At 39.2% G+C, this 144,179-nt stretch overlaps 1 non-coding gene across 1 annotated transcript; it reads left to right on the forward strand.

Moving 5' to 3' along the window:
- The first annotated feature begins 125,125 nt into the window (after positions 1-125,125).
- Positions 125,126-125,232, forward strand: LOC118491017. Its single transcript, XR_004890242.1, has one exon. It is a non-coding gene; the product is annotated as a small nucleolar RNA R71 (small nucleolar RNA).
- Positions 125,233-144,179: the final 18,947 nt, after the last annotated feature.

A 144,179-nucleotide genomic window follows, 5' to 3' on the forward strand; every position in this document is an offset into this window, starting at 1 on the left:
TCGTCGGAGAAGACAGATGACAACTTTCTCTCAAACGGCAAATTTTTTGAATTTTCGACAAAGTAAGAGGAAACCACAAACGGTTATCCCCTTATATACCCATCGCAATTAATGCGGAGGGAGAAAGCAAATCATCACGTTCAAAAAGAGCGTATCTTGCAACAACACGTGTCGAGCGCCGTTTTAGCTGACGGTTATCACGCGCGCGTGGCCGCCCACGCGCCTGACAAAGAAGACGTTTACACTCCCTGCTACAGTGCATTTAATGCCTCGGGCAGTGCAAATGTCCTTTCATTTCAGCACATGCAGAAACGTCTCACCAACTTCTACCAACTCACACGTGCGATCAAGCCACGTAGGCAAGAAAAAGCGACAACATTATCCAAAAAACATAAGCGGCATGCGGTTTTTCTGGTTTACCGCACCATAACCCATACCGCATGTCGTTTTTTTATATACCCTAAAAAATAGGTAGAAATATATCTATCTATATTATAAGGGATATATTACCTTTTCCGCATCACTCACGAGCACGCGTGAAATATGCGGAAATGACACACATGAACCCATTCAGATGTGTCAGATGCTCAGAACCAGTGTTGTTCTTTGGACTGAACCGCATCTCAGGAACAGACAAAGCGCATTGCCTTCCTTTTCTTCAAGCTTCAAATCCCTCCTGTCCGGTTCACAACCACAGAGGGTGCATGAACAACTTCTTCAGGAAAACGAAGGAACGGCATCTACGCGCCCGCACATCAGCAGCCCTGACTCCTGAACCTTCAAGAGTTACATCCGTGCAACAAGCACACTTTGAACGCATATGGGACTGCAACATCGCAGACACCCATAAAGAGCTACAGACATAACCATAGCTTCCGCAGAGTGGTTGCTACGGAAGAGCAAAGCTCACTCCACATCACCGAACGAGGCTACCTCGTTATAAACTCGGTATTGGAGCGTGAAGGTAAGTGGCTCCAAAAAAGAACGCAGATACGTGCTCTAAACAAGCACTTATCAATTAGCAAGCGTCCGAACAGCGGTAACAAGTCTGCCTATGACTTTGTTTACCTGCCAACGGACCGCGGTAACAAGTCTGCTTAGGACTTTGTTTACCTACCAATGGATCACATGGAATAAACAACGGTGGGCATCCCCTTGCCTATGACCATGTTTATTTACCCATAGTTTAGATCCACATTGTTCGACCAAACACGGCCAACAATGACGCAACGAAGTAACCGCAAAGAACGTACGGTTACTTGAGAGCTATCAAGACAAAGATGAACACCCCACAAAAAAGGGATGGTCATCTCATCAGAGGATGCTGAACATAGAACTTGAGCAAAGTTCTAACACAACATCCAAAACTTTCAAACCCGACCGCAAAGGTTGGTTTCCAAGTTTTTCTTTTCTTCTTCGTGCACCATTCTGGCAAATGGTTCGAAGAAGAAACCACCTCCAAGAGGTCCGAAATATGTGCAAACCTTCGAACCACCATCAAAGAGGTTGGTTCGAAGTTTGTGCAGCATTACTATGAAGGTCCCTAACAGGCCTTCAACACAACAACAGGTGGCAACCTACCTGATGACATGCAACGGCTGAGAATTTCGCATCACGCGAAATCCCTTCACCGGTACGGAAGAGGCATAGCCAGATTTTTTACCAGATCACCAGTTTGATCTGGCCTAGAATTTTCTCCAGACTGCCACACTACCTTCCTACACCATAAGTCCAGTACTCCTCCCACGTGCAACTTGCACAAGGGAGCAGCACTAGACTGGGGGGACTTGAAGGGGTATGGTCCCAAAACGACCGTTACCCGCATCAAACAAACCCCTACCAGTAAGCAAACCGCACCCATGCGGTCACATCCTTCGAACCCATTCGGTTCGAAGATGAATAGCTTGACCCAAGTACGAAAGAAGATGAACATATCGATGCGGCTGGCACCGCATCATATGGCCATTTTCGTCACGACAAGGGAAGCGAACAAATAGTCTCCACGTACGATGATGCGGCCAACACCGCATCTCGCGTATTTCTTGATCACAAGTAGGAGACGCGGTAACTTCAGACGTTACCGCATGCAGCGATGCGGCTCGCACCGCACCCTGCATATCCAGCAAGTGGACTGACACGCCAGGCAAGTGGCTGACACCACGAGGCAAGTGGCGCCGGCGACAGTCCCCTGTCAGAGCTATTAAAGCAATGGGCTGACGTGGCGTAACCCCCACGGCCGGCGAGACTGACACACCTGCAACGGTGCAGCTCGTCGTCAGCCCATCCATCAATCTCCTCCTTCACTCCTCGGCTATAAATACCAACCCCAAACCAGGTTTGAGGTATCTCTACACAACTCTCTCACTACTACTATTATCTTGCTTTGCTTCCCAAGCAAACTACTGATTCTCACGCCGGAGAGTGGTAACAAGGAGCACCCCCCACTCCATCCTCCTTGTTACGAGTCACGGCTTGTTTCCTTGTGCAGGAGATCATCCACCGGTGACCCAGCCAGCGATCTCCGAGAGGAAGGGATTAACCCTTCTTGACGAGACCAGTGTGTTAACCCTGCCCGGTTAACCATTGTTTCATCACACCAGCAGTGGATGCCACTATTGTCACAGCTCGACCATTAGAGCCGTCTGTTGCTCCACCTACTACTGTGATCGAGCCTGTTGCCGAGGTCCCTCCACCTGTTTTGTCAGAGTCATCTTTACCTGTCTTTGAGTCACGCGCATCTACTACGCCTCTATTAGTGTATTACCGCCGCGGAAAGAGAGTTAGGCCTGCTGGAGAGGTTGCTTCTACATCACAAGTTGAGACTGCATCTGCCTCTAAGAAGCACAAGGGGTTTGGGTAGATCGATGTTGCCATTGTGACCGACAATTTGCTGCCATGCGTGAAGAACTGGAAACGACTTAGGGTAAACTGAAGGACCTCGAGGGGCAAATGGATTGGTACGATGAATTGAAGGATTTGGATAACAGCGCGATGGATCAGATGCATTGGAGGATAGTGGATCTGGAGGAGTTGGTTAGGAAGATGCTAGATTTCATAGGAATGAAGCGTTTGATGTTGTTTTTGTTTGTTTGTGGTTGTTGTGACTGGATACTCTTTTGGTGCTTTTCTTTTGGGGGCCTGCGTGCTGATTATATTTTGTGATATTAGGTAGAAATTCTGTGAAAACTTGTTATGGGTGTCGATGTAGACATGCCAATGATAGATGTGATGTACTGAAAAAAACAACTTTGTTAATTTCTATGATAATATCAGATGATTAACTTTTGGTTTAAAAATTGTTATCATTAATATGTGGATATTATACATGCACAATGTTTGGTCAACTAATATTTAATGATTGAATTATTTTTATTTTGGTAATCGTCTCATGTGGTTATTATTGTTGTAAATAATATAAATGACGAAAATGCCGCCAAAAGCAAGACGGAATACTGGACAACCTGCCACACCAGAAGAGTTGGCACGACTCATAACCCAACACGTTAATATTGCCTTGGAACAGCGTGATGCTAACCAAAATGATGGCTAGAAACGTGAATGCGGTACTCCCGGGCAGGATCTTGGTGGGACACAGATTGGAAACCCTTCAGGTAAAATAATGATAGGAAAGTTTTGGTTGTTCATCTGTTATGATCTCATTGGAACGTATTCCTAATTTCCATTAACTGAACGAACAGTGCACCGGAGCATACACAAAACAATCCAGGGTTGTAGCCCAAGATCATTTACTGGTGTCCTATGCAATGATGTGACATCGATATGCGTGATATCGGGCTGTCAAAATGAGTCGGTTATCCGAGTGTTTCAGCGATCTGAACCTGGAATTAGAGATTTGAAGAAGCGCAAACCTGAGAGCTCCAAGAGGACTCCTAAATTTGAGAGTAGGAAGAAATGTAACTTGGAGAAAGCGAGTGTAGCTCACCCTAAAGAGTCAGGAAAGGGTAAAGTCGGTGAGGGACAAGAGAAGTGTGCCAGATGTAGCCGAACCGCGCTTGTGACTTCCCAGTGTTACTCTAAGAGTACGTTGGATGGAATTGTGCTCGAAGGATGCTTCGCATGTGGTGAGCAAGGACACTACAAGAGGGAATGCCCGAAATCGAAAGGACAGGATGTTAAGAGCAATTTCGTTGGCGCAATGATGGAGAGTGTCACACCCGGCTTTGCGGAAGCGTGGGTTTATTTGGTGTGACTTCTTAATACCATAGTTCAATCACAACAAAGCTATATGAAAATAAAACCATGATGTTCATCCATTACTTCAAGTTCTAAAATAAAAATACCACAACATTGTTTTCAAACGTCGACACATGCAACGAAAATACAACGCGACAAACTAAAAACATTGTTCATAAGACACAACCACAAACATAAGATAAACATCGTTTAAGACTTGTGACTCGTCCAAGCAAAAGTCACAATCCCTAAACGTGGATGACATCACCCCTCTTATGCAGCATGTAGACATTAGCATACCTCGCCAGATCCCTAATTCCCTGAAATACATGTAAGTTGGAAAAATCAACAAAAATGTTGAGCGAGTTCATGTAAAGTGAGTAGGTAAAACCTTTGAAAGTATAAAAATCCCTGGTATGTAGCAAATAAGGAAATAAAGAGATCACCAATGGTCTGCAAGGCCATTGATATGTGTGAAGTACAGTAGGAAGACTCAAACCTAGCAGATTTTTGCGTCGGGTACAAAGTCACCCCGAGGTCCGTTCTGTTGGGCCTGGGGCTGGGCTCGCTACACCCAGATAGATCTACTGCTAATGACGCTCGGTCCTACAATGAGGATTAATGGCCTCCAGTTCCCGCCTACCCACTCACATGATCTAAGAAGTAACCCTCCTTACGCTAACCATACCATGTATAAGTATTCATAATCATAGTAACATGTATTTCACCCCCGAAGTATAAAAACTGAAAACAGTTAAGAGAAAAGGGGGGACATGAACTCACAGAAGTGCGTCTCGAAATAGTATCTTCCAATCAACCTGTTGCGTGACAACCTACACGTACTAACTTCTATTAGACGGACGGCCGTGCCTTGGCTTAAGGTTTAACGTCTTTGGGAAATAGTTAGGCAACTATTTCGTATTTACACTTCTTAATTATTTATTAATTATATTCCTTTCCAAGGATGGGGGTATTATACATGTGCGTTTTTATAATTCCAAAAATATATTATTAAGTCTCACTTAATAAAATATATTTTAATTCATTTGTCTAAAATATTCTATCTCCAAAATATACATATTTTTCCCAAAAATATTATATTTTATTCCATACAATTTCCAACATAATACTTTTATCAAAATACGCATTTAAGAGTATTTTCTGAAAATAAATAAGTTACATTTTAACGTTCGTGTGGTAATAACAATACCGGTGTAACTTAAATATTTATTTGTGAAGGCGTTGGTATTATTTTGGGGGTCGTAACTTCATGACATTTCCAAGTTATATTATTTTTACTCTAAAAATAATATATAGTTCACAAAATAATTATAAAATCACACAAGCGTTTTACTATGAAATATATATTCTAAATATATATTTAACAAGTTTTATTTACGAAAATCCACCTCCGACACTTGGTTATTTTGTAATAAAAATCATGGCGAATTTTATTTGGAAAAACAAGTTAAAAATATACTTATAACACTTGTTACAAAAATATTTTCCAAGTGTTATATTTCTGTAACTGGAGGTGGCCACGCTTACAAGCGTATCATTTTCTTTTCAAAATTCAATCAACAATTTTCCAACCATCAATATACATCATTCAAACATCAAACTAGTCGAAAATCAGCATAAATCGCAAAGACATGAACTTGTAAGTTGTGTAAAAGTATGTAGTAACTTTCCAACATTTTTAGTGGATCTTTCTATCTTTAAAAAAAATAAATCGGTTTCTTGAAAAACTTTATTTTTAAAGAAAATGTAATTTTACAACTTCTAGTCCAAAAATTACGAAATTATTCCTTTGTTAAACCTTTTGTCACACAAGTGTTTACACACTTGTTTGTTTGCAAAAGTGCTTTTAGTTGTGTAAGATCCGGCTTTTAAACAAGATTTGCATCTTTCACTTGGTTCTTCGAAAATACCACCTGTAGATCTTTAGATCTACTATTTTAAAACTCTATTTTACAAGAAAAATCGCTTTTACACAAGTTCATGTTCATAAGTAGTAGAGTTCATCATCTTACCATTTTTACACTTAACATATCACTAGTTCATGTTCCATGAACATGATCTAGCATGGTTAGATGACGATCCGTTCCACTACTAGCATCAAACAACATAAAATAATCATAGCTAGACAAGTTTCATAAGATTTACACCACTAGCTTTTCTTTAACCATCTTGTTCATCTTTCATTCAAGACTTTTAGTTTTGTTCTTGTGTGTTCTTGAATTTTAACCATTAAATCTCTTATTAACCACTTTAAACATGAACAAGGAAGTGTTTAGAAGCACTTACTACTAGCTCAAGGCTAGGGAAGAATCAAAGCGAAAACAAGGTGGATAAAAGCAACGTAGTGAGGTTCTTGAGATTCCGAAAGCACCGGGTCTCCTTGTATGATCTCTAGCACCTTGGTATGTATGAGAATAGCTTGAACAAGATTCGAATGATGGTGAGGTAATGGTTGTGGTGTTCGGCCGATCTCAAGGAGAGAAGAGGGAGAGAGCAATTTTTGATGTGTGGGTTTGTGAAGAATGAGAGAGAATGATGGACCACTATGCATATTTATAAACTAAACTTTACTATTATCCAACATATATCATGTCTTTAAGATATTAAACAACCTCAATAAAATAATCAAAAATTTGTGGTGTGTCCCCTCATGGGGAAACCGATCGGATCATGGGGGGGTTTAGATTGTTTTCAAATGTATAGTTAGTGTTTAGTTAGTTTAGTTAGGTATATAAATTAGTGTAATAGTGTGTTATGTAATATAACGGGTGTTAGGGTGTTCGAGAACCCTAACTAGCTCAGAAAAGGATAAACAATGTCATTGACAATATTTTTATGTTCCGGGTAAAGTCCGGTTGTTCGGTTGGATATTATTCCGTTAAAGTGCTAATTAAGCATTTAAAGTGTCTTTATTATTATTTTTAGTGACACAATGAATTTCTGACACTTTGGAAAGTGTCTAGTATTATTTTCCCATGTTTTTGCACTTTACTAGTTAAATAAAATGCTGAATTTTGCAATAAAGTGCAGAATTTTGTAATTAGAGCATGTTTTAGGCACGTCCGGTCACTATAACTATCAACTAGTGACGCAGTTTTACAATCCTCACCTCCCTACCCTCCCTACTAGTGTAGTAATCTATTCCCGGCTCATACTGGCCTTAGAGACAGTGTCTGTCTAGTGCTGGCTATGTCAGCATGTTACTGGGTTATCCGTTCATCGTGCTATCTGTGCTTTGGTGCATCAAGGTTGTCAATAATGTTTGTGCGTAAATAATAGGGTGTCAGTATAAAATGTGATGCATGAGTATGTATGTGTCAGAAATCAGTAAGCAGTTTAATCATGATTGCAGTTAAGCACATAAATTAAGCACTAATTAAATATTAATTTAGTGTACGGATACCTATAAATGTGAGGGTTGTCACATTCTCCCCCCATTAAAGAAATTTCGTCCTCGAAATTTGTACTACCTTAACTCCTTATGGTTAAGTCACACATGTATGTATATGAATAATATCGAAGTAGATAATCATCAAACCGAAACAAACATTACTCACATTAGGTGAGTCCCAGAACATGTAACAATATGAACCCTATGGTTAAAAGGTATGTGCTTTTAGCATTGGATGTCAAAGGTACAAGACGCATTTGACGTATAGTCTAGTGTAATCCAGCTAGCAGGGGTTCCACACAAAAGTGGAGTTTTGACTAATAAGATTTTTAAACGATCGGTTGCAATATGCAAACGAGTTTTCACAAACCATAGTATCCGCTATATGAATTCAAAATCAACAACTCAAATGAAATACTAAAATGATCTGTCAACTCCCGAGTAGACGAATTGTAAGATTCAGTGTGTTGAACATTTTGAATTGCGAGTATACGTCGAGTGAACCCAAGCGAATCTGGTGTATCCTTGCTTTGATTTGTAGTTGCATCAGGAATGTTTAAATGACAAGTCAACAAAAGTTTATGTATTTTTGCGAGAAACGGTTGACCATGATTAGCACAAGCTACAAGTTTGTAATGACACCACAAGGTGTCGCAATGACATAATTCCATAATATCGGTGATTGAACAAGATCACCGTGTTTGAGATCAGATGAAAGTTTATCGAAACAAGCCTGGAGAATTGATTTTCCCATTGTCATAGAGTTTTTCGGTTGAATATGGAACATCAAAGTGCCACTGTTTTAATTGAAGATGAAAAAGTTTTAAGTACTGTAAGGCATTCGATTGACAACGAAAGAATCGTTAGGAGGTACATGGTGCTTATGAAATAAATATATGTACCATTGTCTTAACACACGATTGTGTTGAGGCCGATTCGATCGTGGGTATCAAAGTGGATTGTTAACAAATAAATAGGCAATTAAATCCGTGTATGAAATGAGTAACCCAATTAGCGCAAGCTTCAATTCTGTGAAAGTATCACTACAAGGTATCGTAATCAATCAATGATTTGGTGGAGTCATAGACCAAACGAAACTGCTATGACTCGAAATGAAAGAATCTTTGCAAAAATATTTGAATATGATGCTCCCAATACATCATATGACGTCTGAAACTGAATATGCGAAGTGGATAAGTTCAAGCAATCGAACTTAATTTCAGTGTGGCCCGATAATAAATGTATCTTTCGACAAAGGGAATATCGGCATGTTAACAAAATAAACCATGAGTATAATTTGTAATAAGGGAAGTTTCAAGAGAGTGTGCTGACTTGATAGCAAAAGAGCCAACAATTTCAATAATGTAGGTCATTCGAAACACAATCCAGTATTTAGATTTAGCAATGTGATATATGAACTTAAATGAAACGTTTATTTCAAGTAATGAAGCGGTGTGTAACTGCTACAATAGAGAAGTGACCAAGCATACGAAGCAAACGTGTGTTCGCTCTTAGCGAAGAGAATCAACGTGATGCAACTACTTTGAGGGAAGTAGAGATGCAAATATCTATTTGCTAGAAGCAAAAGTGAAGATTTCAACGAAGGAAAATGACATGTTTGTCAGGTTAATGATGGTTGATTGAGTTGACACATATGGTTCCTAAGTAAAAACTCTTACGAGTTTGGACCGGGGTTCCCAAAGGTCCTAAATATATGTTTTCTAAATCCTCCTGATTTCGTATCCCGTGTAGACTGGTTTGTGCATTGTGTAGGAAGAACTATTTTTGTGTACGTCTAAGAACAAGTCATTGTCCACAATTTCCCCCAGTATTTCTTTTTTTTTTCTTCCCGAATTCACTGCTAACGACGTTTGATCGTCGACCTGTCGTGTAAGAGTAGTTGTGTCCTCACAGTCAGTTATGTAGAAAGTTCGTTAATCCTTAGTAAGAGTTACTGACTCTCGTGGGTTAACTCGTTCGTCTCCTGGTAGTTGATGCTCATTGGAAAAAAATAATCATCGTCCTTCTTTTTGACGAGCAGAATTTGGGGTTACCCAAAAGGGAATTTTGGTCTGTTATCTTCCTTCTCTATCAACTTCTGAAACTACACTGTCAATCCTTGCATCCCCGAAGGTGTAAGTCGTTAAGGGGTATTGACTGCAGGTGCGACGCCTGGAATCAATCTGATGCGAAACTCGACTAGCCGTGGAGGAGAAAATTCTGGCAAATCCTCGAGGAAGACCTTAGGATATTTCCTTGTCGTAGGAATATCTTCGTGCTTTGGTTCTTCGGCTCCTCCTGTCCCCGACATGGGCCAAGAAACAACATATTCTTTACACACCATCCTTCGTGCCTTCAAGCAATTTGTAGTTTATAGAGGCGTATCCTGCTTCATGAGTCACAATTGCTTCGTCGTTCGACATCGGGATGCGGATCACGATCTTCGCTTGGTTGCTCGACCGCGGGTCCATCCTAGTTACTACGCCGAGGCCGTTATTAACCAGTCTTATTAAGAGTGGGTCGTCTATCTTACCCTCTACTAAACTAAGTATATTCCTAAATTCATGAGATGCGAGGCTATGGTCGGCACCGGTATCAAATAACATGGATGCAAAAATTTTGGGTTGATAAAGAACGTACCAGTAACCATATCTGGATCCTGGCATGCTTCACGAGCTCCAATATTGGATGCTCCTTCATGGTCTTGGTTAATCTCCCTTGGGCAATCTTTCCCAAGGTGTCCCATACCACCGCAGTTATAACATCCCTTACCGTCCTTTCCAGTTTTCGTCTCCTGCCAACATGTTTCCCTGTTGTGTCCCACTTTGCCACAGTTGTCACACTTCCTATTATTGCATTGCTCGGTATGATGGCGCTGGCATTCTTCGCACTTAGGTAGTTTACCCATGTACTTCTTTTCCCTTTTGGCCTTGTTCTTGTTACTTGCTTGATCACCTCCTTGAAATTCACTAAGCTTTCTTTTGTTCTTCTCAGATGTCTCCATTGGAGTTTCCTTCTTCTCGTCCGGGATTGAAAGTTTTACCAATCTAAGTGCTTCCTTAGTGAGCTCCAGGCTTATCATATGAGCAATCATAGGTGTTGGTGGTGTTGATACTATCATCAAGCTCAAGGCGTGAGGTGTCAGCTCCCAAATGGATTGCTCCATTCTCTTCAACTCGGGTTCCACCAGGTACGGAACGACTCGCGACAAATCGTAAAGGCTTCGCACGTGCTCCACCACTTTTGGACCTTCCTTCTGTAGTTTCCAGAATTCTAATTCCAGCCTTTGGATATCTATCTGAGAACAATACTCCTTACGCATTATTTCCTTCAGCTCACTCCAAGACATCGCATATGCTACAGCCTTGCCCAATTCTCGAACCTTAAGGTCCCACCATAATAGAGCCCCATCTTGTAGCAATCCGGAAACGTATGGGACTTGTTGCTCGGGTGTACAACCACTCGTTCGCACAACGGCGTCCACATTCTCAGCCCATTTTACAAAAGCTATGGCACCTCCTGTGCCACCAAAGTTTAGGGGTTTGCATTCTAGAAAATGCTGGTAGGAACAACCTGTATTCAAGAAATCATCATCACAATAGGTATTAGCAAGGCACTTTGGGGATCTTCCAAACATGTCGTAATGTGTCTTGGATGACTTAAACATTACCGTTAGGTAGGTTTCTCCTTGAGGTACCTTCGCTGTGTTTGTAGCGAAGAACCTCGTGCCGAGCTCTGACTCGTGAGGCGTGCGCTAACCATTCTGCCTCGGTCAGTCGAGTGATCTCTTAATGCGACATCTTCTAGGAAGAAGTTCAGGTTAGTTAGGTCTCTTCTATTCAGGGAATGTAAATAGTCGTTTGGAATCACATGCATTCGAACGTATTTAAATCATCATATTACACATCACGCAATACTACAAGCAAGTAATTGGAATCATGTTACCGAAAGAATAACAAACAAACATGTACCTCAATCATAGCACATTCCTGTTATATTGGTAGCACGTTTTATGATTAGGTTTTCATTAAACAGGTAAGCACATTGCATCATAATCATAACATCAGCACGTAATTTGGGGATTATGTTTAATGAGAGTATAGCAAGTAAGCACGTAGTATTAAAATTTTAGTACGCACATAAGCGTCACTGATCGTACTTAACAAGGACATAGCGACTGAGCTTTCGTTGGTTATTGGCTACAAAGTATTGTTGCATGTTTAATGATAATTGGCTCCCATCGTTTTCCGGCCACAATTTCATTGTCTCACAAAATGTATCACATTATCAGGGTCACCGGGTCACCCTACCCTTGCCCAACAAGTATATCAGCATATCTAAATTACGTAGTCAGACGTGGTCTTCAAAAGTCTTCACAATCTCGGCTCATCATTAGTGTCTTTACCCAAATGTAATGCAATCTGCAAAGTCTAGAAATCAACCATACTGGTGATTGAGGTGGAGGAGGAAAGAAAAGTAAATTGTTACCCTGAGTGGAATCCTCCACGAGCTTGTGTATGCGTCGAAGCAATTAGCTAATCTGCCGCTTGGCAGTAAAGGAATGAGCATCAAAATCCCGTGTATGGTGTAATAGCAACGGTCGAGAGCGCAAAAGGAACCTTGATGTATGTGGCGGATCGAAGTATGCTGGCAATAGACAGGGTGGAGGACGGGGTGTCTTGCATAGACTTTTCAGAAAATATACTGTCTTGTGATGTAGGCACCTAAATCATGTTTTTGGTTATGTAATGTTTTGCATTTGAAGTTTCCCACTGTGGTGTCAGCTCAAGCTTCAACATTCCGCGACTCATATCCTCAAACTGCAGCTGATGTTACAGGAGCAACTCATCTCGTGTATGGCCTCCATAATGTGAGGGATGGTAAGGGTCTAAAGATAGCATAGTGTGTTTATAGGAACCATCAAATCGGCTTACCGAGCATTGTAGAGGTGAATGTAGCAAGCGGTGCGGCCTGTAGAAAATGCTGCTGTAGCAAAAAGGATCTTTATGCGGGTGCCGACCTGGAGCATCTCTCCGGGGTGTGGGCATGTCCTGAAAGAAAGTGATAGGCATGATGGCGCAATGGGTATCGGTCTTCACAGGGGAAAGGAGCGATGTCAGTGGTTGCGGGTGTAAAAACAATCATCTCAACAAATGAGGAGATTGCCCGATGCAGGTAGATATAAGAGGTGCAATGTCTGGCAGACCAAAAGAAACAGGATCGTGATCACGTAAAGGTGTAGGTTCAGCAGGCGCAACATCAAGCTGACCCAAATGGTGTAGAAGCTAGCTCAAGTGCAGGCTCTGGGTCGTGTAACGGTGTGGTGTCTCGAGCAGGTGATAGAGCAGCAGCCATGTCATCGTCGTCTTGTGTCAGTAGTAGAATGTCGTAATCCAGCTGTTTGTAAGGTTGCAGGTGTCACAGACTCAAAGGATTCTGAATGCATGCTAGAATCAGAGGATGGCTTGTTAACAGGGGTCTTAAGAAGTGAGGTTAGTAACAGTGTTCTCATCTAATTTTCCATTGTTATGGGCGTCGGCAGGAGGACCATCGATAAGCATGCCAACGTAGTCATATATTGTTTGTCGAGTAGCCAACCTTCAGTAGAAATGTCCGCAGGAGGCGCATCGTCGAGGATTGGAGCCATGGTGTATCCGTCATCGGGATGACCAGTGACGGAGTGGTCATGGATTGAAACAAGAGTGACAGAAAGATTCTTGTCAGAGAAGCCATCAGCAAGGGTAAAATATCACCAGAATCTGGTAGCGTGGACTGTTGGAAGTCGTCCTCGTCCTTGGTCAGCATATCAGGATCACTCTCAGTGTCTGCCGTAAATATCTCTGGCGCAGATGCTGTCTCCTTATCCGTGGTAATGGCCATAGGGTTATCAATGTCTGATAACTCGTGACATGTGTGCCGGTGCGTAGCATGTATATCCATAGTAATTATTAACAATTAGTATATGCGAACAATTATCACATATGTATGTACATCAACCTTAAATCAAACAAGCATGTAAGTCTTAATTAATGCAAGCAAGTAATAATCTTAGTCTTCCCCAGACTATCCTCCCAGCCTCTCAGACTGAACCTCCTAGTCCCACTAGACTAACCTCCCAGCCTCTCAGACTGAACTCTCTAGTCCCACTAGACTAACCTCCCAGCCTCTCAGACTGAACTTTCTAGTCCCACTAGACTAACCTCCCAGCCTCTCAGACTGAACTTTCTAGTTTCTCAGACTACTCTTCCCAGTCTCTCAGACTACTCCCTCAGTCTCTCAGACTAATTCCCTAATCCCCCGACCAGAACCTCCCCAGCCACCCGGCTGAACCTCCCCAGCCACCCGGCTGAACTCCCTCAGTTTCCCCGACTGAATCCCTAGTCTCTCGACCAACCAAATATTTTTAAGAAAAAGATGCTCAACTTTTGTTTGTAAAAATTTTTTGTACCTGGGATCTGGACGTAATGTATGCAATGTAAAAATGTTTTCGTGAGAGCCCTAGTGATCATAGTCTAGACTCGAGATGGAATCCAAGTTCGCTACGATCAAAGCTCTGATACCAAGCTGTCACACCCCGGCTTTGCGGAAGCGTGGGTTTATTTGGTGTGACTTCTTAATACCATAGTTCAATCACAACAAAGCTATATGAAAATAAAACCATGATGTTCATCCATTACTTCAAGTTCTAAAATAAAAAAACCACAACATTGTTTTCAAACGTCGACACATGCAACGAAAATACAACGCAACAAACTAAAAACATTTTTCATAAGACACAACCACAAACATAAGATAAACACCGTTTAAGACATGTGACTCGTCCAGGAAAAAGTCACAACCCCTAAACGTGGATGACATCACTCCTCTTATGTAGCATGAAGACATTAGCATACCTCGCCAGATCCCTAATTCCCTGAAATACATGTAAGTTGGAAAAATCAATAAAACTATTGAGCGAGTTCATATAAAGTGAGTAGGTAAAACGTTTGAAAGTATAAAAATCCCTAGTATGTAGCAAATAAGGAAATAAAGAGATAACCAATGGTTTGCAAGGCCATTGATATGTGTGAAGTGCAGTAGGAAGACTCAAACCTAGCAGATTTTTGCGTCGGGTACAAAGTCACCCCGAGGTCCATTCTGTTGGGCATGGGGCTGGGCTCGCTACACCAAGATAGATCTACCACTAATGACCCTCGGTCCTACAATGAGGATTAATGGCCTCCAGTTCCCGCCTACCCACTCACATGATCTAAGAAGTAACCCTCCTTACGCTAACCATACCATGTATAAAAGTATTCATAATCATAGAAACATGTATTTCACCCCCGAAGTATAAAAACTGAAAACAGTTAAGAGAAAAGGGGGGACATGAACTCACAGAAGTGTGTCTCGAAATAGTATCTCCCAATCAACCTGTTGGGTGACAACCTACACGTACTAACTTCTATTAGACGGATGGCCGTGCCTTGGCTTAAGGTTTATCGTCTTTGGGAAATAGTTAGGCAACTATTTCGTATTTACACTTCTTAATTATTTATTAATTATATTCCTTCCCAAGGATGGGGGTTTTAATGCATGTGCGTTTTTATAATTCCAAAAATATATTATTAAGTCTCACTTAATAAAATATATTTTAATTCATTTGTCTAAAATATTCTATCTCCAAAATATACATATTTTTCCCAAAAATATTATATTTTATTCCATACAATTTCCAAAATAATACTTTTATCAAAATACGCATTTAAGAGTATTTTCTGAAAATACATAAGTTACATTTTAACGTTCGTGTGGTAATAACAATACCGGTGTAACTTAAATATTTATTTGTGAAGGCGTTGGTATTATTTTGGAGGTTGTAACTTCATGACATTTCCAAGTTATATTATTTTTACTCTAAAAATAATATATAGTTCACAAAATAATCATAAAATCACACAAGCGTTTTACTATGAAATGTATATTCTAAATATATATTCTAAATATATATTTAACAAGTTTTATTTACGAAAATCCACCTCCGACCCTTGGTTATTTTGTAATATTAATCATGGCGAATTTTATTTGGAAAAACAAGTTAAAAATATATTTATAACACTTGTTACAAATATATTTCCCAAGTGTTATATTTCTGGAAAAATTTCGCAAGAGTTTCCTCTATAACTGGATGTGGCCACGCTTACAAGCGTATCATTTTCTTTTCAAAATTCAATCAACAATTTTCCAACCATCAATATACATAATTCAAACATCAAACTAGTCGAAAATCAGCATAAATCGCAAACACATGAACTTGTAAGTTGTGTAAAAGTATGTAGTAACTTTCCAACATTTTTAGTGGATCTTTCTATCTTTAAAAAAAATAAATCGGTTTCTTGAAAAACTTTATTTTTAAAGAAAATGTAACTTTACAACTTCTAGTCCAAAAATTACGAAATTATTCCTTTGTTAAACCTTTTGTCACACAAGTGTTTACACACTTGTTTGTTTGCAAAAGTGCTTTTAGTTGTGTAAGATCCGGCTTTTAAACAAGATTTGCATCTTTCACTTGGTTCTACGAAAATACCACCTGTAGATCTTTAGATCTACTAGTTTAAAACTCTATTTTACAAGAAAAATCGCTTTTACACAAGTTCATGTTCATAAGTAGTAGAGTTCATCATCTTACCATTTTTACACTTAACATATCACTAGTTCATGTTCCATGAACATGATCTAGCATGGTTAGATGACGATCCGTTCCACTACTAGCATCAAACAACATAAAATAATCATAGCTAGACAAGTTTCATAAGATTTACACCACTAGCTTTTCTTTAACCATCTTGTTCATCTTTCATTCAAGACTTTTAGTTTTGTTCTTGTGTGTTCTTGAATTTTAACCATTAAATCTCTTGTTAACCACTTTAAACATGAACAAGGAAGAGTTTAGAAGCACTTACTACTACCTCAAGGCTAGGGAAGAATCAAAGCGAAAACAAGGTGGATAAAAGCAACGTAGTGAGGTTCTTGAGATTCCGAAAGCACCGGGTCTCCTTGTATGATCTCTAGCACCTTGGTATGTATGAAAATAGCTTGAACAAGATTCGAATGATGGTGAGGTAATGGTTGTGGTGTTCGGCCGATCTCAAGGAGAGAAGAGGGAGAGAGCAATTTTTGATGTGTGGGTTTGTGAAGAACGAGAGAGAATGATGGACCAATATGCATATTTATAAACTAAACTTTACTATTATCCAACATATATCATGTCTTTCAGATATTAAACAACCTCAATAAAATAATCAAAAATTTGTGGTGTGTCCCCTCATGGGGAAACCGATCGGATCATGGGGGGGGGGGTTAGTTTGTTTTCAAATGTATAGTTAGTGTTTAGTTAGTTTAGTTAGGTATCTAAATTAGTGTAATAGTGTGTTATGTAATATAACGGGTGTTAGAGTGTTCGGGGACCCTAACTAGCTCAGAAAAGGATAAACAATGTCATTGACAATATTTTTATGTTACGGGTAAAGTCCGGTTGTTCGGTTGGATATTATTCCGTTAAAGTGCTAATTAAGCATTTAAAGTGTCTTTATTATTATTTTTAGTGACACAATAAATTTCCGACACTTTGGAAAGTGTCTAGTATTATTTTCCCATGTTTTTGCACTTTACTAGTTAAATAAAATGCTGAATTTTGCAATAAAGTGCAGAATTTTGTAATTAGAGCATGTTTTAGGCATGTCCGGTCACTATAACTATCACCTAGTTACGCAGTTTTACAATCCTCACCTCCCTACACAACCTACTAGTGTAGTAATCTATTCCCGGCTCATACTGGCCTTAGAGACAGTGTCTGTCTAGTGCTGGCTATGTCAGCATGTTACTGGGTTATCCGTTCATTGTGCTATCCGTAATTTGGTGCATCAAGGTTGTCACCAATGTTTGTGCGTAAATAGTAGGGTGTCAGTATAAAATGTGATGCATGAGTATGTATGTGTCAGAAATCAGTAAGCAGTTTAATCATGATTGCAGTCAAGCACAGAAATTAAGCACTAATTAAATATTAATTTAGTGTACGGATACCTGTAAATGTGAGGGTTGTCACAGAGAGTGTGAAACATGGGTGTTTAAGTGCTTATCTTTTGTGGTTTAGTTTGCTTTATAGGATTATATGCCTGAAGTTAGTTATTGCGAGTGATTGTATGTTTGCAGGTAAAACACGTGAATTTGGTGAAGTTAGTGTGTTTAAGAGAAAGTGGAGCTAGGGACACGTATAAGGCAGCCATCAAATTGGAGTTAGAATATTAATATGTCCCATCATCAATATCAAGGAGGATATACACATCACACATATACAGTGGTGTGGGAAACATGAGGATTTTTATTCAACAATAGAAATCATCACCAACATGATATCCATTTTTGGCGGCTTCTTGGTGAAGAATTGAACATCACGCACATGTAAGGCCCTTTTGTGAGGATTAATATTATTATTCATGTATGACTAATATTAGTCACACACACACACACATATATATATATATATATATCCATGCATACAAGAAGCAAGAGGACACAAAGTCAAATAACATATCATCATCCCGTGACATCACTTGAATTCTAAAAGGTCATCATCATCATCTCAGGTTTATATATGATGGGTAGACATAGTGAGCCAACATATGAGACTTGTGGATTTTATTGATTGGGCCAACAACACACGCACTGGATCAATCATGTGGATTATTAATTGGGCCGATCATTAGTGGGCAGCACTTGTCACGAAAGAGGCAATCAACATGAATTTCTTTTGGGCTCTCAAATATCATTGGATCACGGTGGACTTTTAGCAGAAGACACTAATTAATTTGGTGGGCTCATATAACCTATAATCATCATCATCGATTGAGGGGGGGGGGACGGTTACGAGGGGTTCGCACAGGGAATTTGTCAGCTTTCAAAATTAACATCAAGCTTTTTGAAGATTTGTCACACATCATCAGCGGCTAGTCTCGTCGGATTCACCCCGGTGTAGATTGTTGTAAGATTTTCTAGGGTTTATGTATTTGTAGTTTGATTCGACTTTGTGACAATTTGTGTTGATTTTGGAATCCATAGACAATTGTTTGCATTTGTTTCGTATTCGTGAACTGTCGAACGATGATAAAGTTATGACTTTGCGAAATGGTTATGTGTAAATATGCGTTGTCGTGGTTAGGATTTACTTGTGTAGATTACAAAGTGCATTCTTGTCCGTTCTTCGGGACGTTAATAGTTATTGGCACCTAAGTCACGGTACACTAAATCCGTTAATCGTTAAGCAATTGAGTTGAATTAAAATATGTAGGAACCCTAGGTCTTGCAATTATCGAACCGGGTGTGATCCGTATTCTAATTTCTTGTTTCAACTTTTTAGTTTAGTTTACAATTTTAGTTAATATTCAATTGATTTCGATAACATCAATTTGTCGGTTCATTCCGATTTATTTTAAAAACCAAACAAATAAAAAAAAATAGCAATCTTCATAATCACTTTGTACATTTTTTGTAAATAGTCTAACTAGTCGAACAGGTCGTGCGATACTGACCACATGCTCTTTGTGGATTCGATCCCCGACTTACCCTAGCTACCTATGTTTAATTGGGTTTTTTGACTGATCGGGACGACATGGTCACGTCAAAATGGCGCCGCTGCCGGGGAGCTAGTGCTCTTAGTATTTCATTACTTGTTCGATTTTAGTGTTAGTTTTCTTTCTTGTATTTTTGTGATTTTACTTTGGGTGGTCGAGCTTGTGTGTGCAGGTACATGTTTTGCAGGAATTACTTTTCAATATGAACTGGGTAGATGATGATCCATGTGAGTGTTGTGGAAGTGGAGAGCATTATTTAGAGGATTGCTCTGATTTCTATGAAAAAGTTCAAGCCAACAAGGATCGGGAAGACTACCTCAGCGGATTGTATGTATATAGGAGGGCGGATTATGAAGATTTCAATGGTCCATCCTCACACTATCCATACGATAGACGACCACCACCATATTACCAAGAATATTAGTATTTGCAGATGGATTACCATTATGAGCAATAGCAGGGTTATAACAACTATGAACCCGACTTGCCACATTTCCCGAGTTACCAGGAGGAGTATGATGACTATTATCATGACTCCCCTCAGCCGACATACGAGGAGCCTCAAGATTCGTTAAACTCTAAGCTCGATATGATTATGGACATGATGATAGAAATGAAAAAGAAAGACGAGCATATAGACAAATCATTTGAGGCTTTGGTTATTCAGGTTGGCTAACTAACCAAGGAGATGGCCCAACTTAGGCGAGACCAATAAGTTTTGGCTAATGGTAACCTGGTTGATGGTGATGTGGTGGAAGAGGTTAGAGATCTTTCAGAGCAAGAAGTTGAATGTTTGAACCGAGCGGAAGACATGACACCGCAAGACGAATAAGATTCGAAAGAAGCTCACATTCTTATTCTTCCTTCTCCCAAACTTATCACTCCAACCAACAAAGTTGGGGATGCATGTTTGGGCATAAGGATTCGAAGGGTGGCGTTGCAAGACATTGGCCATGTTCTTAAGAGACGACCCCGAAGTTGTACATTGCATATGCCGAATTTAATAAAAAGAGTATGGATTCGGCATGCTAATTACCGAGCGTATGTTGGAAACTCGGTAGGCAAATGTGCACTTCGACCACCATGAGAGGTAAATCATGTATGATTGTTGTAGAGTTTGTATTATTTGTTTTATTTTATTTTAGTAGTTAAATGAACGTTGTGGGTGTGTTCCCTATATAACCCTCACGAGACCTACTCGTTCTCCCGAGCTATTGGGAGGTTTAAAAGTGCTTGTTGCATACGCTAAATGCAACCGTGATTCCTACGAAAGTGAGTTAGGTTTGTTATTGTTGTAAATTATTTTCCACATAAATCAAAGTGAAATAACGTATGGCTTGGTAATATTTTCATAAAAGTGGTAGAACTAGGTAACTAACAAATTTTGATGGTTGTGAGAAGCATGCTTCTACACAAGGGTTAAGATTTGTAGATACATTATGTTCGTGGGACAACCGCTTTCTTGAAGAGAAGAAGAGCACACGAGGAATGAGCTCAAAAATCAGGTGCATACGTTTCTTTTTACTTTTGATTTTTAGTTAGCAAATAAGTGGATTGTAAATTGTACATTATTTTCCGGGGTGAAATTTTGGGGAAGTTAGTCGTGTCACATCCCTTGTGCGTTTAATACTCTAGTTCTTACACATTGTGGACAATATGTACCTCGAGTGTGGGGATGGGGGAGTAGTAAGAATTTTTGATTTTGACCCGTTCATTTAAACACTACACATTGATGACAATGTTTACCTCAAGTGTGGGGATGGGGGAAAATTTTAAAAATTTTTCAAAAATATCTTGTTTCAAAAGCGATCTTAAAAGCACAAGTAACTAAGTCAACGAGGGATGTCACAACCCATTAGGTCTTTTGTCATGGTCAAGTTCAAATTAATAGCATGACGGGTATTTAGCGGGTGGTTATTTGGGAATAATCCGCCTAAGAAGCTAGTATTTTATGCATGTCACATACCATACCCTTTTAGATATGTGAGGTTTTGAGCCACTTTAATATCATAGATTACATACCTATGTTTCTTTGTTTGAGTGGACCATTAGTCATGATACATTTGAGATCATAGACCGAATACAAGCACGAGAATGATTAAGGCATTAGGTAAACCTTTTCCATTTTACACCATTCTTATATCCTTACCCAAACAAATCCCCTAGGCGCCCATTTTGAGCCTAACCTTTCATTTGACAACCCACTTAGCCCATAACCATAAGCTTTTTTTTTAAACCTGTGTGATGAAAATTCGATTATAGGAGTATATGTTTGTATAGTTGTGATTTGTTTATGTGAAAAAAAAACAAAAATTCAGAAAATGTTGCGAAAAGAATAGAAAATCATTGAGAAAATAACAAAAATATGTGTTTATAGTTTGATTGAATAAAAGGCAAAAAGTTGTTGCCTTGTAGTTGATGTTTATAGTTTAGTTTTGTTTAGAGTAGTCGTTTGTAATAAAAATCAAATTTTTTCATCACCTTAGCCAATTAAAAAAAAATCCTACTCCATACCATTACCCTAGCCCCGTTACAACCCTCCAAAGACCTTATGACTTGTTCTTAGTATTCGTGTTCGGTGGTGGAGAACGATTGAGTTGCAAGCCTATGCGGGTGCGTGTTCCAATCGGTTTGAGTGATTATTTCAAAAGCGCTAATGCATCAACTATTAGCCAATTTTAAACCAAGTGGAGAGAACATTGTGAGGGATGTGCACGACTTGTTAGTTTTACGGGCGGGTTAATCTTGGATAACCATTTCATATGGGATTATTCACTATTCCGTTAAATATTTCGTAAATTGTAAAAAAGTTTGAACCGGGTATGACATTAGACCTTAACCTTTGTCTCGGGAATGGGAAGTGTGTTTCTCGTTCGACCCACGTGAAAGTGAAAGACAGATTTGCTTGAGGGCAAGCAAACGACAAGTGTGGGGACGTGATGGAGAGTGTGAAACATGGGTGTTTAAGTGCTTATCTTTTGTGGTTTAGTTTGCTTTATAGGATTATATGCCTGAAGTTAGTTATTGCGAGTGATTGTATGTTTGCAGGTAAAACACGTGAATTTGGTGAAGTTAGGGGGTGTTTGTTTTTCTTGAGAAGTACTTCTGGACCTCTTATGTCTGCTTCACGCAGACCACGCGCAGATGTAGGAGTTTGCAGACTGTTTGTTTTTTGAAAGTGATTTCAATAAAAAAGGTCTTCTAGACCTCTTCCTCGTGCAGACCTGGACTCACTTCTTCAAGGCTCTTCTCATCTTCTCTTCTCTTCTCTTCTTATCCTCTGCTTTTACAAAAACCCCTAGCAAGTTCCTCCTCCACACCTCCTCCTCCTTTGCCGCCGCTACCACACTCCCTCCTCCCACCGGCGTCGTCTCTCACCTCTACTCTCAACCCAGAGTGTCGGTGGCCACTCCCCTCCTCCCATAGCCACCGCGACCACCTCCTGCTCTTCCCACCGTTGTCGCGAATCCCCCATCTCTCCTCCCACTGCAGCCGCGTTCCCCCTGCTCCTCCCAGCGCCGCCGCCTCCATACCAAACACAACAGGTAATTTCATTTTTTTAGGTTTAGGTTTATGAAAATTGTTTATATTTGGGGGTTTAAGTTTATGTTAACTTTTATGTTTAGGTTTATGGTTATTATTTCAGATTCATGTTTAGATAAAGTTTATTGTTTATGTTTAAATTTAGGTTTAGGTTTAGGTTCATATTAATTGTTTACGTTTAGGTTTATGTTATTGTTGGGATTCAACCAATCTTCTTATGCTCGATTTGGGATTTCATGGGTGACGTTTTTGAGATTTTCAAATAGAAATGCAAGTTTTGAGGCTGCACATACTTTATTAAGATCCATTTCTTCAGAAAGTGATATGGAAGCAATGAATTATATTCCATTACCTACAAATGCAATGAATTAATTATTTTAAGTTTATTATTGGGAAAAAAAGTTGTTTTTCTTGATAGGATCTGCATATAAATTTTATCGTATTTGCATAAATGGATTTTAAACTTCTGTGCAGTTGAAAAACAAACAGTCTTCTTCTTGCAGACTGAAGAGGTTTGGTCCACCTCTTCTGCAGCAGATGTCTGCAGATGTGGTCCGCAGACTGCAGACATTTTACCTCTGAAAAAACAAACAGCACCTTAGTGTGTTTAAGAGAAAGTGGAGCTAGGGACACGTATAAGGCAGCCATCAAATTGGAGTTAGAATATTAATATGTCCCATCGTCAATATCAAGGAGGATATACAGTGGTGTGGGAAACATGAGGATTTTTATTCAACAATAGAAATCATCATCAACATGATATCCATTTTTGGCGGCTTCTTGGTGAAGAATTGAACATCACGCACATGTAAGGCCCTTTTGTGAGGATTAATATTATTATTCATGTATGACTAATATTTGTCATATATATATCCATGCACACAAGAAGCAAGAGGACACAAAGTCAAATAACATATCATCATCTCGTGACATCACTTGAATTCTAAAAAGTCATCATCATCATCTCACGCATACGTATGATGGGTAGAAATAGTGAGCCGACATATGAGACTTGTGGATTTTATTGATTGGGCCAACAACACACGCACTGGATCAATCATGTGGATTGTTAATTGGGCCGATCATTAGTGGGCAGCACATGTCACGAAAGAGGCAATCAACATGAATTTCTTTTGGGCTCTCAAATATCATTGGATCACAGTGGACTTTTGGCAGAAGACACAAATTAATTTGGCGGGCTCATATAACTTATAATCATCATCATCGATTGAGGGGAGGGGGGGACGGTTACGAGGGGTTCGCACAGGGAATTTGTCAGCTTTCAAAATTAACATCAAGCTTTTTGAAGATTTGTCACACATCATCAGCGGCTAGTCTCGTCGGATTCACCCCGGTGTAGATTGTTGTAAGATTTTCTATGGTTTATGTATTTGTAGTTTGATCCGACTTTGTGACAATTTGTGTTGATTTTGGAAACCATAGACTATTGTTTGCATTTGTTTCGTATTCGTGAATTGTCGAACGACGATAAAGTTATGACTTTGCGAAATGGTTATGTGTAATTATCCGTTGTCGTGGTTAGGATTTACTTGTGTTCATTACAAAGTGCATTCTTGTCCATTCTTCGGGACGTTGATAGTTATTGGCACCTAAGTCACGGTACACTAAATCCGTTAATCGTTATGCAATTGAGTTGAATTAAAATATGTAGGAACCCTAGGTCTTGCAATTATCGAACCGGGTGTGATCCGTATTCTAATTTCTTGTTTCAACTTTTTAGTTTAGTTTACAATTTTAGTTAATATTCAATTGATTTCCATAACATTAATTTGTCGGTTCATTTCGATTTATTTTAAAAACCAAACAAATAAAAAAATAGCAATCTTCATAATCACTTTGTACATTTTTTTGTAAATAGTCTAACTAGTCGAACAGGTCGTGCGATACTGACCACATGCTCTTTGTGGATTCGATACCCGACTTACCCTAGCTACCTAGGTTTAATTGGGTTTTTGACTGATCGGGATGACACGGTTACGTCAGGCAAGTATCGGGAAGGCAAGTGAGAGTCCTGCTACTATTACCGGTATGTTTCAAATCAAAAGCCAATCTATGTTCATACTTTTAATACCAAAGCTGACTTGAGTTTTGTTCGAAAAACTTTGTACCATTTTTGTGTTCACCAATAAGTAAGCTGAGTATAAAGTTCCTGATAGAACTAATAGCTGTTAAATTGATAGAAACTAGCAAGGTCGTTCGCGGTTATAGTGTTTAGTTAGGGTATTGTAGTTTTAGAGATTGATTTATTTTCAGTGGAGTTGAGAAGCTTTGACAAAGATGCAAGAATGAATTTACTTTCTGAGGATGAAGTGGGGACTATCGCTCGAAGAAGCTAGTTGGAATATCTCGACCTGATGACGGTAGGGAGGTGGTAGTTGTTCGCGGAGACCGACCGAGTCGAATGTTGAGTGTCGAGAATTGAGTAATGTTAGTTGAGAGTTGTCAGTTTTGGGATGAATGCGGAAACCGAATGTAGGAATGTCGGAGAGATTTCTATCGATCGCCACTATCCGGAAGTCTTCCTAAAAAGACTTACCTGGATTGCTCCCTGCGAGACAGATCGAATTTCGAATCGATCTGGCGCACGATGCTGCACTCAATTGCACAATCTCCTTATAGATTAAGCACTGTCTGAGAATGATAGATGTGTTGAGATAATTTTAAGAGCTTTTGGACCAGGTTTTTATTTGATCGAGCTTTTCACCTTAAGATGCATCTGCTTTGTTGAGAGAAAGAAGGATGGATTCTTTAGGATATGTGAGGATTTCAGAAATCCGAGTAAGTTGACTATCAAGAATCGGTACCTTATTACCAAGGATTTGACAATTTGTTCAATCCAGCTACCGGGACTCAGCTGCTACACGAGGAATCGATCTACGACTGGGGTATCATCAGTTGAATGTTGCTACAAAGAAATTTCGAGGACTGCTTTTCAAACGTAATATGGCCATTAAGAGATATTAGTCATGCCCTTTGATTTAATTAATGTGCCATTTAAATTCATAAATCTCATGAATAGGGTATGGAAACCCTAATCGGGTAAATTCGTGATAATAGTCATCGACGACATGCTTGTCTATACACGAACCAAAGAGAATTATAAGTAACGTTTGAAGTTAACTATGGAATTGGAAAGGATGATGAAAGTATGCTTATAGATCAGCTTGAGATTGGAAAGCGTGTATGATGGATTTAGAAGGAAGTTAAGATAACTCACGTGCCCTTGGCAGAGTATCTTACAACAATGATTAACATGCTAGTATTTAGGTTGCTCAGTTTGAAGCCTTGCATGGATGAAGAGTTGATCGTCACTTCGTGGAGCTAACGTGACAAAGGACAATTAACCAAACCTTAGTTTATCTAGGAAACCAGCGACAGGATTTGCCTAGATCGAGGTAAGGTTAAAGGTTGCCAATTGGTCAACAGAAGAATTACATGGACAATTGAAGATTTAGTTTTGCTAAAGGAGTTATATTGAGAGAGATGCTATTAGGTTTAGCAGAGGAAAGAAAAGCTGAGCCACATTGACTTGGTCCTTTCGAGAGCCCATCTTGAGTTGGATCAGTCGCATATGGGCTCAAGCTACCATCAGAATTAAGTGGTGTACATGATGTACTATTTGGATGCATTTGAAGAAGTGTATAATGGATAATACACTAATTTTGCGCTTTGTAAAGATTATTTGGGAGATAAACGGAAGTCTATCGAAGCATCGTAGAAGCAGTGCGTATAGCTAGAAGAGTTATGTTATTAACCGGAGTAGCGGTTTCAGCATTCTAGTAGTATCTACGATTTATAGGTCATGTAACCAGTGAATACGTAAAATGAATGCAAGATAGAGAGAAAACGAGTTTATGAGATTTGATTCTTTTGAGAGCCCATCTCGAGTTGAATTAATCGTGTGTGAACTCGGGCTACTTTAGGTTTATAGTAAAGTATATGTAAATATACGTATGATAAACCCGAAATGGTGGGACCATGATTTGAATCTTCTTGATTAAGAGCTTGTGAATGTTGGACCCTGGAGAGGGTGGAGAGTGTTAAGACGTGAGTTTAGGAATCGAGGATATGTGTAATATAGGTCTACAAGGATTCTTCGTAAGAATCCAACTTTCTTGCAGAAACTATAAGACTATGTTCATTAGATTTGATTTTTTTATTCTTACTTAGTGCGAAAACAAAACCTGTAGAGTAAAAATTTCGGGGACGAAATTTCCTAAACAGGGGGAGACTGTGACACCCTGCTTTTCAGGCCGTACCGTACAATTGTAACACGTGTTGTGAATAGGTAACTGGGCTATATTTGACTGGTTATGATGTTTATATGTGAAATTTAGTGTGTTGGTAAAATTAAACTTTGATAAAATTATGTTGGCAACGGTAAGATAAACGCTTATCGCGTAACGATTAAAATGCGAAACAAACGTCGGTGACCACCCGATCAGTGTTAAAATCCTAAAAATAATCTGTTATGATAATAATAATAATTTTAATCATATCCGTGTGGAAAAATAATTTAAAACGCTAAGAAACTCTATTTTTCGAGTTTAAGCGCGTACTGCGCGATAGTGCGCGAATTAAATAAAATATTGTCAACGCAGCCAGTCAAGGCAACTGGTAATTATTTTAGTAATAATTTTGAGTGATTATTTTTATATAATGATAAAAATAATTTAAAACGCACTAAAACGGGATTAAAACGCTAGATAAAATACCCGGTATCCAGTAAAATACCTGTTTTATTCACTAATCTTCATATGTATATGTATATATGTATAATTTATGTGTGTATACAAGAGAGAGAAGGAGAGTTGGCGCCCTAGGGTGGTGCCACCACTTCTTGGAATTGTGATTTTATTCCATGTGGATTCTTGTGTAATGTGTGTAATCATTTGATCTTTTTAAACACACTTCATCTTACTTCAATCAAGATCAAACAAGCCCTCTCTCTTCCCTCTTGAACCTCACGGCCGAACACCCCTTCACACATACATATTCAAAATTTCCAACCTTTCCATGAAGATTCAAGGGCTTTTCAATATGATTTCAAGCTAGTATGGGTGTTTGGAAGTGATTTCAAGGAAGAACAACCTCCATATCATCATCTATTCTCAAAAACCCATCTAAAAATCTTCAAGGTATAAACTTGTTTCTAAATCACATTCTTGATTTTTAGTGATGATGGAGATGTAGATGGTTTCTCTTGAACTTGGAATAAATCACAAACTTGTAACAAACAAAGAATAAGATTTTAATCAATGTAAAAGTGAGTGTATATATGTATGTATATATGGCCGATAAGTTATGGCCATGTGTGTGTTAAGTTGTGTTTTGATTTATTGATTTATTTGAGTTGATCTTTGAAAAATGGGTTCATGCATGTGTTAAAAAGGTGTCATAGAAGAAGGTTCTAAAAAGATTCTTATGATTTGAGATGAATGTGATATAAAGTGAACTTTTGGAAGTTCATGTGTGTGTGTGTGTGTGTGTCGTACATATATGTATATATATATATATATATATATATATATGAAGACATATACAAAATTGTCACATGTAAATAAAAGAAGGAATGTTGCATTTATGTGATAATGATTTGATGATAATGAAATGAATATGCTTTGATATAGATGAACATGACATAAATATGGTCTTTGATGCATTTAAGGTTATGTTGGATAATGATGTTATGATATGGGTATAATAGATGCATATACTTAGACATGCATGATGATATATGTTTATAAAAGGGTGATTTGAGTATGATTTAACAAAAATCAGTTTGGGGCAGATTATGTGACTTAAATAAAAACTGAACTAATCTAATTATAACATTGTCATAATGTTTGCTAGCTTTGCATGTTGTACTTGGTGCATTAAAGGTTGTAAATGTAACAACCCTCGGTAAAACCAACACCCTCATAATATTTCCGACACTCTAGTATATATTAAAATGTCCCAATATGTCTTATATTACATCCCGTATGTGAAAATTGAGCCCAAAATAGATCATAACATATAAAATAAATTAAAATTAAGAAAAATGGAGTTGAGGCGGGCCGCGTAGACCCACCCCAACCATTCACGCGGGCGGTATCAGGATTGAACCTGATATCATTGATTTCTTTAGTTCAAGCGGGACGCATTAGAGTTTATGTTAGTTAACGCGGGCCGCGTGAGATCATGAAACTCGGAGGCATCCTGAGCTGACATGTGTCGACATCATGGCGAGTCTAAAAGCTGACCCAGCTAAGCTATTCTGTTGACCAAGGTTGACGCGGGCCGCGTAACCCTGGCCTGTGCTTTACGCGGGCCGCATGGAGACCAGATTTCAGCACTATATAAGAAGGCCATCGGGTTTCACTTTTCGTCGTTCACAATTTCATTCACAACCTCACTTTCTAAATTAGAGGCATTATAGTTGGGTATTATACCCCTAAAATAGCGAGGTTCTGCTACGATGTAAGTATTATAACCCCTGGAGACGTATTAGATACTCTGCCCGATTGATCTAGGGTTCCGTAACGGCTGTCGTGGTTCTGCCCAACGTAGTCGTTGGAATGCCGTCTCGGGAAGGGTATTACTAATGTTAAAATGGGTTATTATACTAACACACGTGCATTTGTGTAATTTATAGATTATTCCCAGGGAATCTTTACTGAAAACCCTAAAACAGCAATGTGAGTTGATCCACCTTTTGTTAACTATTTTTACAAAACCTTGAATACTTTTCCATGCAAATAATGGTTATTGAGTATTTGTAAGAATACAATTACAGTCGGTAAATTTGGGGTTTTGTATACAAAATTTGTTACCACCTGGTAAAGGAGTAACAACACCATAAGTCGGAACGACATTACCATGTGGTGGTAATTGATATAACTTGGAAACAAATGTAATTGCGGATGCGCCCTCAATACTGTTTAATGCGACTTTTTATTTAAACTTGATTAAACTTGGATTCACTCACCAGTATTTCCCACTAACAAAATGTTTTTAAAACGCGTTTCAGGTAGCAAAATGTGAAAAACAAATAGAAGCTAGCTGGACAGCACTGAAGGCTTGGAAAAGTGGCAATAAAGTTACCTAAGAATAAAAAAGATGTTTTGTTAAATAAGATAGGATTTATTCCTATAAAAGTGTGTATACTGAAAACTTGGGTTTTACCCATGTGTTTAATATTATAAAACATGGTGGTTTACTCTGATAACCTATTTCCTAACTACGGTCCTGATGAAAATTTCCGCTGCCAAATTGGTTAATTATACGATACCACTGAAACTGGCTCGCAGCCGCCCGTTCCCGGGAACTAGGGATCGGGGGCTGTGACAGTAAAATACGTGAAATCGCATGATTTATGTGACTTAAATAAAAACTGAACTAATCTGATTATAACCACTATTTAAATCAGTAAATAACATGTATTATGTTAAAATATCATATTGTTTCGAGTTGGGATGGTTATAGTGCGTTAAACGCAAAACTATGCGTTAAAACGGTTAAAAAGCGGCTTTTCGAGTGATTTTTGTAAAACTGGTTTAGATCAGTAAATAAGCTGATGTTTTTAGTTTAAAAACAAGTATTTTAACTAATTTTAAGTATACTTGGTGTTTGGTTGGTCATACGTGACTTCCGATGCCCGAAAACGTTACCGAATCGCTAAAATACGCATTTTTCAACACGCACAAGTATGGGTAAAATTTTGGGTAAATCTTACGAGTTAAAATGTGTTATGTGATTTAAACATAAAAATGTGAAAGTATGTTAAGTTTTAACATGTTGATGGAAGTTTAGACCTTGTATGTATATTTATGCGGTAGAAACGGTGAAAATCAAGTTAAATGTGTAACTTGTTTGTCGAGCATGAAATTTGATACTTGAGAAATGTTTTATGAATATTTGCTTTAAAAATGAGAAAATAGATAAGTTAACGAGATTTCGTGTGTCTCGGTGTTAAATTATATGAACGTTTATGTATATATATTACGACGCGCAAACCGTAAATATATTGCGTACGAACAGGAGAGTTAACGGATTTATACAATAATGGTCACCAATAAAATCACTCAAGTCGCAAAATCATATATATATATATATATGTATATATATGTATATATATATGTGTGTGTGTGTGTGTATATATATATATATATGGACTCATATATATATTAACGTGCCAATATAATAAAAAATAATAACTTTTCAAGAAAATCCCAAAGTTATGTGAATATTCTAAGAAACGGAGAAACTTAGGATTTTTGTGTTATGTATATTGATTTAGAATCGTTCCTATATTAGGACGTGTAGAAAATCAATCTCTGGGATTGCGCTATTAAAATACGCACACAAAGGTGAGTGTCACTAAACCCCTCTTTTTACTGCTTTATATATATCTTGGGGGTAGAACACATCAATAAAAGGGTTTAATAATGCTTTTGAAATAAAACATACCTTTTAATATAAAATATATATTTTCGATGAAAATATATGAAATTTGATAAGTCATACGTTTCGAAGTAAAAACGTTTTTGATGAATAAATGTTGGACATTGGGATGGTACGGTATTTCCCAGGCGAAACATGACCGTACAGTTGGGACGGATGCCGGCCTGGGTCTCGAATGATGTAGATTCAGGGGATTCGTACAACATCGTGTATTAAATTGTCATATTAGTAGGATATATATATTGTACGTCGGAAGACATCATATTGTCCTTCAAGAGGACCCTGTGCCCATGATGTCGTTTAATCATTTAATTGTTGCACGCGAGGAATTGTTGGTAGATCTATCGGGTTGACAACCCCGTCGTGACCGGTCGCCCCGTGTCGAGTCAAGCGATGAATTGATATTCTGTTTATTGTCTAGCTTTGATTATCCCTGCATGGTTAATATATAGTTCGTATCATTTAGCTAACATACGAGTCTGAAAATTGACGCAATAATTTAATATACAAAACCTGGGCAATATATTACAGTTGTCGGATTGTTGAACCGACGGAAGGCCCATGGATTTTATAAAGGAACTAAAATGGACTTTCTAAAATTTATATGGATGTTTTCAAATAAACACCTAATCAGAAAGTTTTCCTTGGAATAAAATTGTTTGTAAGTGAATATGTGAACTTACCTTCCTTTGTGTTGATTTTAACGTGTTCTACAGGTACTTGAGTTCAGCTTCGGGAAATCATGGCGTATCTTGTGTTTGATGACGCATGTCGTTTCGTTTATATGTTGGACATCTTTTAAACTTTCTGGGACGTTTGTAATAAGATCCGCGAGGATCAAAACAACTTAACTTATGTGGTTGTGTCGTGACCTTTAAAATGTAATGTTTAATATTTATGTTTTAAAATATGTCAAAATGTCCAACAAAAGAGTGCATCGTCCGACAAGGTATAAATGGGCACCAACTTCCGTCACCACTACGTTTTATATTCCGCTGCGACGTATTTGGGGTGTGACAGTCGGACACGTGTCATGTTCCAACTGGTTTGCGTTGAAAGAATTCCTTAAGCCTTGTCAGTGAATGCTACTGGCTCATGGAGAGGTGTCAGTTGGTTAGTATTGAAATAACGTCGTAGTCGTGGCTATTTTGGCGATTTTCCCTTTTTAAAATATAAATATTAGCTCAATAATAAGGTTAACTCAAACATGAAAATGTGATGTCATGTACACTTGATGAAAATGATGAAACAGGCTGTGGGTATGCAGTTTTACTATTTTCTAATATTTTAGTAAATAAGGTAAAATGACTAAACTACCCTCATGTCCATTACAAATTAATGCATTCTAACGTACATTCTAGGCGTGTGTTCGAGACAAAATTAAATCCATTTCAAACATTCAACAAAAACAACGTTTAGTATAATAACTGAAAATAAATGATACAAGATGCAATTTTTTATGTGTGTGTATATACTAGCGGGATAACCCGTGCTACGCAGTGGTTTTTCTATCAGCATCAATTCAGTTTAGTATGATACCGACACTTGATATAACAATCTAAAGAGATATGCCAAAAAGGATATCCACACCTACCGGCACAACTATAGACTCGTTTTATAACATAAAATAAACTATGCTATCAATGGGTTTTATATCGTCGCGTCAAAAAAACATAAACAAATAAATGCTACCGGCCGGTACCGAATCATCTCATAACTTTTCTAATTAAAAACAAACTAATTATTGAGAAAATAATTATCGCATCACTTGGTGTTGTCACCGGAACCTTTTTATATATCTGATAAGTAACTTCATCATAAGTTAAATTAATGATACAACTAAAGTAACTAATTAGGAAAAATTAATAATAAATTGACATTTCTGTAAATTTATTAACAACCTCAAAGTATGAGAAGTTAAAGTATTTGTTAAATGAAAAATAAATAGATTATTAAAAAAATGTTCATTTTATGTTTACGGTAACGATAATAACAAAAGAAGTTACATAATATTAATAGATTTAAAACAAGGGATTTTTACATATTTCTTCCTCCTAAGAAGCTTTATTACATATTTACCCAATCCATAAATTTAATTACATATTCCTCTTCCTAAAGAAGCCTTATTACATATTTCCGTAATCTCTAAATTTTTATTATATATTTCCCTAATCCACGTATATTACATATTTATCCATTTTATTAAAAATACTCTTTTAGAATTACCTAATCTACATATATTACAAATTTAATTACATATTTCACATTCCTAAACCACATATAGTACATATTTTTCCATTTTATTAGAAATACTCTTATAGAATTACTATTTTACTCCGATTGAGTTTATTAAAATAAATAACTATAATATATTTCCTAGCTTTCTGCAATAATTATAAATTTAAAAGTAACAAAATATTTTTAAATCTTTGTATGTGTCTCCAGTAAAAAATGACTTCTCTTATTTCCAGTAAAAAAATTCTTATTGATAGACATAGGAAAACCGGAAAGGTGTAATCGGATAAAGTAATTTATGGGTTATCCATGCTTAATCATAGATAAGGGACATATGACAAAGAATAATATTTGCGAGTTTCATGTTGTTCCATATAATACTTTTTATCACTACTTGTTACAGCATCGTAAATCAAGATCAAAACACACAACAATAACTATTTTTTTTTATCTTGGGTTATAATAAATTAATAACACTAAAGTTTTTATTTTGTTTAAAGAAATTTAATTGGATTTCCTATGTATAAAAGAAATGATAATTGTTCATGATTTGGTTAAGTGTATAAAATTTGTTAATCTCGATGTTTAACATAGACTGCATATTGCATATTGATATGAATGGACCATGATCTGAAAATATTTGAAATTATACTTTTTATCTCTAAACACTTTATATTTAGTTGTTTAAAAATATTAATTATACTATTTGTCTCTAAACACATAAAAAGATTTAAAAATATTATTCAAGTTGTTACTTTTAAATTTATGCAGGAAGCTAGGAAATATATTGTAGTTATTCAATTAATAAACTCATTAAGGGTAAAATAGTAATTCTATAAGAGTATTTTTAATGAAATGGATAAATATGTAATATGGGGTTTAGAAAGGTGAAATATGTAATTAAATTTAGAGATTGAGGAAATATGTAATAAAAATTTAGATATTGGATAAATATGTAATAAGGCTTCTTTAGGAAGGAAAATATGTAATTAAATTTATGGGTTGAGAAAATATATAATAAAGCTTGTTAGAAGAGGAAATATATAAAAAAGAAAACAATGAAGAGCCTTTACTGCCAGGAGTAGATGGATTTCAAACCAACATTTAATTTTGTAAAAAAGTGGCAGAATGCGGCATTTGAACCCGGATATTGGGTTAGTCTTTTAATAAAAGAGGTATGAAGCCACTGCGCCAATAAAATTTCGATTAGACATTCATTTAATATATTTTTATCAACAATAATCAATGGGCAAGTTTGAAAAAAAAAATAAATAATTGCTAGTTGTTGTCACGTAGCTGGCACTGTCCATGCGTTTTGGAAAATGTTAGTGATATAGTAGTACCTGAAATGTAATTTTGTATTTGTTGTATATATTTTTGTGGTCTGTCTCAATATTTCGTGAAACACGTTGCATGAAAGCACACCACATGATAAAAAAGATGATTTCAATGAAAATAAAGTAAAGGCATAAGCTACTTTAACGTCTTATATGCTAGAGTCAATTATTAGCTGTTATTATTGTATCAAATTATTGTTTTAAATAGGTGTAACATAACAGATGAAAATAAGAATAAAATAGATTGGGCATGGCAGAAACATATATGTTACTATTTAAGAAAATTATACAAAAAAATTGCTTTATTCCCCCTTATAACACGTTAAATAGCTTGAACTGTGAATTATATTCTTGAAGAAAGATAGAGTTATTCTGTTATTATTCCCTTATGGTACCTAGTATTGATAGATCACTAGAGAGTTTTATATTGGTGTGGTGTTCTTAAGGAGTTTTATAACTCTTATGATCAATAAAGAAAAAAAAATGATGATCATGAATAGAGATCTGTTATAAAAACTTTATGCATTCTCTATAAATAATACCTAACGAGAAATCATAATTGTCCTATTGAACTAGTTTATATTTACAATTATTGCCATCTAGTAATTGTCGATGACTAGTTATGTCATATTGGTAAAGTTAATTAAATGATCCGTTAGGCCACATTAACGAGCTATTTCTAACATTCTTCCACTTGGCCGATTGATCATTTGTGATGAACATAAATAAGTTGACCAAGTTATAAAACATTAATCAAGTTTCAAATGAAAACTGTTGCAGAAAAATACAGTCATTGAGTTATAGTCAACTCAAGACCCTCATTAATCATGTAACAACCCCAAATCAAAACATATGTAAATTTAAGACCAAATGATTGAGGTAAGCCCTATAAAACTAATTTGTATAATTCTTGTGTATATGTCATTAGGTGAACATACGTATATATGGACAAACATTTACGTATGATATGCTATTATGCAAGGCTTTTAGTAAAACCTATCTTTATTATGTGCTCTTAAAAGACTTAGGGTGGTAGACCTTAGTTATCGGATCCGAAATCATATCATGAATGTAAACGTATTTAATATAAATGTTTAGTTTCCTCTACTTGTTCATAAATGAACAATAATATCGTATCGACAGCACCTCTCAAACTGTTATTGTTCGAGGAAACATGGTAGCTGATTTTTCATAGTAAGTGTTCAGCATAGTATTTATATGGAATTAATAAGTTTATGAGTTCACTTCCACAACATTTAGTGACAACTGCATTGTTAATTAACAACATATTATGTCAATATAACTGAGGTGTTTTTATTAGTTTCTTATGAATCTTCCAAATTATGGTTGTTGACATAAGGATATTCCCCGAAGTTGGCATTTCGTTCCCTTTGAATATAACAAGGTTAGAGTAATTAAACGGGTTGAGTTCTCACTTCTTCTTTACTTTATAGCCTTTCACTTCTTAAAGATATTATCAAATGCTTCATAATAAGCTAGACTGGTCTAGCTTTCAGCAATGTGAGCAATATCTAAACGAGTATAGACTTGAACCTACATAAGGCTTCTAATTAATGAAGCATAAGGAAATAATCTCATTTATCCTTTATCCTCTAAAAGAGAGCAATAATGTTTGTTACTTGTGTAAGGACCCGCTTTAGAGTAAAGCTCATGGAACGAAAACTAATTTCCTTTTGGGTCTGTCTCGGTGTATATTTTGATATTTGTCACGTAAGAGGTATCTCTGAGATTCATTATTTCAAAGTATGTGTGAAAAATTCTTTGACTTATGTATCGTATACTTGTCAAAAGAATGTCATCTATATAAGGATAAGTTTACATTAGTTGCTCCCATTCTGTTGGGTTATATAAGATCTGCTAATGATGAAAGCAAAAACCCAAAGGATCCATCATCCTTGCCTGAATAAATTCAAGATACAATCTCTAAGTCCACTAGTTTCTCTCCCCTTAAAATCTTCCCAAAACATCTGCCCCACTTCCTCTTGCATCAAACTACTGCCTCCAAAAAAGATAGAGAACAAGTGTTGATCCTCAAAGTAGTGGTCATCAAGTCAACAATCAAATTAAATCAAGGTCAAAGATTGGAGACCCAAAGACCAGTCAACAAGTCAAGGCAGAAGTTATGGATTGCCAGAAGTGCTGGATCACAACCAGCGGTTCTGTGAAATCCAGCAGTTCACTCTTTTCCTCTTAAAGTAGCAGCAGTTCAATGAAATAATGTAACAATCCAGCAGTTCTGATGACTACTGGAAGTTACATCATTAAAGAAGCCGTTGAAGGTCGCTTTCATCATGACGTCACCAACAATTTAAACATCCTATAAATATAGTTCTTTGTAATCATTATAAGATAACACTAAGAGCCGAGTGTATAAGAACTTAGTGAGAGCGTGATCACTTGGTGAGGGGGAGTACTTTGTACTTGAATGATTGTATTACATATTTAAATTCTATAATGAATCATTTGCAATCATCTCCTATTCATCTGTGGGTTGTTTGGTGTGTTTAGATATTATTGTTTAATTATATTCTTAATTTGATTCACCATTTTACCAAGAAAAACAAACACAGCACACACTCATATCCAACAATTTGTATCAGAGCAAGGTTCAATGAATTGACTTCACTGTTGATTTAGAAGATAATCTAGCTCAAATTGATAACTGATTGAGTGATCAAAGGACATTGAGAAGAATTAGAGCAATCAGATCAACTAGTTGTTTTTGATACTCTGTTTTCTGAATCAAAATTCAATAGAACTCAGAAAAGATGTCGATCACTCATGATCCTCACAATACCGGATCAGCAAAGAAGCCTTTGATGCTCGTTCTTCATGAATTCAAAATATCGCAACGAAGAATGAGTCACCACTAGTCATAGTAGAACATTGGTTGCTGGAGATCAGTGGTATAAAGCCCTCATGTTCCCTCTGTTTTGATTATCGAACAACCGAATGTTAATATTCCTAAGAAGCCCACAAACTACTCTAAGCAAGATTTCCAAAAGTTAGAGCTCGATGCGAATTCGGGATACTGGGCATGGCCTTACCCAATGAAATATATGCAGGATTGCTCCGTTGTGAGAATGCCAAATAGTTGTGGGACGCTTTGGACAGAGAAATACTGAATCAACAGTACGAAAAATTTGCTCATATCAAGGGAGAATCTCTGACTCAACAGTTTGAAAGGTTTAATTGCCTTATCAACGAGCTAAGCCTTGCAGATGAAGTATTTACTAACTCTGCTCTGAGTCACATATTTAAGAGATCACTCCTTGATAAATGGGAAACAACTAGTTATATGTTGAGAAACTCTATTGGTTTTAAGCAGATGAATTTGACATAGCTTCATGGCAAACTCCTCACTCATGAGAGACAGCTTGACTAGAAACAAAAGCTAATGTCATCAGGTAAAATGTTGATGATTACACGTTTGTTAACACAACATTGATGAGCTAAGATGAGTCATCATCATCTTACAGAGTGAATGAACAGAGTTATGATCACTTTATTGATATAACACTGGATTTTATTCTCCAAATGACACATCACATGTGGGAAACCAGAATTATGTTTTGATGATGTATGATTATAGACCAATGGACCATGTTTGTAACGCTCCGTGTTTTCATGACTTTCCTAATTTAGAAATCAAGTCTTAAAAATCTATTTTTAGAATTTGCCTCTTGCAAAATTCTAATCCGTCATATCGTCGGAAATCTTTTATCTCTATTTTAATTCGTTGTAAATATGGTTAACTTTTCATCGTTTAATTAATTTTACAATTTAAAAAAGTTTATTTTTTTATAATAATCTAGTTAGTCTCATTAAACTTTAAAGTTAGAAAATAATACAAACTAACCTGGTTAATTTAATTATAAAGATTAGTTCTTTTAGAATATACGTATAACCTAGTTAGTTGGTCAACCATGTTATATAACTCAAACTAAGTTAACTTAGCTAATTTATCTAAACCCTTCAAAGGTTAGGGGTTAGAATGGTCCTTCCTAAAACTAAAAATGCAACAAACCCTAGTCTCTTTTATAAACAGCTATTCCCTCTCATATTTCTCTTGTGTCTGCACATTATACACACACAAACTCCTGTACGTTCATCTCCTCCAAACAAATCTCATGACAACCTGCAACTCGATCCCCTTCCCTTTCTTGCGAGGCGGACGACAGTCCTGCCGGTCATCTGTGTCACACCCCCAAAATACCACATGCGGTAAACTAGCTAGGCGTGTGACGTTCCAGGATCCAGCCACCAATCACATTGAACTAACCATAAGATGTTTAACAAAAAACTCCCATTCATTAAATAAAACAATCATAAAACATGATCCAAGTTAAATGGTGTCAACGGAAGCAAATAGTAAAACACTGTTCAAATATTTCCAAAGGCCAATGTATGCAATATCAATAAACAAGTCTCATAAACCCAAGCGACACGACCCATGACCACTCCTGCCATCCAGATAGCAAGTTCCTCATCGAAAGTACCTAACGACATGCGAGCATGCAACAAGTGTATCCGACAATGCTGGCGAGTTCATAGTTTTACGAAAACGTTGATTACCAAGTGTTTAATCCAGTTTGTTAACAAATCCGAAAGTAATGTTGATAATATCTCGTTACTAAACAAGACGGCTCCTGATGTATGTTTTGCCCATTCCCCAATGCTCCTATCAAAACACTGGGCATGACTGGGTCATTAGTTCACACTCGTCCTCTCCGGTACGGGGTGAGGGTGCCAAACCTTAGTAGCGCTACCAACTAATACCCCGTTACCTCTCCGGAAACAAAAGATGGGACTTAAGAGTGATAGGGTGAGAGTATTATCCAACATTTTAGTTTTTACCCAAAAGACTTATCCCTCCCCGTGATACCCACTGACTGTCCCAACCACCGGGACGCATGCTCAAGAGTAGTGAACTCACCTTGGTTTGCTCGGTGTGACTAGTTACTCGCACACACTAACTCAGTCAAAGCCTATGGTATTCATGTATGCATAATTAGTCTCACAATCTCAAGGTTCACGGATAAATAAAAGTCATAGTGTGTATCAAATCAGCGATCACCGAATAGCACATAGTAGTTATACAAACTCATACAAATCCACAATCCGCAGGCATGTTTCGTAATAGCACTTAACAGTTACGTGATCCATTCAACATAAGAAAGTCATGTTTTCCTCAGTCATAATAAAAATCAACACATACTTGTTTATTATCACACGTGTTCTAAACTACAGTCTGTTGTGAACCACCCTCTGGGCGGTGAAACTCCAGACGACGAAATACCAAGTGGGTGATGAAACATCAAATGTTTCGTCGACAAGAGTATTTCGTTGGAGACCCTTCTTCTTCCTCACGGTTCATCGTCAAAACCATAACCCTAATCACCCAGTTCTAGTTTAATCAAAACTATGCACACATATAACGCTCAACAACAACAAGATCAACAAACCGTACAGTGGACATGACTGAATACGAGACATCCGATTCTTATTGGGCGGGTTCTAATCTATCGGATTAGACAGTAACTTACCATAACCCTAATGACGACCAATTCTTGTTACCATTCAACGTTTTTAATCACCCAAACAGATTTATAAGGATCTTTATCATACCAATACTAGCTTCTCGGTTACGGTTTTCACGCATTAGTTTCCTATGATGTGTCTCTACAACCATAACTCAAGGTAGCTACACAAACAACATAACAAATAGATCAAGTCGGGTTATCGTGACTAACCGGTTGTGAGATGGAACAAACAAGGACTTCGAGAGAATGGTGATTGCCGTCGGATACAAGGGATAGGAGAAACTGTCAAGGGTTTCATGGATTGTGACTTTACGTAATGTTAAGAGGTAAATATAAGTGATTCGTTCATGGGCCTAACCTGGGCCAAAAGCCCATACGACAAAACAAGGACCTCGACGAAAGACATTTGATGAAAGGCAGTTTTTCGTCGTGATGTTGATAACGAAACACCAAGTGTTTCGTGGAGTATGGTTAATGACATAATTCCAATGTTTCGTCGAGTATGGATATGACGTAACACCCATGTTTCGTTGAGTGAGCATGAGGATGCATGTGTTTTGTTTATAACTTTAAACAATTTATAAATTTTGCAACAATTAACCAAACAATATAACAATTTATTAATCATCTAGCAAAGGTGCACATATTACAACGTAACGGATTATGAAAACAAAGTTGTGAAACAAGTAACGTGCCGAGGAAAAACCTTGGAAAGTCGGGTTGTCACAATCTGGGTCTCTGACGTCGGTTCAGCCGACAACAAACCCACCACCTGATTTGATCTCTCTCTCTCGCTCACCTCCATTCTCCCTGTTAATCGAAGGGCCAACCACCGCCCTTGGCGGCGACGCTCGTCGACAACAGTAACGGGGCGACGACAGAACCATCGGATGGCGAGAACGACGATGGTGCTGGGGTTGTTCTTCACGGCGGCGGCGATGGGGTTGTTCTTCATGGCGGCTCGATTCAATTTCTGACGAGTGGTTCCGGTTCAGGTTAGTTTTGAGTTCAAGTTTTGTTTTGATTTTATTCGATTCAACTTCCGGTCAGTTTCGATTCAGGTCGTGTTTCCTTTGGTTCGGTTTCGAGACTTCAGTTTTGTGACAACTGTCAAAAATCCAGGTATCCGTACAGTTAATTAATCTTGATTAGTGCTTAATGACTGTGCTAAATTTACAATTAACTGCATTCTGATTACTGCCATACACAAACATGTGCATCATACATTGTTAAATGTCATGTCAATATTGCATGAAAGCTATATTGCCTCAAGTGATGCATTAAGTACAGTTAGCACAATTATCAAAAAAATCAGGAAAATGCTGATGGGACTCAGCACATAGACAGACAGTGTTCTGAGATACAGAATGAGCCAGAAACCAAGTACTGCACTAGTATAGAGTGTAGGGAAGTAATAATCCCAAAACTGCCTTCCTAGTAATAGTTTAAGTGCCGGAAAGTGCCTAAAACTCACATAAAATCCTGAATTCAGCATAAATCAGCAAAAATCAGCATTTAAAGACATTAATATTATGCTGAAACATGGTTAAATTGTCCTGAATGCTAAAGTGTCACAAAAGGGTACATAAAGAACACTAAACCGCAAAGTTTAGCACTTTGACGAACCAGTATCTAACCAAACAACCGGACACTACCCAAAACATCAAAATTACACTAGAAGCACTGTTTTAACATTTCCAAGCTAGTTATGACCCCGAATATCATAACACCCTATACAAAATATCTACTAACTAAATCATGTAACTAACACTTGGATTTGAACTAGATGGTAACTTAATGGTTAAAACCTATGCAAAGACCCCCCACCTATCTTACGGCCCAAACATGGCCCCCCATGGAGATTTCATTTGATTGTTTTAATTGATCTTGTTTCCCCATAATGAACATATTGCCCAAGGGTTAACACCTAAACATGGTTATAAGTATAACATGAAGGAACAAGAGCTCACATTCTCACACACACTAACACGCACAAACTCTATCCCTTCCCCCTTGGAGCTCTCGGCCGAACATCACCACCCACACCTCCATCATCATTCAACCATTCTCATACGTTACAAGCTCATACAAAGGTGTTAGAGTTCATCCAAGGAAGCTTGGTGGCTTCGGATCTTGAAGGACCTCTTTTGCTTGCTTTTATCCACTCACTTTCTACACTTGAATCATCCCTAGCCTTGAGCTAGTGGTAAGATCCTTAAACACTCCATTTTACTTCTATTTTAGTAGGTTAAAAGATGTTACAAGTAACTAATCTTGAAGAACACTAAAGATCATGAGAAGTAAATATGAACATAAGCTTAAAATGTGAAGTCATCTTGATGAATATGAGTTGTGATGCTTGTTGATCATTGATTGTTTGTAGGAATGATGATGATCATCATAAGATCTTGCTAGATCATGCTTAAAAAACATAATCTTGCAAGATGTGAGTATAGAACTTGTTGTAGGATGATGAATCATCCACACACAAAGCATAAACTTGAAAGAAACATAATGTTTTCTTGTAAAATAATGATCAAAGTATATTGTTAATCTTGTAGATCTAAATATTTCATGGATTATTCTAAAGAAACCAAGTTAAAATATAAGTTTTTTAAAACTTGGTTCTTACATGAACAAACACTATTTTTGGTGGTTGGACAAGTGTAGAAACACTTGTGTAACAAGAAAATTTCATAAAGAAACATTTTTGTAAAACATGATTACAAGTTGTAAACATCTAAGTCTTTCAAGAATGATGTTTTTAAATAAACACCCACTTTAAAGGGTAACTAAACTCACTAAACACACTACTAAGTTACTACAAATTTTCATAAACTTTCAAGTTCATGAAGTGGTAGATTAAACATGATTTTGGCAAAATTGGTAAGTATAAGTTGTTTAGAGTTGATTGAAAATTGATTGTGATGATTTTTACAAAAGAAAATGATATGCTTGAAAGCATGGAAACCTCCATTTTTAGGGGAAACTATGGCAAAATTTTTTAAAAATATTAACACTTAGAAAAATATTTTAAACAAATATTTACCAATGTATTTTAACCATGAGTTTTCCATATAAACTTTGCCATAATTTTTGTTATAAAATATAAGTGTTGGAGGTTGGTTTTATAAATAAAAGTGGCTAAATATATATTTAGAACATATATATACATTAAAGACACACATGTGTGATTATTTGTATATTTTGTGTAATACTTATATTATTTTAGGACTTAAAATAATATAACACATTAAGACACCAAAAATTACAATCTAAAATTTTACCAAAATTTCAAGGAATAAATATACAAGTTACATACAAAATATTGGCGAAACCTAACAAGAAATGAAACTTACAAAATATTTCGGAAAATATGATCACAAAATATATTTTGGTAAATAATATTTTGGATACAAAGGAATGAAAATATGATTTTCACAATTACTTCAAGAGTATATCATATCTTCACAAGGGAAAAATATAGTATTTTTGACAAATATAAATACAGATATATAAATATATATATATATATATATATATATATATATATATATATATATATATATATATATATATATATATATATATATATATTCCTCGGAATTATTAAAAGATGTATTATTTTGAGGAAAAATATATATTTTCTTGAGTAAACTTGAAAATACAATATTTTGGATGAAAATAAGTTTATAAATATTTTCTAAGTTAGACTTGAAAATATATTAATTTGGAACTACAAATGTTTTTGCCAAAAGAAAAATTATGAATAATTTTTCTAAGAAATATTTCTTAAATATATATTTTGGAAATATATATGTTGGTGGACTTGTATTAGAAATATTATTCCGGAAAGTTTAATAATTAATTAACTATGGTGATACTTAATAAATACAATAAGAATACGTATTCTCGTACGTATAAATACACATGTAAAAGATACCCGCATCCTTGGGAAGGAAATACAAGTATAAATACTTGAGAAGTATTATTACAAAAATATTGTTTAACATTTATTCCAAAATTATAAATATAATCTAAGTTTAAATATTAATTATTTTGACAATAATTATATAACTTGGAATAATATCAGAAACGTAAAAGAAACATAACTTAGAATCGTTAATTCTAAGTCAAGGCACGGCCCGTTCGTCTAATAGACATTAGTACGTTGTAGGTAGTCGTGTTCAGCGGAGGAGTACGAGTTACGATTGTTGAAGACGCAAGACTGTGAGTTTCGTGTTCCCCATTTTCTTTAATTGTTTTCAATTTTATACCTTCGGGGGTGAAGTACATGTTACAATTGTTTACAAATGTTATTATTTGGTATGGTTAACTAAGGAAGGGTATACTTAGATCATGTGAGTGGTGGGCACAACGCTTAAGGCCATCAATCCTCGTAGTAGGACCGAGGGACATGAGTGATAGATCTATTTTGGTGTAGCGAGCCCCGCCCATGTTGGACCAGGGTTTGGCCCATGGGTAGACTATGTCATACAGCCGGAAGCCCGGTGCAAAATCTGCTAGGTTTGAGCTCCTTGCATCACGTCACACATATCAATGGCCTTACAACCCATTGGTGATCTATTTTTTCTTATTACTTTCATACCGGGATTTACAAACTTACATGCATACTGACTGCGATTTCAAAGGTTTTACATACACACAAACAAATACACAAACTCGCTCAACTTTTGTTGATGTTTTCAAAATACATGTATTTCAAGGAATTAGTAAGTGGATCTGGCGGGCGTTGGAAGTTTCGTGTTGCGTTGTGAATAAAGATGTCATCCATGGTTTTGAGGTTTGGGTTGGGTGTCTTAGTCCTGGACGAGACACGTCTTCCAAACCTTGGTTTTATTTAATATCTTTTGGTGAGTCCTTAGTGAACTCCTAAACAATTCGTATGGGTTGTAAATTTGAATTTGAAGTTATGTTTAAACAATTTTGTTGTGATGTTTTCAAACTCATTTAATGGATGACAAATCTATGGTTTTATCATATCGTTGTTGTTATGATTGAATGCAATGGTATTAAGAAAGTCACGCCATAATCACGCTTCCGCAAAAGTCAGGGTGTGACAGCTTGGTATCAGAGCTTCGATTGTAGCGAACTAGGATTCCTTCTCGAGTCTAGACTACAATCATTAGGGCTCTCACGAAAATGTTTTCACAACATACTTTCATTGCATACGCAAAACGCCCAGATCCAGGAAGACAAAAATTTTTACAAACAAAAGACACGAAATACACTTCAAAATTTATGTTTATGATTCAGTTTGAGAGATTGGGTGGTTCAGTCTCAGAGACTGGGTGGTTCAGTCTCAGAAGACTGGGTAGTTCAGTTTGAGAAACTGGGAGGTTTAGTCTGGAGACTAGGTAGTTCGGTCTGAGAGGCTGGGTGGGATAGTCTAGGAAGACTAGGATGGATACGTGAATACATTGTTATTAATTACATGCTTAATGATGGTTGTTGATATATGTGCATATGTTGTGATTGTTTTGTTACAGACACTATGTCTTCGTCTGAGAGTGGACAGTCTGATACTGTTGACCCCATGGCCGTTGTTTCTGACGATGAGATCGTCCCAAAGACAGAGATCTTTACCTCCGACACCGAGAGTGACCCGGAGTTGATGTCAGATGACGACGACGATTTTCAGCCATTTGTGCTACCTGACTTTGGCGATGATGTACCGCATGCTGATGGTTTCCCCGACGAGGATCCCTTTCTTATTCCTATTCCTGCCCAGGACCATCTCATCCTCGGACATCCCGATGGTGAGCACGTCGTGGTTCCGATCCTCGCCCCTTTGCCTCTTGCGGCCTTTCCTCTCGAGGATTTGCCTTTTGATGACTTGTCTGATGATGATGTCGATCTTTTCATTGATGGTCCCCCTGATGATGCCCAGGGTGATGGAGTTCTAGCTGAGGATGTCATTGTTGTTCCACTCGTTGAGATTCCTATTACTGAGGTTTCCTCTGATCATTCTGTTCCAAATTCCTTCGAGTCCGTGTCATCCACCGCCTTGCATACAGTGGGACTGCGACGTTACGCCCCTGATACTGATGACGACGTAGCCATGTCAGCTGCACCGATTCCCCCACATGACGTTGAGCATGGACATGAGATTGACTTTGTTCCCGACGATCAGCGTGCTGATGCACCTGCTGATCCTGAGCGGGCACCTGCTCCTGAGCCTTTACCTGATCATGATCCTGTACCATTTGGCATACCTGATGTTGCACCACTTATACCAGACCCGATTCTTGCACCCGCTGACCCTGCTGCTTTTGCCAGTCAGATAGACCCCCGATACGCTTCCACCAGCAATGGGTGGATAGACGATGATGATGATGTACCCCTTTTGTTGAGCCAGTCACTCCCCCACATGCACCTGCACCTGTTGATGTTGCCCCTTTTCACCCGATTGTGTCCGATGATCACCGCACTGACCTGCCTATCACTTTCTTGCAGGACATACCCGCACCCCGTCCAGGGGAGGGCCCGTCTAGCCAGCAGCCTAGCCATGTTCCACACGTGTCAGCAGCTTTTCCTCACATGCCTTAGTATACACCTACTACTCATTTTACTTCTTCACCGCCAGGCGAGCCACTCATATGGTTTCCGCCGAACACTATGCTAGTTTCTGATCCCTACCATCCCTCACACTTTATTGGTTACACAAGGGATGAGTTACTCTTGTCATTGCAGCTTCAGCAGGAGATCATGTGTCATAGAGTTATGGAGCTTGAGAGGACTCCACGTCCTCCACCTTGTTCATGTCCGTCACCTTTTGCGACTCCACCTGCTCCTCTTCTGCCTTATCCAGATTTTGATGTTCGATTTCTCACCATGGAGCAGCAGATCAGTTATCTGTTGCGTCACATTTATGATCTTGAGGAGGAGCTAGCGCATGTGCGCAGCTTGCTTTTTGTTCCTCCACCTCCTCCTCCACCGCCATCAGCATAGCCGGTTTTTGGTTTTATGTAGGTAGCTTGCTTTTGATGAGAGCACCGCTATTGAGCCTAGCTTGCCAAGCATTTTGGAGATCACTTTTTGAGTATATGACTGTTGTAGACCGATAGATGTTTTGGACAAGGGTGGTGTGACCCTGTAGTCCCTTTTGATGTGATACGATACATTTGTAGAACATGTAACTGTATTGGTGATCGATGATTAATGGAAGCTCAATCGCAATGTTCTCATTATATACGGTCTTAAGTTACTTGTTTATGCCATGGTTGTGATGATTACATGCTTACTTGTTATGATAAACACTATTATACACATACTACTTATTATATACATAAGACTTGACCTATACAATCTTATTTTAGAAGATGCCTCCTTGAAGAAACAATCAGTTGCCCACAACAGAGGCTGAACTACAAGAACGGATTTCATAAGCAATCGCACAACCTGAGGCCTTGCGCTCTGAACACAACGGAGGTACCTCAGGAAATAACCCACCTCACGGTAATGTTTAAGTCACTTAAGACACATTACGATACGTTTGGGCATTCCATGTGCGTTTGCTAATGCTTTCTGTGAATGATGTTGCTTGGACAGGTTGTACTTACAAGCAATTCCTTGACTGCAAGCCTCTGAATTTCGACGACACTGGAGGTGCGGTATCTTTCGTTAGATGGGTTGAGAAAACCGATTCTATGCTGAGAATGAGCAAGTATGTGCCGGAGCACCAGGTCACCTACATTTCTGGACTTTTCCTAGACGGAGCTCTATCATGGTGGAACCTCCAAGTTCAGACACTGGGAGAAGAGGCTGCATATGCCATGACTTGGGATGAGATGAAGGAACTTATGCGCAAGAAGTACAGTTAAAGGGCTGAGATTCAGAAATTGGAGACCGAGTTCTGGAACCTCAAGGTGGATGGTCCAAAGATTGCTGAGTATGTGCAGAGATTTCATGACTTATCTCGCGTTGTTCCCTACATGGTTGATCCAGAGTTCAAGCGAATCGAGTGTTTTATTTGGGGATTGGCACCCCAAATCATGAGCATGGTGACGACATCAAAGCCTTCAACGATCACTGAAGCCATTGATCTAAGTGTGGTATTGACTGAAGAAGCGATTAGGTTGAACAAGTTTTCAACCTCTGATGGAAAGAAAAAGGAGACGCATGTCGAATCATCTGGAGAGAACAAGCGGAAGTTCTCCAACTTCAAGAAGGGTACTCAAGGAAACGCCAATGGTAACAAGAAAAGGGATGCGAACCCACCAGCCGAGGTCAAAACTGGTGTTGCGAGTTCTGAGAACAAAGGGAAAAGATACATGGCACTTTGCCTAAGTGTGATGTATGTCTGTTACATCATGCCGGCCCATGTAGGTATAGGAAGTGTGAAAATTATGGAAGGAATGGTCATTCAAAGGAGACGTGCTGGGCTGGTAATGGTCGTGGAAATGGTGGCCAGAGAGGTAATGGTACTGGAAATGGAAACCGTGGTGGCAACGGTTATGGCAACAGAAACCAAGGTGGATACAATAATCAAGGAGGTAATGGGAATCGTGGTGGTTTTGGAAACCCAGCTGGAAATGGAAACCGCAACCAAAACAACAACCAAGGTGGTATTGGGAACAAGCAAGGATGTTTTTGTTGCGAAGATATTGGGCATTTCAAGAGAGATTGCCCAAAGAACAACCAAGCTCAGGGGAGAGTCTTTAACATTGGAGCTAGGGAAGCTCGCCAAGATCCGAACATAGTCACGGGTACGTTTCCTATCAACCAACACTTTGCATCTGTACTATTTGATACTGGTGTCGATTATAGCTTTGTATCCCTAGAATTTAAGAATATGCTTGGGTTAGTAGCTAGTAAGCTAGATATTCCGTACTCGATAGAGCTAGCTAATGGAAAGCTAGTAGAGGCAAACGAAGTAATTAGAGGCTGTGTAATAGAGCTTGGAAGAGCATGAGTTTATGCTTGACCTTCTGCCAATCGAGTTGGGAAGCTTTGACGTCGTAGTTGGAATGGATTGGTTGCCGAGTAACCGAGCTGAGATCGTATGCCATGAGAAGATCATTCGCGTCCCGATGGCGAATGGAGAGACGATTATAGTGCATAGAGAGAAGCATGATACGCCTCTAAAGGTCATCAGTTGTTTGAAGGCCCAAAGATGTTTGCAGAAAGGATGTGTTGCCTTCTTGGCGCACGTTGTGGACAAGGAAGCCGATGAGCCGAAGCTGGAAGATATCCCAGTCGTAAGGGAATATCCTGAAGTCTTCCCCGATGACTTGCCAGGATTGCCGCCTCAACGACAAGTCGAATTCCATATTGACTTGGTTCCAGGCGCCGCGCCTATAGCCAAGGCACCTTATCGACTTGCGCCTTACGAGATGCAAGAGTTGTCGACGCAACTTCAAGAGCTTTTGGACAAGGGATTTATCAGACCAAGCTTCTCGCCTTGGGGAGCTCCAGCGCTGTTTGTCAAGAAGAAGGACGGTAGTTTCCGTATGTGCATTGACTACCGTGAGCTAAAAAAATTAACCATCAAGAATCGGTATCCTTTGCCGAGGATTGATGATCTTTTTGAGCAACTTCAAGGTTTGAGTTATTACTCCAAAATCGATCTTCGGTCAGGTTATCACCAGTTGTGAATTCAAGAAGAGGGTATACCGAAGACTGGCTTCAGAACTCGTTGTGGACACTACGAGTTTCTGGTAATGCTGTTTGGGTTGACAAACGCGCCAGCAGCATTTATGGATTTGATGAATAGAGTCTGCAAGCCATATCTCGATAAATTCGTGATTGTGTTTATCGACGATATTTTGATTTATTCAAGAACGAAGGAAGAGCATGAGCAACACCTTAGAGCCATCTTAGAGCTACTCAAGAAAGAGAAATTATATGCAAAGTTCTCAAAGTGCGAGTTCTGGTTGTGTGAGGTTCAGTTCCTCGGTCATGTAGCGAATGGGGATGGAATCCATGTGGATCCCACCAAGATCGAGGCGATTAAGAATTGGGAAACTCCAAAGACGCCAACCGAGATCCGCCAATTTCTAGGTTTAGTAGGATATTATCGCCGATTCATTGAGGATTTTTCGAAAATCGCTCAACCATTGACCTACCTTACTCAAAAGGATAAGAAGTACAAATGGGGAGATAAACAAGAGGAAGCTTTTCAGTTGCTGAAGAACAAGCTTTGCGATGCACCTATTTTATCCCTATCCGAAGGCACCGATGACTTTGTGGTATACTGATGTGCACAAAATGCAACATATAAATTACACCAATTATGGCGTAAAACTAACCTTTTTTTTAGTACTAATGTTGGAAAAAGTGTGTTTTTGTCTTCCTTTTGTATTTTCAGGATTAAATGAGCTCAAATAAACAAAAGAAGCAAAAAGGCAACTAAATCTAACATAAATACAAGAAAAGGAACAAACGTGGCATGCCCGACCCCCCGACAGCATCTTCCCAAGCAAAATCAATAAGACAGAAGGCTGAACACGCCTCGTGCTTAGTGAGCACGGGGGCGTGCCCAAGTGTCAGCAGAAAAGAAAAAGTTGTAGAAGCTTCCATCGCCCACCACGGGGCCGTGCTCATCTAACACGGGGCCGTGGTCAACTATAAGATTCGCGGAATTCAGGCAAATCTTGATAGTACAGATATGCTTCTACACACGGGGTCGTGCTCAGCGGACACGGGGGCGTGGTCAACTAATGCAAACAAACTGCAATTAATGAAGAAAGAGAGAAGGATGGAGACGGGGCCGTGCCCAATGGACATGGGGCCGTGCCCGAGCTTCTGTTCAGCCTATAAATAGGAGTGCTTGGATCACTTGCAACTCATCCCTTGTCACACCACCTCTCTCACACTTCACCCACCACCATCACAACACCATCATCCACCACCATCATCCATTGTCCATCATAGAGTGTGTGAGTCGTCTCGGGATCCAAGATTGATCGTAAGAGTTCTTGACAATCAAAGGCCATGTTTGCCTAAGTCTCTTACATCACTTGGTGAAGACAAGTGTCTAGTGTAATACTTTTTATTTTTAATCTTTTCGCACTTTTTACTTGGTTATGTATTAATGACTTTAATAACTAGTTTCTTATGACGAAGGTGATTCTTCCTTATCGTTTGTCCGTGGTGTCTTGGCATTATTTTACTGTCTATATAAAATAAAAGATTTTCACCATTCATATCTCCACGGTCTATATGGAGGTATGTTGGCTACCTGGTCGGGGGTTAAGGGAACGGTTCAGTAAGAGTCTTGCCATTGTTCAGTGTATAGATCCTGCAAAGGACCTGGGTCAAATTTAGTAGGACCTCCTTCAATACCTACCGGTATTGGATGGCGGGGGTCCAAACTCTTTGATCCCCTCATAAGTTAAACTACTATTAATATTTTAACCCGGCTACTTAGGACTGTATCCCTGCTGACTAAGACTACTTAGCCGAGGGTAACGTCACCTTCAAAAGAGGGGCCTACCACAATATACATTACAAACTTAATTAATTATCTTTCAATAATCCAACCCTTTAGGATTGTATCCTTGCTGACTCAAACTACTGGGTTGAGGGTAACGTCACCTTCAAAAGAGGGGCCTACTACAATAACTAAGATAATCTCTTAAAAAGTGCAAAAGTGCGGAAATAATCAATGGTTACACCATACACGAGTCGGAGCCAAGTGATTCATCTTGTCTATCTGTTTTTATTTTTATTTTATTTCTTAGCATTTTAGTTAGTTTTTATTTTCCTAGTTTAAAACCTTTTTTCTAAATTTTTGATTTGATTAGACGTTGAGGATAAACCGGTACTAAAAGCTCTTGTGTCCTTGGACGACCTCGGTATCTTGCCAACATTATACTACGCCCACGATGGGTGTACTTGCCCATATGTGTGTTTGGTGTTAGTAAAATATCGTGTTTTATAAATTTAAAACTTGACTAACGTGTAAAAAGGGCTTAAAATATACTTAATTCCATATACACACCAACCCGCATCAAGTTTTTGGCGCCGTTGCCGGGGACACAAGGATTTTAAGAAAGCTTAAAATCGACGGCCTAAACAGTTTTACAAAACTTTTTCAAAACGCGCGCACATTTTTCTACATTTTAGTTTAGTTTTGCATTTACAGTAGCCTGAACACGGGGTCGTGTTCACTGAACACGGGGCCGTGCTGCATATTTTCATAAAAACACCCTGATACAGAGTCTGAACACGGGGTCGTGCTCGCTGAACACGCCCCCGTGCTGCACAAGACCAGTAACTTTTATTCAAACGCCCAGATACAGACTGTAGGATCGAATTCTGACCCGAACGAGTCTATCAGAGGAGTTTTGATCAGATACACATGCGGAAAACAAGTACCTGACATAGAAACAGCTAGATCTTCACTTAAATCACAATTTTGATTGATATAACAGGGTTTACAACCAAATCTCACACCGGCAGCACCTCGGTATGGAAAACAAGAACGTTACAAATGATTTCGCTCCTAGGGTATATATAGGGACTAGGTTTCGCTCATATGGACATGTCCATAAAAGCGAGACCCCAATATGACCATAAAAGCGAAACTATCTACAAGGTTTCCCACATACGGACATGTAGTTTCCCACATATGAACATGTAGTTTCCCACATACAGACATGTGGTTTCCCATATATGAACATGTAGTTTCCCACATACGGATATGTGGTTTCCCACATATGAACATGTAGTTTCCCACATACGGACATGTGGTTTCCCACATATGAACATGTGGTTTCCCAAATATGGACATGTCGGGAAATCTCGTACAATATGCCCTAATCTAACAATCTTAGACTAAGACTCGATACAAGACGAAGTCGATAGATGTATGCACTAACAGACTCCCCCTCAGATGTTGACGAGTCTTAAGTGTCGAGTCTTCGCATCTTCAGTCTTGATCTGTCTCTGGGCTTTACTCTCTCAATCTCTTCTTGCAAGTCTTCAGACTCCCCCTTGCGATATGCTGGCATTTCTTCAGTTCATCAGCATCATCAGCTTTAGGATCGTTGTCTGGCTTTCCATCTAACAGCTTCTCAATATCAATCAACTTGGCTCTTCATGTTCCAAGATCATTGTCACACCCCCAAAATCCACCTGCGGAGTATCACCGCTTGGGAGCGTGGCTGACCAGGATCAAGCCACCAATCATATAGAACAATATATATAGTAAAAGTAATTGCCATTAAACCAAACCAATTCCATACGAAAGGTGTTCCAAAACATAAGTAAGTTATCACTGTTTAGCGGAAGCGTATAAATAAAACCCATCATAATAAAGTATTAAATGTCATGAGTGTTTAACAAGACAATCACGATCCAAGCCCACAACGACCAGCTCCTCCCTGTGCAAGCTCCATGTATCTAACGACCTGCAAGGCATGTAACAGAGGATCAACAACAAGTTGAGCGAGTTCACAGAAAGTAAATGCGTAATAATAATTTCGTTTGTAACATGTGGCTCTACTGGGCCGATAGTACGTTCTATTGGTGGGGGCTTCCCATGTTGTATATCCACTAGACTATGCGTAACCATAAGTGTTCTACACATCCCGAGAACAGTAATACGTACAAGTTTACGTAGGTTTTACGTAAGTATCCTTCACAACCGAGGATAGGGGTACGTGGGGGTTTACGTAGGTTTTACGTAAGTGCCTAACACAACCGAGGCAGTAGTGAGTATAATTCCACGCAGGTTTTACGTGAGTATCCTTCACAACCGAGGATAGCGAGTAGTCTAAGTATACGTAGGTTTTACGTATGTGTCCTGCACAACCGAGGACGATGGTATGGTAGTCTAATAACAGTGTATGCACGAATCTAGTCAATCTCATTCCTTCAATCCCATTCCCAAGCCCTTGGGAATCCCATGCCTTAGTAAGAGTGTGAACTCACCTTGGTTTGCTTGGTATGTTATTGCTTCTAGGGTTAATTAGATGTCTAAATCCGTTACACACGACCTAGGATGCATTGCACATGATACGATGTAAGTATTTTACGTTCAATTAGGGTTGACAACTTCTTGATGTTCAATCAACTGTGTGTGGTAACCGATTACAGATTGTCAAACATGATTTGCACAGAACATACAGCAATATACACAAGATGTAGCAACATATAGTATCGTATCATGCAGTAACATGCGAGGCGTTCATCATACAGAGTTTTGGCTCAACACCACAAGTAATTCAGACTTTTCAATCATTAACAACAGAATTTGGATCATGTATCATCAGTAAAACTCGGGCCATCATGCTTACATCATAAATTCAGTCAACATACACAACACATAAAGGTTCGGACCCTACACCTTAATAAAACCCAGACCCTTAATGATATATATAAGAATTCGGACATCATGTGTCCACTAAAGTTCGGACAGGGGGGGGTGGGGGTTAAACTTGGACCATAACACCCCCTATGAAACTCGGACATCCCCTCTTTGCATAAAAGTCGGACCCAAGGTTCTCAAGCAAAGAAATTCGGACAATAAAGGCTTAAAGGTCGGACCATACTCATTCCAATGAAAGTCGGACCAAGAGATTAACTCACCAAACTCGGACAACATGCATCTTGGACAAAAGTCGGATAACAAGCATCATCTAAAAGTCGGACTAAGGTGGCTTGTATTAGAAAACTCGGACCAAATGTAATGTTCATAAAACTCGGACTAGCTTATCCCTTATCATAAAAGTCAGACATCATGAATGGTTCATAAAGGTCGGACATCACAACAAACAAAAACTCAGATAACCCTAATTACCATCAAAAGGTCGGACCTCTTGTTTAACTAAAAACTTCGGACATACAACCCTTGTCATGCACAGGAACATAAAACGAATAATGTAACAGTTACGTTCTACAACAACAGTTACGTTTAGATGATCATTCCAAACCCTAATTCAATCATATCGACGGCAAAAAACACAATCAATCGACCGATGCTTAACAACAACAATCATCACAAAAATAATCTATCAAGCATGCAACTAATCATCATCATAATCATAATTATCCATACTCAAATCAAAATCACAGAATATTATATGAGGAACTAGGGTTTTCACATATTACAAGAATCAAGAACTGATGCAATCAAATAATCAATAATCATTTACCTTGTGTTGATTCTTAGAGAAAATGTGGAATCGAAAGTGACGAATAGCTTGCCAATGATGATGTGATGATTGCCAGAGAACCAAAGAAATGAAAGTACGTGCTTGGATTTTTGTGAGAGGTTTAGTGAATGATTTAGGGTTAAGTATGATTTAGGTTTCACTAATAACTCTTTACACCCTTTATTATTATATTTTACAATAGTGCACCATCTCAAACAATTTCACAGTTTCACCACCAAGTTTATATATTTGTCAAGTCTTTCAATATTTAACAAACAATCATGCACAATCACACAATACAATTCATTGCATCAAAGCGTATACAAGTCCATAGCAACTAATTGTGCAAATAAACAACTAAACAATAAATGAACGTGCAATAAATGCGAAATAGGAATCTTGGAAATTCAAGTTGTCACATTATCCCCAACTTAAAAGAAATTTCGTCCCGAAATTTAGCATGCAGTTACTGAGGAAGCTAGGTAAGTTGTATCGTTTACTGGTTTTCCTGGGGTGTCACATCATCCCCCTGTTGATTTGGAATTTCGTCCCGAAATTCCGCAGTAGGAGCTTCAGCCTCAGTAGTAGTTGCATTGGTTTCGAATAACTGGGGGTACTTTTCTGTCATCTGGTCTTCGCGTTCCCAGGTGTACTCTGGGCCACGTTTGGAGTTCCAACGAACTCGAACAAGAGGGATTCTCTTGTTTTTGAGGAACTTAACATCCCGGTCCGTGATTTCAACTGGCTCCTCGACGAACTGCAACCGCTCGTCGATAGTGAGTTCCTTAAAAGGAACTATGAGGGTCTCATCTGACAGGCACTTCTTCAGATTCGACACGTGAAATACATTGTGAACTACACCGAGTTCAGCTGGTAGATTTAGCTTGTAGGCCACTTTGCCTATTTTCTCAATGATCTCGAACGCTCCGACATACCACGGATTTAGTTTGCCCCGTTTGCCAAAACGAACCACACCCTTCCAGGGTGAGACTTTAAGTAAAACCCGGTCCCCGACCTGAAATTCCAAAGGCTTCCTACGCTTGTCCGCGTAGGCTTTCTGACGGTCGCGTGCTGCCGCCATGCGTTGTCGTATCTGTGCAATCTTTTCCGTGGCGTCCACTACAATCTCTGGACCCGTGATCTGACTATCCCCCACCTCTGCCCAACAGAGAGGTGACCGGCATTTACGTCCGTACAATGCCTCGAATGGAGCGGCTTGTATGCTGGTGTGATAACTGTTATTATACGAAAACTCCACCAAAGGGAGATGCTTTTCCCAGCCGTTGCCGAAATCAATAACACATACCCGAAGCATGTCTTCAAGAGTCTGGATCGTTTGCTCAGACTGCCCATCCGTCTGAGGATGATATGCTGTGCTCATGTCTAATCGTGAGCCAAAAGATTTGTGCATTGCTTGCCATAGCTCTGACGTGAATCGTGCATCCCGATCCGAAGTGACGGAGGTGGGCACCCCGTGCCTCGAAAAAACTTCTTTACGATAAACGTCTGTGAGAGTGGAGAACTTATCCGTTTCCTTAATAGCTAGGAAGTGTGCAGACTTGGTGAGTCGATCCACGATCACCCATATAGTATCATTCCCACGCTGGGATCTGGGTAGGCCTGTAACAAAATCCATGGAAATTTCTTCCCATTTCCATTGCGGTATCTTGGGTTGCTGAAGTAGGCCCGCTGGTTTCTGATACTCCACTTTGACTTTTGCACACGTCAAACATTTGCCAACGTAAGTTGCTATGTGGGCCTTCATGCTAGGCCACCAGTATGTAGTTCTGATGTCGTGGTACATTTTATCCGACCCTGAATGTACCGAGTAGCGGGACTTGTGAGCTTCGTCCATTACCAGCTCACGTAAATCGCCAAAAAGTGGGACCCAAATATACCCCGTTACATAGTAGGCGCCGTCTTCCTTTTGTTCCATTCGTTGCCTTGAGCCGCGTAAGGCTTCAGCTTTGACGTTTTCGGGCTTTAATGCTTCCATCTGAGCAGTTCGTATCTGTGCAGGAAGACTAGACTGAATGGTGAGCTGCAAAGCTCGTACACGCCTAGGTAGAGTGTCTTTTCGACTGAGAGCGTCAGCCACAACATTGGCTTTGCCTGGATGGTACTTGATGGCGCATTCGTAATCATTAAGTAACTCGACCCATCGTCGTTGACGCATGTTCAATTCCTTCTGCTTGAAGATATGCTCGAGACTCCTGTGATCGGTGTAAATTGTGCACTTGGTACCGTACAGGTAGTGTCGCCATATCTTAAGTGCAAAAACAACAGCTCCCAGCTCTAAATCATGCGTCGTGTAGTTCCGTTCGTGAACCTTGAGTTGATGAGAAGCGTAAGCAATAACCTTATCCCGCTGCATCAATACACAACCAAGTCCCAGTATCGACGCGTCACAATAGACCACAAAATCATCCGTGCCCTCTGGCAATGAGAGAATAGGTGCGCTGCAAAGCCTATACTTTAGGTACTGGAAAGCGGTTTCCTGGGAATCTCCCCAACGGTAGGTGACACCTTTCTGTGTCAGCAGCGTAAGCGGCTGTGCGATCTTCGTAAAGTCTTTAATGAATCGTCTGTAGTACCCCGCCAAACCCAAGAATTGGCGTATTTCCGTTGGTGTACGCGGTGCAGGCTAGTTCCTGATCGAATCTACCTTGGATGGATCGACATGAATCCCATCCCTGTTCACCACATGGCCTAAGAAGTGGACTTCACGAAGCCAGAAGTCGCATTTTGAAAACTTGGCGTACAATTGTTCCTTTCGAAGAAGTTCCAAGATAAGACGTAAGTGCTGCTCGTGTTCCTCCTGACTCTTGGAGTAGATCAGAATGTCGTCGATGAAGACAATGACGAACTTGTCAAGATAGGGTTTGCACACCCTGTTCATAAGATCCATGAAAACTGCAGGTGCGTTCGTCAGCCCAAATGGCTTGACTAGAAACTCGTAGTGACCGTAGCGAGTTCTGAATGCTGTCTTGGAAACGTCCTCATCCCAGACTCTCAGCTGATGATAACCAGACCTTAGATCAATCTTGGAGTAGTAGCTCGACCCTTGCAACTGGTCGAATAAGTCGTCAATACGAGGAAGAGGATAGCGGTTCTTCACTGTGACCTTGTTCAGCTCACGGTAGTCTATGCACATCCTGAAAGTGCCCTCCTTCTTTTTCACGAATAGTACTGGAGCTCCCCAAGGCGAAGAGCTTGGACGAATGAAGCCCTTATCCAAGAGCTCTTGTAGTTGCTTAGACAGTTCCTCCAGTTCAGTTGGAGCTAAACGATATGGTGCGCGGGCTATTGGTGCTGCTCCTGGAGCTAGTTCAACTTGAAACTCGACCTGGCGATGAGGCGGTAGACCAGGTAAATCTTCAGGAAACACTTGAGGAAATTCGCGTACAACTGGAAGATCCTCTATTCTTTTCTCTGTCGTCGATGCATCAGTAACAAGTGCCAAAATGGCAGTATGCCCCTTTCGTAAACATTTCTGAGCCTTCAAGAAAGAGATAATGCCAACCACTGCACCACTCTTGTCGCCTTGAACTTCAAGAGGTTCTTTACCCGAACGAGGAATACGGATGATCTTCTCCTTACATAAGATCTCTGCTTGCTGCTTGGACAACCAATCCATGCCGATGACGATGTCGAAACTACCCAGAACTATTGGAATAAGATCAATCGAGAAGGCCTGACCCGCTAGAACGATGTTACAACCCTTGACTACATGCGTGGCTTCTACACTTTTACCATTTGCTAGTTCTACGACATGTTTGGTGTTTAGGGGTGTTGGTGTACGTTTTAACAATTTACTCATTTTCAAAGACATATAACTCGTATCCGCACCCGAATCAAACAAAACAGTAACATAAATATCGTCGAGAAGAAACTTACCCATAACTACATTGGGATCATTTCTGGCATCACCCTGCCCCAACACAAATGCACGGCCCCTTGCTTCATTGCCGCTGTTGTTCCCACCATTGTTGTTGTTGTTGCCATTTCCCTGATTGTTGTTATTGTTGTTGTTGTTCTGGTTCCTGTTTAGCTGAGGGCAGTGCCTTTTGAAGTGACCTTCAGCACCGCAATGAAAACACCCCTTGTTGCCCTATTGCCGATTCTGCTGCGCTTGAGGCTGCTGCTGATTCTGGTTAGCAGGCCGAGGGCTGCTACAATCCTTGGCCTCATGACCCATCTTGAGGCATCTTTGACAGCGACCCTTGTTACACTGGCCACTGTGGTGTCTGTTGCAGTTGTTACACTTTGGGAGGTTCCCTCGATATCCACCATGCCTGTGGCTGCCTGAGGAGTGCTGACTGGGACTCTGATAACTGTCAGTCTTTCGCTGCTGAACCTGTGACTGAACTGAAGCTGATCCCTTGCTGGAATCCCCATCCCATTTTCTCTTGTTGTCACTAGGAGTAGCAAGTGTAGTAGCAGTGGTAGCGGTAGCGATAGCAGTAGCGCTGATACGTTTAGGCAGCCTGTTCTGATCCACTGCCTGATCTGTGAGGCGATGCGCAAGGCGTTGAATAGCCTGAATGTTGTCAAGATTAGCCGATGTTACATGGCTCTGAATTTCTGGCGCCAAACCTTTGAGATACAACTCGATGCGCTTGATTGGAGGGTCCACCATAGTTGGACATAGCACGGCCAGCTCATTTGACCTTTTCGTATAAGCTTCAATTTCTGACCCAGTCATTTTCAAATGATAAAGTTCATCTTCCAGCTTATGAATGTCTTCCCGTGTGCAGTATTCCCTTTTGATCAGTTCCTTGAAATCATCCCAAGGGGTGGCGTTAGCAGCTGCCAACCCTAAAATCTGCACTTGCGCATTCCACCAAGTTAGCGCAATCCCTTCTAAAGTACCAGTGGCATATTTCACCCTGCGAGCCTCAGGGCATTCACACATTTCAAACACAGACTCTAGCTTTTCGAACCAGTGGAGGAGTCCAACTGCTCCTTCAGTGCCACTAAATGTGCTAGGACGACAATCCATGAAGTTCTTGAAGGTACACACAGGTTGCTGAACGTGTTGACCTAATGTGTAAGAACAGAATGAGGTTAAACATAAGAGTTGGTTAGGAACGTAGGATCTAAGGATCCTAGGATGAGTTACGACTGCAGGGTATACCTCCTGCGTTTGCAGCTGCAAGTGCCGCAACAACTTGTTCATTGATAAGAGCCGTCAACTGGGCTTGTGTCATGTTAATACGTCCGGCCGTTGATCTTCACATCAAAGGCAACATAAGTGAGAAAGGTTCGCGAATAGTGTGATGACAGAAGAGTGTGAGCACACAAATGTTCTCAAGCAATAACAAGTAGTGAGCAATGAAATCTAAGCATACTACGAGCAAAGTTCTATGCAATTCTAGCATGTAGGCAATAAACATAAACCTTATTACCTAGGATGTTGAGTCTTGCACGTGGAGCGAAGCGTCGTTGTGGATCGTTGAGAGCACTGTTCTGGTTATAGTCTGGTTTTAATAAAAACGTTTTCCCATATTAAAACCAAGTTCTCTATAACCAATGGCTCTGATACCAATCTGTCACACCCCCAAAATCCACCTGTGGAGTATCACCGCTTGGGAACGTGGCTGACCAGGATCAAGCCACCAATCATATAGAACAATATATATAGTAAAAGTAATTGCCATTAAACCAAACCAATTCCATACGAAAGGTGTTCCAAAACATAAGTAAGTTATCACTGTTTAGCGGAAGCGTATAAATAAAACCCATCATAATAAAGTATCAAATGTCATAAGTGTTTAACAAGACAATCACGATCCAAGCCCACAACGACCAGCTCCTCCCTGTGCAAGCTCCATGTATCTAACGACCTGCAAGGCATGTAACAGAGGATCAACAACAAGTTGAGCGAGTTCACACAAAGTAAATGCGTAATAATAATTTCGTTTGTAACATGTGGCTCTACTGGGCCGATAGTACGTTCTATTGGTGGGGGCTTCCCATGTTGTATATCCACTAGACTATGCGTAACCATAAGTGTTCTACACATCCCGAGAACAGTAATACGTACAAGTTTACGTAGGTTTTACGTAAGTATCCTTCACAACCGAGGATAGGGGTACGTGGGGGTTTACGTAGGTTTTACGTAAGTGCCTGACATAACCGAGGCAGTAGTGAGTATAATTCCACACAGGTTTTACGTGAGTATCCTTCACAACCGAGGATAGCGAGTAGTCTAAGTATACGTAGGTTTTACGTATGTGTCCTGCACAACCGAGGACGATGGTATGGTAGTCTAGTAACAGTATATGCACGAATCTAGTCAATCTCATTCCTCCAATCCCATTCCCAAGCCCTTGGGAATCCCATGCCTTAGTAAGAGTGTGAACTCACCTTGGTTAGCTCGGTATGTTATTGCTTCTAGGGTTAATTAGATGTCTAAATCCGTTACACACGACCTAGGATGCATTGCACATGATACGATGTAAGTATTTTACGTTCAATTAGGGTTGACAACTTCTTGATGTTCAATCAACTGTGTGTGGTAACCGATTACAGATTGTCAAGACATGATTTGCACAGAACATACAGCAATATACACAAGATGTAGCAACATATAGTATCGTATCATGCAGTAACATGCGAGGCGTTCATCATACAGAGTTTTGGCTCAACACCACAAGTAATTCAGACTTTTCAATCATTAACAACAGAATTTGGATCATGTATCATCAGTAAAACTCGGGCCATCATGCTTATATCATAAATTCAGTCAACATACACAACACATAAAGGTTCGGACCCTACACCTTAATAAAACCCGGACCCTTAATGATATATATAAGAATTCGGACATCATGTGTCCACTAAAGTTCGGACAGGGGGGTGGGGGTTAAACTCGGACCATAACACCCCCTATGAAACTCGGACATCCCCTCTTTGCATAAAAGTCGGACCCAAGGTTCTCAAGCAAAGAAATTCGGACAATAAAGGCTTAAAGGTCGGACCATACTCATTCCAATGAAAGTCGGACCAAGAGATTAACTCACCAAACTCGGACAACATGCATCTTGGACAAAAGTCGGATAACAAGCATCATCTAAAAGTCGGACTAAGGTGGCTTGTATTAGAAAACTTGGACCAAATGTAATGTTCATAAAACTCGGACTAGCTTATCCCTTATCATAAAAGTCAGACATCATGAATGGTTCATAAAGGTCGGACATCACAACAAACAAAAACTCAGATAACCCTAATTACCATCAAAAGGTCGGACCTCTTGTTTAACTAAAAACTTCGGACATACAACCCTTGTCATGCACAGGAACATAAAACGAATAATGTAACAGTTACGTTCTACAACAACAGTTACGTTTAGATGATCACTCCAAACCCTAATTCAATCATATCGACGGCAGAAAACACAATCAATCGACCGATGCTTAACAACAACAATCATCACAAAAATAATCTATCAAGCATGCAACTAATCATCATCATAATCACAATTATCCATACTCAAATCAAAATCATAGAATATTATATGAGGAACTAGGGTTTTCACATATTACAAGAATCAAGAACTGATACAATCAAATAATCAATAATCATTTACCTTGTGTTGATTCTTAGAGAAAATGTGGAATCGAAAGTGATGAATAGCTTGCCAATGATGATGTGATGGTTGCCAGAGAACCAAAGAAATGAAAGTACGTGCTTGGATTTTTGTGAGAGGTTTAGTGAATGATTTAGGGTTAAGTATGATTTAGGTTTCACTAATAACTCTTTACACCCTTTATTATTATATTTTGCAATAGTGCACCATCTCAAACAATTTCACAGTTTCACCACCAAGTTTATATATTTGTCAAGTCTTTCAATATTTAACAAACAATCATGCACAATCACACAATACAATTCATTGCATCAAAGCGTATACAAGTCTATAGCAACTAATTGTGCAAATAAACAACTAAACAATAAATGAACATGCAATAAATGCGAAATAGGAATCTTGGAAATTCGAGTTGTCACAATCATTGCCTAGCTACTTCCAATCAGAGTCCTCAGGTATTGGAACCTGGCTCATCTTATCCTGCAAAAACTCTACCTCAAAGTAAATTTCTCTTACATACATATTTCAAAATAAACACATGCACTAACTCAGACTCACTCTCAAAACCCAAACAAAATGATTTTTCAATCTGATGAACCATTTGAAGATTTGATAACAAATAAACAGTTTTAAACACAAACTCTCTCTCAAAATGATTTTCCAATATCTTTTTGAGTTTTCTGAAACTTTATGCTAAAACACACTGAAAATCTTTTTGGATTTTGAAATAAAGAAAATGTAATGCAGTAAAGAAATATTTACAAACAATATTTTTGTGAGTCCGTGTAAGAGGATCATATCAGTTTTTGAGACAAGTCACCAACACCGTTAAGCTTCATTTCATTTTAAGTTTTAAACAATTCACTTAGATTGTCAGTATACTGGTCCACTTAAATTTTCACACAAAATTCAACTGTTCCGAGATACGATGTTAATGTTTTAAACTCTTAAACTTATTCGTGTGTCCCACTACTTGAATATACTCCCGTATCCAGATCCCAATATTCAGTCTTACAGGTGAGTATACCACAAATGATATCTGTAAAGGGGTTAAATGCGAGGGCCGTGAGAGCTCAGGTCGATACTTCCGTATACGCAGAGAGATGACGGCTTCGACTTTTCGGTGTGTCCCCTTTAGAGGATCTTTTTGATTTCAACAGCAGCGACTATCAATTTTATTGTTTCATCAGCATGCTGAAGGCGATGCTATGTTTCAAGCATTTGCGGAAAGCATTATCCGAGGACTAGGTCAGTATTTCCATACAGCAGAAGTCCCGGGATAATACCCCAGATATCACTGAGCATAAAGACCTAGTATCTCAGAATAAGGGACTTTTCAAAGAAGATTTCAGGGGTTACCTATATATCCAAGATGTTGTTACCCACAGAATAAGCAAGTTTGAATTTTTAGATTTATATCTCGTCACAATCTACTAAATGTGCAAAAACCTACTGGCATATCTGCAGTGAGATTGTTTATCACATTTTTAACTCTCCAATTCTTTAGCATGTTGTGACAGTCCACTGATGTACTATCATTTCCTTTTTTCACAACGAAACTCATTTTTTAATTTTATCATGCTTTTGGCTTTTTCAAATTTTCTAATGTTTTTGGATTTTCTGAAATTCTATACTCCCCCTAAAATGCAAACACATTAAAGAAATTTGAAAGCTATCTAAGCTCTTGACCCCCTTGAAGAAAATTCAAAACAAACTGTACAGAAACATGACAACCGATATTAAACCGCCTAAATTCGCCATTCACTAGGCATAAACAATCTGAGCTCCCCCTTTCACAAACCATTTTCTCATTTAGATTTCAAAACACTTAAGTTTGTTTTAATCAAAATGATTTTTCCGGAAAATGAGTTTGTTTTTACCACTTGTAAGTTTACCACTTGTTTAAGTACGGGGATATGGTTCATCATCTTGTTAGTTTTATCAAATGTAGTAAATCAAGTACAACTTAATGTCCCTAATTTACCAGTTTTGCAATTAAGCAACCTGTACCACTTGTAAAAATAACCAAACAATACCACTTGTATGTTTATTCAAAATGTCGATTCCTGCTTCACGCTTACCAACCTGGAAGCTCCGGCGTAGTCATTCAACCTGGAAAATATTAACAATTTCAAGTATTTTCAAAAACAACCTTATTAAACATGAAAGATGCCGATTCCTGATCCACGATCACAAACTTGGGATCTCCGGCAAGTCAGGTTTTTCAAGCAAAGAAAATGTCCACCCAAGCCTGACCAGCCTTGGGTGATTTCAATTCAGATTTTGTTGGGGTGTAAGTTGCTTTCTTTTTAGCGTAAAAGTCTTTTACCCCTTTTACCTTCCCATCGACCATCTTTCCGAAAATCTTCTTTACTTTCCCATTAAATGATTTCTCAACATCAAAATTATCTTTTTCAGAATAACCCTGATTTGAGATTTCAGACTTTCCAACTTTCCTTTTAAAATTCTCAGTCCTTAATGGTGGAAAGTTCTCATCATCCATTGAAGGAACTGAGTTTTCATCACTCTCATCAAACTGTGGCTCCTCTGATTTTGTGGAATCAGATTCATCACCAGATTTTACCTCAGATTTCATAACAACCCATTTTTGGTTGTCAAGTTTCACACTACGCTTGTAAAATCTCTTCGAACACTCACCAACTTCAAATGTTGAATTTTTGAAAACTTTAAATTTTTCAGTCGGTGGTTCGGTTTTATCAACAACAACTTGTTTCAGTTTTCCAGAAACTCCCTGTTTTGTGTTTGTCGCTTTCGGACAGTTCCATGCAATGTGACCAGCTTCATTGCATCGGAAACAGGTTCTTGTCTCTTTCTTCACATAAGCTCCATTCTTTCTCTTCTCGGCAAGAAATTCTTGGTTAGATTGTTTCCATAATGGGCTTTTTGCTTCCTCTTTCGAGCTTGTACCTGAAACAAATTTTGTATTTTTAGAAAATTTTTCATTTTTATAGTTTTCAGGCGGAATAAAACCAAGTCCTTTCTTTTTGTAGCTACGATTTTGGTTTGGTTTCTTTTAAAAACCAGAACCAGAATTGTAACCCTTTTTCTTGTTTAAACGTTGTTGTACTCTTGAGGTGTAAGGTTTAGGTTTTCCTTTAAGATTTTCATTTTTTATTTTAGAAATATTAATTTCTGTTAATTTGAAAACCGTTTTGATCATTTCTGGTTTAACACCTCTTATTGGAAACTCTTTATCAAAATATAATTTGTCAGAATCATTCAAAGTATATGCAACTTCAAACGTTTTGTCATTCAAATTAGATTTTGACAACAAAAACTCTTTACTGTAAACCCGTTTTCCCGATGATTTTGAACTCTTTTCGGACGAATTTGAACTCCCGACTGACTGACACGAACTTTCGGACTCGGACTTTGACTCTGACTCCTCATCCTTATCCAACACCTGATCGACCATTCTTTTTATCAATTCGGACTCATGATCTGTGTCGGACGCTGTGAACCTGACATCAATATTGTCTGGTAAAACATCGGTTATCTCGGATTCTAGCTTAATATTGACTTCCTGTTTTAGTTCTTCCTCGTTAGGTTTTCTAGGCGAGTACCCTTCCCAAATTGGAGGCGGACACTTATTATAACAGACACCCTGTTTCTTACCAGTATCCTTCTTCTTCTTTGGCTTTGTTTCTTCACCTTTAAACGCTTCAAATCCTTCAACTGTTGGATAAATTCTATCAATTATGTAGTCACAACCTTTGTAACTTCTCAGCAATCTTCTGATTCTTTCATTCTCAGCTGCTTCACTATCCAACTCTTTCTTCCACTTTGCACATTCTTCTATGTACAAGTTGATCTCTTTCTGCTTTGTCATCATGGTAGCATTCATCATCTTCAAAGTTTCTCTCTTTCAGAGTTAGTCTTCTCCAAACTATTCACATGTCTGTTCAATACATCATACGACTTTTTCAAATTCTTTACATCAAACAACAATTGTTCTTTCAACTTTTCTAACTCACTAAACCTCTCATCTTTTTCTATACATTGTTTACAAGACTCTAAACATGTAAGACATGGTTTTGTGACTTCAACGATCTTCTCGATTTCAATTATCTTTTCAACTTCCACAATCTTCTCAATCACTTTGACCTCTTTCATTTCCTTTGCAGCTTTCCTTTCTTTCAGTTTCTTCAATTTTTCTGCAAAATAAAATTCAAAAGTGTCAGAAGATAAATGAGTTTTTCCCAAATTTATCTGTTCCATCTCTTCATCACTATCACTTGTTTCTGATGAACTGTATTCAGATGAAACAGATCCTTCATCTTCACTTTTCTCTTCATCAGATAACACTTCCATCCATTGCTTCAACATTTCTGGTTTTCGAATAATATGTGCAATAAACGCTTGAACATTTGAATCAGCTGGAATAAACTTGTCCCAGCTAAAACCTTCAGCCATTTTCTCATCATCTTGATCAATGATGCCATAATAAGCTTTCCTGTTTGCATCCTCGATCATTCTTCCATGTGCCGTTTGAGCTTCTTTTTGTTGATTCGGTTGATGAGTGATCTGCTGATAGATAGTTTTCCTATAATAATCATCTTTCCCAGACGACTCCTTTGCTCCTCTCGGCTCCTGATTCTTACACTCTCTTTTAAAGTGGCCTTTCTCCCTGCAACGAAAACAGACAACTTTAGATTTATCAAATCCTAGATTAGAAAGATTTGCATCCAAGAAGTCATTTCTTCCTGTAATCAATCTAAACTTTTCTGCTCTCCTCAAAACACTCGCTAAAGCCCATTTAATATCCATCAGTTCAAGCTCCTCTGCATCGATTTGGTCATAATCTTCCTTTGTGAGCATCGGATTACCAATTCTTCCGGCAATCAACCCTTCATAAGACTCTAATGCAGTAACCAATAATCCCATATGATTCTTTACAATCTCTTCAGAATAATTTTGTCCATTTTGAAGATGTAAAGCCACATTGCATTGAATTAGATAACCATTTCCAGCAGATGAACTTTGAACACTTAGAGGATTCACCGTTGAGAACCCACTAGTGTTGACTGATCCTTGACTGCTTGGTGTACATTGATTTCCAGCACTAAATGCAGTTTGTATCTTTGGACTTGCTTCAGCAGTTTGAACATTTCCTTTATAGTACAATTTAATATCTTGTTGATGAGTAGAACTGTTCATTCTAGCAATTTTTTGCTGCTCCAGATCCTGTGCCTCCAACTTCTCTATAAACTGTGCAATCGATAACCTGCTAAACTGTCCAGAATTCTTCAATATCATCAGATATGTACCCCAATCCTGTTGCAGTAACACATCAGCAAGTTTTTCAACCCATTCTGCTGGAGTTTTAGTAATCTTCAACTGTGACATGGTGCGTACGAGATGACAGTATCTTTCAATAAAAGTCTTTGTTGTTTCACCAGGCATGCACGTAAAAAGTTCAAACTCCTTTTTTAACGAAGCTGCTTTACTCTGTAACATTTCAGTACTTCCCTCAACTTTCTTTCTAAGAGCTTCCCAGATAGAATGAGCATTTTCATCATGTTGAAGCAACACAAAAATATCCTCTTTAACAGCTTGTTGTAACAAATTGATCATCATCTTTTCTGCTTTATAACTCTCTCTTTCTTGCTCCGTGAATTCTGAAATGATTTTACCGACTCCCATTGAATTCTTTGGCCTCTCATATTCAGTTTCGATGCTCCCCAAGCTTTTAGATGATTAGCCTGAACCCAATTCTCAAACCGTTTCTTCCATCCGTGATAATCCTCAATTCCCATAAGTTTCGGAGGTTTTTGCATTGTTCCTGTTTCAATTTCCATTGTCATGGTTTTAGTAATATCGGATGGACTAGCCGGGGTTGTAGCAAATGCGTTGTAAAACTCAGTATCCATGATGACTTATCACGTTTTTCAAGATCAGTGACAAATAAGCAAAATCAGATGTTTGTGCACGAAGAACGAAATCCCAGATGTTCACAAGAGTGGAACCCTGATGTTCACAAGAGTGGAACCCTGATGTTCACAAGAGTGGAACTATTGATGTTCACAAGAGCGAAACTACTGATGTTCAAATGAGCGAAATTAGTCACTTGGGAGGTCCTTTGGAGCGAAACTAGCTACTTAGGAGGTCCTTTGGAGCGAAACTAGCCACTTAGGAGGTCCTTTGGAGCGAAACTAGTCACTTAGGAGTGACACATAAGCGAAACCTGATGTATGTAAAAGAGAAATCACTGGTTGTTCGTATGAGCGAAACCAACTCGGGGTTTATTTTGGACCATTTTTAGTGTGAATTTTAAGCTTAAACTGTCAGGGATTTGTCAATGATCAATTTCCTTTAGTCTGTGAAATTTTGAGCGAATTTTGACCGTAAAATCTCATTCTGAGGAAGAAAGAAGGTGTAGAAGTAAGAATTTATGATGAAATCCAGCAAATCTCTGTAGAACTCCTCCTCCTGAAGCTCTGATACCACTTGCAGGATCGAATTCTGACCCGAACGAGTCTATCAGAGGAGTTTTGATCAGATACAGGTGCGGAAAACAAGTACCTGACGTAGAAATAGCTAGATCCTCACTTATCACAATTTTGATTGATATAACAGCGTTTACAACCAAATCTCACACCGGCAGCACCTCGGTATGGAAAACAAGAACGTTACAAATGATTTCGCTCCTACACTGTGTTCCTGAGTTTCATTAAATGAGAGAAAAGAAAAGATTTGGATGGAAATAATTTTTAGTTGTGTTTCAGAGTTTCATTAAAGGAGAGAAGAGAAGAGAAAATGAGAGGTTTTTTGCCTAAATTTAATCTTTCCAATTTGGAAAGAAACGGAGAGAAGAGAAGAGAAAATGAGAGAATAATTTCTTTTCTCCCCTTAACTTAACTCGGGAACACAGCGCTAGGGTATATATAGGGACTAGGTTTCGCTCATATGGACATGATCATAAAAGCGAAACCCCAATATGACCATAAAAGCGAAACTATCTACAAGGTTTCCCATATACGGACATGTAGTTTCCCACATATGAACATGTAGTTTCCCATATTCGGACATGTGGTTTCCCACATATGAACATGTAGTTTCCCACATATGAACATGTAGTTTCCCACATACGGACATGTGGTTTCCCACATATGAACATGTAGTTTCCCACATACGGACATGTGGTTTCCTACATATGAACATGTGGTTTCCCACATATGGACATGTTGGGAAATCTCATACAATATGCCCTAATCTAACAATCTAAGACTAAGACTCGATACAAGACGAAGTCGACATACGTATGCACTAACACAGACCCTGAACACGGGCCGTGTCCACTGAACACGGGACCGTGTCCAGCCTCTGTTTCCGTTTTTATTTTTGCCTTCTGGTCTCGAGACTCTGTTGTGGTCTGCTGAGTGATTCTTATGGATCAATACTCAGGAGGCTACAACTACACCTATGAGGAAGATGATTATAGAGGCTACAACTTCATACACCCATTATGAGGAGCCCAGGTATGAGCTATCGACTTCATACACATCTTATGAAGAACAAAGGTATGAACCTTCTCCCTCATACTCATATTTTGATGAACCAAGGTATGAGCCTCCGTACTCATACTTTGAGGAACCAAGATATGAGCCACCACCTTCATACTCTTATTATGAGGAACCATGGCGTGAACAACCCACCTCATATGAGTACTATGAAGAATAAAATTACGACCCTTATCCATCATATACTTACAATGAAGAACAATGGTATGAACCATCTACTTTATATGAGTACAATGAGGAACCAAGGATCGAACAACCGGATTCAAGCTTTGAAAATCCCGATCCTTTCTCTATCACCGAAGTGACCGATAGGATATTTGAACACCTTAAAACTATCGAGCGATACATAAAAGAATCTCGCGCAAGGGAAGAGGAATCCCGCGCAAGAGAAGAATTAAATAAAGAAGAGATAGTTGAAAGTGTAAAAGTGGAAGAACAAATAAGTGACAAACCGACACATGAGTTAAACAACGAAAAAGGTGAGTCTGTTAACGTTAAAATCCAAGAAGTTGAAGAAATTAATCTCTTGTCACCTTCTTTTGAAAATCATTGTTTAATACCCACTCATGCTTACTTTTTAAATGAGTTAAACACTAACACTAAAATTGACGAAACAGTAAGCGTTAAGTTAACTAAAAATCAACCTTCGCTAATAAAAGAAGACTCTTTTGAAATCAACATTACACCGGTTCCATGTTTTTTTCAAAATTCATTTATTAGTAATATCATGATTGATAAAGATCTTTGTGTTAACATAATGCCTAATTACATTTTCAAAAAATTAAGTATTAGTGATTTTTCTCCACTTCAAATACCCATTTTTCTATCTAATCGGAAAGTAATAAAATCAATCGGTATAGTTGAGGATGTCTTGGTTCAAACAAATCAATTGGTAATCCCAACCGACTTTGTCATCCTTGATGATGCTCCTCTAGTGTTGGGACGACCTTTTGTAAAAACTCATGAAGCTTTGAAGAACCGGAAGTACAACAATCTACCTCTTCAATTAGGGGCATTCAAAAGGAGCACAAATCTTGAGCGCTCAATGAAATATCCTTTTGGCAATAATGACCCCCTAATTGAAGATGAAGATGAATCACCCGATACAAGTGAAAAGATGGACCACTTTGTTGAAGAAGAGGTCGCCATAGAACAAACTTTTAAGGTTCTAGATCAAAATGAGCAACCAAATAAGGAGTCTCCTAAAGACCCACCTCTTGAGCTCAAAGAACTTCCGAAAGATTTGGAATATGCTTTTCTAGACAAAGATGGTAAATCACCTGTAATTATTTCGTCTAAGTTAAGTAGTTTAGAAAAAGAAAAATCAATTAAACGTTTGAAAAGACACAAAAATGCGATTGCTTGGAAGCTTGTAGATATTAAAGGAATAAGTCCTTCCATGTGCATGCACAAAATTTTAATGAATGATGACTACAAATCGGTAATACAACCACAACGTAGAGTAAATCCAAATGTTCAGGAAGTGGTTAAAAACGAAGTCATCAAATTACTTGATGCCAGACTTATTTATCCTATCTCTGATAGTCCTTGGGTAAGTCCCGTTCAAGTAGTTCCAAAGAAAGGAGGTATGACCGTAGTAACTAATGAAAAGAGTGAATAAATCCCAGCGAGAACCGTCACAGGATGGAGAGTATGTATAGATTATAGACGATTAAATGAAGCAACAAGGAAAGATCACTTTCCTTTACCCTTCATTGATCAAATGTTAGAAAGATTATCCGGTCATAAATTTTACTGTTTCTTGGATGGTTTTTTCAGGTTACTTTCAAATCCCGATAGCACCCAAAGACCAAGAAAAGACAACTTTCACATGTCCCTATGGAACTTTTGCTTATCGACGCATGCCATTTGGTCTATGTAATGCCCCCGCAACATTCCAACGTTGCATGGTGGCCATCTTCCATGATATGATAGAAAAGACAATGGAAGTCTTCATGGACGACTATTCTATCTTTGGGGATTCATACGACCAATGCCTCGATAACCTTGAACGAATGCTATCCCGCTGTGAGGAAACTAACCTCGCCCTTAACTGGGAAAAATGTCATTTCATGGTAACGGAGGGAATAGTACTCGGTCACAAGATCTCAAGCGAAGGAATGGAAGTTGATCGAACCAAAATAGACACTATTTCTCGATTACCTCCACCATCCTCCGTTAGAGCCATCAGAAGTTTCCTAGGGCATGCCGGATTTTATAGGAGGTTTATCAAAGACTTTTCAAAAATTTCAAGGCCTCTAACAAAATTACTTGAAAAAGATGCCCATTTCATCTTTGACAAGGATTGCAATCAAGCATTTCTAACCCACAAGGAAATGCTAGTCAATGCACCTATCATGATAGCGCCTGATTGGAAACTACCTTTCGAAATCATGTGCGATGCAAGTGACTTTGCAGTTGGAGTTGTCTTGGGACAAAGAAAAGAAAAGCATTTTCACCCAATTTATTATGCTAGTAAAACACTTAACGATGCACAAGAAAATTACACAACAACTGAAAAAGAATTACTAGTTGTGGTATTTGCTTTTGATAAATTCCGTTCTTGTCTTGTTCTTTCTAAAACTATAGTCTACACAGATCATGCAGCCATTCGATATCTCTTCAAAAAGCAAGACGCAAAACCACGTTTGATTAGGTGGATTCTACTCCTCCAAGAATTTGATATTGAAAATCAAAGACAAAAGAGGAGCAGAAAACACCACGGCAGATCATCTTTCACGCCTAGAAGACCCAGCTTTGGAGGCAACCAGGGACGAGCAAATCAACGAAAAATTTCCAACGGAGTCCCTGGAGATGGTGGAATATAGACAAGAACCATGGTATGCTGACTATGCTAACTACTTAGCTAGCGGTATAGTCGCCAAAGGATGGCCACATCACCAAAGAAAAAAAATTCTTTGCTGATGTAAAGCATTACTTTTGGGAAGATCCTTATCTTTTCAAAATGTGTGCCGACCAACTCATCCGATAGTGCGTACATGGTAGTGAAGCAAGAAGAATTCTCCGCCATTGTCATGAAGGTCCATATGGAGAACATCATGGTGCTGCTAGTACCGCACGAAAGGTATTTGATTCAGGATTTTATTGGCCTTCCATTTACAAAGACGCCCAAAGTCTTGTTAAGACATGTGATGCCTGCCAAAGATCAGGTAATATTTCTTCCAAAAACGAAATGCCACAAAATGGCATTCTTGTTTGGGAAATTTTTTATGTGTGGGGACTCGACTTCATGGGACCTTTCCCACCGTCAAAAGGAAACAAATATATACTTGTGGCAGTCAACTACTTGTCTAAATGGGCCGAGGCCGAGGCACTTCCAACAAATGATGGAAGAGTCGTGGTAACATTTTTGAAAAAAATATTCTCTCGTTTTGGAACACCTAAAGCATTAATAAGTGATAGAGGTACCCATTTTTGTAATCATCAACTTGAAAAAATCTTAACAAGATATGTGGTCTATCACCGGGTCTCAACAGCATATCACCCTCAAACAAACGGACAAGCCGAAGTGACTAGTAGAGGTTTAAAATGAATACTCGAGAAAACCGTAGGGTTAAATAAAAAAGAATGGGCTGATAAATTAGATGACGCTTTATGGGCCTTTCGAACTGCTTATAAAACAACAATAGGTACAACCCCATATAAGCTTGTCTACGGAAAAAGTTGTCCCTTGCCAGTAGAAATAGCTCACAAGGCCTACTGGGCAATTAAAAACGTAAACTTAGATTTAGAATGTGCAGGTAAAAATCGATTTTGTCAAATAAATGAATTAGACGAATTAAGGAATTATGCATACTCTAACTCTGAAATTTATAAGGAAAGAATGAAAAATTTGCATGACAAACATATTAAACCTAATGAATTTCGAGTAGGGGATCAAGTTCTTTTGTTTAATTCACGACTTCGATTATTTCCTGGAAAATTAAAATCTAGGTGGTCAGGACCTTTTTCTATCACCCATATTTTCCCACACGGTGCAGTAGAAATTAAATCTCGGAATGTAATTCCATTCAAAGTCAATTGCCAACGGCTGAAACTCTACCAAGGATTCATTGAGGATGAGGTTGAAGAGATCTCGCTTCAAACGGTCGAAGAGTAAAAACATTAACATCATACCTGGTAAGTTACGAACAAACGGATAAACATCGAAACCGGTAAGTCTTCTAACCAAGTTTTGGGAAAACATGGCACTCACACGAGCACTAAAAAAAGAAACTTTGCTCGGCTCGGGCCCGTGTCCACTGGACACGGGGCCGTGTCTGCGCAACTGTCGGGGTAAAGCCCCTTTTCAAAACAGTTTCTCCATTTCAACACGCCCCGTTTCCCCACAAAACGCTCTGGTTCAGGCAATTTTTCCGCAGAAATTCGACGTCTCCTCTCACTCTAACAACATCAAGGTATGATTTTATCACCATTAGTAGTTAGATTAGTTAATTGCATGTAGTTAAAACATCAAAAATTTGGGGAAAATCTAGGGTTCTTGAAGTTTATCCGGATCAAACCTCAAATTTTTGCATAAATCTGTTAGCATTAGTTTAGATTAGTGGGAAGTAAACACACTTGTATTGTTCATAGATTTGCCCTATTTCTCACAAAAACCCCAAACCCTTGTTTTTGAACCGAAAAAGATAAAATTGAAGGGGTAAACGGTTTGTTTTGGGAAAAACAGCACTTGGGGTTTCATTTTCGAGGGAAACCGCACCTACTTGACCAAAAATTTTAAAGTTTTCGGGACCGGGTCGAAAAATGAAAATTTTGAGTAACAGACGCCTGGACACGGGGTCGTGCCCGCTGAGCATGGGGCCGTGTCCAGCCTAATGTTTCGAGTTTTGTCCGAAAATTTCACCGTTGCATGCTAACTTTTTGGTATATTCTTTCAGATGTCGAAGAAATTCACGAGGTTCAACGATTATGAGCTCAATGCTAGGGCAAGATACGAAGTACTTCAAACAAGACCGGAAGAATACCCCAGACAAGTGTGCACGGATCTTTTAGCTATGGTGAACCAACTTGACCGGTTTAACAACCTCGTTACCGGCCCACTAAGAATCTCCCTTACCACTCGACTTCGCTCAGTCCACGAGTGCACTATGGAATTCTATAGCACCTTCGCGTTCAATTCAAGGTACGACCCTTTCGACAATAATGGGGTGGCATTCCGATGTCGTGGAACTAAGTACTCGATTTCGATGGCACAATTTGGGTCGATAGTCGGGCTGCATACGAAGGAAGATGCGGGTAATGAAGAGAACACCGGAGGGGTGCGAGAATTGGATGAGAATGAACGCCAAGCCGCGTGGGCTCTGATTGGTGAAGGGCACTACAACCGAAGCAGCACTAAGAGCACTAAGCTGAGGGACCCATTCTACCGATACATCCATAGGGTCCTCGGTTACTTTCTTAGCCAAAGGCATGATAGCGGTGGCGTTGTTGGGTTGAGAGATTTGATAGTCCTTCACTGTATTCATACCCGCAGACACCTCGATGTTCCGTATCTCCTGCTCTGAAACATGCATTGGAACCGGCTTGCTACTCCACCAACCCCTATCTTCTTCGGGGGGTGGATATACCATCTCTTCAAGCACTTCGTGAACATACCTAGGTCTTTCGAAAGGAGCCCATGGTCGGGAAGAGTGGATGTACACATCTGCCGATCCATGAACCTAATTTATGAGGCTGAAGACGGGTCAGTTAGCTTCCAGAGAATGCAGGGCATGCATGGAACCCGCAAGAGGCACTAGTCCTTCACGCTCCACAGTTTCAACAACCTCCCCATTACTAGTACCAGGCTCACGGTGATCCGGGGTAATCCTCCTCCCAAGGAGGTAGTTTTCCTAACTTCCAAAGTTTACATGATTTGTGGCAGGAAAACCTTATGTGCACTAGGAACACCTACAACCTCGCCAACAACACATACAACCGGGTCGGAGCCATTGAAAGAAACATATCCGATATCCAAGATGACATCGGGAACATCCGGGAGTACATGGCGGGGTATGGAGGAGGAGGTGATGACGAGGATGAGGACATGGACTAGGCGGGTGGAGTAGGAGCAGGAGCAGCTGGTTGGTGATCCCACAGGTTAAACCCCCTTTTTCTATCGAACAATTTCCGGCCTGCGTGCCGAGTGTTGAACAATTTACTTTCCCTTTTACTCTTTTTATTTTCCGCTTTTGTTTTTATTTTTAACTTTGTGGTTTGGATGTTGAACTTGGTAATCTAGGATGTTTGCTATGTTTTGGTACGGTGTTTATTGATAAAACAGGTATATATGAGGCTTAGAGTACTAAATATTAGTACTACTAAAGCCGGGATAGGAAAACCGAAGCCAGAAACCTGTTTTTCACCACTGCAGATTGTCTGCGTGGGATCGTGTCCGGCCGACACGCCCCCGTGCCCACCTCCCAGACCTGCTGTTTGTATAAAATCTACAGATTTTTGCCAGACACGGGGTCGTGCCCAGCCAACACACCCCCGTGTCCACCTTCTGTAAGTTTTCGTTACTGGCACTCTGACCACGTGGCCGTGTTCACCTGACACGGGGCCGTGTCCAGACCACCAGAAACACAAATCTTTGCTTTTTTCACACCTTTTCACATATTCAATCAACCTAAAAACTTATTTTTGGGACACATTGAGGACAATGTGTAATTTAAGTGTGGGGGGGGATGCTAAAACCTTGAATCTTGCAAGTCCTAGTCAACAAGCCTTACACAAAACTCTATTGGAACCGCTAATCACCCTAAATTTTTTCAAAAATTTTCCATTTTTTTTACTTGTCTAGGATTAACTTAGGAATTTCAAGTTCTAAAAAGGTTATATTTTTACAAATTTACAACCAATAGCATCGTGATAAAAAGAACCAACATAAGAAAATTATGAAACGGCATGACAAGCTTAGTTAAAATTTGATTATATATACTTGATCACATAAAACTCATTCCCACAAAAGTGAGTTTTGAGCCTTTATTGAGCATACAAGTACATATCTTTAAACTAAATGCTCATTTTTCGTTTCTTGTGTGAATAGCCGCTTGGTCCTTACGACTCTAGAACTTGCAACGATGATACATACCCGGTCCTTGTCAACTTAAACCCAAGTAAGTAAATGATGGAGGCATTAGGACTAATCCTTTTTATTTCTACAGCATTATTTTTCTTTTTTTTGTACCACCTACCCAAAATCCCCCTAGTCAACCCCTTTGAGCCTAAACCTTTTCATTTCATAACCCAAACCAAACACCCGTTACCCACCTAAACCCTTTTTCATTTTAAACCCTTTATTTTAGTAACAAAGCTTGGTTTTTAGTATGACTTGATTCAAAAAAAATGATGAAGTCAAAGAAATAAACAAACAAGTTTATCAAAAATAACTTTGTTTGAAGGAAATATATCATTAAAATAAAAAAAGTTTTGAAAAATATCGAGTCTTAGAAAAACCGACGCTTTTTACGCTTTTCACCCTTTTTACTAACTACTAACCCAACCACCCACCTTTAGCCCAAGCCTAACCCTTCACCCAAAAAGTCCTCTTGATATTTACAAAGGTATATAGTTAAAAAGGAGGAGGATTGATTGCTTGGCAATCCTATGGTAGAAGTATGTTTCATGCCGCTCTCGAGTGATTCACTAAAAATACACCTTCGGCCGAGTGTTGAGTGATCCCCCGTGAGGTATGTGAACTTGTATATAAATGGAATTTTAAAAAAGGCATGTTATGCCCTAATAAGTAATTTATCTTATGAAATGTTTTTACTAAATCATGATGAATAGGATTGTAAATAAATAAAAATAAAATTTAATAAAGAATCTTGGAAATCCCGACACTCTATGACAAGCCCAAAAACCTTCTCTTCTACCCATTCCATTTGGGAGTGTAAAGCCACATTATAAAGAGTTATGCTTGAGGACAAGCAAAATTCAAGTGTGGGGGTATTTGATGTGCACAAAATGCAACATATAAATTACATCAATTATGGCGTAAAACTAACCCATTTTTAGTACTAATGTTCGAAAAAGTGTGTTTTTGTCTTCCTTTTGTATTTTCATGATTAAATGAGCTTAAATGAACAAAAGAAACAAAAAGGCAACTAAATCTAACATAAATACAAGAAAAGGAACAAACGTGGCATGCCCGACCCCCCGACAGCATCTTCCCAAGCAAAATCAAGAAGACAGAAGGCTGAACATGCCCCGTGCTCAGTGAGCACGGGGGCGTGCCCAAGTGTCAGTAGAAAAGACAAAGTTGTAGAAGCTTCCATCGCCCACCACGGGGCCGTGCTCAGCTGACACGGGGTTGTGGTCAACTATAAGATTCGCAGAATCCAAGCAAATCTTAATAGTACAGATATGCTTCTACACACGGGGTCGTGCTCAGCGGACACGGGGGCGTGGTCAACTAATGCAGACAAACTGCAATTAATGAAGAAAGAGAGAAGGATGGACACGGGGCCGTGCCCGAGCTTCTGTTCAGCCTATAAATAGGATTGCTTGGATCACTTGCAACTCATCCCTTGGCACACCACCTCTCTCACACTTCACCCACCACCCACCACCATCACAACACCATCATCCACCACCATCAACCATTGTTCATCATAGAGTGTGTGAGTCGTCTCGGGATCCAAGATTGATCGTAAGATTTCTTGACAATCAAAGGCCATGTTTGCCTAAGTCTCTTACATCACTTGGTGAAGACAAGTGTCTAGTGTAATACTTTTTATTTTAATCTTTTCGTACTTTTTACTTGGTTATGTATTAATGACTTTAATAACTAGTTTCTTATGTTGAAGGTGATTCTTCCTTATCATTTGTCTGTGGTGTCTTGGCATTATTTTACTGTCTATATAAAATAAAATATTTTCACCATTCATATCTCCACGGTCTATATGGAGGTATGTTGGCTACCTGGTTGGGGGTTAAGGGAACAGTTCGGTAAGAGTCTTGCCATTGTTCAGTGTATAGATCCTGCAAAGGACCTGGGTCAAATTTAGTAGGACCTCCTTCAATACCCACCGGTATTGGATGGCGGGGGTCCAAACTCTTTGATCCCCTCATAAGTTAAACTACTATTAATATTTTAACCCGGCTACTTAGGACTGTATCCCTGCTGACTCAGACTATTCAGCCGAGGGTAACGTCACCTTCAAAAGAGGGGCCTACCACAATATGCATTAATAACTTAATTAATTATCTTTCAATAATCCGACCCTTTAGGATTGTATCCTTGCTGACTCAAACTACTGGGTTGAGAGTAACGTCACCTTCAAAAGAGGGGCCTACTACAATAACTAAGATAATCTCTTAAAAAGTGCAAAAGTGCGGAAATAATCAAAGGTTACACTATACACGAGTCGGAGCCAAGTGATTCATCTTGTCTACCTGTTTTTATTTTTATTTTATTTTTCAGCATTTTAGTTAGTTTTTATTTTCCTAGTTTAAAACCTTTTTCTATTTTTTTATTTAATTAGACGTTGAGGATAAACCAGTACTAAAAGCTCTTGTGTCCTTGGACGACCTCGGTACGTTGCCAACACTATACTACGCTCACGATGGGTGCACTTGCCCATATGTGTGTTTGGTGTTAGTAAAATATCTTGTTTTATAAATTTAAAACTTGACTAACGTGTAAAAAGGGCTTAAAATATACTTAATTCCATATACACACCAACCCGCATCATATACTGTGACGCCTCACGTCAGGGATTGGGTTGTGTGCTGATGCAACGACAGAAGGTTATTTCTTATGCTTCGCACCAGTTGAAGGTTCATGAGAAGAACTACACCATGCATGATTTGGAATTAGGCGCAGTGGTGTTTGCATTGAAGATTTGGCGACATTATTTGTATGGCACCCGATGCACGATTTTTACTGATCACAAGAGCTTACAACATATATTCGATCAGAAAGAGCTTAATATGAGACAGCGACGATGGGTTGAACTGTTAAACGATTATGATTGTGAAATCAAATATCATCCAGGAAAGGAGAATGTCGTAGCAGATGCCTTGAGTCGAAAAGAGAGGGTTAAGCCCATATGGGTTAGGGATTTGGAGATGATTATACAGACAGACCTCTCGTTGTGCATCCGTGCTGCGCAGAGAGAAGCTCTTAAGAAAGAGAATCTTGTGGATGAATATCTCCGTGGGTGGAGAAACAGTTGGTACCCAATGAGGAAGGAACTTTGTGTTTTATGGGACGAATTTGGGTTCCCCTCTTTGGTGGTCAGAGAGACATTATTTTTGATGAAGCTCACAAGTCGAGGTACCCGATCCACCCAGGATCGGATAAGATGTACCAAGACTTGAAGGATTTCTACCGGTGGCCGAGATTGAAAGGTGATGTTGCAACTTATGTTGGAAAGTGCTTAACTTGTGCCAAGGTAAAGGCCGAATATCAGAAGCCTTCAGGTCTTCTGCAGCAACCTGAGATACCCATGTGGAAATGGGAGCAGATATCAATGGATTTTATAACAAAGTTACCAAAGACACCCAGAGGTCATGACACAATTTGGGTAATCGTAGACCGTCTGACAAAATCTGCACACTTTCTGCTGACCAGGGAAAAGGATAACACTGGTAAGCTAGCTGAGCTGTACCTAAGGGAGATAGTAGCACGTCATGGAGTGCCTATCTCGATTATTTCTGACAGAGATGGAAGATTTGTGTCAATGATTTGGCAAACTTTCCAGGAAGCGTTTGGTTCTCAACTGAATTTAAGTACTGCCTTTCATCCGCAGACAGATGGTCAAAGCGAGAGAACGATTCAGACATTGGAAGATAGGCTTCGTGCTTGCGTAATGGACTTGGGTGGCAGTTGGGACACTCACCTACCTTTGGTTGAGTTCTCCTATAACAACAGCTACCATACAAGCATTCAAGTTGCACCGTTTGAAGCTCTTTACGAACAAAAGTGTCGATCGCCGTTATGCTGGGCAGATGCGGGCGATAGACAATTAGTTGGTCCCGAGTTGGTTCAAGAAACGACAGATAAGATCATGCAGATCCGAGAGCGCATTAAGGCGGCTCGTGATCGACAAAAGAGCTATGCGGACCAAAGAAGGAAACCTTTGGAATTTGAAGTGGGAGACATGGTTTTATTGAAAGTTTCACCTTGGAAAGGTGTGGCCCGCTTTGGGAAGCGTGGAAAGTTAAACCCACGATATATTGGACCATTCAAAATCCTAGAAAGGATTGGTCTTGTGGCTTACAAGTTGGAACTACCTGCGGAACTCAATGGTGTTCATGACACATTCCATATATTGGAAAAAGAGTCCAACACAGGAAACGGTGGTTATTCCTGCCGACGAAGTTCACATTGACGACACACTCCACTTCACCGAAGAACCCGTCGAGGTTACGGATTGGAAAGTTAATAAAACTAGAAGGTGTAGTGTTAAGCTTGTTAAGGTTAGACGGAACGCACGTCACGGCCCAGAGTTTACTTGGGTGCGTGAGGACCGCATGAAAGCTAAATACCCGCACTTATTCCCTAACACCCCTACTGCTAATAGTAAAGCTTAAAATTTTGGGACGAAATTTTCTTAACAGGGGGAGAATGTGACAACTGTCAAAAATCCAGGTATCCGCACAGTTAATTAATCTTGATTAGTGCTTAATGACTGTGCTAAATTTACAATTAACTGCATTCTTATTACTACCATACACAAACATGTGCATCATACATTGTTAAATGTCATACCAATATTGCATGAAAGCTATATTGCCTCAAGTGATGCATTAAGTACAGTTAGCACAGTTATCTGATAAATCAGGAAACTGCTGACGGGACTCAGCACATAGACAGACCGTGTTTTGAGATACAGAATGAGCCAGAAATTAAGTACTGCACTAGTATAGAGTGTAGGGAAGTAAGAATCCCAAAACTGCCTTCCTAGTAATAGTTTAAGTGCCGGAAAGTGCCTAAAACTCACACAAAGTGCTGAATTCAGCATAAATCAGCATAAATCAACATAAATATTTAAACATATTAATATTATGCTGAAACATAGTTAAATGGTCCTGAATGCTTTCCTAACTGTCGGGAATTTAAAGTGTCACAAAAGGGTACATAAAGAACACTACACCACAAAGTTTAGCACTTTAACGAACCAGTATCTAACCGAACAACCGAACACTATTCGAAACATCTAAATTACACTAGAAGCACTATTTTAACATTTCCAAGCTAGTTATGATCCCCGAACATCATAACACCCCATACAAAATATCTACTAACTAAATCATGTAACTAACACTTGGATTTGAACTAGATGGTAACTTAATGGTTAAAACCTATGCTAAGACCCCCCCCCCACCTATCTTACGGCCCAAACATGGCCCCACATGGCGATTTCATTTGATTGTTTTAATTGATCTTGTTTCCCCATAATGAACATATTACCCAAGGGTTAACACCTAAACATGGTTATAAGTATAACATGAAGGAACAAGAGCTCACATTCTCACACACACTAACACACACAAACTCTCTCCCTTCCCCCTTGGAGTTCTCGGCCGAACATCACCACCCACACGTCCATCATCATTCAACCATTCTCATACATTACAAGCTCATACAAAGGTGTTAGAGTTCATCCAAGGAAGCTTGGTGGCTTCGGATCTTGAAGGACCTCTTTTGTTCGCTTTTATCCACTCACTTTTTACACTTGAATCATCCCTAGCCTTGAGCTAGTGGTAAGATCCTTAAACACTCCATTTTACTTCTATTTTAGTAGGTTAAAAGATGTTACAAGTAACTAATCTTGAAGAACACTAAAGATCATGAGAAGTAAATATGAACATAAGCTTAAAATGTGAAGTAATCTTGATGAATATGAGTTGTGATGCTTGTTGATCATTGATTGTTTGTAGGATTAATGATGATCATTATAAGATCTTGCTAGATCATGATTAAAAACATAATCTAGGAAGATGTGAGTATAGAACTTGTTGTAGGATGATGAATTATCCACACACAAAGCATGAACTTGAAAGAAACATAATGTTTTCTTGTAAAAAATGATCAAAGTATATTTTTAATCTTGTAGACCTAAATATGTCATGGATTATTCTAAAGAAACCAAGTTAAAATATAATTTTTCTTAAAACTTGGTTCTTACATGAACAAACACTATTTTTGGTGGATAAACTGTTGGTGCACGAATGTCTAAAGCCTGCGTCTTAGTCTTAGTCAAGCTTGTATAGGGTCTAGGGGTCATATATGTATGTTTTGTATAGTATAGGGGCTGTCATGTAAAGTTTATGTTGTAATGTCCTGATTTTGCCCCAAATGACATTGTGTCATTTGGAGCGAAATCACATCTTTCTGATTTCGACCGAAATGACACGATGTCATTTGGAGCGAAATCAGGCCCCTATAAATAGTGTTAGTGTTTTCTCATTTTGTACCTGAATGTCGACTATGTAGCCGAACTGCTGCCGAATTTTTCTGAGAAAGTTTAATGAGAAAACGTGTTTAAAGTAATCTGCATTCTGTTTCTACTCAATCCTACTTTGATTCATGTTGTTTGTGTATTTCCGCTGCATAAACAGTGGTGTATAGCTCTGATTGACTCATTTGATCATCAATAACGATCCTACAATTGGTATTAGAGCCAGTTAGGAGCTAGAATACCAGAATCAAAGCCTTTTTACTACACTTTTTGAGTTTCTGGACATTGCCACGGACAAAATGGACTGAAATTTGGACATATTGTGTAAAATTGACAATTAACAAACCCTTGAGAGTTTCCGATCAAAATACGGCTTAAAATTGGTAGAAAATGTCTCGAAACCTGATTTCGCTCCAGGGGGTTTTTGGTTGATTTCGCTCCAAAAATCTAATTTCGCTCGAGCAGTAGAAGCTAAATTAGTGATTTCGCTCGTAATTTCTGATTTCGCTCGAAATTCATCACTGATTTCGCTCCAAAGGTGATTCCGCTCGAGATCATCTTCTGATTTCGCTCGAGATCACATTCTGATTACGCTCGAGATTACTTTCTGATTTCGCTCGAGATCACCTTCTGAATTCGCTCGAAATCACATTCTGATTTCGCTCGAGATCACCTTCTTATTTCGCTCGAGGGATAAAGCCTAATTTCGCTCCAAAATTTAACTTGTGATTTCGCTCATAAAGATAGTTTAGTGTGAAAACATGGTTTGAGTGTTAAGTCCGTTTCGTTCGTGATATCGTGTTGGGAATTCAGTCTGTGTAGAATAGTTTTCAGTAAAAGTTACCTGTTTGATCAAAAAGTTAAAAATTTTTCGGAATTTGTCATCTAAAATGGAAAATCAAGATTTTTACAATCTTTTCGCGGGTAGCGGCATGACAGCAACACAAAGTCGGGCAAGCATAGTTCAAAATGTCAACATGGAGAACGAGCTAGGAACAATGCAAAAACCGCCAAAGCTTATGAACTTGGATGAGTATGCCGGATGGTCGGGTCGTTTCAAGAATTGGGTTCAAGCCAACCATTTTGAGTGTTGGATGAAGATAGAGAAAAAATATGTTCCACCTGTAGATGGAGTGGGATTACCGAAAGGCATTGGATGTTTGACTGAAACTGAATAGAATGATTTTAAGGCGGAGAAGAAGATGATCAGTATTCTCCAACAGGCCATAAAAGAAGATATTCTTGTGTTGTTACAACATGATGACGACTCACAATCGATGTGGCAAGCATTAAAGTTGAACTTCCAAGGCAGTGTTTCTATGATCAAAAGCAAGAAAGCCCTAATCAAGAAAGAGTTCGACATCTTTACTGGATGAAGGGTGAAACGACGAAGCAGTTGATTGAACGTTATTGCCATCTTGTGGTAGAAATGAGAAGATTGGATATTAAAAAGACAGACGAGGAATGGATTGACAAGTTGTCCGATGCATTACCTTATGATGAATGGGGCACGTACTTAATGATGTTGAAAAACAACTCAGATTTTGTGAATTTGAATCTCAGTGCATTCATTGAAAAGATAGAAGCTTATGAATTGGAATTGTTGAAGACCAGGAAGATAATTCAGCAAATGTACAACAAGACGTATCTCTTTACTACAAAGGAAGCACTCCTGTTGCAACAAATCAAAGTCCAAAGATACAAACGAGTTTTAGTGCTGATACAAATTCAAGTGCTTCTACAAACACTCCACAATCAAGCAAGTCTTCACCATTTGCGAACTATGATCCAAACTTCAAAGCTCAAGAGCAGCCTTCACCGCAAAGCTCTACAAGTTCCAACAATCAGGCTTACGTTTCTGGGGTGCAGTGTAACATCGCGGTGAATATTAAGAATGGAAATGAAATTACTGAAACAGCCGCAAAACAACACATTGCTTTACTGGCTTCCGTTTTAGAGGTGTATGAAGGTTTAGTGGCGGTAAGGATCGGTAATCCCGATATGACAAAAGAGGATTACCACCAGATCGATCCCGAGGAGCTTGAATTGGTTGATATAAAATGGTGCATGGCAAGTTTGGTTAGAAAGGCACAACGCTTTATGGAGATCACAGGCAGAAACAGTCTCTCAGGTCCTGATCAGAAACTGGGGTTCGACAAATCAAAGGTTACCTGTTTCAAGTGTAAGGAACGTGGTCATTTCAAGAGGGAATGCCCTAACCGTGAAGTGAACAACCATCAGAACCCATTCACAAATGATTATTACAGGCAGGCGATCTATCATCGACCTAACCAACAACCTTCTGTTCAGAGGCCGCAGATCGAAAACAAACCGGAGAAGGCTCTTATCGTAAATCAAGATGATGAAAAAGTAGCCGAAGATTTTACCTGGGATAAATACATTCCGGGAAGTGATGGGCAGGCAATGATAGCAGAAATTGTTGAAGTACCGGAGATGGTGACTGAGCCAGAAATGGTTGTTGAGGATGTTCCTGTTGAAAATGTGATTGACATTGAAGAAATCGCTGCAGAAGTTTACTATTACCAGTCAGAACAGGAGGTATTGGCAAGTTCTATGAAATCAATAATGCCTCCTAACGTGTTTGAATCTTTTGCAGGTTATTTCGAAAAACCGACGACTGGTTCGTGTCCAAGATACGAAGAAAAGAAAGAAGTTGTCGAGGAAATAATAGACGTGACCCAAGAGATGACTGGAGAGAAGTTGAAAGACATTGCTGATAAAGCTCTCATGGGAAAGCTAAAAGAGGTAGACACAGAACCGGAGAAGTCAAAGTCTGTCAGTATCGTGTCAGTTAAACAGGAGTTTGATCAGAAATCTGGAGTTCAGGAGGTCAAAGTGTCTGAGTCTGATTTGAAAAATGTCGGTAAACAAGATGAGAACATTGTGTGTGATGAACAGGTTGTTGTTGAGAAAACTGTTTCAATCCCTGAAACACCATGCCAGAAGTGTTTACAACCGTGCATGGAGTGTCTTGAGAAAGATACTAAGTATTAGGAATTGAAACATCATGCTGATATGCTTAAATTTGACCTTGGACAAGTTAAAGAGGCTTATGATACTCTTGCCAGGTCAATTAAAATGATCCGATAAGAGAGTGTTGAAAATGACAAAGCAACAAAATTGGCTAAAGCAACACTTTTTGATAAACAAGTTGAGGTTAACTTTCATCTTGACACGATCGCTTCACTAAAGAAAGAGCTTGAATTAGCTAAAATTGAAAATGAGAGGACTGATAAAAAATTGATGAGTTATGTGGCTTCATCTTATGCTCTTGAATAAATTCCGACAGCAGCCACATGCTGCACCAGTCTTTAAGAGCGTTCCACCCCCAATGTGGAGTCATTATACACAGAAATATCCAAACGGGGTTGAAGCTGCTTTGAATCTCAAGTTGAGATCGATTGAGGATGATTTGCTTGAAATCATTGATGTTACATTCTCTGCATCCGACACCGACAACGAATCTCAGGTCATCAAAACCGTTGTCGATCAGGTGTTAGATGAGGAAAGTGATAACTCTGAGAAGTCTCAATCTGAGAAAGCTCTTTCTGAGTCTGAAGATGAGGGTAATTTCTTGGATCGGTTCATACCGAAATCGGATAAGAGTGCGAATGATGATCCGATTATGGTGGTATACACTATGATTGGAACAGACAAACTTTACTCCGATTTCGAGTATCCTCTTCAGAACGTGAAGATTGAGAATGTTGAGAAAGTTTTCAAGTTGGTTGAAATGAACATTGATGAGGTTAATAACAAAGAATTCTTTTTAAAACCTAAAAAATCTTTTGTTACATCACGTCCTACTAGCTTGGGAAAGAAAGAGTGGGAAGGTAAGGGTAATAACAAGAAAAAAATTTTGAAAAACAAAGGGATCGGGTTTGAGAAGAAGACGGCTAAGCAAGTGGTTAAGCCGAAAGAGAAAATGAATGATATTTTCGTCGCTGGTCCGAGTGTAGATGATGAAAAGGACTACATTTTTAGTCAAAAGGCCGTGGACGATTTTAATGCAGCGAAAAAGTTGAAAGAGGAGACAGTCATATCAACTTTTGTCGAATATGACAAAAGAGTCTGTTATCGCTGTAATGAAATCGGGCACATGGCTAAACAGTGCAAGAAAGTGTTTGAGAAACCCGTTTTTGTAAAACCAACTGTTTAAAAACAAAATGTTCAAAAACCAACTGTTCAAAAACCTCGACCAAAATCATCGATTGATACAAAAGGTAAAAAACCAATGGTTTCTCCGAGTCGCATTCTAAAAAGAGGAGAATCTTTGAAGTCCGAGGATACGCCAAAATCGTCCTTCGAAGTTGGCGAATCTTCCAAGTCTCGCAAGACTTCAAAAATTTATCCTAAAACAAAAATTTTTGAAAACCAATCATGGGTTGCAAAGCCGAAACCATCTGTCGAGGTCAAAAAGATGGAAAAAGCTTTAAAAAATGAAACAAAGGTTTTAAAAGATGATGTTGCAGAATTTGAATCTGAACTTGACAAATTTCTTGCTGAGTTTCCCCCGATTAACAACAAAGCAAAACCAATTGTTAAAGATGATGTTCCTAATGTCACATTTAACTTTTCTAAAACAGATGAGAAGTGTGATATAGTGTTTGGTAATGTTTCTGAGGTTAAGAAATCATGGGCCTCATTGTTTGAATAAGTTGATTAGATGATTGCAGGGGCTGCCCAAGTCTATACTGTCAAAGTGGATCATGGACAGTGGTGCATCGAGACACATGACAGGGACGCTAGCTCTTCTTTACGACATCAAATCAATAAATGGAAGTGATGTGGGCTTCGCCGGAAATCAAGGCGGAAGAATTGTTGGACAGGGAACATTGACAAATGGTGTCATATCATTCGACAAAGTGAACTATATCGTAGAGTTGGAAAACAATTTACTTAGCATTTCGCAAATATGTGATAAGTCTCTCAGTGTACATTTCACCAAGAATGAGTGTGTGGTTTTAAAACCGGGGTTTAAAATCCCTGATGAGATGGTGTTGTTACGCGCTCCACGGGTTTACGACCTTTATATTCTTGATATGAGCGTTGCAACACCAACAACTCATCAAAAACAATGTTTTGTGTCAAAATCAAAAGCAACAGAAAAAGAAACAATTATGTGGCATCGAAAGATGGGCCACATTCATGTTCGTAAAATGAATTTTCTTGTACACAATGATTTGGTAGAAGGTGTAAATCTAAAAAATTTTCACTTGTCTGATGATTGTGTAGCGTGTAAAAAAGGGAAGCAGACTCGGAAGTCACACCCACCGAAGATACTTAATTCGATCAGGTTACCTCTAGAGATATTACACATGGATCTCTTCGGGCCTGTCAATGTAAAGAGCATCAGCAGAGATTTGTACTGCTTGGTGTTGACTGATGACTTTACAAGATTCTCGTGGGTCGTGTGCTTAGAAAGAAAAGATCAAACTTTTGAGTCATTGATGGTGTTGTTCAAGAAGATGGAAACGGTGTATAAGCTGCCAATCCAGAGAATTCGTAGTGACAACGGAATGGAATTCAAAAACAACAAAATGTACGAGTTTTGCAATGAGAGAATGGCGTTGCTGAATGAAAGAATCGGACCCTAATAGAGACAGCTCGCACAATGTTGGCCAATTCCAAACTACCAATCTTCTTCTGGAGCGAAGCAGTATCTGCAGCCTGCTACACATTGAATCGTGTACTCACTGTCAAAAAGTACAAAAAGACATGCTTTGAGTTGCTGCACCGATACAAACCGAATCTTGATTTTCTGGAGCCATTTGGGTCTCCGTGTACGTTTATTGATGATAATGGAAAGTTTGGTGCTAAATCAAATAAGGGTTTCTTTGTAGGTTACGCAAGCCCGCTGAAGAGGGCGTTCGTACCGTGCCTGGGGAAGGTGATACAAGTTCAGCATGTGGATTGTCAGAAGCACACTCTATCACCACAACTTCCCAGACAAAGATTTATGTTCGATTACGACAAGCTCTGGGAGTCGTTTCAACTACCGGTTCAGCCGAGTGATGAGGAACTAGCACTTCTGTACCAGTACCAGCAATATATGTCATAGGAGCAAGTGCCTAGACCGCTAGTGGTTCCTCCACCCACCGAGGGTACTCACAATGATGAAGCAGGACCGAGTGGAACAACTCATGAACCACCAGAGGAACCAGCTCCAACATTTGACGATTCTGACAACTCAGAGGCGGAACCCGCTCCGACCTTTGACGAGGAACCAAATGATACTTCGACGGAAGCTGAGGATCAAACCGTTGAATCTTGATATATCGAACTTGCAATCGGAAGTGAATGTGCTGGACACCATGATGCCTCGGACTTTGTCTTACCATCCGTCAGAGCAAATAATTGGTGACCTGCAATGTGGTGTCAAAACCCGAGACCAAATAAACCGAGCTCTTACATGTTTTTATTCTTCTGTTGCTCATTTGCAAGAAGAATTCTCATTAAAGTGTTTTATTTCGCAAATCGATCCCCGAACTTACAAAGAGGCGTTGACTGAGGATAGCTGGGTAAATGCGATGCAGGAGGAGCTGCAACAATTTGAAAAGCTGGGTGTCTGGAGACTTGTTGATCTGCCACAGAATCAAAAGTTAATCAAAACAAAGTGGGTTTTTAAGTGCAAACGAGATGACAGAGGTGTCGTGGTGAGAAACAAAGCACAACTAGTGGTACAAGGCTTTAGTCAGCAAGAAGGCATCGACTACGACGAAGTTTACGTGCCTGTTGCTCGACTCGAGGCGATTCAGATCTTCCTGGCGTTTGCGTCATGGAAAGACTTTAAAGTGTACCAGCTGGACATCAAATCTGCCTTCCTTTACGGAAAAATCAAAGACGAGGTGTATGTGGGATAACCGCCAGGGTTCACAGATCCACTGCACAAAAACAAGGTCTATCTGCTGGACAAAGCGCTTTACGGACTACACCAGGCCCCGAGAGCCTAGTACGAGACGCTTCCCAATATCTGTTGGCCAACGGGTTCATCAGAGGGACAGTAGACAGTACTTTGTTCACAAAGGAAGTGGCAGGACATTTGTTGATCGTGCAGATTTATGTTGACGATATCATTTTTGGTTCCACCAACGACGATCTTTGTAAAGAGTTTGAGAAAGTGATGAAGAAAAAGTTTGAGATGAGTTCGATGGGGGAGATGAAGTTCTTCCTCGGGCTGCAGGTGGAGCAGATGCCCGATGGAATCTTCATTCACCAAACGAAATACGTAAAGGACGTGCTTGACAAGTTTGACATGACTGATTGCAGTCCTGCAGCAACCCCCCTTGCACAAAATCACGGGATTTGTCCAGACGAAAGTGGAGTGTAAGTGGACGAGACACTGTACCGGTCAATCATTGGATCTCTGATGTATCTCACAGCTTCCCGTCCGGACATCATGTACCCGACATCTCTCTGTGCCAGATATCAGTCGAGCCCTAAGCAGTTACAACTGACCATAGTCAAACGTATCTTACGGTATTTGAAAGGTTGCCCAAGCATCGGCTTTTTGGTATCCTCGCTCAGGTGACTTCTCCCTGTCAGATTTCGCTGATTCTAATTTTGGAAGCTGCAAGCAGAACGCAAAGTCCACCACTGCTAGGTATCAGTTCTTCGGAACTCGACTCGTTACCTGGCAGTGCAAGAAACAAACCGCAGTGGCGCTTTCTACGTGTGAGGCTGAATACGTTTCAGCCTCCAGCTGTTGCTCACAGATCCTATGGATCCAACAGCAAATGCGCGACTTCGGTTTGTTCTTGGATACTCCGATCTATGTGGACAATGAAGCAGCTCTAAACATCACTAAAAACCCGGTTCACCATTCAAAAACAAAACATATTGAAATCTGTCACCACTTCATCCGTGATTGTCACGAGAAGAAGTTAATCCGGATTGAGCACATACACACCAATGATCAGAAAGCTGATTTTATACAAAACCCTTTGACAAAAAGAGATTTTGCTATCTTCTAAAATTGAATGGGTTAAAAAATCTGAGTTCTGGGAGGGTAGTAGTATGTGAAGCCGAGGAGGGCGGCGATCAGACGTGAAACATGTCGTGTTGTCAAAATTCTGTACAGTTTGTTTTTCTGCTTTACGATAAAAACAGAAACACAAAAATATGTTTTAGTTTTACGGGGAGAAATTCGCAGAAAAATACAAAAACATGATAAAATACAAAAATCCAGAAACATTAGAAAACTTCAAAAAGAGTTTGTGTAAAATAGGGGAAATGATAGTACATCAGCTAGGCGGACACAGTACGCTAAAGAAATGTAACGTTTAAAATGCAATTAAGCAGTCTCGCTAAAGATGTGCCGATAGGTTTTTGCAAAATCAGTAGATCAGTTTTGGATATAAACCTAAAATTTACTTGCGTTTACGTGGGTAACACCTTCCAGGATATATGGGTAACCCCCGAAATCTTGTTTGAAAGGTCCCCTATTCTGAGATACTAGGTCTTTATGCTTAGTGATATCTGGGGTATTATCCCGGGACTTCTGCTGTATGGAAATACTGACCTACTCCCCGGATAATGCTTTACGCATATGCTTTACTTGTAAAGCCTCCCCTCAGTATAAAAAATGATTAAATATTGCAAAATGATAATCATGTGTTGTTGTAAAGAAGATCCCCAAAGGGGACCCACCAAAGTCGAAGCCGTCATCTCTCTGCGTATACGGAAGTATCGACCTGAGCTCTCACGGCCCTCGCATTACACCCCGTTACAGATATCATCTAGGTATACTCACCTGTAAGACTGAATATTGGGATCTTGATACGGGAGTATATACTGAGGTGGGACACATGTAGAGGTTTAAGTCTTAAAACATTAATTTTGTATCCCGGACAGATTGAAAGTTCTGTGAGAATTTAAATGGATTAGTATATCGGCAATCCACGCGAATTGTTTAATGCTTGGTATGAAATTAAGCTTAACGGTGCTTGTGTCTGTTCGGAAGCTGATATGATCCCCTAACACGCTCACAAAAAGATTGTCTGTACAGATTTCAGTTTATCGTGTTAAAAATCCAAAAAGATTTTATTTGTTCATCTTATTTTCGACAACCGACATTGGGAATCAGACGATCAAAGCTTTGTGCAGATCATGTCTGTGATTGATGAGGTTTAGGTAAGCATGAGATACTTAACTGTGATTGGTACATTGTTTGACAGTTTGAAAAGTGTTTGAAGGCTCAAAATGTTCAAAAGTTCATTAATTTGAACTGTTTTCAGGCTTGAAACATCAGCGTACTTCATCCAGTCAACCAAGGTCATTAACTTGGACTTGGTAGGCCAAACAGTTGACCAAGGTCATTAACTTGGACTTGGTTAACTGGGTGTGTCGGTGAACAATCAGAAATTGCTAAAAAGTTAAAAATTTTGAAAATAATTTTCTGATTTCGCTCCTAAGCACACTAAAAGCTGATTTCGCTCATAAGTACACTAAAAGTTGATTTCGCTCTTGGCTGCTTCTAAGCGAATTCCGCTCGCAGCTTTCAAGGTGATTTCGCTCGAGAGAACATATGGATCATTTCGAGCGAAATCAGACAGGCTATAAAAGCCATCTGATTCCGCTCCTATTGTCACTTGTCTGATTTCGCCCCAACTGATTTTCTCTCAGCGATCTTGAGCGAAACCCTAGTTTCTTCAATTTTCTACCGAATTACTGCCCGATTTTTATCAGATCTTGTGTTTATCTCATCTATTCATCATGGGCAAGGTAGTTTGAAGATTAAGTAGACCGAAATCATGTGTTATGTTAACTGTCGGCGATTGTGGTTGAATGAAACCTAGATTTAGGGCCTTTATTTGTTAAATCTAAACATGAAATCAATTATATGTAGTCGGTTTAGTTAGTAGATCATGTATATGTGTGTTGATTGTAACAGATCTGAGCAAATTTCATGATTGTCAATGTGTGGATGTTGCCGACTTAGATCTAGGGTTTGTTTGGGGTCAATAATAAAATCAAAACATAACCCTTATGTCGGAATTAATAGATTAACAGGTTAATGGCTTCAATTTCATGATTTGATGAGTTTTTGAGAGATTGAACATGATTTCGCCCCAAACAGATGGTTAAGTGATTCCGCTCCTATATGTCAATCTGATTTCGCTTCTAAGTTGCAAACAGATTCCGCTCCTAGGTGTATTTTAGTGATTCCGCTTCTAATGCACTTAATGTGATTTCGCTCCTAATTCAACTTAGTGATTCCGCTCCTATATGTCAATCTGATTTCGCTCCTAGTGTACATAGTTGATTTCACTCGTAGGTGCATAATGTTGAGTTTCTTTTCTAAGTGTTTGATTCATGACTGTGTTTTGATATGCAGGGTTCAAGTGTGATATTTGATCCACTTCACAATAGCTGTTGTGACTTGGATGTGGAGAAAAATACAGAGTTGGCAAAGTTCAGTAGTATCTTGGAGTTCATGGGTAGAATTCCTATTCAAAAGGCTTTGACTGATCAACGCCCATTGTACAAGTCGCATATCAAACGATTCTGGAAGAATTCAAAGTATGATGAGGAAAACAAGTCAATTCATTTAATTGTGAAGGTGAATAATGAGAAGAAGGAAATTGTGATTACTAAGGCGCTTATTCGTGAGGTTGTGAATTTTCCGGACGATGCAGAATCACCAACAAAGTTTCCAGAACGGATGGTAAAGGGTTGTATGCTCAGGATGGGTTATCAGGGTGCATTGAATGTTGGAAACTATTTGAAATCAAAATTCCAGAAACCCTACAAGTTTATTATTCATTGTATATTGATGTCACTCAGTCATACCAAGGGAAGTTATGATACAATGCGCGATTATCAGATGAACATGGTCACTGCATTGGTGTTGAACAAGAAATATAATTTCTCGCATATTGTCTTTCATTATATGGCCGAGAATATTACTACAAAGAGTCGGACTTGGTGTTATCCAAGGTTTGTGCAGATGATGATCGATCATGCATATCCAGAGATTGAACGTGACTTGAAGGATGATTTGTTAGTTCAGTCACATATGAGCAATGATTCGCTAAAGCAGCTTGCGAGATATCATCCAAATCACCCTGAACCAAAGACAGGTGCTGAATTCTTCGCATTTATAAAGGATGCAAACTACGTTGATCCTGATCCAGTTGATCATCAAAACTGGAGAAACGAAGAAGAAATGAAGGAAGGAGCTTATGCTGAAGAGCTAAATACTCTTAAGGAGTTCAAAACTACCCGAAATGATTGGTTTGTCAAAGAAACGAGGAGGGGAGGTAGGAAGGTTACTCCTAAAGTTCAGGAGGGTGAGGGTTCTTCATCGCAGCCAAAGAAGAAACAAAAGAAAGTGACAAAGACGTTATTGGTTGATGAACCTGAGGTAGATGAGCCGGTGGTAACTGCGGAAGAAGATCCATATGCTTATATTGATCAATTGATGTTGAATGTTGATGATTTAGTGTCTGATCAAGTAGTTAATGTGGAAGCTGAGAAAGAGAAAGTTCTTGATGACGTTGAAGGTGATGATGTCAATAAAAGTACAACAAGCTCTTCGAGGTCATCTGATGATGAAGTAGATGAGACTGAACGTCTAAAGAGAATTCAAGAAGCTACAGAGAAAGAGAAACTGTTGAGAAAGAGAAAGAGACAGGAGAAAGAGGATGCTCCCTATGTTCCATCACCATAACATGTTTCTGAATCTCAATCGCCTACGTCAAGTAGTAAAAAGAAAGCCGGAGCAAAGAAAAGGATTGTATCTCCAAAAATCAAGAACGTTTCTCCAAGGATTATAAAGCCAAAGATTTTCTTGAAGAAGAAACCTTCCAAAGAATCAAAGAAACCACCAACACCACCACCTGAACCTACACCATGACAATCACCTCCACGACAACCAACACCTCCCAGACAGCCTTCACCACCAAAACAACCTACTCCACCCAGACAACCATCACCACTACATCATTCACCACTACATCTTTCACCACCAGAACATCAAACCTTGTTCACATCCCAAGAAATATTTCAAACACCACCAATCACACAAATTCAACTAACTCCTGGTTCTTCTGGGCACAAAGGTCTTCATATTCCTCCAGACAATCTTGAAGATATTGGATATTTTGGCTTTGCAAAAGATGAACAAGTGAAGAAGTTAGAAAAGAAGATGGATGAAGTGTTGAGTGAAAACAAAAAGGTTGTAGCTGAAAGCAAGAGAGTTGCTGATCGTGAAAAAATTCTTGAAATGCGTGTGAAGAGATTAGAAGCTGACAACAAAGAAATACTGAAGAAGATTGACACTGATCAATCAGAGATTGATATCTTGAAAGTGCGAGTGGTTGAACTTGAAGAAGAAAAGGCTCGCAGAGAAGAACATAACAAATATTTCGAGATGAAAAACAAAGAGCTTGAAGCTGTAAAAGCATTTAAAGAGCATGAGTTCTATATGTTAAACAAAGTTGTTGAAAAGATGCTTGGAACGTCAATTGAGCAAAAGTTTGAAGAGATACAAATTGAAGAACTCAGGGCTAAACGTCAAGCTGAGATTGACGAATAGATGAAAGATAAAGGCAAGGGTGTTGAAACTAGTGCTGCAGTGATTGAAAGATCAATTGTACCATCCTTAGTGATTGAGAATCCAGTTCCAATATCTTCCGTATCAGCAATCTTCGAAGAACCTGTAACTCTAGAAGATCTTGCTACTGATGATGATGAGGAAGATGATGAGGAGGATGACGATGAAGAGGGTGATGAAGAAGAGGGTGATGATGAGGATGATGACAATGATAAGAAAGTATTTTCAGCTAGCAGTCATAGTTCTGATAATGACGATGGCGATGCTCAAGGTGGTATGGGAATTAAAGTAACTGAAGCTTCCAGTGAAAGAACTCTTGATGATTTTCTGAATAATTTTGTGAATGAAGAGACAGGGGGAGCTGAAGGAAAGGGGGAGTCTGGTGATACTCAAAATGTTGAACATGTTGAGAAGTTAATTTTAAGATTGGATACTTACAGGGAAGAAGGTGAACACTTTCATACGTATACATTGGAAAAAATCAAAGAAATGACATGTATGGTGGATCCTGATTTCAAGTTTGATTTTGAAGAAGAGTTAAATGCGTTAGAAATCAACCACCAACCCGAGTACGAGTACAAGTATGTGGAGGATGCTGATATGTATGACAGGGTTGAGGTTGAGGATTGCACATATGACGAGAATGAAAATGAAGATACTTCTCAATTGCCCACACTGATGGAGTTCTTTACAGAAGAGAATCGAGATGAATTGAGAAGGAAAGTAGCTGAGATCTTGAAAGACAAAAACTTTGATGGTACTCCCAAAGACATGGAAAGGAAGAACGGAAAAAGTGGTTTAATGATAGTCACGAAAGGAAGTTTAAAAGGCCATTGAAGTACTATCAGAGAGATCGAAGTGTTTCACTTGGTGATATCATTAGCTGGGGTTTCCTACCTCATGTTAATGCTTATGCGATCAGGAGAGAGCACGGGGTACAGTACTTTGAACGTCTATATGATGTAATGTCATTACCATGGTGGGATGTGGAGGAGCTGTCAAAAGTGAGAACTTTAGGGTATCCTGTTCGAAAGAATGATGTTCCGATGTGGGGATACATAAAGTTTGAATCGTTAAAAGAGTTTAGACACTGAAAGCCGCATTATCCAAAGAGAGTGCGAAGGGTAGATCCAGTAACAGGGGTTGAAGAAACGATACTTAACGTTAAAAAGCCAAAGACGATGAGGAATATACCGATGCCGAAGATGGAGCAGGAGTTCTATAAAGGCTTCATGGGCTGGGTATATAGCTGTATCTCTACAGAAGCTGTGATTACATACAGAGCTGGAAGGGAGATAAGAGAGATACATGTGTATGACCCTATGTGGTTAGTGAATTGTTCTACGAAGGATATTGAATATCTATTCATAAACAAGATTCATTATCAGGCTGAAGATAAAGAGCAGGCCATGCAGTTTCAAAGAGTTGCTACTCTTTGCTTTCAGAAAGGTATTAATTCTGAAAGTAAATGGAACTCAGCTTGGTGGTCGCTTGAGGAGAAAGTAAAGAGAAAAGCTGAACGTGAACGTAGAAAGCTTGAAGAAAACAGAGGAAAGTGGATGAACATTCAAGCTGAAGAAGAGAAGAAAAGGAAGAAAGATAATGACAGGCTGAGGAACTTGCTTAGGAAGAAGCCAAAGCCTAGAGAAGAAACGTTCAGAGCGATCTGAAGACGCAAAGACAAGACTGAAGACTGCGGCTGTATCCAAGGGGGAGTTTGTTGGTGCACGAATGTCTAAAGCCTGCGTCTTAGTCTTAGTCAAGCTTGTATAGGGTCTAGGGGTCATATATGTATGTTTTGTATAGTATAGGGGTTGTCATGTAAAGTTTATGTTGTAATGTCCTGATTTCGCCCCAAATGACATTGTGTCATTTGGAGCGAAATCACATCTTTCTGATTTCGCCCGAAATGACACGATGTCATTTGGAGCGAAATCAGGCCCCTATAAATAGTGTTAGTGTTTTCTCATTTTGTACCTGAATGTCGACTGTGTAGCCGAACTGCTACCGAATTTTTCTGAGAAAGTTTAATGAGAAAACGTGTTTAAAGTAATCTGCATTCTGTTTCTACTCAATTCTACTTTGATTCAAGCTGTTTGTGTATTTCCGCTGCATAAACAGTGGTGTATAGCTCTGATTGACTCATTTGATCGTCAATAAAGATCCTACATAAACAAGTGTAGAAACACTTGTGTAACAAGAAAATTTCATAAAGAAACATTTTTGTAAAACATAATTACATGTTGTAAACATCTAAGTCTTTCAAGAATGATGTTTTTAAATAAACAACCCCACTTTAAAGGGTAACTAATGTCACACCCCCAAAATCCACCCGCGGAATACCTCCGCTTGGGAGCGTGACTGACCAGGATCAAGCCATCAATCATATCAAACATAGCATTTAATAATAAAAGTAGTTAATGTAAATCATCATGACATGATTGATGTATCAAAACCAAACTTCGTTTAAATAGCGGAAGCATAGTATGTAAATCTCAAAATATTTATAAGTTCAGATATTGTTCATGATCCAAATCCCACAACGACCTGCTCCTCCCTGTGCAAGCTCCGTAAAGTACCTAAGGTCCTGCAAGGCATGCAGCAAATAATCAACAAACTAGTTGAGCGAGTTCACAGAAAGTAAGTTCATAACATAGTGCATAAGTATATCTAGTGGGGGCTTCCCATACTAGTGTGTGTACTAAAGGTGGGGGCTTCCCAAACCTTGTGTTTATAATACCGGTGGGGGTTTCCCACGTTTATCCTTACTAATGAGGGCTTCTCATCAGTGGTACTTACTAGACTAACTTCCGACCATGTGTTCTTCTTTACCGAGAACAGGAAAACGTACAGGGTCACGTAGGCTTTACGTGACGTGCCCTTCCCCGAGGATAGTGGTACGCGTGGGGGGGGCTACGTAGGCTTTACGCAGCGTGTCCTTCCGACCCGGAAGACAGTAGAAGGTATTGGGTTACGTAGGCTTTACGTAACGTGTCCTCCCGACCCGGGAGACAAATGGCAAATACTGGGTTACGTAGGCTTTACGTAACGTGTCCTGACTAACCTGAGGACGATGGTCTATAGTCTAGAGAATGCGTAAGTACGAGTAACTCTTTCAATATCAACATATCCAACCCAATTCCCAACCCGGGAATCCCATGCCTTGGCTGTGTGAACTCACCTTGGTTTGCTCGGCAGATACACAAAGAGTACAGGTAGCAAGTAAATGGTCAACCACGTCCTATCATGGTTATTATACAAGTCAGGTTTTGACTAAGGTAATACACGTGTGCACCACATATGTTAACACGTTACTATCACGTATGCATGTGAACAGATAAAAGCATAGCATGAACATTCATGTGCGATCCAATGTCTAAGCCCGAAATACAAACAGCCCAAATAACATATCAGCCAATTCATATAACGGCCCAATCGAAACAGTCCAGATTCTTAATCGGCCCAAATAGTAAACGCATACAAGTCCAATAACAACAGTTCACAAATTCAACCATGTGGCCCAAACGGTTGGGCCCGTGACAGTGTAGGCCCAAACAGATGTACGTGCAAAGGTGGTCTCGAGTCGCAACCGGCGATCTCGAGTCGCAACCGGGAGTTACGAGTCACAGCAGGAGATTACGAGTCGCAACAGGAGATTGCGAGTCGCAACAGCTGGTTACGAGTCGCAAGGGACGGTCTCGGCTCGTCATGGTCTGGTTACGAGTCGCAACGGGACTCGCAACCATGGTTCCGGCTGATGTTGTTGTGTGGTCTCGAGTGGGGTACCGACTCGCAATCCGAGTCGCAACCGAACGTGTAACTGATTTCCTGATTTCCTTAATTATTAACAACATCAACTCCGTAATTTATGCAAACAACTAAGCAGTTTCACAATTCAGATCAAACCTAGTAATTAGCAGATTTTTATATCATATTCAACGTGTTCATCTTTAAACAAATGCATAACAGTATCAAGAATAAACAATCGGATCATAATCAAACATATAACAATCGGTTGGTTTTAAGTCTTGCAACCCTATCATGCATCCTAACCGATTAACACATACATGCAACCGATTTACAATCAACATCACGAATCACTGTTAGGCTTCTATCATACAACCCGGTTTGTGTGAACATACATAAGAGCCGATTTACATACAAGCAGATTGGTTATGATAATCTATGTCATTTAATCAGTTTAGCTCTTTAACATAACTCATCCGATTACAATCATATGGTGAACAAACGATTTGCAAGAACACAAACTAAACCACATAAATCGTACAAGAACATAATCAATCATACTAACCGGTTACAAGTAAAGGAGTGTGATCCGAATGGGAAGTTGGTTCTTGTGCCGTCGGTTTCCAAGCAACGAGAGGGAGAGAGAGTTTGTGTGTGTGAGTTCTTGTTTGCAAAGCTTGTGAAAAATTAACCCTAATAGTATATGTATCATGTACGCATAAGGAGTGTGGGCCGAAACCTCACCTGGGCCGAGGTTTCGAGTCTAGTGTGTGGCCCGAATGGGCTTGTGTTCGGTTGGGCATTCGGTTCAAGTAACGTATTCGTAAACACAAGTAATCACGTAACATTCAATCAGTTAATAGCCTCACATAAGTTGATCAACAGTTACACGTAATACAAGGGTCGGTAAAGTACGAGTTGTCACATTATCCCCAACTAATTGGAAATTTCGTCCCGAAATTTGGTATGCACTCACTGAGGAAGCTATGTAAACTGTATTGTTCACTGATTTTCCTGGGGTGTCACATTCTCCCCCCGTTGATCTGGAATTTCATCCCGAAATTCCGAAGTAGCAGCTTCAGCCTCAGTAGTGGTAGCGTTGGTTTCGAATAACTGGGGGTACTTTTCTGTCATCCTGTCTTCGCGTTCCCAGGTGTACTCTGGACCACGTTTGGAGTTCCAACGAACTCGGACAAGAGGGATTCTCTTGTGTTTGAGGACCTTCACATCCCGGTCCGTGATTTCAACTGGTTCCTCGACGAACTGCAACCGCTCGTCGATAGTGAGTTCCTTAAAAGGAATGATGAGGTTTTCATCTGATAAGCACTTCTTTAGGTTCGATACATGGAAGACATTGTGAACTGCCCCGAGTTCAGCTGGTAGTTTCAACTTGTAGGCTACTTTGCCAATCTTTTCTATGATTTCGAATGGTCCGACGTATCGCGGATTCAGTTTGCCCCGTTTGCCAAAACGAACCACACCCTTCCAGGGTGAAACCTTTAATAAAACCCGGTCCCCGACCTGAAATTCCAAAGGCTTTCTACGCTTGTCCGCGTAGGCTTTCTGACGGTCGCGTGCTGCCGCCATGCGTTGTCGTATTTGTGCAATCTTTTCTGTGGCGTCCACTACTATCTCTGGACCTGTGATCTGACTATCCCCCACCTCTGCCCAACAGAGAGGTGACCGGCATTTACGCCCGTACAATGCCTCGAATGGTGCGGCTTGAATGCTGGTGTGATAACTATTATTATACGAGAACTCCACCAAAGGGAGGTGTTTTTCCCAGCCGTTGCCGAAATCGATAACGCATGCCCTAAGCATGTCTTCAAGTGTTTGGATCGTTCGCTCAGACTGCCCATCGGTCTGAGGATGGTATGCTGTGCTCATGTCTAACCGTGAGCCGAAAGATTTGTGCATTGCTTGCCAAAGTTCTGACGTGAATCGTGCATCGCGATCCGAAATAATAGACGTGGGCACCCCGTGCCTCGAAACAACTTCTTTAAGATATACGTCTGCGAGTGTGGAGAACTTATCCGTTTCCTTTATAGGTAGGAAGTGTGCAGACTTGGTGAGTCGATCCACGATCACCCATATCGTATCGTTCCCACGCTAGGATCTAGGTAGGCCTGTAACGAAATCCATGGAAATTTCTTCCCATTTCCACTGTGGTATCTTAGGCTGCTGAAGTAGGCCAGCTAGTTTCTGATATTCAACCTTGACTCTCGCACAGGTCAAGCATTTTCCAACGTACGTAGCGATGTGGGCCTTCATACTAGGCCACCAATAAGTAGTGCTGATGTCGTGGTACATTTTATCCGACCCTGGATGTACCGAGTAGCGAGACTTGTGTGCTTCGTCCATCACAAGTTCGCGTAGACCGCCATAAAGTGGGACCCAAATACGCCCCGTTACATAGTAGGCGCCGTCTGCCTTCTGTTCCATTTGCTGTCGTGAGCCGCGTAAGGCTTTAGCCTTGACGTTTTCGGGCTTCAATGCTTCTATCTGAGCATTTCGTATCTGTGTAGGAAGGCTAGACTGAATTGTAAGCTGTAGCGCTCGCACGCGCTTCGGTAAGGTGTCCTTTCGACTAAGAGCGTCAGCCACAACATTGGCTTTGCCTGGATGATACCTGATAGCGCATTCGTAATCGTTCAGTAATTCGACCCATCGTCGTTGACGCATATTCAAATCCTTCTGCTTAAGGATATGCTCGAGACTCCTGTGATCGGTGTAAATCATGCACCTGGTACCGTACAGATAGTGTCGCCATATCTTAAGCGCGAAGACCACAGCTCCCAGCTCTAAGTCGTGCGTCGTGTAGTTCCGTTCATGAACCTTAAGTTGACGAGAGGCGTAGGCAATAACCTTGTCGCGCTGCATTAACACACATCCAAGTCCCCGAATGGATGCATCACAATATACCACGAAGTCATCTGTGCCCTCTGGCAAGGAGAGAATAGGTGCACTGCAAAGCCTATCCTTTAAGTGCTGAAAAGCAGTCTCCTGGGGTTCTCCCCAGCGATAGGTGACACCCTTCTGTGTCAGTAGCGTAAGCGGCTGCGCAATCTTCGAGAAATCCTTGATAAACCGTCTATAGTAACCTGCCAAACCCAAGAATTGGCGTATTTCCGTTGGCGTACGCGGTGCAGGCCAGTTTCTGATCGAATCTACCTTGGATGGATCGACATGGATCCCATCCCTGTTTACCACATGGCCTAAGAAGTGGACTTCACGAAGCCAGAAGTCGCATTTAGAAAGCTTGGCGTACAACTGTTCCTTCCGAAGGAGTTCCAAAATAAGGCGAAGATGCTGCTCGTGTTCCTCCTGACTCTTGGAGTAAATCAGAATGTCGTCGATGAAAACAATGACGAACTTGTCGAGATAGGGTTTGCACACCCTGTTCATAAGGTCCATAAATACCGCAGGCGCGTTCGTTAACCCAAACGGCATGACAAGAAACTCGTAGTGACCATAACGAGTTCTGAAGGCTGTCTTGGAGACGTCCTCATCCCGGACTCTCAGCTGATGGTAACCAGACCTCAAGTCTATCTTCGAATAGTAACACGACCCTTGCAACTGGTCGAATAAGTCATCTATGCGTGGAAGAGGATAACGGTTCTTCACCGTTACCTTGTTGAGTTCACGGTAGTCGATACACATCCTGAACGTACCGTCTTTCTTTTTCACGAAAAGTACTGGAGCTCCCCAAGGCGAAGAGCTTGGACGAATGAAGCCCTTTTCCAAGAGCTCTTGTAGCTGCTTTGACAGTTCCTCTAATTCTGATGGAGCTAGACGATATGGTGCGCGAGCTATGGGTGCTGCTCCTGGAGCGAGCTCGATTTGAAATTCGACCTGACGATAAGGCGGTAAGCCAGGTAAGTCTTCAGGAAACACCTGAGGGTAATCACGTACAATTGGAATATCCTCCAATTTCTTTTCTTTTGCAGACGCATCTGAAACAAGAGCCAGAATGGCTGTGTGACCCTTACGTAAGCATTTCTGAGCCTTCAAGAAAGAGATGATGCCGACCACAGCACCACTCTTGTCGCCTTGGACTTCGAGAGGTTCTTGACCAGAACGTGGAATACGTATTATCTTCTCGCTGCATAAGATTTCTGCCTGATGTTGGGACAACCAATCCATCCCAATCACGATGTCGAAACTACCCAAAACTATGGGAATGAGATCAATAGAGAAGGCTTGACCAGCTAGGATAAGATTACAATCCTGAACTACGTGCGTGGCTTCTAGACTTTTACCGTTAGCTAACTCTACTACATGTTTGGTGGGTAAAAGTGTTGGTGCACGTTTTAACAGTTGACACATTTTCACAGACATATAGCTTGTATCCGCACCCGAATCAAACAAAACAGTAACGTAAATATTGTCGAGGAGAAACTTACCCATAACCACGTTGGGATCGTTCACTGCGTCGCCTCGACCTAGCACAAAAGCGCGTCCCCTAGCTTCGTTGCCATTATTGTTGTTGTTCCCACCGTTGTTGTTGCCATTGCCCTGGTTATTGTTGTTGCGATTCTGGTTCAGCTGAGGGCAATCGCGTTTGAAATGACCTTCAGCCCCACACTGGAAACATCCCCGGTTTCCACGCTGTGGCTGCTGTTGCTGGTGCTGGTTTTGTGGAGCTGGTTGCTGAGGCTGCTGATTCTGATTCGCAGGCCGTGGGCTCCTACAGTCTTTGGCCTCGTGACCCATCTTAAGACACCTTTGGCAACGACCCTTGTTACACGGGCCATTGTGATGTATGTGGCAATTGTAGCACTTAGGCTGACTTCCCTGGTATCTCCTCTGCCTGTGACTACCAGAGGATTGCTGACTAGGACTCTGATAGTGGTCAATCTTCTGCTGCTGAGCTTGTGGCTGAACAGATGCTGAACCTTTACTAGAATCTCCTTCCCACTTTCTTTTGCTTTCGCTAGTAGTAGCAGGAGTAGCTGAAGGAGTGACTGTAGCAGTAGCGTTGACACGCTTAGGCAGTTTATTCTGATCCACTGCCTGGTCGGTGATGCGATGAGCAAGACGCTGGATTTCCTGGATGTTGTCGAGATTAGCCGAAGTAACATGGCTCTGGATTTCTGGTGCTAACCCTTTGAGATACATCTCAATGCGCTTGTACGGAGGGTCCACCATAGTTGGACACAGAACGGCTAGCTCATTGGACCGTTTAGTATACGCTTCGATTTCTGATCCAACCATTTTCAGGTTATACAGCTCGTCTTCCAACTTGTGAATATCTTCACGCGTGCAATACTCACGCTTGATGAGTTCCTTAAAATCGTTCCATGGGGTGGCGTTAGCAGCTGCCAACCCTAAGATTTGAACTTGGGCGTTCCACCAAGTCAGTGCTATTCCTTCCAAAGTGCCGGTGGCAAACTTGACCTTGCGAGCCTCAGGGCACTCGCACATTTCGAATACTGATTCTAGCTTTTCAAACCAATGGAGGAGTCCCACTGCCCCCTCTGTACCACTGAAGGAATTTGGACGACAGTCCATGAAGTTCTTGAATGTGCAGACAGGCTGCTGCACGTGTTGACCTATTGTGTACGAATAGGACGAGAGTTAAATACGAGAGTTAATGTAGGATCTAAAGATCCTAGTGTGTGCCTATACTGCAGGATATACTACCTGCTTGAGCTGCTGCAACCGCCGCAGCAACTTGAGCTTGAACGAGAGCCTCTAGCTGGGCTTGTGTCATGTTGATTCGTCCAGACATGATCTTCATTGTAACAAGTAGCGTAAGTAAGAATGGTTCGCGAATAGGGCGATGACAGAAAAGTGTAAGCACGTAGGGATTCTCATGCTATAGTATCATGTGTATCTAAGCGTAGTGCGAGCAAAGTTCTAAGCAGTTCTAGCAAACAGGCAATAAACATAAACCTTATTACCTAGGATGTCGAGTCTTGCACGTGGAGCGAAGCGTCGTTGTGGATCGTTGAGAGCACTGTTCTGGTTATAGTCCGGTTTTAATAAAAACGTTTTCCCATATTAAAACCAAGTTCTCTATAACCAATGGCTCTGATACCAATCTGTCACACCCCCAAAATCCACCCGCGGAATACCTCCGCTTGGGAGCGTGACTGACCAGGATCAAGCCATCAATCATATCAAACATAGCATTTAATAATAAAAGTAGTTAATGTAAATCATCATGACATGATTGATGTATCAAAACCAAACTTCGTTTAAATAGCGGAAGCATAGTATGTAATCTCAAAGTATTTATAAGTTCAGATATTGTTCATGATCCAAATCCCACAACGACCTGCTCCTCCCTGTGCAAGCTCCGTAAAGTACCTAAGGTCCTGCAAGGCATGCAGCAAATAATCAACAAACTAGTTGAGCGAGTTCACAGAAAGTAAGTTCATAACATAGTGCATAAGTATATCTAGTGGGGGCTTCCCATACTAGTGTGTGTACTAAAGGTGGGGGCTTCCCAAACCTTGTGTTTATAATACCGGTGGGGGTTTCCCACGTTTATCCTTACTAATGAGGGCTTCTCATCAGTGGTACTTACTAGACTAACTTCCGACCATGTGTTCTTCTTTACCGAGAACAGGAAAACGTACAGGGTCACGTAGGCTTTACGTGACGTGCCCTTCCCCGAGGACAGTGGTACGCGTGGGGGGGGCTACGTAGGCTTTACGCAGCGTGTCCTTCCGACCCGGAAGACAGTAGAAGGTATTGGGTTACGTAGGCTTTACGTAACGTGTCCTCCCGACCCGGGAGACAAATGGCAAATACTGGGTTACGTAGGCTTTACGTAACGTGTCCTGACTAACCTGAGGACGATGGTCTATAGTCTAGAGAATGCGTAAGTACGAGTAACTCTTTCAATATCAACATATCCAACCCAATTCCCAACCCGGGAATCCCATGCCTTGCCTGTGTGAACTCACCTTGGTTTGCTCGGCAGATACACAAAGAGTACAGGTAGCAAGTAAATGGTCAACCACGTCCTATCATGGTTATTATACAAGTCAGGTTTTGACTAAGGTAATACACGTGTGCACCACATATGTTAACACGTTACTATCACGTATGCATGTGAACAGATAAAAGCATAGCATGAACATTCATGTGCGATCCAATGTCTAAGCCCGAAATACAAACAGCCCAAATAACATATCAGCCAATTCATATAACGGCCCAATCGAAACAGTCCAGATTCTTAATCGGCCCAAATAGTAAACGCATACAAGTCCAATAACAACAGTTCACAAATTCAATCATGTGGCCCAAACGGTTGGGCCCGTGACAGTGTAGGCCCAAAGAGATGTACGTGCAAAGGTGGTCTCGAGTCGCAACCGGCGATCTCGAGTCGCAACCGGGAGTTACGAGTCACAGCAGGAGATTACGAGTCGAAACAGGAGATTGCGAGTTGCAACAGCTGGTTACGAGTCGCAAGGGACGGTCTCGGCTCGTCATGGTCTGGTTACGAGTCGCAACGGGACTCGCAACCATGGTTCCGGCTGATGTTGTTGTGTGGTCTCGAGTGGGGTACCGACTCGCAATCCGAGTCGCAACCGAACGTGTAACTGATTTCCTGATTTCCTTAATTATTAACAACATCAACTCCGTAATTTATGCAAACAACTAAGCAGTTTCACAATTCAGATCAAACCTAGTAATTAGCAGATTTTTATATCATATTCAACGTGTTCATCTTTAAACAAATGCATAACAGTATCAAGAATAAACAATCGGATCATAATCAAACATATAACAATCGGTTGGTTTTAAGTCTTGCAACCCTATCATGCATCCTAACCGATTAACACATACATGCAACCGATTTACAATCAACATCACGAATCACTGTTAGGCTTCTATCATACAACCCGGTTTGTGTGAACATACATAAGAACCGATTTACATACAAGCAGATTGGTTATGATAATCTATGTCATTTAATCAGTTTAGCTCGTTAACATAACTCATCCGATTACAATCATATGGTGAACAAACGATTTGCAAGAACACAAACTAAACCACATAAATCGTACAAGAACATAATCAATCATACTAACCGGTTACAAGTAAAGGAGTGTGATCCGAATGGGAAGTTGGTTCTTGTGCCGTCGGTTTCCAAGCAACGAGAGGGAGAGAGAGTTTGTGTGTGTGAGTTCTTGTTTGCAAAGCTTGTGAAAAATTAACCCTAATAGTATATGTATCATGTACGCATAAGGAGTGTGGGCCGAAACCTCACTTGGGCCGAGGTTTCGAGTCTAGTGTGTGGCCCGAATGGGCTTGTGTTCGGTTGGGCATTCGGTTCAAGTAACGTATTCGTAAACACAAGTAATCACGTAACATTCAATCAGTTAATAGCCTCACATAAGTTGATCAACAGTTACACGTAATACAAGGGTCGGTAAAGTACGAGTTGTCACATTATCCCCAACTAATTGGAAATTTCGTCCCGAAATTTGGTATGCACTCACTGAGGAAGCTATGTAAACTGTATTGTTCACTGATTTTCCTGGGGTGTCACAACTAAACTCACTAAACGCACTACTAAGTTACTACAAATTTTCATAAACTTTCAAGTTCATGAAGTGGTAGATTAAGCATGATTTTGGCAAAACTGGTAAGTATAAGTTGTTTTACAAAAGAAAATGATATGCTTGAAAGAATGGAAACCTCCATTTTTAGGGGAAACTATGGCAAAATTTTCTAAAAATATTAACACTCAGAAAATTATTTTAAACAAATAATTACCAATGTATTTTAACCATGAGTTTTCCATATAAACTTTGCCATAATTTTGTTACAAAATATAAGTGTTGGAGGTTGGATTTTATAAATAAAAGTGGCTAAATATATATTTAGAACATATATATACATTAAAGACACACATGTGTGATTATTTGTATATTTTGTGTAATAGTTATATTATTTTAGGACTTAAAATAATATAACACATTAAAATACCAAGAATTACAATCCAAAATATTACCAAAATTTCAATGAATAAATATACACGTTACACACAAAATATTGGCGAAACCAAACAAGAAATGTAACTTACAAAATATTCCGGAAAATATGTTCACAAAATATATTTTGGTAAATAATATTTTGGATACAAAGGAATGAAAATATGATTTTCACAATTACTTCAGGAGTATGTCATATCTTGACAAGGGAAAAATATAGTATTTTTGACAAATATATATATATATATATATATATATGGGGAAGGTTCTGTAGGTCAGGTTTTCGCTCCGAATCGATTGCGTGACCACACGTTCGACGTGCGGAATCCGTGAACGTGCGTGACCGAACACACAAGAACATACACTAATTGGTGATTCTATTTATGATGTGACGTATACAAGCTCCAAGAATCACGTTTTGCCACTTTCTCTCTCTAGTTTCTCTCTCTAAGCACCTAAGCTCTCAAAGCTCTAATGTGGCAAAAGTTCTAAATCTAACCCTAAGGCTCCTATTTATAGGCTAAGGCATATGAGTGATTCCCTCATATTTACAAGTTTGCCACCTTGCCTTTTCATACTAAAATACAATATAAACTCTATAAACTCTATAATTCTTCATTTTCTGCTACAGTTGTGATTGACGCAGGCGATAGACATTACTGCACTAACAGATTCCCCTTGGATATTGCCGCAGTCAATCCGTAGTCAAACTCGTAACAACTTGTCTTTCTCTCTCTCTCTCTGAGTCTTCTTGAAGGTTTGACGGTTTCAGCAACCATAGACTCCCTCTTTCTCAAACAGAATCCCTGTGGATCTGTTTACGAGCTTCCGTTGCTCCCCCTCTCGCTTAGACTCTTTTTCTTCAGGCTCCCCCTTTCGTCAAGCTTCCGTGCTTTTAGGATCGACACCTGGATTTCCGATTACAAGCTCTTCCATGAACGATACCTGGCTCTTTGAATCCACGCTTTCGTTTGCGTTGAGCTCGTCTTCAGTCTCCCCCTTTGACTCAGTTGTCGGGATCGTAGTCTAGCTTTTACTGATTCACAAGTTCAGGATCAATTCCTGGCTTTGTTCTGCATCTGCTCAGGATTTGAAACCTGGTTAACCTGCACATCCTCTACCTCAACATAAGTTTCACAATTTTATAACAGTTGGATTTAAGAAACTTACTGGTAGAAATCATTCATTCATTAATCTGTAAAGTTACATCAAGTTCAAATGAATAACCTTGATTAACTAAACATACAATGTTTCAAAACATTTGTATATGACATTCAAAGTTTTCAACATATTCTCCCAACCCTGTTCATCATGTTTAGCACTCTGAATTTTGAATATCAGCTCTTCATCATCAGTTGTCGAAAATCTTTTTGTATTTTTCAAAATTTTATGCTAAAACACTCCGAAAATCTTTTTGGATTTTTGTTTTTAGAGAAATGCAGTAAAGAAATATATACAGATAATATTTTTGTGAGTTTGTGTAAAAGGATCATATCAGTTTCTGAGACAAATCACTAGCACCGTTAAGCTTTAATCATTTTAAGTTCTAAGCGATTCACATTGATTGACGATATAGTTGTCCTCTTAAGCTCAATCTAAAAACTTTCAAAATGCTTACGGATACGTTAAGGTATATTAATTTTGCACTAAATTCTTATGGACCCCACGATCTCAGCATATCCCCTCATCATGCAATACACTAACTCAAGTAATGCCATTAAACTTTCATCAACTGTGATTTGTGCGAAAACAACGCAGAATGTTTAAACATTAACAATCAGTTCGATACTTCCGTATACGCAGAGAAAGTCCAATGTTTAAACAAAATAAGAAAATAAAACAAGTTGAAGTTGTTTAGGCTTTAACCACCAGGTCGATACTCCCGTATACGCAGAGGTGATCCAAAGCTTAAACGAAACACCAAAGAAAATAAAGCAGAACGTTTAGGCAATAACATCCAGGTCGATACTCACGTATACGCAGAGGATGTCCAATGCCTAAACAAAATAAAGAAATCAAACAAGTTTAAATCTTTGCAAAATAAAATGCACAATCATAGTGACTTTTTCAGCAAGTTGTGAAAGTTCACAAACTGACCGGTTTTTATGCTTTTTGGCATTCAGCGATTACTGAGTAGGTACACAATCACGAAGGACAAAACTAAGTACTATGCTTTCAACCATGTTTCCTACTAGAATTAGGCTTTTTCATTTTGTAACACCCCAACCCGGAAGGGCTGACGTGTCACAATAACGGTAACATAAACAAAAGTCATAATTCCATTTATTTATTTGATAAGGTTACAACCATACGACTATTAAAATTAAGATTAATATACAAGCGGAGACATTCATCTTAATTAACTAACATCTTCAGATTTATTCCTAGGCTTTATTCTTCTCTCTTTTCCCCTCCCAAAGTAACCTGTGGACCTGTATATACAAAAAGTTTACGGAATGAGCCGAATGCTCAGTACGGATTTTTAGGCTCAAATAACAAATAATGTTTCATATGAAATCTTATCCGGATGGAACTTTAGGCAAAAATGATACGATGCAAGAACAAAATTTCATAATCAGATCTTTACGGATGTACCCATGAGCAAACTTAAAACGTGACAATACACAGGTAGCTACTCCTGCATAATTATCACATGAGATGGCGAATTGGCATACCCGTTATCCACCTCCTTATACTTAAATCCTAGGATCGATCCATACGCCTCCTAATAGCCTTATGTACCACACTTGTACTTAAGAGACGCCGTGAACTGATCTCTCCGTCACGGATGGAGCACATGATGTTGATGCCACAACAACATGCTCGTGGGACACTCACGAGAAGCGATACTCAGGGTATCAGAGTACAAATGGTCTTATTCACATAACTTATAAAACTTATTTTCATAACAAAACGGAACATATATTGGAACATGCGATAATGAGTATAACAACATAATACTATCGCATGACATGAAAGTTAAATCAAATGATTAGGATAGGAATCGAACGGACTGTCAAATGAATCGATAATCAAAGATGTGAGGAGTTTTTAACAGATATAGTAATTTAGTGGTTTTATAATAATTTGAATATGAAGCAATAAAGAGTGGGGTAAGGATCCGTACCTTAATAACTCCAAAGTGAAGCTACCTTGTGCTAATATTTTAGATTTATATGGGCAGAGTTTAGACTACTGATTAATCTTTTAACCTAATTTAAATAACATGCACACAAACTAGGTTAGTAACTTAATACAGCATTTACGTCAATTCACGAGATCAAACCCTCACAACTATTATCAAGTGCAATACTTAACAATTCAATCGGATTCACAACGAATAACAGAGCATAGTCCGAATTCGAACAGCACTCAAATATTCAAGTTGAAATCACGACGAATAATCAAAGTAGAAGCTCAATTTGAGCAGCACTCAGACAATCGTTGGATAGTTATAATCGATCGGACGTTGAATCGTAATAGCGATCGAGTTATTACCCTGATTGCGGCAGCGCTTCGAGGTGTGTGTGTGTTTGGGTAGTGGAAGAAGTATAACTCGACGTCAATTGAGAATTTGAGCGTCGTTTTTGTGCACAGAAGCAAGTCCCAAAGCCTACTATTTATACTAATTTTTGGGACATGCCTACCTACCTGCTTGACATGCCTACCTACCTGCTTGATTGACATGCCTACCTACCTGCTTGACATGCCTACCTACCTGCTTGACATGCCTACCTACCTGCTTGATTGACATGCCTACCTACCTGCTTGATTGACATGCCTACCTACCTGCTTGACATGCCTACCTACCTGCTTGACATGCCTACCTACCTGCTTGATTGACATGCCTACCTACCTGCTTGATTGACATGCCTACCTACCTGCTTGACATGCCTACCTACCTGCTTGACATACCTACCTACCTGCTTGACATGCCTACCTACCTGCTTGATTGACATGCCTACATACCTGCTTGATTGACATGCCTACCTACCTGCTTGATTGACATGCCTACCTACCTGCTTGACATGCCTACCTACCTGCTTGACATGCCTACCTACCTGCTTGATTGACATGCCTACCTACCTGCTTGACATGCCTACCTACATGCTTGATTGACATGCTTACCTACTTGCTTGATTGACATGCCTACCTACTTGCTTGACATGCCTACCTACTTGCTTGATTGACATGCCTACCTACCTGCTTGATTGACATGCTTGGGTGTCTTAATTAGGGTTTTCTAGTGGTTTATATTTACTATTATTCTTTTTATTTCTAGAATAATGATTTTAAATTTATGGGTATTACACATTTAGTTTGTATCGTTATCGCAAATCTACTAGTCTAGCTGAGACTATCGTCACATCATTAGTGAAATCATTTATCACATTTGACATTTCATTTCTTTAGCATGCTGTGATAGTCCACTGATGTACTATCATTTCCTCTTTTCTCAACAAAACTCATTTTGAATTTTTTTCAATGTTTTTGGCATTTTATGGTTTTATCATGTTTTTGTATTTTCAAATTTTCAAAATTTCTAAAAATTTTCTTACTCCCCCTAAAATCAAAATATGTTTCAATTTTAATTTTCCGGGAAAATTTGAAAACAATAGACTGTACAAATAACATGACAAACTGATATCGAATCGCTTCAATTCGCCATTCACTCAGCTTAAACAATCAGAACTCCCCCTGACAACAAACTATTTTCCCATTTAGATTTCAAAACACTTAAGTTTGTTTTAATCAAAATGGTTTTTCCGGAAAATTAGTTTTGTTTGTCTTTTCACAAACTTGGGGTTGTTTCATCACGTTGTTTTCCTTTAATCACTTGTCGAAAAGAAAAATCAAGTACAACTTAATGTCCTTGATTAGTCTTTGGTAATTCGAAGTATCACAGTTACCAACCTGTGAATTTCTCAAGAAAGATGCCGATTCCTACTCCCCACTTACCAACCTGGGAGTTTCGGCAAGTCAGGTTTTTCATTTAAACAGATTCACCCAAACCTGACCAGCCTTGGGTGATTTTGACAATTTTACCTCAAATCTTGGCTCTTCTGGTTTTGACGAACTAGAATCATTGCCTGAAAGTGGCTTGTCTGACTTTAATGAGTCAGATTCATTGCCAACATGTGGCTCCTTTACTTCCGAAGAAACAAATTAATCGCCAGGAACTTTTTCTTTCTTATTTAACCTGTCTGTCCTCAGATTTGTATCTGATGAACTCAGTTTGCTTGATTTGTCAGTCTTTGATGAGCAAACTGGATTATCAGAACTCTTTTCTAATTTTCTTGTTGTATCCGAGGACAAGATCCTTTCCAGATACTCTCTCGCCTTCTTCCTTTTCTTTCTCAGTTTGTCTTTCTGCCCTTGTGAAAGCTTAATTTTCTTTTCTTGAACTTTCTGTTCTTGAACTTTTGGTTTTTGAACTTTCTGTTCTGTGGGTTTGACATTGACTGGTTTCTTTGCCAATTTCTGAGAATCAGCCCTCGATCTTTCCTTTGATCTCATTGGGCAATCTCTGGCAATATGGCCTTTGATTTGGCATTCAAAGCATCTTCTCGTTTCAAATCTTTGACTTTGGCAGTTAACAGCAATGTGTCCTTGATAGCCACATGAGTAACACACTCTGTTATCATACCTATTCTCATTTTCATATCGTACACTATTTTCATACCACACACTTAGATCGAAGCATTGAGTTGCCCTGTGGTATTCATTTCTCTTCTTGTATCCTTGATTCGGCATTTGAGCACTGTGGTCAAACCTGCACCACTGATTACCAACTATTTTTGAGTTTTGATTTTTAAATTTTTGTGATTTTTTATTGTGATTGGATGATTGATCTGATGAGCTTTTATTTTCTTTTTGAGAATTTTTCGATTTATTATCTTTTTGTTTCTGTTCCACATTCTCCTTTACAGGTTTTTGCGTTGAGCATTCACCTTTCTCAGTAGAATGTAAAACAGTATTTTTAAACATTTCATTTAATTTCAAAAATGTTTTTCATTTTTCTTCTTTTTCTTTTTCATCATCAGATTTGTCATCACAATCTTCAATTTTGACTTTGTCAAAATTTGTGAGATTGTCACTTATTGGAACTGAATTGATCCGTTTTGGACAGGGAATATTCAAATACTCTGAAGAAGTCACAAAACCTTTTAATTTTGTTTCAAGCTCATTGATTTTCTTTCGAGCTTGCTCTCCTTCCTTTTCTAGTCGAATAATCGTCTGACGATGGGAATTTATTACCTTTTGCTTTTCAATATTGTTCTTGCTAAAAACAGATCTCCCATATTCAAGAATCTTTATTTGACTTTGAAATTCTTTTTCAATTTTTAGTTTTTCATTTTCAAAACTTTCAATTTTTTCTTTCAAAATTTTGTTTTCTGATGTCAAACTGTTCAAACCACTCAACAGTTTGACATTTTCAAACTTCAATTTCTCACACATTTCTCGCATTTCAAGAATCTGTTTATTATCAGATTCTTTCTCATCATTCAAGCTTTTGATTTCCAATGTTAAACTCTCCACATTCTTTAAGAATTTAACATTGTCTGTTGCAGATTTTTCGTATTTTGAGCATACAACTTCACATTTTGAAGTTTCATCTTGCTTGGATTCTTCAATCTTTGACGTTTCTGCAAGAAAAATTTTAACCATATCAGCAGGATTCAAATCTTCATTTAAAAAATAACCTCTCTTGTAATCATATTTCATCCTACTTCTTACACCAAGACCATTTCTAATTCTTTTCAATATTTCAAAGATCACATCCAAACTTATATTTCCTGAGTTTCTTTCTAATTCCACTATCAACTCTTTCTTTTTCTTCTCGATTTCACAATTTTGTGTTCTAAGCTCTCTGATGAAATCACCTGGACTAAATTTTGAGAACCTAGAATCCTTTTTCACCTTACACACAAATTCATCCCACTCTAAAGGTAATGCATCTGCAAACTTAGATTTCTGTTCAGCGTCTGATATCGTTACGTAATGCATTCTCAAACCTTTAAGTAAATCATCATATCGCTTTTCCAGATCATTAAACTTCTCATGTTTCCTACGCATAAAATTTTTAAATCTTTCAACCACGACCTCCTTTGACTCAAAATAACAACCACTATACCAATTGTTTGATCTTTCAAGTTTACTATTTTCTTGTTCGTCAAACATTTTTATCACAATTTTTTCGTTAAGTGACTTGATTCAAAAATTGTTTTTCGCTCAAAGCTCACACAATTTCAACTTCTTGGAATTTGCACCTTGTAAAAACACCTTGAATCACCAGCAAACACAAACAAATTATCAGTTTAAAAATACCAAACAACTGAATCGGACAGGAGGTTGATCAATCGGATAGTATGCTGGTCGATCGGACAGAAACGTTGTTCGATCGAGTGGCATTTTGACGAGAAAGTTGGTCGATCGGTTGAGTTAACCGATTGGAAATGCTTCACACAAAGATGTTATCCGTTTGGCTAGGAATGCTAGCCGAATCACTTGCTACTCGAACAAGACAACACTATTGCTAGCCGATCGAGTGGGCTACTCGATTGAAGAAACTTGCTAGCCGATCCAAGACAATGCTGGCCTATCGAGGTTGCTAGGCGATCGAGGTTGCTAGCCGAATGAAGACACTTCACGACAATCACTACACAACAAGAATCAGTAGGCACTAAACGACAACACTTAACCAATCGATTGGCCAATTGTATTATCACATGCAAACTAACAAACCAATATGATGGTCGACAACACTCTTGATGATGGCTAACAATCACTACACTACAAGCAAATCTAACTGAACCGCTAAGTTTTAATGGGTCGGTGCATGATGATTGGGCCTTTTGTATTAAAGAATCCGACAACTGTCTTTGAAAACTCTTATTCAATAGGGCCACAATGTTAGTGGGCGGCAAGATAGTTGTTGATTGGGCCTTTTTGATGGTTGTTACAATATGATAGGGCCTCAACAAGAAATGGCAGACAACCGCAATTTACAATGTTAAAACTTATCAAGTTGGGCTGCACTTGACTATGATTGGACCGAATCTTATTTTCTCAAATGAATGAAAAACACAAACACATGCAAATTAATTTGCGGCAGGATTAATTCAATTGCAAATGGAGGTCAGTCAGATAGCAATCAATTTCAATTGAAAAACACAAACACGTGAGCATTTATGTAATCACATGACCTGAGATATATATGATTTTCAATTCATTTTGTGAGTGGACCGATAATATGATTTTAATTGAGATAGGGCCGCTAATATGACATCAGATCACATGCACACATTTAATGAAGTTGACTGTTAATGCATAACGACGTTTTACTTAAATGATTGTTTGTTAATCGATTGGTTGAATAAGGCGGTGAATCGAACAAGAGTTGCTGTTCGATCGGCTACACCAGCCGATCAAGTGACACCTAAGACTTCTGTTCGATCGGCTACGCCAGCCGATCCAAGTTTCTGTTCGATGATGCTGTTCGATTGGAACACTTCCTAGCCGATCGAGTGGCTGGTTCGATCGAACAGGAAGTTTTGCTAGCCGATCGAGTGGCTGGTTCGATCGAACAGGAAGTTTTGCTAGCCGATCGGCTAGGGTCAACAAGTCAATGTCTTAAATGAGTGTCAGTGAGTGATGCTGCTGTTCGATCGGCTACGCCAGCCGATCCAAGTGACACTTAATTGCTGATGTTCGATCGGCTACGCCAGCCGATCCAAGTGACACTTAATTGCTGCTGTTCGATTGGTTGATTATGGCGGTGAGTCAAACAGTGATGCTAGCCGTTCTAGTTTGCTACTCATGAAAGTTTTGATTTTTTTTTTCAATTAAAGCTTGCCATCAATCTGTTAAACAATCACATGCAAATTTATAAAGTCAAGTCTGCTCCATCACGTGATGTTCTGATCTAAAATTCTACTTGATCTCTTAATTCCACTAAGCTTCAATACTATAGGACCGCTACTTCTATGAATTGAGTTTACTTTTACCAAACATCAAAGTGGCCAACAAGCATTATGTATACTCATTTATCATTGGACCGCTGACCTTTGCTTTAAATGTTTGAGATTTTTGATCAGATAACCTTTGCTTTAAATGATTTGGCCGATGACTTATTTGAGCTGTCAACAAATATGATTGGGTCAACAATACTTACCCCAAGTTGATTGAACCGACAATTGTTTAATAATGATGGCAGTTGACGTAAGTGACTTAAAAGGATGAGGTGTTATAAGACTATTTGCTGACCGAACGGTTAATAGTTGACAAGTCAACTCTTTTAAAGATATGTCAATGGAACGAACAGAGATGCTAGCCGATCGGCTGGGCTAGTCGATCGAGTGGCATCTTCAACATCAACAGCAAACATATCTCAACTATTTCGAACACAAAATTTCAGATTTCTCTCAAACGGCTTCGAATTAAGATCTGAAAATTTGTAGGTTTGTAGATCTGATAGTTTCGCACAACATACCTGAAAATCAGCAATTTTCGACCGTAGAGACCTGTTCAATTTGTCAAAATTCAGTTAAAAACGTGAAGAACAAGAAAATATGAAGAAATTTGACAAATCTGAATAATTTTGGCTCTGAATCTGCTCAAAACTTGTACGAATCTGTGAGTTTGATCTTCGCAACCGAGCACCTGCTCTGATACCACTTGTAGGTCCGGTTTTCGCTCCGAATCGATTGCGTGACGACACGTTCGACGTGCGGAATCCGTGAACGTGCGTGACCGAACACACAAGAACGTACACTAATTGGTGATTCTATTTATGATGTGACGTATACAAGCTCCAAGAATCACGTTTTGCCACTTTCTCTCTCTAGTTTCTCTCTCTAAGCACCTAAGCTCTCAAAGCTCTAATGTGGCAAAAGTTCTAAATCTAAACCCTAAGGCTCCTATTTATAGGCTAAAGCATATGAGTGATTCCATCATATTTACAAGTTTGCCAGCTTGCCTTTTCATACTAAAATACAATATAAACTCTATAAACTCCATTATTCTTCATTTTCTACTACAGTTGTGATTGACGCAGGCGATAAACATTACTGCACTAACAGATTCAAATGAAAACCACTAGTTATTGTGAAAACTCGAAAACTAATTAAAAAAAGCCAAAAAAACATACAAAATTTTATTTTTATTATTTTTTTTGCAAACCAACTTTCGCAGGTTTTTTTATATAAACAAAAAAAATTCAAAAAAAAAATTTGTGTAGTGCACATGTGTAATACTGCACATGTGTATGTGTACTGCACATGTGTATTATTACACATGTGTACTACAATTTTTTTTTTAAAAGTTTTTTTTATATAAGCGATTTTTATAAAAAAAATGGAATTTTTTTTTTTGTTTTTTAGGCTTTTTTTAGTTAGTTTTCGACTTTTCACAATAAAAGTGGTTTTCATTTGAACCATACCCATATATATATATATATATAGGGAGGGGCTCATGCGAGAACCACCCTTATTGTGAGAACCTTGAGAGCCAATGTGAACACAACCTAAAATAGCTAAAAAAACCTTAAAAAACCTAACCCCCATCCCCCACCCCCAAAAAACCTAACCCCCCCCCCCCAAAGCTAAATGCTAAAAATTAAAACCCTCAAAAAACCTAAAAAAAACCTAAACCCCCCTCCCCCACTGATGCGTGTTAGTGTATATATGTTTTTAGATGTTTAATTAAGCCCTTTTTACACTTTTAGCCAAGTTTTAAATTTATAAAACACGATATTTACTAACACTAAACACACATATGGGCAAGTGCACCCATCGTGGACGTAGTATAGTGTTGGTAAGATACCGAGGTCGTCCAAGGACACAAGAGCTTTTAATACCGGTTTATCCTCAACGTCTAATCAAATCAAAAGGTTAGAAAAAATGATTTAAACTAAGAAAAATAAAAACTAACTAAATGCTGAAAAATAAAATAAAATAAAAACAGATAGACAAGATGAATCACTTGGATCCGACATGTGTATTAGTATAACCTTTGATTATTTTCGCACTTTTGCACTTGTTTAAGAGATTATCTTAGTTATTGTAGTAGGCCCCTCTTTTGAAGGCGACGTTACCCTCAACCCAGTAGTTTGAGTCAGCAAGGATACAATCCTAAAGGGTCGGATTATTGAAAGATAATGAATTAAGTTATTAATGCAAATTGTGGTAGGCCCCGCTTTTGGCGGTGACGTTACCCTCGGCTAAGTAGTCTGAGTCAGCAGGGATACAGTCCTAAATAGCCGGGTTATAGTATTAATAGTAGTTAGCTTATGAGGGGGTCAAAGAGTTTGGATCCCCGCCATCCAATACCTATGGGCATTGAAGAAGATCCTACTAAATTTGACCCAGGTCCCAAGCAGGACCTCTAAACGCTGAACAAGGGCAAGACCTTTACCAAACCGTTCCCTTAACCCCCGACCAGGTAGCCAACATACCTCCATATAGACCGTGGAGATATGAATGGTGAAAATCTTTTATTTTATATAGACAGTAAAATAATGCCAAGACACCACGGACAAACGATAAGGAAAGATCACCTTCAACATAAGTAACTAGTTATTAAAGTCATTAATACAAAACCAAATAAAAAGTGCAAAAGATTAAAAATAAAAAGTATTATACTAAACACTTGTCTTCACCAAGTGATGTAAGAGACTTAGGCAAACATGGCCTTGATTGTCAAGAACTCATACGATCAATCTTGGATCCCGAGACGACTCACACACTCTACGATGGACAATGGATGATGGTGGTGGATGATGGTGTTATGGTGGTGGTGGGTGGTGGATGAGGTGTGAGAGAGGTGGTGTGCCAAGGGATGAGGAAGAATGAAACCAAGCTCCTCTATTTATAGGCTGGACAGAACGCTGGACACGGCCCCGTGTCCGCTGGACACGGCCCCGTGCCCGTCTGACACTCTCTCTCTTCATTAATTGTAATTGCGAATTACAATTAATGCGCCTGCTGTACTTTCAACACGCCCCCGTGCCCGCTGGGCACGGCCCCGTGGTGAGCAATGGAAGCTTCTACTGGTTTGTCTTTTCTGCTGCTTCCTGGGCACGCCCCCGTGTTCGCTGGACACGGGGCGTGTTCAGACTCTGTTTTCTTCTCTTTGTTTTGGGAGGTGCCGTTGAGGGTCCGGGCAGTCCACTTTTGTTCCTTTTCTTGTATTTATGGTAGAATTAGTGGTCTTTTTGCTTCTTTTGTGATTTTGAGCTCATTTCATCCTGAAAATACAAAAGGAAGACAAAAACACTCTTTTTCCAACATTAGTACTTAAAAAGGGTTAGTTTTATGCCTTAATTGATGTGTTTTATATGTTGCATTTTACACACATCAAATACCCCCACACTTGAACTTTTGCTTGTCCTCAAGCAAAACTCTTTTAATGTGGCTTACACTCCCAAATGGAATAGGTAGAAGAGAAGTTTTTAACTTGTCCTAGAGTGTCGGGAATCCAAGGTTTTTATAGGTTTTATTTTTATTTTATTTACAATCCTATTCGTTATGATTTATTTTGAACTTTTCATAAGATAAACTACTTATTTTGGTATAACATGCCTTATTAAAATTCTATTTATATACAAGTTCACATACCTCACGGGAGATCACTCAACACTCGGCCGAAGGTGTATATTTAAGTGAATCGCTCGAGAGCGGCACGGACTTACGTTTTCCATAGGCTTGCCAAGCGATCAATCCTCCTCCTTTTTAACTTTTTACCTTTGTAAATATCAAGAGGGCTTTTGGGGTGAAGGCTTGGGTTTAAAGGTGGGTGGTTGGTTAGTGGTTAGTAAAAAGGGCGAAAATCGTAACAAGTGTCGGTTTTCATAAAATACCTTATTTTTAGTGACATTTATTTTTGAAGTATTTCTCCAAACAAGCTTTTGTAGCTTTTGTTTGTTTTTGACTTCATTATTCATATATATATATATATATATATATATATATATATTTTTTTCGTCACATAGAGGGTATGTTTATGAAAAACCGAGCTTGTTACTAAAATAAGGGTAAAAAAAATGAAAAAGGTTTTTGGTGGGTAAAAAAAAAATTAGTTTTGGGGGGTAATGAAATGAAAGGTTTAGGCTCAAAGGGGTTTTTCTAGGGGGATTTTGGGTAGGTAAAAAAAACAATGAAAAATAATGGTTTTGAAAGAAAAATAGTTAGTCCTAATGCCTTCATCATTTACTTACTTGGGTTTAAGTTGGTAAGGACCGGGAATGTATCGTCGTGGCAAGTTCTAGATTTGTAAAGACCGAGCGGCTATTCACACAAGAAACGAAAAATGAGCATTTAATCTAAATATGTGTATTTTTATGCTCAATAAAGGCTCAAAACTCACTTTTGTGGGAATGGGTTTTTAATGTGACCAAGCATATATAATTGAATTTTTAACTAGACTTGTTATACCGTTTCATAATTTTCTTATGTTAGTTCTTTTTATCACGACGCTATCGGTTGTAAAATAAATAAAAAAATATATAACCCTTTTATAACTTGTTATTCCCAACTTAAACTAAGACAAGTAAATAAAAAAAATGAAAAAGTTTTTTTTTTTTTTTTTTTTTTTTTGAAAAAATTTGGGGTGTTTAGCGGTTCCAATAGAGTTTTGTGTAAGGCTTGTTTTAGGATTTTGCAAAATTTCAAGGTTTTAGCATCCCCCCCACACTTAAATTACACATTGTCCTCAATGTGTCCAAAAATAAAGTTTTTGGTTGATTAGAATGTGAAAAAGTGTGTTTAAAAACAAAGATTTGTGTTACTGGCACTCTGGACACGGCCCCGTGTTGACCGGGCACGGCCCCGTGGTCAAGTGCCAGTAACAAAAATTATAGAATTGAAACAGAAGCCTGGACACGGGGGCGTGTCCGCTGAACACGGCCCGTGTCCAGTTACCTGAACTGGGTGATTTCCTGCAGGGGGCTCAGCACGGGGCCGTGTTGGTTGGGCACGGCCCGTGTGGAGCCTTCTGTTATGGAGATTTTTGTCGGTTTGTTCTGTTCTTCTGCATGGTTCCATTTTTCTCGTTCCCTTTTTCATCCATTACCACCATGAGTGTGATTTATTCTGCAAAAACTAAAAGATTAAACTAAACTAAGGATAGGTCCGCGGAATGCCTCCGTGGTGCGCCACGTTTATAAGGGTCCTTGGCTAGACCCGATTCCCGGTCACACGTCTTTTGATTGGAGTGCCTTGCCTCCCAAGTTACACCGTCGGAGAGCGGCATCCAAGCTTGAATCAATAACCTTCATGTAGTGGACCGGGTCGTCATCCTCTATTCTTTTCCCAACCCCAAACTTTACCTCATCGTCCCCATATCTCAAAGTTAGTGTCCCGTCATTCATGTCCACTACTGCTTGTGCGGTGGCAAGGAAAGGCCTCCCTAGAATAAGGGGGACCTCGGTGTCTTCCTCCATGTCGAGTATGACAAAGTCAACAGGATAAACGAATCTGCTTACCCTTACCAAGACATTCTCGATGACACCTTGCGGGAACTTGACCGATCGATCAGCGAGTTGTATGCTTATTTTTGTGGGGCTTGTGGTTCCCAAGCCAAGCCTTTTGAACATTGAAGAGGGCATGAGGTTAATGCTAGCCCCTAAGTCGGCCAAGGCATTGCGAACGGGAGATTCCCCTATTGAGCATGGAATCGTGAAACTTCCGGGATCGATCTTCTTTTGGGGTAGTTTATTGAGTACGAGGGCAGAGCATTCTTCGCCTAAATTAACTAATTGCAAATTTTCAATTTTCTTTTTATGTGTAAGGAAGTCCCTCATAAATTTAGAGTACTTGGGCATTTGGGTTAGGACTTCGATAAAAGGAATATTGACATGCAATTGTTTTAGCAAACTTTCGAATTTTGCGAATTGCTCATTGGTTTTCTGACGAATTAACCTACTGGGGTACGGAACTCGAGGGGCCTTGGTAGGCTCTGTTGATGGAGGAGTGTCCTTCTCCTGCAGATGTGTTGGCGTTGATTCTTCCGTTGCTGGAGGTACTTCTGCAGGCCCTACGGTGCGTTTTCGTAGTGTGATGAGGTGAACTTGCGCCTTTGGGTTGGTTTCGGTATTGCTAGGTAATGCGCCTTGTGGTCTTTCGGAAAAATTTTGAGCTAGTTGACTTATTTGTTTTTCTATGTTTTGAATGCTAGCTTGTTGATTCCTAAAATTTGATTCTAATTGTAGGAATCTTTCCGAATTTTTCTTATCAGTGTCGGAGACAAGGCGAGATATAGTATCTTCGAGCCTCTCTCTTCCACTTTGTTGAGTGAAATTTTGCGACTCATTTCTTGATTGCTGAAAATTTGTTCGTTGCGGTTGTTGGTTACTACTATTGCCGGGCTCCCTCCAACCAAGGTTTGGGTGGTTTCGCCATCCTTGGTTGTAGGTCCCCGTTGGAGGACCCGACGGCCTAGGTCTATTATCAATGTAGTTTACCATTTCTTGTTGATCGTCCGTTTCTTTTATGCAACTCCAATTTTCATGTGACCCACCACACCCTTCACAAGCCATGACCGAGACTGTTTTGGTCATTTCTAATTTTTTTATTTTTGAAGAAAGGGCCTCGATTTGGGCTCGTAAAGAGGTGCTTTCGTCTACCTTATGGGCGCCCGGGGCGATAGTTTTACTTCCCCGGGGAGTGTGCCACTGAAAATTGGTTTGAGCAATTTCCTCAATCTGATTATATATTTCGTGTGGGCGACGATTACCTAAAAGTCCCCCGGAGCTAGAATCAAGTGTCTGCCTAGTATGTGGCAACAACCCATTGTAGAAAGTGGATACTTGTTGCCATATTGCGAGGCCGTGATGGGGACACTTGCGTAATAGCTCCTTGAACCTTTCCCAAGTTTCATATAAGGATTCCCCGTCCTCTTGTGAATATGTGTTAATTTCAGCCATTAATTTAGCAGTTTTAGAAGGAGGGAAATACTTATATAGAAATTTTTGGGCTAGTTCATCCCAGGTGTTTACCGATCCAGCTGAGAGGGTGTTGACCCAAGCTTTCGCTCGGTCTTTTAGTGAGAATGGAAACATACGAAGGCGGATGGCGTCGTTTGATGCTCCATTGATCCGAAAGGTGTCACATATTTCTAAGAAATTAGTTATATGTAGATGGGGATCCTCGTCCGCGAGCCCGTGAAAGGTCGCGGAGTTTTGGAGCATTTGTATCAAGTGCGGTCGAAGTTCGAAATTATTGGCTTCGACATTCGGGGCATTGATAGCGGCGCCGAGATTACCTACGGTGGGCCGTAAGTAATCCATGAGGGTACGTTGGTCCGCCATTGGGGGTGGATCACCCGAAACCTTCTCTTGGTTTTTGGCTTTTAACCTTTTTCTGAGAAAGCGTTCGGGTTCTTCTAATGGTTCCTTTATGTCTTTATTGGAACTGGAGCTCATACACTACGCGAGGTTGGCGTCGGGTTCCAAGTCCTGCAATAAAAACAGAAAAGAATGTTGGTCAGAAGGTTCACCACGGCCCCGTGTCGAGTGAACACGGCCCCGTGGTCGGAATTACAGTGGTTGTTTTTCAGATCCCAGTTACTGGAAATTGGACACGGCCCCGTGTTGCACCGACACGGCCCCGTGGTCAGCCTTCTGTAACTTGAAAAACAAAAACTGCCAGTAACGTTGCTGAGCACGGCCCGTGTCCGACCAGGCACGGCCCCGTGCTGAGCTCTGTAGAAGCTGAAAAATCTAAAAAAAATCCTAAAAATTAAAGAAAAATAAAAAAATTGATTAGGCCGTTGATTCCTAACTTTCTTAAAATCCTTGTGTCCCCGGCAGCGGCGCCAAAAACTTGATGCGTGTTAGTGTATATATGTTTTTAGATGTTTAATTAAGCCCTTTTTACACTTTTAGCCAAGTTTTAAATTTATAAAACACGATATTTACTAACACTAAACACACATATGGGCAAGTGCACCCATCGTGGACGTAGTATAGTGTTGGTAAGATACCGAGGTCGTCCAAGGACACAAGAGCTTTTAATACCGGTTTATCTTCAACGTCTAATCAAATCAAAAGGTTAGAAAAAATGATTTAAACTAAGAAAAATAAAAACTAACTAAATGCTGAAAAATAAAATAAAATAAAAACAGATAGACAAGATGAATCACTTGGATCCGACATGTGTATTAGTATAACCTTTGATTATTTTCGCACTTTTGCACTTGTTTAAGAGATTATCTTAGTTATTGTAGTAGGCCCCTCTTTTGAAGGCGACGTTACCCTCAACCCAGTAGTTTGAGTCAGCAAGGATACAATCCTAAAGGGTCGGATTATTGAAAGATAATGAATTAAGTTATTAATGCAAATTGTGGTAGGCCCCGCTTTTGGCGGTGACGTTACCCTCGGCTAAGTAGTCTGAGTCAGCAGGGATACAGTCCTAAATAGCCGGGTTATAGTATTAATAGTAGTTAGCTTATGAGGGGGTCAAAGAGTTTGGATCCCCGCCATCCAATACCTATGGGCATTGAAGAAGATCCTACTAAATTTGACCCAGGTCCCAAGCAGGACCTCTAAACGCTGAACAAGGGCAAGACCTTTACCAAACCGTTCCCTTAACCCCCGACCAGGTAGCCAACATACCTCCATATAGACCGTGGAGATATGAATGGTGAAAATCTTTTATTTTATATAGACAGTAAAATAATGCCAAGACACCATGGACAAACGATAAGGAAAGATCACCTTCAACATAAGTAACTAGTTATTAAAGTCATTAATACAAAACCAAATAAAAAGTGCAAAAGATTAAAAATAAAAAGTATTATACTAAACACTTGTCTTCACCAAGTGATGTAAGAGACTTAGGCAAACATGGCCTTGATTGTCAAGAACTCTTACGATCAATCTTGGATCCTGAGACGACTCACACACTCTACGATGGACAATGGATGATGGTGGTGGATGAAGGTGTTATGGTGGTGGTGGGTGGTGGATGAGGTGTGAGAGAGGTGGTGTGCCAAGGGATGAGGAAGAATGAAACCAAGCTCCTCTATTTATAGGCTGGACAGAACGCTGGACACGGCCCCGTGTCCGCTGGACACGGCCCCGTGCCCGTCTGACACTCTCTCTCTTCATTAATTGTAATTGCGAATTACAATTAATGCGCCTGCTGTACTTTCAACACGCCCCCGTGCCCGCTGGGCACGGCCCCGTGGTGAGCAATGGAAGCTTCTACTGGTTTGTCTTTTCTGCTGCTTCCTGGGCACGCCCCCGTGTTCGCTGGACACGGGGCGTGTTCAGACTCTGTTTTCTTCTCTTTGTTTTGGGAGGTGCCGTTGAGGGTCCGGGCAGTCCACTTTTGTTCCTTTTCTTGTATTTATGGTAGAATTAGTGGTCTTTTTGCTTCTTTTGTGATTTTGAGCTCATTTCATCCTGAAAATACAAAAGGAAGACAAAAACACTCTTTTTCCAACATTAGTACTTAAAAAGGGTTAGTTTTATGCCTTAATTGATGTGTTTTATATGTTGCATTTTACACACATCACCCACCCCCCAAAAACCTAAACCCCACCCCCCCAAAGCTAAAATGCTAAAAACTAAACCCCCAAAAAACCTAAAAAAATCTAAAAAAAATCTAAAAGAATAAAAAAAATCTAAAAAAAATTTTTTTTTTTAATATTTTTATGCTCAAATCGCTACTTTTAGTGGCCAAAAAAAAAATTTTTTTTTTTGCTTCGAAAAGTAGCGATTTTTATATAAAAAATATTAAAAAAAATTGTGTGATTTTTAGCTATTTTTAGAGGTGGTTCTCGCATGACCTTCTCTCTCTCTATCTCTCTCTCTCTCTCTCTATATATATATATATATATATATATGTATATATATATTCCTGGGAATTATTAAAAGATGTATTATTTAGTGGACTTGTATTAGAAATATTATTCCAGAAAGTTTAATAATTAATTAAGTATGAGGATACTTAATAAATACAATAAGAATACGTATTCTCGTACGTATAAATACACATGTAAAAGATACCCCCATCATTGGGAAGGAAATACAAGTATAAATACTTGAGAAGTATTATTACAAAAATATTGTTTAACAATTATTCCAAAATTATAAATATAATCTAAGTTAAAATATTAATTATTTTGACAATAATTATATAACTTGGAATAATATCAGAAGTGTAAAAGAAACGTAACTCAGAAACGTTAATTCTATGTCAAGGCACGGCCCGTTCGTCTAATAGACATTAGTACGTTGTAGGTAGTCGTGTTCACCGGAGGAGTATGAGTTACGATTGCTGAAGACACAAGACTGTGAGTTTCGTGTTCCCCCTATTCTTTAACTGTTTTCAGTTTTATAACTTCGGGGGTGAAGTACATGTTACAATTATTTACAAACGTTATTATTTGGTATGGTTAGCTAAGGAAGGGTACACTTAGATCATGTGAGTGGTGGGCATAACGCTTAAGGCCATCAATCCTTGTAGTAGGACCGAGGGACATGAGTGATAGATCTATTTGGGTGTAGCGAGCCCCGCCCATGTTGGACCAGGGTTTGGCCCATGGGTAGACTATGTCTTACAGCCGGAAGCCCGGTGCAAAATCTGCAAGGTTTGAGCTCCCTGCATCACGTCACACATATCAATGGCTTTGCAACCCATTAGTGATCTGTTTTTCCTTATTGCTTTCATACCGGGATTTATAAACTTACATACATACTGACGGTGATTTCAAAGGTTTATACATACACACAAACAAATACATGAATTCTCTCAACTTTTGTTGATGTTTTCAAAATACATGTATTTTAGGGAATTAGTAAGTGGATCTGGTGGGCGTTAGAAGTTTCGTGCTGCGTTGTGAATAAAGATGCCATCCATGGTTTTGAGGTTTGGGTTGGGTGTCTTATTCCTGGACGAGACACGTCTTCCAAACCTTGGTTTTATTTAATATATTTTGATGAGTCCTTAGTGAACTCCTAAACAATTCGTATGGGTTGTAAATTTGAATTTGAAGTTATGTTTAAACAATGATGTTGTAATGTTTTCAAACTCATTTAATGGATGATAAATCTATGGTTTTATCATATAGTTGTTGTTATGATTGAATGCAATGGTATTAAGAAAGTCACACCATAATCACGCTTCCGCAAAAGTCAGGGTGTGACAAGTTTCTGGATTCGGGTTCACACCAGCACCGGTTTCGCATCAGAAGATAGAGGATAGTGGTGGTGTAGGACGGCTCTAGGCTCATGGTTCGGTTCTTTTTAGTTCGAGTTCGTTTCAGATTTGGTTCGGGTTTCTGTCGGGTTAACTGTCATCAACAACAGTCAACACAGCGGGTTAACTGGTCAAACGTGGTCGACTCGGGTCAAACTGGTCAACGCGAGACTCGGTATATTAATAACGCAAATATTAATTTTGTTGTTTCGTATTTAATAGATGTTATATTTTTATCGCGGAATCGAATTTTAAATAAATTGTATTTATAGACATACGTAGAATTATATGTTTATATTGTTGTGATTATTGTTGCATTTTGGAAAATATATCGACACGTTAGTTGTCGGGATCATCCAAAAATAGAGGAAACTTTGCCCGATTTTCGTTAGAACATAAACATATGCTTTATAGTCAAACCACAAACGAAATCGTATCGGATTCAAATAATTTTATAACAATAACAATAAATGTATATTTATCTTTTGACAAAACTTCTATAATACTCTTGATGGGTTTAATTTGGAACTTTTACATAAACTATGTAAAGTATATATATATATATATATATAGGATAAGGATCCATTAGGAACCACCCTTTATTGCGAGAACCGCGAGAACCAATGTGAACACATGGCATTATTGTAAACATATTGAACTACAACACAAAACACGCGGTGGCATATATTGTAAATATATTGAACTGTAACATAAGACACGTCCCCTGTTTTAGGGTTTCTCCAGTTCAATTCATTCATTCCCAAACCACAATCTGCATCATCAGCAGTGACACACTGAGGGATCACGGCTGTTCACGGCGGCGTACAGGCGGCGCACAAGAGTGTACGGTAGTTCTCACGGCAGTAAACAACGGTCAATCCCACAAATTTCACGGGTTCGTTCGTATCTCATCGGCCGTTCACGGATTTCACGGTGGAGCGGCAGTCGGCGTTCACGGGTTCTACGGCGGGGCATAAGTCGACGGTGGTGATGGTCTGGTGGTGGTGACCATGACAACTGTGTGTCTAGGGTTCCGGCGAGGGTACCAGTGTCTCTCATAGTGTCTCTCATCGAGTGTCTCTCATAGTGTCTCTCATCGACCGATCTAGATACAGAATGGGACACTTGAATGTTATCTTGAACAACCGCAACGTCATTGACTTGAATCGACCGATCTAGATACAGAATGGGATACTTGAAGGTGATCTTAAAGTCAGAGACTTGAATCAGAGACTTGAATCGGTGTTCCAGCGAGAATTCAGGTAATCTCTTTTCGTCTGCATCTCTCCATTTTTATGCAGATCGGTTCATCGTGTAGTTAGTGGGCGAGCATGAAGGAGATTGGCAGTGACTGTAGGTTCACCACCGTCAATCCAACATCGCGGTCACAACTACACCACCGGACCATCCCGGATGGGTCACTGCGGATTGGACATTTGTAAGTGTTTATTATTGTGTAAATCTGTGTTAATTTTAAGTTTTTTTTTCTGTCCTTATGTTGCTTTTGAATTATTACATTTACTATATTTGAAGTGCTTATGTAAAAGTGAATAAAAATGACGTCAAGAGGAGATGAGATTGCTCTGATTGGCATAATTCAGTATTTCTCATCTTTATAAGTTTTTTGTGACTGATATGCACATGCGCATTGCAGTTTATACGGTTTGAGACTAAAAGGTATTATACATCCATACTTGTAAATTATCTATACTTGTGAATTATACTACTGCATTAAAATGATAAGCAATAAATTATACTGCATTGAATGATATGTAAATGTGCATTATGTTGACAAATACATTATGTCGTTATATATTAAATGATAATGCACATGTGCATTATGTGACAATTACATTATGCACGTGTGCATTATGTAGACATTATTATGTTGACAACTACATTGTGCACATGTGCATTATTTTGACAATTAAACTATGTAGACATTAAACGACAATCCGTAACCATCACAAATTAATCATCACATATACACTTTTAGCCAACCCAACGGTACATAACTATACATATGTTTAAACATCACTAATACCACCTATTTATCATTAATAAACATTAAATAACTAACTTATTGTTTTCTTACGTATATTACTTATCATGCACATGTTCATCCCTTTACCACACCCTGTAATAATTACAAAATGCTAAACAACTTTTATTTATTATTTACACAGGAACAATACAGGAACAGTACGCCTAATGGCGCCTAATGGCACCCCATATTGGATACCCGATGTTGACGATGATCCCGAAGAATCTGCATACATACAAGAATCTGAGCAAACTCTTAGACGTTCAACCAGACCAGAAGTCCGTAAATCAACCAACCCGACTTATTATTCTTGATTGAACTATTTACGACTTGAACTATTTACGACGATAAACGTTTTGCACTATATGTTTGTTTTCAAATGTTAATGATTATCATCGTTATATTTTGTTATTAATTACCTATTGTATGTGTTATACTTTGTTATCAATTACCTGTTATATGTAATCGTTTCAAATTTTATTATTATCCATCTAACATATAGGACCAAACTTACTATATTGACAGAAAAATGCACATGTGCATACATGTTTATTGTTTGACTCCATATGGTTACTAATATGAAAAAATGCACATGTGCATACACTTATTTAATTATGGTTACTCAAAATTATATGCACATATATTATCCCCACTTTGGGGTTTCGGTAGTTCACCAGCACTAGTTCATGGTCTTCTCACTCGGCCGAGAGGCATTCACGGCGGCGGAGAGCCGTGCACGGTGGTTTTCATGGCATATAGATAGTCGTGTTCATGTACTTCATGGCGGTTGCAGTCGGCACGATGTTTACAATGGCATATGGCGTCTTCGTGTCGATCCTCGTATATCCTATGAACCTCCTCATATATTGTCTGAATATCATCATCATACAACATCTGATGTCGACTTTGGTGGTCCATCTGTTGTCAATCCCGTTGATAGTCACAGAATTATGACTAAAACTGTTGAAAGTCGACATACCCTTCATAGGTTTGAAATTCAGACTCTTGACTCTATGTCTACATCACTTTGACAACACCTATCATCAAGAGTTGCAATAAGTTGGGTGCATCATGTTGATTGTAAATGATATTGTATTAACTTATATGCACATGTGCATTATGTTGAAAATTATACCATGTCGTTGATATATGGATCCTGTTTATGTATGGATTCTGAACAGGTGCCTTATGGATGACTATCCAATTATGTACAGAATGGCATTAAACAAACGTTGTAAACTGAATATAATCATCCGGTAACACATCATATATCATCACTATGCATACTAATTCACCTTATGCACATGTGCATTTCCATCATATACTATACCATATTACATCAAATTATGGAATTAACAATCACATAGTTGTCATCGTCCAATAAACAAATATAAATTATCGTTAAAAGAAAATAACTAACATATAAACCATCATACATAAAACAACCATAATTTTCAATATAACATCCTTCTATCCAACTTTCTTTCATTAATGTTTTCCACTATCTTGTCGCGATTATCATCCATCACATAAGATCCATCACATCGTGCATTCGTCTACTTGTCCTATTCCTTGTATTTCTTTATCCTGCCGTAACTGCACGTGACATTAAAGAACATCGTTCAACAGAAAGTAACAATTGGATGCACATGTGCATATATTACCAACTACATCATCGACTAATAACCAACCTTCTTTGGCTTTTCACTTAACACTTTTGTATTCACCTTCCTTATCATCTGGCAGTTTTGTTGCCCCTTTGTCATTCGATCTCAACGAAAGTGTTATTTTCTTCGCTTTTTTCCATTTTTTTGCCTACAATAATAATTGAAACATAATATAATCAAACATGTAATTTCAATTAGTATGTGCATTAAACAACCTTTTTCATCACTGTAACGATATGAATTGGTGCATCTATATGCATATGTGCATCACATATTCTTATAATGATGCTTAAAATCAATCCATATGTAAAGTTTAATGTTATGTGCTCAAATTCAATATGCACATATGCATCAATTTAAACAACAACATCAACAAAATCTAATTACACAGAATCATATACATGTATATTTGTGACACCCAAGGAAAAACCAGGAAACCACGCAACCTAATTAGCTTCCTCAGTGACTACGTGCTAAATTTCGGGACCAAATTTCTTTCAACTTGGGGATAATGTGACAACCCGTATTCTCCATCCCAATAATCGAGAGAATGGTGTTTTATTATTATTCTTAATTGATTATTATTGTTACTATTATTATTTATTAAGTAATAATAACCGCGTCGAGTGAAACATGCTGTTTAACTGTTAACCCGAGCCTAGCATGCATAATTTAACACGCACATGAATATATATACCGTTACATTTATTTATCTAAACAAACAAATTCGTATGTGGTAGTTTACTTGAATACCATATGAACTTTGCTATTAAACGATGGCTGTCGAATACATGTTTAAATTACTTGAAAGTTATAATTAAATACTATTAGTGTATGTGTCTGATTGTATGAGTATGGTTGTGAATGCATGTTTTTGTTTGAGAACTTCCAGTCGCACGTTTCCCTTGGATCGCACAAACCTCCGGCAATCGCACACCCCCTATCCTTTGTGTTACTATCCTCGGCCCAAACCTGCATGACCGACATTCTAATACTCGGCCTAGAAGCAGCCCAAGACTGAGCCGGCCCATCTCTATGGTGCGCATACAAATCCCAATATGGGTTTCGATTTCTGATAATCTTTCAAAACACACAAGAACTCCAAAAACCCTAACTTCTTACCCCTCAGACGACAGCTTCTATCTTTGAAGTTCTCTTCGATCGCGACTTCATCACACCCCTCGCTCTAACACTATGTTGCACATAAAACTTTCGGTTAGTGTCCTTAACTTGATTTTAAATTGCATCTTTTGCTGAATTCATACATGAGTATATGTGGGTATGATGTGAGTATGATCAAGGATAGTGTAAGGTTTGTTTGCATGTATGAATCTGATTAACTGATTTGACTGATGATAAGATGATAAATGCTGAACCATAGACTTAACGAGTTAGGGGCGATTGATTAGGACTGAATGATATTGATCATGATACTTGATGGGGATTAAATGATGATTATGTGTCGATTGCTACATGATATGGTTGATTCATTTATGTTTAGACCGTAGGTGGTTGAATTAAGGAAACAAGGATTCATGCATAGTGCTTGATAAAAAAAATAGATAATGTTGCATATGGTTGTCGGCTATGATTTCTTGTGCATGTGATTGTGAAGTTCAAAGTTGTCAGCTCATCATACTTGCAGTCCACTAATTTGGTAAGTTTGCATGTGAAATGTTTGGCCATTAATTGCTTGTTTCAGAATTTCGGAATATTAATAACTGAAAATATGATTATTAGAGATGATGGGGTCGGCCCTTATGGGATAGGAATAAGATCATAATATGTATTCATAAGGGCCATTATATGAATAAGTGAAATTATTATGATAAAATATTATTTGGAGCAATGCATAAATGATATAGGTTGACACCCAAGTTATTAAATGGACGGTTAATGTACTATGTGTAAAATGAGTGGTGTTGTGAACTTGAGTATAACTAGAGAACTCTGAATCGATGTTGTTTGAAATTGATTTGGGCCGTATATGTTTAATCATTGGCTTTGAAGTGTATGCGAGTAAATTATATGTATGTAGTGTGTCTGAGCTATTACATGTTAAGCGATTATTCGATGGCATTAGGTGAATGGATTTAACCGTCATGACTGGAATTACATGTGTGCGCTCCCTGTACATTAAATGTGCTTTATGTGAACATTGAATATGTGAATTAAGGGTACGTGAAAGATGTGGTTCATGAACACGTAGAACTGACTGTTACCGCTTATCGGTAACCCTTTTAGGACGTGTTTGATCAACTGTTAAACAAGGAACCGATCTAACCGAGCAAACCAAGGTGAGTTCACACAGCCAAGGCATGGGTTCCCAGGGTGGGAATGGGTTGGATTATTTATTTGTGTTTACCTAGCACATGGAACTTAGTTATATGGTCCTCGGGTGAGGAAGGGTTATTGATACGATACAACTAGACTAATGGTACTAAATTGAACTGATCTTCGCATACACGCCGGGGTTGGCCGCGATATTATGACTAATCTTCGCACACATGCCTAGGGAGGCCGCGAACTATACTCTAAAACTTCGCATACATGCTAGGGTGGCCGCGATACAAACATACCTAGTCTAGAATACTTGGGAACTTTCCCCTAATCTTCGCACACATGCCTAGAGGGCCGCGATGGAAACTAACACGATACATGACTTAATGAACGAACATAACGCTACTCACACTATTACGATTACTGAACTTTTAACTGTGAACTCGCTCAACTAGTTGTTGACTCTCTGCTGCATGCCTTGCAGGACCTTAGGTACATTTGGGAGCTTGCACAGGGAGGAGCAGGTCGTTGTGGGACATGGATCGAGGATGCCATGTTAAACATTTAAACTTTTGAATTTATGATTTACATTGGGTTACATATTTATGCTTCCGCTACTCAAATTATGTTTTATTGAACACCAGTTATGTTGTGAGGGGTTGTGTTGATTACTTTTAATATTTAAATACTATGTTCAATATGATTGGTGGCTTGATCCTGGTCATGTCACGCCTCCAGGCGGTGATACTCCGCGTGTGGATTTTGGGGGTGTGACAGATTGGTATCAGAGCCATTGGTTATAGTGAACTTGGTTTTAATAAAGGGAAAAAGTTTTTATTAAGACCAGACTATAACCGGTACAGTGCTCAACGATCCACAACGACGCTTCGCTCCACGTGCAAGACTCAACATTCTAGGTGATGTGATTTAAGTTTATATTGCTTACCTGCTAGATCACTTTTGTGTAATGTGTTGTTTATGGTATGCTTAGTTAACGTAGTAGCATGATTGCCCTTATTAGCCCTAGTGTGTTTGCTTTGACACTCAACTGTTTACTTTAAACTTGACAAGTAGTGCTCAAATTCTTTTCCTGTTTTCTCCTCACCCCAATACGACAACTGTTTTATGCGTTCTATTTATCCATACGACTGTCTCGACATGACGTCGCCATCTGACCCTCCGTACATTCGGTTTGCACGTCAACATTCATGAAGACCAGACCTGGCTCAAACGAACTTGGGTTTAGGAGAACTACACCTACGCATTCCGGTTGACGAACCCTATCACCTTCGCCTGTCATCGTCACCAGAAACGAAGCAGCCACAGTTACACGTGTTCGTCGTTTTACAACTCGCAACCTTAACCACCAAACTCTGTTTTGGACAAATGATACACTCGCACGACCTCGATGCAACGAACTTCCCTTTTGTGCCATGCCGCTATGCACCACTACTGGAAATTTCTTCTAGAGAATAGATTAGCTGGTCGAATCCTTCGGTTAGTAAAGGACCCCTGTTTTCGCTCGATTCTTCGTACGAACCTCATTAATTCCCTTTTTCGTTGATTGGCAACTGATATAATGAAACGCTAACAACCATACCATGATTTCCACCGGTCACAAGATTAGCCCCCCCCCCTAAGCGTTGTAAGGTATCTATAGATCGACTTCGTCGGAACTCACTTCAAGCCATTGTTTTAGAACAATTTTCGGGACGAAAATTCTTTCAATTAGGGGATGATGTGACACCCCAGGAAAAACCAGGAAACCACGCAACCTAATTAGCTTCCTCAGTGACTACGTGCTAAATTTCGGGACGAAATTTCTTTCAACTTGGGGATAATGTGACAACCCGTATTCTCCATCCCAATAATCGAGAGAATGGTGTTTTATTATTATTCTTAATTGATTATTATTGTTACTATTATTATTTATTAAGTAATAATAACCGCGTCGAGTGAAACGTGCTGTTTAACTGTTAACCCGAGCCTAGCATGCATAATTTAACACGCACATGAATATATATACCGTTACATTTATTTATCTAAACAAACAAATTCGTATGTGGTAGTTTACTTGAATACCATATGAACTTTGCTATTAAACGATGGCTGTCGAATACATGTTTAAATTACTTGAAAGTTATAATTAAATACTATGAGTGTATGTGTCTGATTGTATGAGTATGGTTGTGAATGCATGTTTTTGTTTGAGAACTTCCAGTCGCACGTTTCCCTTGGATCGCACAAACCTCCGGCAATCGCACACCCCCTATCCTTTGTGTTACTATCCTCGGCCCAAACCTGCATGACCGACATTCTAATACTCGGCCTAGAAGCAGCCCAAGACTGAGTCGGCCCATCTCTATGGTGCGCATACAAATCCCAATATGGGTTTCGATTTCTGATAATCTTTCAAAACACACAAGAACTCCAAAAACCCTAACTTCTTACCCCTCAGACGACAGCTTCTATCTTTGAAGTTCTCTTCGATCGCGACTTCATCACACCCCTCGCTCTAACACTATGTTGCACATAAAACTTTCGGTTAGTGTCCTTAACTTGATTTTAAATTGCATCTTTTGCTGAATTCATACATGAGTATATGTGGGTATGATGTGAGTATGATCAAGGATAGTGTAAGGTTTGTTTGCATGTATGAATCTGATTAACTGATTTGACTGATGATAAGATGATAAATGCTGAACCATAGACTTAACGAGTTAGGGGCGATTGATTAGGACTGAATGATATTGATCATGATACTTGATGGGGATTAAATGATGATTATGTGTCGATTGCTACATGATATGGTTGATTCATTTATGTTTAGACCGTAGGTGGTTGAATTAAGGAAACAAGGATTCATGCATAGTGGTTGATAAAAAAAATAGATAATGTTGCATATGGTTGTCGGCTATGATTTCTTGTGCATGTGATTGTGAAGTTCAAAGTTGTCAGCTCATCATACTTGCAGTCCACTAATTTGGTAAGTTTGCATGTGAAATGTTTGGCCACTAAATTGCTTGTTTCAGAATTTCGGAATATTAATAACTGAAAATATGATTATTAGAGATGATGGGGTCGGCCCTTATGGGATAGGAATAAGATCATAATATGTATTCATAAGGGCCATTATATGAATAAGTGAAATTATTATGATAAAATATTATTTGGAGCAATGCATAAATGATATAGGTTGACCCCCAAGTTATTAAATGGACAGTTAATGTACTATGTGTAAAATGAGTGGTGTTGTGAACTTGAGTATAACTAGAGAACTCTGAATCGATGTTGTTTGAAATTGATTTGGGTCGTATATGTTTAATCATTGGCTTTGAAGTGTATGCGAGTAAATTATATGTATGTAGTGTGTCTGAGCTATTACATGTTAAGCGATTATTCGATGGCATTAGGTGAATGGATTTAACCGTCATGACTGGAATTACATGTGTGCACTCCCTGTACATTAAATGTGCTTTATGTGAACATTGAATATGTGAATTAAGGGTACGTGAAAGATGTGGTTCATGAACACGTAGAACTGACTGTTATCGGTAACCCTTTTAGGACGTGTTTGATCAACTGTTAAACAAGGAACCGGTCTAACCGAGCAAACCAAGGTGAGTTCACACAGCCAAGGCTTGGGTTCCCACGGTGGGAATGGGTTGGATTATTTATTTGTGTTTACCTAGCACATGGAACTTAGTTATATGGTCCTCGGGTGAGGAAGGGTTATTGATACGATACAACTAGACTAATGGTACTAAATTGGACTGATCTTCGCATACACGTCGGGGTTGGCCGCGATATTATGACTAATCTTCGCACACATGCCTAGGGAGGCCGCGAACTATACTCTAAAACTTCGCATACATGCCAGGGTGGCCGCGATACAAACATACCTAGTCTAGAATACTTGGGAACTTTCCCCTAATCTTCGCACACATGCCTAGAGGGCCGCGATGGAAACTAACACGATACATGACTTAATGAACGAACATAACGCTACTCACACTATTACAATTACTGAACTTTTAACTGTGAACTCGCTCAACTAGTTGTTGACTCTCTGCCGCATGCCTTGCAGGACCTTAGGTACATTTGGGAGCTTGCACAGGGAGGAGCAGGTCGTTGTGGGACATGGATCGAGGATGCCATGTTAAACATTTAAACTTTTGAATTTATGATTTACATTGGGTTACATATTTATGCTTCCGCTACTCAAATTATGTTTTATTGAACACCAGTTATGTTGTGAGGGGTTGTGTTGATTACTTTTAATATTTAAATACTATGTTCAATATGATTGGTGGCTTGATCCTGGTCATGTCACGCCTCCAGGCGGTGATACTCCGCGTGTGGATTTTGGGGGTGTGACAATATTAAACAAAGCTGCTCATGTTTGCTATGCACATGTGAATTACATGAAACAATAACACCATCATATCCTAATTACACAAAATCACAATAACACCATCATATCCTAATTACACAAAACCACGTATCTTACACAAAACTTCACAAGTTCACTATGCACATGTGCATTACCTAAAACAACAACACCAGCATTTTCTAATTACCCAAAATCATATACACGTATCCTAGACAAATATGCTCAAACTCACTATGCACATGAATGATATTATTAACTTTATTTGGTTCACATATACATACTAGGTCGGCTATGGCACTGTATAAGATATGTGTAACAACTGTCACTAAAATCCATAATTAGGATGGTAACTAGCTATTAAGGAAACCCTAATTGAGAAACCCAAGTAATTCTGCACTAACCCTAAAATTTTCAGAACAATCGGAATCAGGATCAGGGCCCCTAAAACTCAGGGAGGGATAAACCCTAGCCAACGATTATCTTCATAACTTTCAATCAAAATCGAATTTGATAAAACTATCAACACAGCAAGCCTAGTTACACACGTAGCTACCCTATGAACATAGGTTACCACTCGCGTAGCGCGACGCCTATAGGGGGTACCCCTCGTGCTACGCGACGGTGTCAAATTTCGGGTATAAATAGAGGGGGTTGGGACTTGAATTCTGTCTTTGGAACGACGTAAATCCGAGTTACGTAGAGCGAGTTATCACAGAAACAGTCCAACACACACACACAATTATCGAAACGCTGCCGCAATCAGGGTAATAACTCAATCGCTATTACGATTCAACGTCCGATCGATTATAACTATCCAACGATAGTCCGGGTGCTGCTCAATTGAGCTTGTACTTTGATTATTCGTCGTGATTTCGACTTGAATATTAGAGTGCTGTTCGAATTCGGACTATGCTCTGTTATTCGTTGTGAATCCGATTGAATTATCGAGTATTGCACTGATTAATCATTGTGAAGGTTTAGTCTCGTGAATTGACGTAATTGCTGTATTAGTTACTAACCTGTTTTTGTGTGCATTGTGTTAAAACTAGGTGTAATCAAGGCTAATCAGTAGGCTTATATCTATTGCTCGTTAATCTGCAATGTGAGTCATTCTTCTTTTTAAATTGTTTTCTCACCGTTTGTGAGTAAGTATTACAATACCTCAAATTATTTTCAAGGTTATAATTACAGGGATTAAGTCTTTGTAATCACCAAATTACAGCTGGTATGTGGGGTATTGTGCACATTACTGTTATTATCACTCTATGTGAGTGAATATTACTCTATGTGAGTTATTATTACTCTGTGTGAGTACACCGTCACTATTAGGGCAACGGGACCCAATAGTGGTATGACCACAGTCACAGAAATGAATCGAGTGACAAATACCCATTCTTGATAATTGGTTGATAGAAACATTGTAATCGCTCTTAATACTGTAAATTATAACTAACGGGTCGTTTTAGAAAACAGAATGATTCACTCAGTATTTCCCCGCTGACAAAACCTTTTTCAAACATGTTTCAGGTGATCTGTGTGATCCAGGAAAAGTGCAGTAAAGCACTATCAAGCTCAGAGAAGTGGCTCAGTGTAAATAAACCAATAAAACGTGTTTTGAAAAAATAAAGATTTCTGTGTGAAATCCACTTATTGTAAATTATGGGATTTATCCCTTAAGCTTTGTGTAATATATTAAACGAGCATTTTACGGATAAAAGATCCTGTTATAAAAAGACTTCCGCTGCCGCATAAATTAAATACCACGGGAACTGCCTCGTGGGCCCCGACTCCGTCCAGGGTGGGTCGGGGAGCCGTGACAGCGAAGGTGGTATCAGAGCTAATAATTAAATTGAGCCACTGATCGAGCCACTGATTAAGCCTAAATTAAGTATTTGGACAATGCTTAATTTTACTAATTATTATTCGGTGATTATATGTTTTATTAACTGGCTATTTTTAGTTACAGTATGGGTAAGCAAAAGCTGTCTGCTATCTACCACAAACTAGATGTGGCATCTTCTTCTAGAAACCCAGTAAACCTAGAAGAAGGAATCTTTGTCCGCAAGGCAAACTATGAGAATCCACTTTCCCCAGAGAAAAGGGATTCGATACTTAAAAAGAGTCAGGAGACAAAGAAACCCCGAACCAAGAGAGTTAGGTTTAACCCAGAAGTCCAAGAGTTGGGTAATAGTACACCTTGGGAAGATAAAATAGACGGGAAATGGGCAAATCTCTATATACTAGCTACTGTAGCAGAAAATGCTAATCTCTAAATATTCGATAAGTTGGGTCTAGTAAGAGAAATCACAAACCCGTAAATAAATAAAATCCCAGTGTGTTTATTTCCGTTATTTCTGTACAAAAAGTAATATGCAATAAAACTTCAGTGTTTGTTTGTTAAACTTTGTTCCAAAGTTTTAACATTGCATTTTGCATATATACTATGCAGCATGAATGAGATGTCGGAAGCATTCCAGAATCTCAACTTATATCCAATGCCTATCGAAGTCTCTCACGACTTTACTGGTTACATTGCTGACATAGAAGAACCTGTGGAATTCCAAGCTCCACCGCTGGAAAAAGCCAAACCTAAAAAGAAGAGAAGATACGTAGGGTGGAGGAAAGTGCGCCGTAGGAAACCTGCCACTAGGAAACTCCCTAAAATAGAAAATCCTGTGATCATGAACAAGGGAAAGGAAATAGAAACTGGAGAAAGTTCAAAACCACCTGAAAAAGAAATAGGAATAGATCTGAAACAAAAGGGGATAGAGATTGGCGAAAGCTCTAAAGAAACTGAGGAAATCACGTTCCAGGACGAAATAGATCGCCTGCTGGAAAATTGTGATGTTTTAGAGCCTATCAACGATAATCTCTTCTCTTACCCGGCTACAGTTCAATTCCCACTAAACCTAGGACCAGCTATTCCAGACCCACTAGTTCATACCAGACCATTAGGCCAAATGGAGGAATGGTGGACCAATGACTGGCAATTTCAAAACATAGTCAACAGTCCTTATAGTTTTCTTCCACAATTTGACCCAGAACCACTCCCAAATCCTCCCATGAGTAATGAAAACCTAGCTGAACTTCGTCAGTTCGGTGAAGAACTGATAGGTACAGGTAATAGGATCAGGGAAATGGGAGAGCATCTAACTTGGAAGTACGATGAGAGGGAGCATCGTTACTAGAACCGTCAGTTAAACTACAGAAAGCCGTATTGTATGATAGTAACTCAAAATTCTGTAAAATGGGCAATAAAACTCTGTAAAATACGGTGTGTATGGATGCATATACAATATACTAACAAAGTAAAAGTCGAAAAATCGACAATTTTGGTTATATTCGTATGTTGTGATAATCTATGTGTATCTATGTGAATTTTGTCATCGATAAGTTAGACACTAATAATTTTACCAATTAGCAGATGGAAAATGCTAACAATGAACCAATTAATGAAGTAAATCAATCTGAGCAAGAACAAGAAGATCAATATATAACTCGACAAGATATCGAGCACTTTATCGCCCAAGGGATAGCTCATGCTATTCCAAAAATTGTAGCTGCTGTTCAGAAACCTGCCGAACCACAATTAATTCCTAGTAAACGTATTCCAGAAGATAACGGCAGTAACAGCATAAATGGAGGCGGCAATCATGACGATCATGATCCGCAGCAGGCCCCACTCCCTAAAAGAATGAAAGCTGCAACGCCTGGTTGCACTTATAAAGAATTTCTTGCTTGCAAACCCGCTGAATTTGCAGGTAACGAAGGGGCAACTGCAACACTGGGTTGGTTAGAGAAAACCGAGGCAGTAATTGCAATAAGCAAATGTGCCAAAGAGGATCAAGTGATGTATGCATCAAATCTGTTCAAAGAAGGAGCACTCGAATGGTGGAACACGGTCCTCCAGGCAAAAGGAAGAAGGATAGCCTACGCCATAGGTTGGGAAGAATTTAAGAGTTTGGTAGAAAGAAAATTCTGTCCCGAATACGAGAAGGAACAGATGGCAAACAAGTTCCTAAGTCATCGTATGCTAGGAGTAGATTGTCGGGGATATACTTTGACATTCTTTGAATACGCAAGGGTAGTACCATCACTGGCTTCGCCAGAACCGGTACTTATTTCTCGTTACATCTGGGGTTTAATTAGTGAAATCCGAAACATCGTCAAAGCTGCGAGACCTCGTACTATTGACGATGCTGTAGAATTAGCTAATACCCTAACAGATGAATTGGTACGCATAAGAGAGGAAGATCGCAAGAAGGAATTAGCTCAAAAGATTACCCAGGG

This window comes from Helianthus annuus, chromosome 3, assembly GCF_002127325.2.
Source record: "Helianthus annuus cultivar XRQ/B chromosome 3, HanXRQr2.0-SUNRISE, whole genome shotgun sequence".
NCBI classification, from domain to species: domain Eukaryota; kingdom Viridiplantae; phylum Streptophyta; class Magnoliopsida; order Asterales; family Asteraceae; genus Helianthus; species Helianthus annuus.